At 37.8% G+C, this 128,049-nt stretch overlaps 6 protein-coding genes and 1 long non-coding RNA gene across 9 annotated transcripts in view; 3 read left to right on the top strand and 4 right to left on the bottom strand.

The window, feature by feature from the left end:
- Positions 1 to 39, top strand: part of LOC102218239 (protein FAM133-like) — a 4,091-nt gene extending 4,052 nt beyond the window's left edge. The window contains exon 10 of the mRNA XM_023346711.1: positions 17 to 39. Coding sequence (XP_023202479.1) covers positions 17 to 39 — 23 coding nt within the window. The remainder of the gene's footprint in view (positions 1 to 16) is intronic.
- Positions 40 to 6,871: 6,832 nt separating this feature from the next.
- On the bottom strand, positions 6,872 to 31,012 carry LOC102226022 (zeta-sarcoglycan-like). Of its 2 annotated transcripts, none has more exons than XM_023345589.1 (6): positions 30,975 to 31,012; positions 21,237 to 21,431; positions 16,824 to 16,925; positions 9,972 to 10,059; positions 7,890 to 8,012; positions 6,872 to 7,029 (listed from the first exon to the last, which is right to left on the bottom strand). In XM_023345589.1, exons 1-6 carry the CDS (start codon positions 30,996 to 30,998, stop codon positions 6,953 to 6,955), a joined length of 609 nt encoding a protein of 202 aa, XP_023201357.1. In that variant the 5' UTR covers positions 30,999 to 31,012; the 3' UTR covers positions 6,872 to 6,952. The 2 variants fall into 2 exon arrangements, with proteins under 2 accessions (XP_023201357.1, XP_023201356.1); XM_023345588.1 differs by having other exon boundaries at positions 6,878 to 7,029; positions 30,723 to 31,010.
- A 2,870-nt stretch (positions 31,013 to 33,882) lies between these two features.
- LOC102225238 (dynactin subunit 6-like) lies at positions 33,883 to 36,561 on the top strand. The gene is made up of 7 exons (XM_005813396.3): positions 33,883 to 33,990; positions 34,216 to 34,280; positions 34,381 to 34,486; positions 34,564 to 34,652; positions 34,859 to 34,906; positions 35,938 to 36,080; positions 36,166 to 36,561. Exons 1-7 carry the CDS (start codon positions 33,956 to 33,958, stop codon positions 36,262 to 36,264), a joined length of 585 nt encoding a protein of 194 aa, XP_005813453.1. The 5' UTR covers positions 33,883 to 33,955; the 3' UTR covers positions 36,265 to 36,561.
- Positions 36,562 to 46,439: 9,878 nt separating this feature from the next.
- On the top strand, positions 46,440 to 93,269 carry rbpms (RNA binding protein with multiple splicing). 2 transcript variants are annotated; one of them, XM_005813400.2, is made up of 9 exons: positions 46,440 to 46,911; positions 64,252 to 64,329; positions 66,053 to 66,091; positions 69,112 to 69,174; positions 75,126 to 75,276; positions 78,553 to 78,680; positions 81,773 to 81,836; positions 90,000 to 90,117; positions 91,153 to 93,269. In XM_005813400.2, the coding sequence occupies exons 1-7, from the start codon at positions 46,849 to 46,851 to the stop codon at positions 81,833 to 81,835; spliced, it is 585 nt and encodes a 194-aa protein (XP_005813457.1). In that variant the 5' UTR covers positions 46,440 to 46,848; the 3' UTR covers position 81,836; positions 90,000 to 90,117; positions 91,153 to 93,269. The 2 variants fall into 2 exon arrangements, with proteins under 2 accessions (XP_005813457.1, XP_023201950.1); XM_023346182.1 differs by having other exon boundaries at positions 46,441 to 46,911; positions 81,773 to 81,842.
- A 6,602-nt stretch (positions 93,270 to 99,871) lies between these two features.
- Positions 99,872 to 101,561, bottom strand: LOC102225496 (fatty acid-binding protein, intestinal-like). The gene is made up of 4 exons (XM_005813397.3): positions 101,434 to 101,561; positions 101,077 to 101,249; positions 100,831 to 100,938; positions 99,872 to 100,260 (listed from the first exon to the last, which is right to left on the bottom strand). The coding sequence occupies exons 1-4, from the start codon at positions 101,498 to 101,500 to the stop codon at positions 100,210 to 100,212; spliced, it is 399 nt and encodes a 132-aa protein (XP_005813454.1). The 5' UTR covers positions 101,501 to 101,561; the 3' UTR covers positions 99,872 to 100,209.
- Positions 101,562 to 123,830: 22,269 nt separating this feature from the next.
- Positions 123,831 to 124,429, bottom strand: LOC111610889. Its single transcript, XR_002753805.1, has 3 exons — positions 124,282 to 124,429; positions 124,086 to 124,198; positions 123,831 to 124,013 (listed from the first exon to the last, which is right to left on the bottom strand). It is a non-coding gene; the product is annotated as an uncharacterized LOC111610889 (long non-coding RNA).
- A 1,455-nt stretch (positions 124,430 to 125,884) lies between these two features.
- On the bottom strand, positions 125,885 to 127,368 carry LOC111610888 (piggyBac transposable element-derived protein 3-like). Its single transcript, XM_023345951.1, has 2 exons — positions 127,034 to 127,368; positions 125,885 to 126,925 (listed from the first exon to the last, which is right to left on the bottom strand). Exons 1-2 carry the CDS (start codon positions 127,224 to 127,226, stop codon positions 126,447 to 126,449), a joined length of 672 nt encoding a protein of 223 aa, XP_023201719.1. The 5' UTR covers positions 127,227 to 127,368; the 3' UTR covers positions 125,885 to 126,446.
- Between the last annotated feature and the right edge of the window lie 681 nt (positions 127,369 to 128,049).

Consider the following 128,049-nt stretch of genomic DNA (forward strand, 5'->3'; position numbering starts at 1 on the left):
TTGCATCGTCCTTCAGCTTTCCAGGAATCCATCTTTTAGTGTCAGACTGCATTATAGTCTATGTGCCATTTTTCAGTTTCGAGTAAAGAAAAGGGAAATGAATAAAATTCTCTTTGCTCACCCCTCAACTCTGAGGCTTCAGTCTCTTTTCACATAACATTTCAGCCATACACAAAGACGAGCCGCCTTTGAGTGCCCTCTGGTCAATTGTAAGGTGATGACAGTGATATCACTAACAGCTGTGAGTTTACAAAAACCCAGCCAGCAATATGAGACCACAGTCGTGTGCCATCGATGTCAGCACTAGACAAAACCTGCATCAGGAGTCTCCGTATGTCTTTCTTTTCCAAAATACAATGGCGGACAAACTCAGGGTAGTGATCCAGTTATTGGCAGAGCAAGTGCTTCAAATTTAAATGACAAATCTCAGTGTCTTACTCTTCTTGCTGGAATAGTATTCCTGTCTTTTATACATAAATCCTGCCAGTGAATAGTGGCAAAAACCATATATTATCATGGAATCAAAATTTGAAGAACTGAAGGACATGATTTCCTTTGGCCAAGGTGCTCTGGGTAAACTTGAGGTTCACTTGCTTGCAGAATGTTTTGTTAAAATTAAAAAAAAGACAAGCCTTCAATGGATTTTAATTTAAAAGGTAAATTACACGTTTACCCTCAGTAAACAATGTAATATTTGCATTGAAGTCAATGGATAATAATTTATGTTGGCTACTTGCAGTCCTTGATCCTAAAGGCACCATCACGTCTACGCTGGCCTCCTACCATCTCTACAGTACAAACATTGCTTCTCTTGTAACGTCATACAGCAATGCACGAACTTAAGGTCAAATCCAAAATGACATACCTTGCCACTATTAAGTACTAGCCTTCACGCGATTAAATATTTCTTTTACAACAATTTGCACATCTTAGTAAAAAGTCTAATTTTCTGAGAATTTGAATCCCAAAATATAATGTAACCATGACTTGCTTTCAGCACAGGAAAGATTACCTCCAACTCAATTTTGAAGGACAGAGTCTCATCTGAACCTTTATTATCTTTTAGGACCAATTCTTTCGTCAGTCATCTATGAAAGTAGGACGTCAAGCAATTCAAGCGATGACAGGATGCATTAAACCTCACGGTGATTGGTAATAGAGAGATTAGAATTTCTATCATTTCAGCCCTTCAGTAATCCTCAACATCATTATCAAGCCCACAAATTTAATAACAAAGACACATTATCCAACTCCTCATGTGCATTTAACAGTAGTACAGCTCGGCAGATGATAACTTTTCTTAGCCTTCCAAAAGAGATAAAAGTCAACTCTGCACAAAGATGGAGCAGAAACTATAAAATGGCTCCAACCGTTCAGTGTATCTTCAGAGCAAACACAAAGATCAGACACTTCAGTACCAATGATCTCACTCTAATGATTACTCCTGCTGACAGATAACAAGTAAGGCAGCAAACAAGATGTGCTACTAATATTTAATCTTCTAAGAAATACAAACTTTATTTCATAGCCAAAATACACATGTATTTAGCCAAAACTGTGAGAAGTTAAACTATTCCAAAACAGTAGGAGAGCAGTGTGAACAAATGTTGCAGCCCTTGTAGTCATCTTTATCTTTGTAATGAACTTGTCAAACTCGTGTGGAAACAGCAGCAACGTCCTGAAAACTGCTTGGATCAATCAAAGAGCTGCAAAATGTATTTTCACCCTAAATGGAGGAGAGTTTCTGCAGTCAAGTGATATATTTGAAGGAACAGACCTATTATTGTGGACCGAGCAGTTTTCATTTTATTGCAATTTATAACTGGGGCTGTGTGAAGTACTTAGCCGGAGACAGTGTTAAATCTGTAATAGACAGATGTCACAACTGTTTTACTTTGCATTTTCACCATTGGGGATTTCTGATTATTATACATTTTTTCTACTTTGCCAATATATCAAAACTACAATATTCAAGCTATCAATACACAGGGGGTAGATGAGCTTCATCACCAAAGAAACTAAATGAATAGAACAAAAATAATTGCAGACCAAATGCTGATCTGAACTCTAAACAAAAGTTGAACTGTATTAATATAAACTTCAATTAAATTTGATGACATACAGAATTTTTTTTTTTTGCAAACTTGTTTAAAGTACTTATCATTTCATAATCTAAAGAAATGCCTCTATTTGAAGGACATGTTATTGGTTAAAATTGCATTTCCTGACAGTGTGTAGCAGAGCAGTAAAACATGTGACTCATGCACAAAGACTATTAGTCCTTCTCTTGGCCAATAGAAATACATAAATATGAGTAAATAAATATGAGTAAATAAAATACATATGAGTAAATAAAAAGACTTTGCTTCTTAAAGTTGAACAAGCTGCTAGGGCCTATTAGCTTGTTCACATTTATTCAACATTTGGGAGCAGATTTTCCAAGTTCCAAAAGGAAAAATATGACCCTTTCCCTGTCAATCTTCATAATAAAGATGACATCAAAAATCTGATTTCTTTATTGCATTTCTTTAATTTAATCAATGCAACAAAATAAAATACATTAATATTGTAACGGAAGGTAAACTTAAAGCACCATTGTACAACAGAGTCACGTGGTGCGTCATTCCTTCCAGGACGCACAGCAGGGAAAATAAACATTTAATCATGAATGCTAATTATGTATAAAACTTAGTCATTTTGATAATAAGCTAATATAAACACTTAAAGTCTGTTTTGCCTTCATTACAAGCCTTATGTAAGGCTTTAATTTTTTTGCGGCTCCAGACAGATTAGTTTTTCTGGTCCAATATGGCTCTTTCAACATTTTGGGTTACCGACCCCTGTCCTGGACTGTGAACCTAGTTCAGAAGGATTAAATGGTGAATAGTTATTATAGCAACCCATTTCCTTAGTGCCAGCATCTATAACCAAGGATCAGCCCACTAATGGATGGAGATAATTATTTAATTTTTAAAACACAGCTTTCTTGTGTGAACTGAATTCAGAACAAGCTCTTGGTAAGGATGAAGTGGTACAACACAGGGAAAAAAAATATTTCCATGGTACTGTACATTTATGGTGTTCAAAAGGTTTTTTGTTCCAGCTTCAAATCACAGGAAAAACACATTGCAGCAGTTACTGTATCTTACAATGTGTGTTTTGTTTACACATGATGCAAAATGGTTTATTTTATGATTCCTATTAGCAGAAAACCTGATAAATATGAAATATGAAAACCTGATAGTAAGAAATTACCATCCTTATCACATGACCACACACACACACACACAGGGCCAGTCCCCTTCCTCTCCCATCCAGAAATAAAAACCTAAGCCTATTTTTACTTTTTGGGACAGACACCAATAAATAAAAAAAAAAAAAAGACGAACATTGGCCAATGCCGATATATTGTGCATTCCTACAGAGCTGTGTGGGTTACCATTTAAACAGACACACAAAAACATCACAGCTATACGATGCCGTCTGCAGTGTCCTTGCTATCGTTGTATTCAAGACATAGTTGAATTTGGCAACACAAACTTGAAAGTGGAGACATTCATGACTGATAGCAAAGTGTGTTTTCAGACTGACATAAAACCTCTCAATATAGTGCAGCTATATTACCTTGATTTCATGTATGGAAACCATTTAAAATAAAAGCCCGTTTTGTGCAACTGCTGAATGTTTAATAACTCAGTCAACCTCTCTTTCTGACCTAAAAGTTTTAATACTTTCAGATTCCATTTTTTCTAAACCTTGTGCAGCTCACGTATTTCTTGTTTTCCCTCACCTGTCATCTATCCTCTTGTAGGGTGCAGCTGCAAGAGATGGCTGAAGTAAACACTGAAAACAACATTTGTACAGCAACTTTAAAACATTTTGAGCTACATGATTAAATGTCAGCCGGATTACCAAAGTTATTAAGATGGCAACAAACAGAGACTGGGCTGAGTGCCAGCGTACACACATTCACTGCTGAGGGGGGTGAGCAGGTGCTTCAAAGAGATGGAAGATCTCAGGTGAGTTTCTTTGATTTTGTCTTTGCTCTATCCTCTCCTCGATTACCATTGGCTGGCATGAAAATGAAACGTATCTCAAACAGATTGATCTTTCTTTTAAAGATGAGGAATATGATGACAAGGATGTGAGCCAACACAGATGGTATTAGATTCAAATGAACACCCAGTCATGTCGTCCTTTTAAGCAGAGAAAAGCCTAGAATCTGCAATGTGCAGGAACCAAATCTAACTTATATACTAGCATTTCCAAACTCTTCAGAGCTCGCAGTTTAAAGTCTAACGTCAGCAGGAGAAAATTGAAAAATAGTGGCAAAGGACGTTTTGAGTTTGTGTGTGTATTTGAATTTTTCCTTGCTTTTAAAGAGTTGTTCTGTGTGATGTTGTCATGCTGACGAATTAGAGGTACAAGTGTAATCAATCTAAAGCCTTTTCCAGTTTATGATTTATGCCTTGCTTTGCTGTCATTAGTATGAGGGACTGCAGACTTTCTGCAACTTAAGGACAGCTCAGTCTGAGGGCCAAGCTATTCTAGGAAACAGCAGCTGGTCTAAATGAGCACAGCTTAAATCACTGTTTGCTTTGTTAGTGACTAAGGAGTAGGAGGGTGGTAAGAAACTAACGGTTAGACTCTAACCGAATGGTAAGCCTGCATGAAATACAGTATTTAAAAACAAAAAATCTTATTCCTGTTGCTGCTAAAATTTGTATTATGCTAACAATGTTTACTGTTATTTTGATTTCTTTGCATCGCTAGCTTGTTTTTTTTGCAAAAAAGTAATCCTGCTGAGTTAGGAAAAGCTACGGTAGCTTTCTTTGAGTCAGCTGACTGGCAGTGCACATTGACAGGTTGGGGAGATGCTGCTCTGCTTGACTTCATGCTTTAAACAGCTACAGAAAAATATTGTTACTCTGCCACTCAATAAAATGACATCAAGCAGCAGGAGGAATGTAGTAAAAATATGGACTATTTTGAAATAGTTGTTTAAAAACTTATCCAGCAGATAATATGGCTCCAGAATTTATTACAAATGTATTGCTGCAGTATTTGTATGCACAATATCTATATCACAAAGAACTTGTAAATAATATAAGGTTATCATATTCACAAAGAGGGCCAGTCACAAAAGGTAATTGCTAAAGACCACAGCTGTTCACAGAATGCCGTCTCCAAATACTTTAATGGGAAATTGAGTGGAAGGAAAACAATTAGAAAAAGAAACTGGAATAAATCCAACCTTGAAAGGATTGTGAAGCAAAATGCATTCAAAGGTTTAAGGGAGATTCATAACACCATCACATGATGTTGTTCAGTGGATTAACAACTTCTTTTCATATCAAAATAAATTTTGTATTTCCCAGAATCTGGAGGAAAAGTAGTGAGGCAGAGAATCCAAGTTGCTTGAAGCCCATTTTATAGTTTCAGAGTCAGTGATGACTTGGGGACCCATCTGCTGGTGTTTACTGCCAGTTACTATAAATATGCGTTTGTTTGGTCATTTAAAATCATCTGGACATTCTCATCCCGGGTGAAGGGAACCAGTGACAAATTACTAAGGTGTGAGTGGATTCATCACCCAGAAACATTGAAATGTGTCCAGATAAGAATTCCTAACCTCAGTTTTATTAATTAAGTTTATGCTTATTAATTTTTATTATTCATTTATTTACATGGTATTAAAATTACAGTAGCTTTCACAGGATGTTGGCTTTGCATTGTGCATTCATATAAATTAATTATAGCCTCCTGAGGGTTTTTTTTGTAGATATTTTATATTTTGGTTTAATACTCGGTTTTTACTGTTTCTAAAAAAACATCTATTATATCCTAAGTAATGAGGGCAGTTTGGCCTTGTTGTAATTATTCTGTTCAGCTTTTGTGCACAGTTCAATTACTGAATGAATTGGCCAGTGCACAAAAGCCTCGTTAGACTTAAATTCATGTCATTAATAGCCTTTAATATACAGTTTGTCTTGCGCTGCTTTTCAAATGCTTCTGTAAAGGAAAATGTGTGTCTATACGATTCCAGGAAACACATTTAATTCAAAGAAAAGCAGAATAATAGACAGTACGGCTAGTCGATTTCAAAAGTGTTTTCAGTGATTCATTATTGGAAAAAGACCGTAATTTTCACCTTCAAGTATATTTTTACATTCTTGGAAAATATTTCAGTTATTTTTCAAGGAAATAAATAATGTTACAAATGTTTGTGATAGAAAAAAATCAAATAAAAGAGTCTTGTGTTGGCCATCTCCTGTTTTACTGCCCCTCATTGAGACTGCAATCACTTTGCAGATGGTCACCCCCGAGCTGAGCCCATCTCTCTCTCTCTCCGTGTGTGTGGATGTGTGTATGGCTTGAAAATGAAAACCATCAGTATTCCTCTCACTCCGGAGGAATTAGCTGCCAGAACAGTGCTTTTTCTGTCAACTTTGATCCCAGCTCTCCTCTCCGGACCAGTAAGGTAGACAACAAACTGCACTCCTGATAGCTCGTTAATGGAGTGACGAGGGGCTCGCAGCCTCAGGCTGGGTTCGGTGGGGATCACATGCACAAGGGGAGAGAAGGAGCGCAGCACATAGCTCAACCTTTCACACTTTCTCAATGTTTTCTCACCGCTTTAATCAATTCCTGTCTGCTATAGAGAAAAACTAATAAATTAGCTCGCCCTTCGGCTGTGAAATTAATATAGTGGTCAAATCCAGTTGTTGTAGTAACCAGTAGATGCCCGAGTCTACAATACGGTGTTTGAGATAATGATAGTGGTGACTAATGGTTCCTGTCACAGATTTTTTTTTTTTTTTTTTTTCCCCAAAGCCCGGCCATCGACTTTGAAATGCCACAGAGCATTAATCTTTAATATTTAAGAATCTTAATTTTAATTTAACAGGATATTAACAGATGACATTAAGCTTTAATGACACCAAACATCAACTCACCTCAGATCCTCAGACGTCGGCGCCTGGATCAGCGGAGTCTCCACCGAGTGTCCAAACACGGCACCTTCAGAACCTGCCGATAAAGTTCGATCTTAGAATTTAATTCAGAAAATTTGACTGTTTTTGCAGAGCTTATCTTTGCTTTACCAGGTGTAGGCCTTTCAAAAGATACCAAAAACTGACTAAATTTTTTAGACTATCACCTTTCAGTTTTATTATGTTTCACTGAATATAGAGCATAAACCTGGAGGCAACTAAAATTGGATCTGTGTCTCATATTCCTGTTGTGTTAGAGCTGCAAATGAAGTCACAGAGGGTGGAGAGTATTCTGGTTGTAAGTCTGAAATCTGTGGGATTTGCACTTTGCTCTGTATTTCTATTTTATGCTTTAAAAACGTAGATATTTTGCAGTGTTTTACAGCAACTGGTTCAATTACATCACAACCATCAGAAATCGATCTTATTGTACCTAAACAGAAGATACCATTGTTTCTGATATCAAACTGATAATAAATGCATCTCTTTGCAGGGATGACGAGACAAAAACGATAATTTGTAGTGCTAAATTGTCTCCCTAAAGTGCAAGAAGAAGTTTCCACAGAGGCATGTTGTCAGTGACATAATGACTTTGCTCCATTGTGCACTTTTGCACAAAAAATGAATCTGTGTAAAGAACAAGTCCTTGCACTGTGACATAAGATGCTTAAAATATCTTTGTGTGCATATACCAAAATAGTTTTCAAATTTACATTTATAGTAGCTGTAAAATGTTGTCAACTGCTTCATCAGGTTTGAGAAATTTGAAGAACGAATCATGTCCAAAACATCAATTTTCTACTCAAAGAATCCAACTAAATCAGTTCTTTTTTAATTCAATGAAAACACATAAGGGCTTCTTGTTGGAAATTCAGATGAGACTGCTTCAAAGTTTACCTGTGACAGTAAACTTTTCTGTTGTCATTGTGACTTCTTCCTCATCTGCAGAGAACAGGAGTTTGCCACCATCTCTGCTTCGCACCTCCAGCCTCTGACATTGAGCCTCCACACCTTCAGGACCTACACAGAAAAATTTACATTTTAACTCTGGGTGATAGCAAGCTACAATTTTATTTTTATGTACTGATTGTACTTCAACAGTAAAGTTTGTAGTTTGAACAATTTCTTTTACATTAATTAAAATTTTAAATTTTTTAAATTTTTTCAAACCCTTCCAGCAAGACAATGGTCCAAAAAAAGTTAATCAAAACTTGTTTTGAAATGACTAAAACAGAATATGAAACTCCAAAGCACTGATCCCAACCCCACTGAAAAGTAATTTATACCAAACAGCAGAATGAGCAGAGAAACGCAATCACTGAAATGGATTTTGTCCAACAAAAATTCTGAAATATGTAGTCACAATAAATCCAAAAGCTTGATAAACTGTGTAGCTGTAGGAACATTTTAATCAATAAATTAGTAGACAAATGCATTAATTTGAAGCTGTATCTATAGTTACTGTGACATCTATGTTCATAATAAGAATGTAAACATCTCACAGTGGCCCCACAGAAGGTGATGGACTATATACTTTTACAATGATTACACAAATCAGTAAATAACTCTGCTCATATCACCTTGTCTCCTGTTCTTCAGAGTTTTACATTCTTCCACATGTGGATGAATATATTTCTAATGGCTACATTGTTGTACCATCTACCGACTTTCAGAGGGAAAACATGATTTTTAAAGAAAGGTCAAGCTTGACCACAATGTGTCATATCAACAGTCTTATCAAATTAGCATCAACGTTCTACTTATGCTGACAAAGATCAATAGCTATTAATGTTAAGAAGCAGGTCATTTGTTCTCCAGTGGTCATTAATCACTGTAATTGGTAATTTGGTCATTTAGGCTGACTGATGGCTGAACTTAATGGTAAGACGAATCTACTGCCCTTTCAATAAATGGCTTAGGGGTTATTTGTAAAGAAAAAGGGAGAATAATACAACAAAACTAAAAGGGAGACTTCTGAATAAACATTGATTAAAAATACTAATAAGAAATGGACACCAAGAAATCTGTGTTTAACCTCAATCTGAAACTTAAACAGCGAATCAGTTTTTTTAAATCAGTGAAAGCAGAATTATTAAGCGCTTTCAGATTATGCAGAACACAATATTTGGTGAGGAAGCATTTACTGTGGCTGGGAGTCAATAAGTCAGCTCTTTCATGATCAATTAGGTGTTTAAAACTGAAGTCACAGAAGCACAGAGTTCCAAGAAGCTCTTTAAAAAGGAAACAACAATTTTCTACAACATGCAGACACATATCGAGGTTCCTTCAGACTAATTGAGTAAACTATTGTTGGTCTGTTTTATAATTTTCAGCTTTAAAACTGTCATACAATATACTGAATTTAAACATGTTTGCAACCTTTTGTTAAATCTCAAAGTTAAGGTAATGATCTACATTTTCTGGGAAATACAGACAAAAGTGCTGTTTCTGCAGAACTAGACACATAAACCAAGCTAGTCATCAATATAAAAGACAAAATAAAATAAAAAATGTCAACACCATAATACTGTTCTTTTAGCTGCGTTTAAAGCTTTACAAAAATCGGATATAAGAAATGGCCACAAAACTCTGATCAATGCATCTCTTATTAAAATACAGCCATATTCAATAAATTAGAATATATCTTTTGACCAGGCTTGTTTGTCAGATTAAAAATACCTTTAAAACAGGAATAATGCATACTCTTCATTACGACCACATTTCTGGATCAAAACTCAGTTTTACCAGTTTGCTGCAATATCTTAATCTAAGAAGTTTAATTGTGTTTTAATTAGCTGTAAAAAAAAATAAAATAAAAAATCACAAACAAAAATTAAATAAATATGGGGTTTCAGTTGGTGAATTGAGTTACTGAAATCAATGGACATTTTAACATTAATTCTAATTTATTGAACGTGACTATATTAATATTCAGTCAGGTACTGCTGGAATAATAATTAGCTGAAACTGGAAACTCACCCACTGTAAGCTGACCGGTCAACTGGCCTTGGTGGTTTCTGGCATTCAGTGTTACATTCTTTTCTGAACGCAAGACCAACAAACTGTCCTGGATGGGTATAAAATGGAGACACAACACAAAATGTATTTATTTTAAAGTACTTGAAATGCTCTTAACATACGGTGTGCATTAACAGCGTTTTGGGCTATTGGAAGTAAAAGTAGCAATTAGAGTGAACAAGTTATAAAGCAAACGTTTAAAGTCACTTGGAGTGCACGATAAAAACATCTCACACTTTCTTAGATTTTGAGGTTTCAGGATAAAAGAAGTTGGTGGGGGAGCCAAAGATGTGACAAGTGTAGGCGTCTACGTCTTTTAACTAAAGACATTTAAGCTGCAGACCTGTTCTGCTTCCTGGCAGCTTTGTATTTAGTAATTTTCTGGCTTTTTGACATTTGAATGATGGCAAATTCCTGTTTCACTGTGTGAATACTGATCAGCCTCCGAGTCCAGGCAAATGTTTTATCCCAGACATTTCTGCAAAAAGGAGCTCACAGTGCAGGGAATAATTTCAGGTTCTGAGATTTTGTTTTGCAAACTTTTCCTTTTTAGCCACTTTTATAGAATCTCTAACAATACAGAGATTGTTATTCTCTATATTCTCATGAAATAGAGAGTAAGACGGCAAAAATAAATGATTTACATTTTGACTTAATATTCATGTTAGTGAAACTAAAGGCATCTAATCATATTTGTGTATGTTAAAAGATGCGCAATAATTAAAAATATCATTGCAGTCTGCTCTTTTGTTAATAATGTGAGGGTCCTGTATGGATACGCTTAACTCAGCAACATTGTTTAAATTACTCTGTCTGAAAAGACTGTTGTATCGAAAGTCAAACTCTTTGATACCATTGAGATTTGATGATATTGTCAAGACAAAAAATTATTTATGTAAAAAACAGAAATCTCATCGACAGAGCGACTAATTTTACTCTGGTTTCCAAACATGTGAAGGCTACTCTATCGATTTTCAAGCATCTGCAGGCAGCAACGCAAACAGAAACACAAAAGCCTGTCACAGTATCATAAAAAAAGTTACTATTTCACCACACAGACAAGACAGAGAGTCTATTGCAACAGGACATAAAAACGATGGTGGCAAAGAAAAATAGAAAAACTGAAGGCTGCAAAAACAAATCCGTTGGAAACTCCTCAGCAAGTGTACAAAAATATTTTCCACAGCATATAGCTTAAATTAGACAAGCAGCACTCGTTTCAGGTTTAATTCAAGGCGTCTCACATTGATGGATTCCAACCAGGGGCTAAAACAAGTGGTGATAAGGAAATGATCATTTTCAGGAATTAAACTGGTATGAATCTAATCCATTTATATTCCTGTTTATTTGTCTTAAATCTTCCTTTACATATTGAATGAACTCATACAGTCCCAAAGCTTAGACTTTCAATTTGATGGAGGCCTTTTTTCTTAAACAGTAAAGTAGGTTTAAAAAAGACTGAAGAAACTAAGTTCTAAATTAAGTCCAATTATTATTATGACAGTGAAAAGCCTTTGCTTTTATTGTGAAAGGGAACAAACAATCAAACATGAAAATGGGTGTTTTAATTTATCATACAATTAATTGATGTATTGCTTATTGTTACAGGCCCAATTAATATTAATACATTCATTAAGATAGTTTAAATAAAATCTATATGTTTAATTTGATTTTGAAGCACAAACTTATAAAAATGTGTTCAATTTACTCATAGTTTTGAAGTTCTTATTGGAGAGTATTTCTTTTTGTACTTTTCTATTCTTTGAGTTCTTTCTTTATTTCCATAAATATGATTTGGACTAAAGTTAGAAATTTTACATATTGTAACTGAAAGCTCACAACAAAAGGAAATGCATTGACCTATGGCATAAATAAGCATAAAGAAATTATGTTGGTGTATTTGAAACCCTGCTCAGCTTTCTGACAATAAGTTATTCTGACTTTAGAGGAAACGTGGAGGGATTTTAAAACACTGACATCCTTATAATTTGACAAAATTCACCTCTTTATCCACAGATTTAGTTCCAAATATTGCTACCTGATGCTATGTGAGGCGTGAGAAAAAGTTTAGCAAATGCTAATGTTATGTGGCAACCTTAAAGGTTCATCTAATGGTGTCCTAGGGGTGCTAATTATTGCCTCAACTGGGTCATTATCTCAGCTTTGAGCTGCATAAAACTTTGCAAAGGTCATTTGGTTCATGATTATTATCTGCTTGCTTCTTTAAAACAAAATAAAAAAAATACTAGAAAATACACGATTCAATACAAACAACTTTAGCATTCTTGATTTATGGTGCTCCTTTAAAGAGTTTACAGGCATTAAACGGTTTCCTCAGGGGTTTGTTGGAGAGGTACTTGCTCTTCCAAACTCTAAGATCACATAAACGGATCTTCAGTCACCGTTTATGTTCCAGAAGGTCAACTTGGGATCAAAGAGAAAGCACATAAATGGGGAGCGTGTAGGTGCACAGTGACTGAATCAGACTGAAAATTTACTTGAGCAAAGGATGCTTCCCCGCATATAAATAACAACATCTCAGCCAAAAGCAAAAGTGTGGCACGCCACTTCAAGAAGTCAGTTTAAAAGAAAGCAGTTGCATGTGATGCTGTTAATTCAGACAGTGAATATTAAATTAAACACAGGGATTCAAAGGGGAGAAAGATTGCCACTCAGGATTTAACAGCATTAATTTGTGCAGAAATTCATTTGTATTTTAATTATTTTCTGTCAAAACAAAAAACATTTCCTATTTTTACAAAGATTGTTTACATTTTAATTTCTTAATTTAAATCACTTTTGTATCCAGGACGCTTAAAAGGTTTGCAAACACACAGTGGGTAAAATAAATATTCAACATTTCACATGTTTCTTATGAGGTAATTGAAATAATTCAGAACAGAAGTGCATTTAATAGTTTGCAGAAAAAGCAGTTTTGTGGTGATGACATCAAAACCTCTTATTTATGAAGAAACTAATTAAATGCTGAACCTAGGTTTAATTCTGACTCGTTCTTCCACACAAACCCTTCAAAACCTTCCAGAGTCTTTGACTCTGGAAGGTTTTGAAGGTAATTTCTCTGCAATCTTAAGTTCTTTCCATAGATTTTGTTTAGTTGGATACAAGTCAGATGGCTGACCTGGCTTTTCAAGTCATAGTACATGATGAAGGATGTTTCCTAAGTTCCCCCAGTGATGTCTTTGGGATTTATTGTCACTCAGCTTCTTATAAAGAATGTCCCAGTACATTTCTCTGTATAGCGTCTACCATATGTTGTAAGACAGCCCACAACATGATGTTCGACCTGTTAGCATTGTGTTTGTATGCTAAAGATTCTTCCTTCCAAAAGACCAGGCGACATTCTCCTAGTATTTCTAAAGCGTGTCCAAATCTACTACAGCAAACTTTAAACAAACCAAACATGCTTTATCTTCAGCAGTGGAGACCTGCGCAGTGATTTTGCACAGAGGTAATTACAGTAGAGTGCATTACTTATTGCTCCCAACTTCACCTGCCATCTCTGGGTCTTTTTTATGCTCTATGAGAGTGAATTTTCACTCTTGTACAGCTCGTTTGATTATTCTTCTGAATCCTGTCAGAAATCTAACAAGCGGCACTAAGCCACAGCTATTTTATAGTGAAATTTTCTTCCTTTTACTTTTGGATTATGTTTCCCATACTACTCATTGGAATATTAAGAAGTTTAGAAATGAAGCACTAACCACTGCCATTCCCAATTGTACCACTCTGTCCCATTTGTAATGACAAGCCTTTATGTAGGCCATTACTTTTTATTAAATAAGCTGATAAATAAACTGATTCTTCATTTGTGGAGTAGGTTGCTTTGATTTCTTTGTAAGTGTGGATAACTTTGGTTTTGGCTGACATTTGATGGGACTTTTATGTCAATGACCTCATTAAAATTATTCAAACCGAGACAAGCATTGATATGTTCAATACTTCTGTCACTCACTTTCTCTGCAGCCTAATATAAAACTCTTCCTTGCAGTGAAACGTAACTGTGTTAGCCAGCTCAAACCGATTCCAGAATGAAGGCTTTTCAGCTTGGAGACTTTAACAAGCCTGTATTTTAAACAGACTTGTTATCTTTTCTAGCAGGAAAATTAGGAATACAGCTCACCATCTTCTCTGACAGCTGTCAAACAAGCAAGGCGAGAATGTCTGAAGTAGAAAAAAAGTTACACCTGCAGCTATTCTCAGATCAGTCAGACTCTCTAGAGGCAATAATAAGAGCCAGCAACTTCAACATCAAAAACTTGATCAACTATTTGGGCAAAGTGTTGCCTCATTTTACCATTTTTCAAAACAATAATCTGGTTTTAAAACAATGAAGTTATTTATAAACTCATCTGCGTTTTAAATTGTAATTAAAATTTGTTGGAGAAGGGGATGAATGTTAAAATATGTTTTTATTCCAGGCAATGAACACAAAATCAAACCTAAAGACAGAAATATTTCATATGTGCATAGTGAAAAACTGCAAAGGTAAAATATTAAATAAAGCGCCTGGATCTCTGCTGCTGCCTTCCTAATAAAAGTTTTAAAAAATACATAAAATTTCCTGACTGGAGAAATTCAAGCATAAGTATTTAATTGTAACATGGTACCAGAACATTCCATTTTCCCCTTCAGCTTCAACTAGAAGGGTTTATAAGGTACAACTCAATTAAAAGTTAAAACTTTATACCCATTCAATTTAACATAAATTATTGTGCTGACTGAAATTTATAAACCTGTTAATTAAAACTAGAACGGCAATGAAACAAAATCAAACGGAACACCCTCAGCAGTCTGCAGAATAGTGTTTTTCAAAGTAGTATTTCATATTTTGTCGCATCCTAATCAAACATTCATGTACTTTCTTGGGATTTTACATGATAGACCAACACAAAGTGGTGCATAATCATACAGAGATTTTCAATATGTTACTTCAGTCTAGTTTTTCTCCACCTTGTTTTGTTCAGTCACATAAAATCCTAATTCATTATAGTTTGTGGTTGTAATGTGAAAAACCTCAAGTGTTAATACCTTTGCAGGGCACTCCATCATAAAAGCTCTTGAAATCTAATTTTCTTTGTGAAATGCTTTTGCATAAACATTGCTAGGCTGAAACAAAGACAAAACTACTTGCTCTGACATTGGTAACTAAATCTAGTCAACTAAGACTAAGACTCATTTTCTCTTTGCTCTCAAATGTTTAAGGAAAATCTGGTAAAAAAAAGAAAAGAAAAATCTAAATGGTAGCATTTTACTTTATTAGTCGAGTAGCTTCAAGAATTGTTTCTTACTTGGTTTATTTTGGATATTAAAAGATCTTAATATTTCAAATCGTAAAGTTTCATTTGTTCTCTGGTCCTTAGAAAAACACAGGCTTTCAGAGAGGACAGGTTTCCTGTTTTGTTCCTCTTCATGTTTATGCACCACTAACACAGTTGAACACATGGATTTCATATTTCAGTTATACAAATACTTAAAAATGCAAGTAAACTAAACACCTAAAATGTAGGACAACATAATGTCTTAAAAAGTGTTGTGAGAGGACAGTTTAAAAATTAAACTGCAATTAAAACAATGCATGTTCAGAAATAATTAGGAGAACTCCACATTTATTCTCACCTAAAAAAATAAATAAATAAAATTACACACAGATGTACCAGAACAAAGGACATACAATATTTGCTGTAAGCAAAACAGCATCCTAAGAAAAGAAAAAAAAAAGAAAATTCATGCAAACTTATGCATGAAGGAGGAAATGATCTCATGATCTGGGGATATTTTACTGCAGCAGAACTTTGACACCTCAAAAATCTGGAAGCTGCAACTTGGTATTTTACATTTCTTTTACACTGCACAACTATGTTCCCTGCCGCTTTTGCTATTGGTTTTCTATTTTGAGGATGATTACTACAGTAAAACAAATCAGGGAATTGATCTCTTCGGTGTGATTGACCCGAGTTACTCATTGAGTTTCTTGTGCAAATACCTGCTGGTGGAAGACGAGAGAGCAACTCAGAGCATCATTTGTAAAATAAGACAGTAAAAATGCCCGCAGGTTGTTCTGCAACAGGAGTAGACCACTGGGACTGCCCTCTAAACGTTAGGTGGAGGCTGCGCTCTCATCCGTTACTAAAAAATATAAACGAGCAAGTCATTTGACTCAAACTGGCATAATCTAACTCATTTCTAACTCTGCTGTGGCAAATTGGAGCCACGACTGAGCAACTTCCCCAATCGACGTCCCTAAAATTCAAATTAGCAGGGAAGCCCCGGCTTCCAGAGCTTGAAATTGCTTGCAGCGCCATGTCTAATCACTGAAAAGGAGGATGATCCAACAGAGAGTCTGATTTGCGTGGGAGCAGGAAATGTGGATCAACTTTTATGTGGAAACTGAGCTGGATATTCTTACTAAGCATCAAAGAAGAAAAAAATGGGGAGTAGGAACTGGAAGCAAAAGGATTTACTGCAGGGGCTTGATTGGAAATCCAGTAAGCAGCTTCATGTCCACCCCCCATTCTATAGTTCCTATAGTGTCCTGGTGATGGGAGGAGGGGTGTCTGCTGGAGGACGGTAGGACGTGAGTGGACAAAGGTAAGGAGAATGTCTCCAGCATAAGCTAACATCAAAGGGCTACTTGATTTGGCCTTTGCTGATCATGGATTGATTGAAATTCATCCACTCTAAAACACCAAACAATCAATGCCTGTCTTCTGCTTTGGGAAAAGTCTTTTCATGTTTGTTTCAGAGAAGTGATTAAAGAGATCTTCACATTGCTGAGTAACGACAGCTACTTACCCTTCTGGACTGGATCTCGCTCACGTACAGAGGCATCTGAAACTCGCCGACTCCCTCCAGGTGCAGGCTGTCCTGGTTCAGCTGCAGGTTTCCCATTCCGTCCTGAAACACAATCAATGACTCTGGGATGGGCTGTGCTGATTGTACCGTTTTGATTCAAGCAGTCATAGCTTTGTAGAAAGCAACTGTATTATGATTGAGAACAAACTGAGTGACACATTTTCACATTTTTTAAGTTTGATGCAAACATTTCCATGTTTATTTTATTGTTGGCAGCTTTAGTTGAGATAACAATCCATAAACGTACAAGTGTTTAGCATCAGTCGATTTTAAGAGTTTTATTGAGGGAATTATTATTTTTTTCAGTGAAACTATGACTGGACAGTCGGGTTTGGGTTTCAATACACTTATTAAAGTTAGACTCTGAAAAGCAGGAGAGGATGATGAGGAAATAGAGAGCAGAACAGCTCGTTAGGCAAAAGAAGACAATAACCAGAAATCTGCCATGGCAGCATTCAGACTGCAAACTTTCCTACCACTGCTTGATATTCGTCATTATCCTTGATTGAGAGGACTTAATTAGCAGCATGAATGTTGGTCAAGCCAGACAAACCAGCAACAGTCTCCATGTTCAAGGTTTCCAGGTCTTGTCCCAGGATATTAAAAGACTTTTTAGAATATTTAGAACCATCTTAATGGGCATTTTTTTATGTCCTTAAATAATGTCAATTTTCTCCAGTACAGTCTGCTCAAATTCTCCAATTTTGATTCACAGGCAAAAGGTCACAGTCTATAGATCTTCTTGCAGTCTGGTTTTCTAGTTAGCACGGATCATTAAGACTCAGTGTTCTCAGTTAACACGAACTCAGCAATGAACAGGAATGTTTTTTTTTTTATATTATTTTGTAACCTAATTTAACAACTCTCATTAAAACTTATTTCAGCTTCACTTGTATATTCAGATAAAATTCAAACAAATAAGCAAGAGTCTTCATACATGCAACAACCGGATGCTAGAACTATATAAAGATAATGGTGGAAAGTGTTTCCCCTAATACTGATTTCCTAATTTTTTCCCCACACATTTGGGTTTGAAAAACATAAAACCAATGTAAAGATAAATCAAAGACAACAAAAGTAACCAAAAATATATTTCTTAAATAAAGGCATTTATTAAGAGAGAAAAAAAAATCTAAACTTACAATTCTGGCTAACTAATCTTAGCAGAATTGTTCCAATTCAGCAACATTTCAAAGTTTTCAACCATGAACAGCCCGTTTAAGTTCACGCCAAAGCATCTCAACAGGATTCAGATCAGAACTTTGATCAGAAGTAGACATGCTATTGTGTTTTGGATCATTGTCCTGCTGCAGAACCAAAGTTCATTTCAGCTTGAGGTCTCGGACAGATGGCCGGACATTCTCCTTCACAATTTTTAGTAGAGAACAGAAATCATGGTTCCATTTATCATAGCAAGACTTCCAGGTCCTGAACCAGTAAACCAACCCCAGACCCTCACAATACCACCATCATATTTTACTGTTGGTATGATGATATTATGATGCTATTTTTCTGAAATGCAGTGTTACTTTTTTCACCAGATGTAAAAGGACACACTTTATACAGTAGAGAGTTTAGCTTTTGTCTCGTCAGTCCAAAGACCGTTTTCTTAAACGTATTGGGGATCGTCAAGAAGTGTTCTGGGAACATTGAGACGAGTCTTAATGGGTTTTTTTCTCTGCAGTGGTTTTCATCCTGGAACCATGCCATGCAGGCCATTTTTGCGCAGTCTCTTTTTTAAGGTTTACAGACTGATGGATTTCAATTACTTTCTTTCGCATTTGTTCCTGAATTTGTATGGATGTAAGCATGATGCCAAGCTTTAGAAGCTTTTGGTGTAATTCACTTTATCAGACAGGTCCTACGATTGAGAACAGGTGTGGCAGTAATCAGGCCTGAAAGTGAACTCAGGTGTGATAAATCACATTTTAACATGCAGGCTATCACTCTTTTACACAGGTCAGTGTAAGTTTGGATTATTTTCCTCCCTTATTAACAAACATTATTTAAAAACTGCATTTTGTGTTTATGTTATCTTTGACTAACATTTGAATTGGCTTGATGTTCTGAAACACTGAAGTGTGACAAGCATGCAAAAAAAGGAAATAAGGAAGGGGGCAAACACTGTTTCACACCACTGTATACACAAAACCCATCCATAAAAGTTGCAAATTTTCAGCAACCCAGCTGTTCAGCTTATTCTGACAGATGAGGCAGACTTTTCCCTGTTCAGCTGAAAGGTTTACAAATAAATTGGCTCCATGCTGTTTTTTTTTTTTTTAAACATCCAGTCAAAGGGGATATAAAGCTGCAAAAATAGCTGAAGATAAATGTTAGTTTTGCATCACATCAATTCAGGAAATTATTTTGGTCACAGATAATTCAGCTGAAATTGGACAAGATTACGTCCAGCCCTAGCACAATAAGCAAAGTGTTGAGAGAGGACAGCTTTTGTGAGCTTGTGTATGATGAGATTGGCCCTGAGGGATGTGCTGAAAGGGTATATAGAGCTGTCAGCAGAAATGGATAGAGACAGAAGAATATAGAAGCAGAGCAACAGCAGGGAGAGCTTTATCATATATGAGAGCAGGGAGTGAGGACAGACACCAGAACAGAAATCAAAGGAGTGCAGGAGGAGGGTTTGGGTCTTTGCATGTCAGCAGACAGATGCTAAAGTCACTGGAGTGGATGTGAATGCTCCATAGGCAGCATGGGAGTGAAAATAGGACATTGCTCAAAGAGGCATTACAAGAGAGAAAAAAGAAATCTTTAAATTGTCAGGTTGAGAACAAAAATCTACCACACTAAAATGGACATTGTAGACTTTAACAAATATGAATAAAACGGAATGTTTTTGATTATCCAGAAAAGCCTTAGGAGACCGTCCCCATTTTATTTAGATTTCAGAGAAGAACAGATGCTAAAGATCCATTCGATTGCAGCCCAGGTTAGAAGTTTACAGGCTTTTATCATCACATAGGACTATGATTTTAATTTTACACATTAAATATTTGAATGTTTTGAGGATTTTTAGAGTAGGATTGTACTATAAACATCAACCAATGATGAAACATTTACTGTGGATTTTCTCTAGTTCAAACATGTCAAAAGTGTAACAGTGGTCGAGAAAATAATTTACCCCTTCACAATTTTTTAAAATCAATTCTAAATCTTTTATATAATGCCAAAAATAACCAGAGGAAAAAAAAACAAAAAAACTGGAGTTTTTAATTTTTTTTTGTTGTTGAGTGAAAAACATATTCAAGGCAACATGCTGAAAAGTAATTGCCCCCTACACCTAATCGCTGGCTGTGCCGCCCCAACAATTGCAGTCAAGCTTTTGTGATAATTAGAAAGGAAACTGTTTTAACGCTGAAAAAAAAAAAAAAAATTCCTAATACATTGTGAAATGCCCCAAATTAAAAAGAAATTCCTGTTCATAATCAAGTTCTGACTCAATATGGGCAAGAGTACATTTATCTCACCTTAATGTCCTTTGAGATCATTTTGATTCTCAGTTCATAAAGACAAAATCAATGCCAAGATGCCAGAATGAAACAAACAAACTCAACACCTAAAAGAAGGAATTTAATTTTTTATTTCTACATTTATGGCATTAGACCCACAGAGATCTGAAATGTTCACTGAAAAGGTATTTTACTCATGGCACAGATTGATGGAAATAGCAGAGGCAGTGACATTAGTCAGGAAAAGTCCCGTCACAGGAAAGGAAACTGCTGCCGTTGGGACATTGTTGACAAAATAGTTAATAGTGTGCATTGTCCCTGAAAATGTCACTGGAGCCCAGAGGAGCTGCTGGGTTTGGTTTTGTCTCAGATTAACAGTCTCCGTGTCGGCAGGTCCAGCTGCCAAGTGTTTTCAACTCTTTATAAAACAAAGATTGGCCAAAACCCAAAACATAATATGCAATGTTTAGAATCATTGTGTTTGGCTTTAACAGTGTTTTGGACATAATGAAAAAAAATATCCTCGCTACATTTAGATTGCATGTTTTTTGCATCAAGACAAATATCACAAGGGATTGAAAAACTGTGGTCTAACCAATTTTCAGAGGCTGGTACAAAACTTCCAATTCCACCCCTGAGTAACATGAATGTAGCCATGATAGTTAAAATAGCATCCACATTAACCACCAACACATTTTCCAGAATGCAGTTGCATTTGGCTCTGCTTTGACTAGTTGTTAGCTGCAAAACAGAAAAGTGAAATTCTGACAACTGAAAACCTTAACAGAGCTCCTATGTAAAAAGAAACTCAATGCTGTCTGTGAGAAATGTTTGAAAATTACAAACCAAAGCAAAAACCTTTCTCCGAAGGACATGCTGAACTCACCGTTGAAAAATTCATGACCTTAATAATCCAGACAGTGAGGGCCAGGTTTACTATCATGGTGACCAGGAGCAGCAGCAGGAAGAAATAGAGGCATCTCTTTCTCCAGCCATACAGCCCCACTGGATATACGGCTTCACAGCCCGGACGCTGGAGGTGCAGGGACTGCGAGGCCAGGATAAACTGCTCCTGGGTAATCTAGAAAAGAAACACGCAGAGTAGCCTTTTGTTAGGTGGCTGTCAAGTACATGGTCACTCCTTGCAAAGGCAATCACATGTTGTAAGTGGTCATTACCTTCAAGCACCACCAAATTGACTCCACACTGAGGAATGGCTGTTATTTTTTAAGCGGTGACACATAATAAAAAAATAAAAAACACACAAAAAAAGTGAGGCCTGATTTTTAGCTGCTGGCTGCTGTAGCCTGAAATTTCATTAAATGGCTTTTGAGCTGTAACAAGCCACAGAATGAGAAATGTTTTTATTTTCATGTTAATCGTATTAGATTGGCACCTAAAAGGGAAACAAATCAATTGTTGGAAAGGAGAACCATTTAAAAAAAAGCTGCATCATTTATCAAAATTATTGATAACATGCACACTGTAGGGAATGTTTTTTTTAATACATTTTAATTTTGCAATCAAAACTACATATTAATCAAGCATAATTAGTGCAAGTTATTCTGCTCATAAAAGTGTGACCTTTGTATGAAGTTTGGCCACCATAAAAGAGATCATTTGTATGGATTTAATAACCTGTCACATCTTTATTTTCTATGCTAATTGCTTGTTGACATTTTAACATCTCAGTGCTTAAATAGCAAACAACACGTTACTCTGAATGACAGCTTCCTGCAGCTCACTTGTTTACTTCTCCGCTCATGTTGAAATGTTTAGAAAGTTCCTGCCAATCAATGTCTCATGGGAAAATCTTTCCGTGGTAGAGCGGTAAGCTGGCTTTGTGAAGCTGATGGTTACCACTGGGAATGAGTACAGGTGGGAGATTGATCTAAGACAGGCATCACATCAGAAGGTTAACAACAAATAATTGGCCAGTTTTTAACACAAAAATCTAAAAAGTTTCAAAATAAGTTTTCAAAATGCTTTTAAATTTCCTACAATACTGTCCATACAATTTAAAGTCTTCCTAATGCAATGCTAAAGGAAGTACTAGAGCAGGGCAGCACCGTCTCTCCCTCACCCTTAGCAGGACACTGATTTCAGCTGGCTGAAAGAACTGCAGGCTTTCTACTTGAGCGGGTAGCAAATAATGAGCTTTTTATACTAAAGAGGTTTCTCTTTAAAAACTACAATGAAACTGCTGCTGCGAAATTTTACCCTATCCAATCTGCTGTAAGTATTTAGTCATTTATATTGAAGTTACTGTGACATTACACCATGAGAGGGTTTTACAAGAGACCAACTCAGGATTCCTCAAATCCCGGCTTCGAGAGACAGTGTCCTGCAACTTTTAGATGTTTCTGCTTCAACACACTCGAGTCAAATAATGAGGTCATTAGCAGAACTCTAGAGAACATGACTGCATTTTGAGGAAGTAATTCATTTGTGTGATTATTTTGGACCAGGGACACAAACTTTTAGATTTGTCCCTCAAAGGGAAATTTTAGGATCCCTGGACTAAATGATTTAGGAGCTGGCAGTTTAAAACAGTCAAAAGAATCTAATGTTAATACATGTAGCCTAAATTAAACACTGCAGTTTCCAGCCGAGCTTCTGCCTCACAGAGTGCTCCTTCACCTTCCCTCAGCTCCTCCAGACTAGTGGCAGCAGCAATTAGCAAACACCTACTGAAACAGAGTCTGTTGAGTTAATCATATGAGCTACTTCTAGTCCATTGCTCTTGGTTTTAAATGGGATAATGACAATAATTGATGTGATGGAGAGTCAAATAGATCAGAAGCTTCTTAAAGACACAGAGGACCATTTCAAAGTATCAAATTGTGAAGTTTGTTTCTTTTACGTTTGATATATTGAGCATTTTTATATACAACTGAAAGGAGCCGTTACTTTCTTGTGCTATAAAACATTATATACCTAGAAAATCCAGAAAAGCCAACCAAAAGGCTGCCAACATTTCCAAATCCAACAAACATCAACTTCACTCGGTTCAGTCTTCCTAATATCTGCCAAAATCGTCACTTTTTTTCTCCAAGAGATATGCAAACATGCATTAGGTCATTATATACATTTCTGACAAAATACTGGGATACTGTTGTATCAGAATAACATCCCAGCATGTGCTTATCCCAAAGATATGCCATTTTTCCTTAAATCTACATTAATCAAAACAATTCATACTGAGCAATGAAAAACTGTAAAATGCCTGCAGGCCACAGAAAAAAAGCTACAATAAAGCTTAGCTTTGAGATCACAGAAACCAATGTCAATCAGAATGAACCTTCTCAGGCAGAGATGAACAGTTGTTCTCTAGCAGATTGTGACCGAAGGCTGACTGTGTGAAAATCCTAATCACAGGGTGGAAGGTTGGTTGAGCTCTGAACTCTTCCACACAGCTGTTGAAAGGATGAAAATTGGGCCCTTTTTAACTCTTCATATAGAAGCTAAAAGAAAGAATTGGCATTTTAAAATCAGGGCAAAATGTCCAGCAGCAACCGAATGCTACTCATACACCCACAGGAGCTGCGATTAATCTATCATGCTGCTGTAAAATCTTTTGATTGCTGACAAACGCATCTATAATTGACACACCTGTGCATAGCTTTTCCCCCCCCAGATACCCTGGACATGTAATTCATGCATAATTTCAAAGTCATGGCCCACATGCTTTTTTTTTTCTTCACACTCAGCATGTCATTAGCATAAGACACTAATGGCTGGTATCATTAAATAGTAGGGACTTTTTTCTGTCAGGCACTCATTAGTTGCCGCGCTAACTCCGCAAGCTGTCTTTTTTTTTTTTTTTCAAAGAAAGTCCAAGTTTATTAACAGAGATTCTTTAAGAAGCAAGAGTTAATGTTTTATTTGCTGTAGTCCTATCAGTCCATGTGAGGCTTGGATGCAACAAAACATCTGTTTCAGAAGTGAGAACAAACAGAACAGCAGCCTCTGGAAGTATTGTTGCAACAAATCAATATTTCTTGTGGGGGTGAACAGTTGATGAATTTTAGTCATTATAAAACCAGAAACACAGAGAGGCTGATTTTGGAAAGAATTGTGCAGGCAGTGCGTGGTGTAGTGGTTAAAGGTGGATGCCAGAAATAGGCAAACAGCCCTTGGGCTGCTCATCGTTTCATAGAAACGGATGTATTTTCAGGCATTTTGACAAGTGTAAGATTCTTCACTATTCTGATTGACCGAGTGTGTTTCATTATAGAAGTAAAAAAAAAAAAAAAAAAAAAAAAAAAAAGAGAAAGACAAACATCTACTTAGCACAGTCTCTGGAACACCAAGTTTAGTTAATGTGGTCAAAATGGAATTTCAAATTTTTTATATAAATTTCCAGAAGCTTTAAGATCTATAACAAAAATAAATAAATAAATGCATATAATCCTTAGCTTTTGTGTATTAATGTTGCATCTGGTCAGCAGAATAGGGTCAACCAATCCCAACCAGCAATAACTTAAGTATGTCACAGCTTACAGTAGAATAAATCCTACTTCATTTTTAGCTTTTTTTAAAAATAAAAACAAAGTCACTGAATCAAAAATGCTCTGAAATATTTCAGTGTTGCTCTATGCCATTAAAAAAAGAAAAGAAAAAGAAATGGCATTTGATATTACTCTGTTTTCACTACATGCGTTTATTACCCGACACAAAACAGGAGGTTGAAATTTAACCACAAATATTAGACCCTTGATCAAATTCAGAAGACTGTCAAACCTGTAGCCACTATGAATTTTAAGGGGTAATACAGGTTGTGGAATGAGTGTGTCGTATCCCAAAGGAAAGACAGCTGCTGCCACAGCATGAGTCTGCAGGAAAAAATAAATAAATCACATTACCTTCTAGTATCTGAAGGAATACAGTGATGAGCAGAATTTAATATAGGTGTTAACATTTTAAGGATGGCACACAACACTGTTATCCAAACTTGAAGCACTGAGTGTACTTGGACAGCCTACCTGCATGAGAACTGCGATACAGCACAAATTTGTGTTGGGTATCCCTTTGGGTGCATTTATTGCAGAATTTGATGTAGTAAGAGGTTTTGACCGACTTGTACACACCAAATGTGCAAAGTCTGTAGTTTTTAGCATGATGTATTAACCCTTACTGCCTCATACCGACTTTATTGCAGTAGTTCACCAAGAGGTCAAACTCAGCACAACTTTGCTAGTGGCTTTGAAACAAGTTTTGCAAACTGTTGCTTATACATATTTGTTTCTTCTGTGTGTTTTCTTGGCACAAATTTGAATTTTCACATTGGAAAAGAACCTGGAAAGATTTTTTAATATACCTTATTTCTAACTGGCTAATTTTGATCTAACAATTCTTAGTTTCCATGGGCTTCTTGACCAATTCAAGTAAAGGTTTTCCTTACTTGGCCTGTTAGTTTAGCAGGCCTCATCTTGGCAGGTTTCCTTTTGATTTTGGACAAACTAGTGCCATGACATGCTCCAAGTTTCTAGTATTGCTTTATAAACTAATCAAAATTTAAACTCCTCTACAACTTTTTCCCTGCCATGTTCCTTGGTCTTCGTGATGCTGATTGTTCACCAATATTCTCCAACAAACCTGAAGTCTACAGACCAGCTGCATTTTCTAGACGATTAAATTACAAACAGATGGACTCAGTTTAAAAACAAAAGTGACTTCTAAAAGCCATTTAATTGTATTTAATTTAGGTGCAACACAAAAGGTTGAATGCATATACGGACAATGCTAAATTTATATTTGAGATATACACTGCTCAAAAAAATAAAGGGAACACTTTAAGTGTTAAACACCTGTTTAAGTGTTCCCTTTATTTTTTTGAGCAGTATATATATATATATAAATAAAACAAATATAAATCTTGCATTTATAGCACACCAAACAAACCTGTTCTACAGGCTTCAGTCACTCTCTAAGAGGCTGTTTCTATGGATGAACACTTTTGGTCAGATTTGGAAGTGGTGGCAGATGTCTCACAAATCGACGTTGCGACTTGGCAGCAAGTACAAATGATCCACATCACTGGCCTAGAAATGTCAGCGATTCCAATTTAACCAGAGTTACAGCGAAGGGACAGGAGTATTATCAGAGGCACTAACACAAAGTCGCAAGGTTTAGCATCACAAAAGTCATTTTTTGCAGCCACAATTCTTTGTAGATGGAGTGTTGCTAAGATTATCAGACAATTTTCAAACTTAAACATAATATACAACATATTTTATGTGGATCTGATGCATATTTGCCAAGAAAGAAAAAATTCTTTAAAACAATATTTTAGTCAACTGACCAGCTGCATAGATTTATTCACTCACTGCACTGTTGCCAGGGGAAACTCAATCACTTGCAAATTTTGACAACCCACCATACTCAGCGCAAGTGGAGTCTGTGATTTCTTATCCAGACTTTTAATGTATACATCAATCTGCCGCCAAAACTTTAGTTCATAACAGATAATTGAATCAAGAAAAGCCATCAGTTACTTCATTATGTCAGACATTGCAGTCTATTACAACCATAAAAAGTAGAGTGCTGAATGAGATCCAGCAAGTTTAAGAGAGATTTTCTACCCAAATGGTACGTACATTATGGTTGATAAGTGCACCATATTTAAAGCATTAGTTTCCTTTAAATTTGAAGTGTTATATGCTAGACAGGTAATTATACTATACTTTCAATATGAAGAAAATGCAATGCAAGGAAGCTGGACCAGTTAAAGTTCAGCTCAACAACAGTTGGACACTTTAAGTTAGCAGTTATGATACAAATATCTGAAGGAATACACATTCTGCATCATTCGCCACTTCAATAAAGTATGTAAAAAAACAACAACCAACATTTAAAATGGTCAATTTATCTCATCAGTGAATCTTTTGTGACTTTCCCCAAGGCATGAGGAGCACGACTCTTAAGCAGCCGAAGGACCAATAATGGGCTCGCCTCACGTAGGCGACGGCGCTCCATCTCCACTCATTTCCTATGAACGATTGTGATGAGGCGACAATCACTTGCCCTCATCCAGGGCAAGTCATCTACTGGCAAAGTTTGTGCGTGTGAAATTTTGAGCTCATACACGTAGATATACAAACATAGGCTAGTGAAACACAAGAAAGTTGAAAACTGTTCAACATTTTTTGCTACCACTGATATTGCCATTGTGTCTATGTGTTGGATTCATCTCAAATGTTGGACAGTCTTTACCTTTCATCATCGTCCATCATGCTCTGTGTGTCAAGGCCATAACAAAGGAGATGCACAGTGAAAGGATATAGTATTCTTTGCAACAAGCACTTGAAACGAACTGCTAAATTATGCTTTAAGTTTAAGAAAGTCTTTTGTATCAAAATAAGAAAGGTTAAAAATGTACTTGTAGTCAGGAAGTTATCCAGTCACCCTATAAAGTCGTTGATTGTTCCCATAAGCCACCAATGGTAACTGGACAGTATGTTTAAGTTATAATCTTGTCTAATATTCAATCTGCACATTAGACACACTTTGTTGTAGGTTTTTATACATTTAATACTTTTCTTTTTTATATTCGTATGAATCTATGCAAGTTTCATTGCTGCAGTTACATCTGAATCTCCCCACTGTGAGACACTAAAGAATATCTTTATTCTAACAACTAGTGATATTAACACAGAGAAGATCAAAACCTTGATCTCAGATAAGAAAAAAAGCAATACTACAGAAATAAGGTATTCATCTATAAAAAGCTATTTTACTACACCCATTATTAAATGTGGTAATAACCATCTTCACATCTGAAAACGTGCAAGACTGCTATTGTTTCAACAGCTTTTGTATGATACAATTGCTGAAATAACTCTGCAGCTCCCAAAAAATATGCACACCATCATGAACAGATGGGTCAGAATCCACACGGATGATTTACCATCCACAGTCCTTGTTACACATGCTTTCTATTATTAGAAACCAAACACCTACACAGCAGCATGCTACTTTGAGGTGGAATAAGCCATAACATCTCTGCAGGTGATGCTCTGAAAACAGCCACATGGACTTTCTGCACAATCCAATCTTAGAAAACTCTGCCTCATTAATCCTATTCATGATTGAGCATGCCCATTTTGCTTCAGGGAAAGATTTTCAAGAGTTTTGACAATAAAAACTTGCACCTGCAACCAGCTAAAGCCACCAGTGAGCCAGCAATTACCCAGCAGTCCCGTCACGCTGCCAGTGCACCTCATCTTCACCAATTATTGTAGACGATGATGGTCCGCATGCTGCTTTGATCAAGCGATGACATACTGCAGAGGCAGCAGAATACAACCAAGAAGCCAAATAATGAAAGGAAATTAGGACATTATTAATGTTTGATGATGTTAATCAGCAAAAAGGCCCGCTCACTCTCATGCAGTAGCGCCGCTGGACTCCCACAAGGCTGCCTCAGCTGGAAGCAAGAAAACATTTGAAGTACACGAATGATTATGCACAACAAACGGACAATCATCCCCAAGATCTGCCAAAAAAGAAGCTGTTTGGAAATTCTGTTGGCTTTTTAACATTTTTGACAGACTAATCAAAGCGACTTGATTGCAACCAACTGCAACTGCAAGAGCCAATTACGTTGCTCTGTGTGCAACTTATGCATTATTGTTACTCTTTTCACATCTTGTTGATGTGACAAGCATGCTTGGAGAGGTTACCACTGTCAATACTCATCCATCTTACATGCGAAATCCAATTTTTCTTTTTTTTTTTCTCCTTTCCTTTTTCCCCTCAGGCTTCTTCATCTCTGCTGGCGCGACAATCACTGAAGTTTGTCACAATGGCTTCATCGTTTGGCAGGCAGTGCCCTTTCTGGGTGGATGGCTGATTGATGGATAGAGGGACGGAAAGATGGCCGGCTGTGCACTTCTTTTGACTCAAAGCAAGTCGGACCAGCAGAGATGAGTGATGTCCAATAAGTCCAGCACAACAAAAAGGTCGCAGCAGAAGGCCTGAAACCAATAAGACTGAACATCAGAAAGGTTTTTCCATCCAGACAGAACAATACTTCTGGCTTTTAAGAATAAGTTTCTGCACACACACACACAAAAATCTTTTCTGTGCACCTATGTGTATTAAAGTCAAGAGCTGTTAAGTCTCAGACACTTACAGCACTGACAGTTCCCTCTAGTGTGATGATTGCATAGGGGAGGAGAGACAAACTGCTGATGTAAACAGACAAACACTTCCTCACAGTAAACTCCTACTGCTCACTAATCCCCCTGGAAATCCTCAGGGAGGCCGGCAGGGCCACTTTTGGACAGCACGCACAGGCGTCATTTGCATTCATTGGCCAAATTCAAAGCGGATGTGTAATACTGAACGCTGTATTGTCAAGGAAAGTAATGCAAGAGAGCCCCTTTTTTTGGATGGGAATATTAAGTCCAACTTTTTTATTTCTTAAATCATCTTCCTAGAGTCTAACAAGCCGCATGGTTCATAAAACATGACTGGAGAGAAACTTGTAGACAAAGTGTAGGATCAGCTCTGAGCTGGTTTTCATCTGGGGTGATTTCCTGACTGATAAGCGTGAACCAGTAAGCCCAGAGCTCTCAGAGTGTGTGTATGTGTGCTAGCTGGACCTGAGAGCTCAGTCAAACAGAGGCTCTGCTGTGTGGATTTTACACAGAAGATATCTCTTTTCTTATTATTGTCCCTCCCTTTTCTTCTTTTTCTTTGCACTGCAGCAGCATGGAGGATGGGATGCACATACTGTACCCAGAGGTTACTGCCTCCCCTCACTAGAGTGGAATGATAATGAGAAAGCATGCAGGCGGAATATTCATAGGCTGTCACATTACTGCGATTCTTGAAGAGGGGAGTGCATACACTATGGGGTGTGCTGCAAGAGAGAGATATGTGAGGAAGTCCAGGTAGGCTCCCTGAAATGTTTGGCCAGGCACCTTGATTACTATTAATTTTATTCCTGCCTGGAGGGAAGAGAAGCAGACAATTGCTATTCATCTTTAATCAGATTAAAAATAAAAAAATGTCATGGCCGTACTGAAACAGAAGGTGCACCTGTTGCAAAAGACAAGTGAAAAACTAGAGTTTGTAACTCAAATAAGTATATAAAAGCATTACGGATATATTTAGGAATGTGAAGAAAATTTATTTACATATAATTTGAAAATTACACTAAAGCAGTGACTTTGTAATTATGTGTAAATAAATGTAATAGACGCGAGTTATAAACAAAATGTATTCAAGTGAAAAATGGTCATTTATCTTAAGACTTTATCTTAAGACTTAGCAAAAAAAATAAATCTTTGGAAAAAAAAAAATTCAGTTAAAAAAAAAATCCCCCACACACATTTAAATGAAATACTAGGCTTTAACACCTTACCTTGAGGTTCTCTATATTGAGGGTTGCCGACTGCTCCATTTTCCGTCCTCATCTGTTTGTTACATATTTCCACAAAGTTGTTACAAACGAGATTTCAGTCCCGCCTCGCTTCCGAACAGCTGAGGAGAGCTCCGCTGTTTTATAGTAAGAGCTGTTTTCATTCTCAACTACATGTCAGCCGTCAATTAAAAGTGGCTGGTTAATGGCTATCAGTGCTTAACGAGTTGCAGGTGTGCAGATTCAGGTGCTCACCTCGGTTATCCACTTTCCGGTCATTCGCTCCTCTTCAAAAACTCAGCCGCCAGTAAGTGTGACGTAATCACGCACAGCGTTTCCTCTACAACATTTCAAAATAATCACCTAACTTGAGCTACGTTTATAAAAACTACAAGAGTAGGCTACCTAATTTTACACTTATTGATATACTTCTACAAAAGAAATGCTTAATATGTCTTTAAGACTCCTTTTGTGTGATTTACACCCATGAATATATTTCAAGGACATGAATACTGAACCATGAAAATAATGTAATACTATTATTAGTTGGGGGTTTTTTTTTAGCTCAGAGAAAATCTTCTCATACACTCCAACATTCCTGGTTGTGAATTTTGCCCTAACGTTTCAAGGATTTATTTGGAGGGATGATTGTATAGCAAACATCTAGTTTTTTAAGACAACTTGATGCATAACTTTGAATTTATTCCACAGTGTTAAAATACATACATACAAGCTCAAGTATATACAGATTTTCCCACTAACAATTGGTTAATTGTTTCTTAAAATGTTGTATCTCAACTGCTTTTTGTAGCCATCGCCGAGCTTCTTCCATAATTCTGTCTTAATATTTGATCACTTTATGGCGAGATCATTAGAGTTCATTTAAATTGTCTGGTTTTCTTTGTATGGATCTGAATTCTGAGAAGGCTCTTCCAAAACCTTGCTCCTGCTTCATTCGAACTAAACACACTTTTGATGATGAGCCTTTTCACGCATGCTCACATTTTAATCATCCAACTGTTAGTTTCAGGTCAAGTTGAAGAAATTGAAAGTAGTTTTTCTTCTTCATTACTCCTTCCACTTTGTGCAGTGGACCAGCACAACTGACAGCCAGACACACCCATAGCATATTGCTACCACCATCATGCTTGACAATTGGTGTTCTTGTCAATGTGGCCTGATGGCTCAATCCTTGTCTCATCCGATCATACAACTTCACTCGATTTTATTGTGAAGGTCCCGGCTTAGGTCATATCCGGATTTCCACGGTGAAATGTGTTTCGCTTCATCAAAGCATCGTCGTGGCTCACTTCCAGCGGCTGCGGGTTGGAATCACGCGCGTACGCACGCGCGCGCGCGCGCGCACACCTCTACACACCAAAAAGTCACAATAAAAAGTGTATTTATATAGCAAATAGCGCTGATTGCGCATTTTCATAAATATTCTAAAAGTGATGATTTTATAAATTAGACTTATTTTTTCCCTCCATTTTTTGGGAAATGTCGCACCCTGCAGGAAGCTCAGCCACACTCAACTGGGGAATGAAATATAAGTAAAGATATCTTAATAGATTGAGCTTTTTGTTTTACACGTACACGACCCTGAACGAATTGCTTATTATACAATATTTGGCTTTAAAAATGTATGTATTGTTATGTACAAGGAAAGTTGGTGAAATAACTCAAAATAAATAAAAACCAAATTAAAGACGTGCAAAGGGTCTATCACATTCACCAAGCAGTTAACTGATGTTTTATTTAATCTTGCTGGGCTATTTAACTAATTAAAGTAGTAGTCATGGCATCCTGCTGCAAAGTGAGATCAGCATCTCCATAAAGCTCGTCAGAACAAGGAAACAGTCCTGGTAGAGGGTTGCTAGGACTTTTTACACCAGAAGATGGCATGACTCCTCACCTCAACAATAACTATCTAAACTTTTTTTTTTTTATTTCCTTTATTTAACCAGGAAAACCCCGTTAAGATCTAGATCTCATTTTCAACAGGGACCTGGGCAGAAGTCTGCAATACCCAGCAACCTGATTACAAAATTAACTTTCACCTCCAGAACCTCAGATATCTTTGGACCAGATTATTTGTTGCTTGACTTTTTTTGTTTTGCTACAAATGGTCTTAACTTTGGACTGCTTATATATATTGAGGTGGGATTTTCATTTTTTAGAATTTGTTTTCCTTCAATTTAGTATTTTAGACTAAACGCACCATGTCCTTTCTGTATTTGCTGTGCAACTATCATTCACAATCCTGCTTTAAAGCATGCACTACCATTATAATCTTTCACTTTTGTTACAATTAAAATGGAATGATTCCTGCTTCCCATTTCAGACACAAACTATTCTTTTTCATTTATTAGAAATCTGGCACAAACTTTGGCTGTTTGTTTGGTTTTCTTTCAAAAACGAAAAACAAACAGTATGTTAGTATGTATACCAAAACATACATACTATAATGTATGTTTTAGTATACATTATGAACACATGGTATTATATAAGGGTCTGTGATGAAACGTCTTTGTCTGTCATAGCAGTTTGTCATGGAAGGAGCTCCAGTTCTGCAACAGCTTCCCACAACAGCTGTGTGGGATGGGAGACGTTGTCCAACAATGATGTTATTTTAACCAAGCAAGTGTGTAGTCATACATAATATCTTATGTCTTTTTCATATTAAGTATACATACAAAAAAGATTATGTTATATAAGAACAAACATACAGGATTCTGTGAACATTTATATTCTTTAGCAATGCCTTTTTTGGCAACACCTGCTTTATGGCTGTTTATTGGTCATCTGTTATTCAACAGTCTTTTCTGCGATTATGTAGGTCATAACACAACATAACAGTATATAAAAAAAACGTCATTGTTCTGATGTTATAATCTAATATTTTTTGACAGAGTGAACTGCAGGTTTTTTTTTAAACTGTAAGCTGTACTAATCGATATGGCCAGAAATATACCAAATGAAATATAACTACTCTGTATGCAGATATTGAATACAGTATCGATGTACCACTTTTTTAATTAACTCACTGAAATTAATCTATATAATAGTAATAAAACAGTATAACGATGCACACACAAAAAGTTAAATTGTCTTGTAGTAACGTTAGTAGAACGATAGAGGGAAGCATCAACCCTTCTAGCAATCATAATAGTTCCGCGCTCGACTTTTGAAGGATTAATAATCAACTGTCGACCAGCCAATTTGCTGTCGCAAGGATGTCAGACTCGAAGCAAGTGATTGCTCTTAAAAGGTATTTATATGAACTGATTTTATCTGCCCATATGTGCTTAGTGACTAATTTGGTGATAATTTCTGTCTGGGAAAAAAATAAAAATATTAAATCATATAAATACACAAATGGTCCGCCGAACCTTTATTGTAAGGATGTAACCGTCATGTACTTCTCCTTACAATTGTGTTTACCGACCACATTGATGGCTTATTAGATTTTTTTACTGTATGAACTGTTTTTTAGTGCTAAAATAGCAGCTGGAGCTGTTGTGTGCGTTGAGAGTGAAATAAGAGGAGATGTCGCCATTGGTGAGCCTTTTTATTTTGACACATATTTGCTTCGTCTATACTCCAATCATCAAAGTTGTACCAAAATGTTTTTTTTTTTTTTTTTTTTTTGCTCTCTCAGGCGCTAGAACAGTCGTCCACCCAAAAGCTCGGATCATAGCCGAGGCAGGGCCCATTATAATTGGGGAGGGTAATCTAATAGAGGAGCAAGCTCTTATCATTAACAGGTAGGCGCATGTGTGAATGTGATTTAAATTTTAATCTTTAATTCGTCCAAGGGTTTTAATCTGTGTTGTGTCCGTAGTTATCCTGAGAATATAATGCCAGACTCGGAGGGAGTTGAGCCTAAAACGATGATCATTGGGACCAATAATGTGTTTGAAGTGGGGTGCGGTATCCTTTACAGTTCCGGTATTGGTAGTCTTTAATGAATATATCACGCATATGTTAGTGACCCAGTTAATTGTGCAGAAATAACCCCCCAAAAAAAACCCTTTTCAACTGCTGCTAATATAGAAGTAATCCACCAGAGGTCTCCAGAGAGCTGAAAATGTCTATTTGTTTATGTATCCTGTTTAAAATCCTTCACTCTGTCTCAGTTTCCCAAGCTTTGAAAATTGGAGATAACAATGTGATTGAGTCCAAGGGTGAGTATTGCTTTCATATTGTTTTGTCAAGGCCTGCAAGTCGACCATCGCTAAAACTCATACAGTGCTTTGAAAAGGATTCACATCCCTTTAGAGCTCTTCACATTTTGTCACGTTACAATCACAAACGTCATAGTTTCAGGTGATAGACCAACACAAAGAAGTCCAGTGTTGTGAAGCGGAAGAAGAAATATACATGACCTTTAACATCTATTGCAAATCTAAATCTGAAAAGTCTGGAAAGCATTTACAGCCTCTTCTATTTGGCAACAGTAAATAAATCTTGGCCTTTTTGCAAGAGTGACAAGCAGAAGGGCAGGAAATGTCCCATGTGCTGTTTGTAGGAGATGCAGCAAACATAGAGAAGAAGGTCAGTTGTCCAAGATTGAACTTTTGAGGCCATTCCAAACTTGAGTCTGTAGCTTAGCAGCTACAAAAGTTGCTCAATAACAGATATGTGAGTTCTCACTGGAATGTAATGATGTAAGAAAACCCTGACAGATATAAAGAAGAAATATAATTTACTATAAATTATTTGATAGGCTACTCGGATAGGCATAAAGTTTGTATAGGAAGGTAAAAATATGTGTGCGTATATTCTGCTACTTTAAATTTGACGCTGCTCCCTTCGTTCTTTCTACTTGCTTGCAAGACTTCCTTGTTATCTTTCAACATTTTTTTTGCCACCTATTTTCTGTCCAGCACTCATTAGTGATCATGAGCCCAAACATCCCAAATAAATCACACACAACAGATAAAGATTATCTGAAAGTTATGTCTTGAACATAACTTTCTTTTTTAGCTAAAAAAAACAACAACTATGCTACCTGTTTTACAGGATAGGTAGCAAAATCTGTAAAAACCTGACACTATACCTGGCTGCTTTGAAACACTACAAAAAAATCACATTTAATTAGCCAGTACAGCAAAATCTTAATTCTGTCACAACAGTAAATGGAGAAGACTAATAATCTTACTTTCTATTGCTTTTCTGGAGATGCTTTTTCCATTTTTTTGTTATTTAACCACAGCTGATGTGGGGAGAAACGTGATACTGACCAGCGGCTGCATCGTCGGCGCGTGCTGCCAGGTGAACACGTGCGAAGTCGTGCCCGAGAACACGGTAGTTTACGGCTCAAGCTGCATCAGGCGTGTGCAAAGTGAAAAGCCGCAGGTCTGTACCTCTTCAGTTCAGGCAGAGGACGGCCTTGTTGGCTTTGTGTTTAAGCTCTGAAAGTAGTAATTGTTTCATTTCACAGCCACAGACCCTGCAGCTCGACTTCCTCATGAAGATCCTTCCCAACTATCACCACTTGAAGAAAACAGTGAAAGGAAGCGGCACGCCTTTGAGAAACTGACTGTCTTTTGGCGTCAAAATAAATCACAGAGAAACTATCAGCTGCAGTCAATCAGGATCGGTAGTAAGATCCGAAAACACAGAGACACTTTGATTTCCCACTTTATGCACTTTTCTCTCATCTAAGTGTGTTGCTTTGCCTCTATCACCAAAAAAATAACCAAACCACACCTCTGCTCTTTTACTTTTGGATTAAAGTTTTGATTTTTTCGTTAATTTTTAAAGTATTTGCACTTGAAGTCATAACTGTCACCAAAAGAAAGTCATTGAAAAACATTCCAATAAATATTCAAAATGAGATTACGATTCTTGCACGGCCTATGCTTTATCACCACAAGATGGCACTGTTGAGCAACAGTCTTTATCCTTTCTGCTTTTTAAGATCTTTTGCTTCATCTGGTGATGCATCGTATCAAACTGAATATGTGGGTATTTTTAATGCCACCAAATATAGACCACAGGTGTATTTTATTTATTTTTTTTTAGCTAAAAAAGATCTCTATCTGAAGTTCTGATCCAAAAATAGTTTCTGCAGCTGGCACAAAGAGCTGCTGTGTTTTTGATCAAGAGCATTTACTGTGTAACAGTGATGCCCCCTTTTTGTGAATTTGATGGCAATTTGTCCCCCTCCAAATTGGTCCTGTGGGTACCACTGGGAGTTCTGCACGGCTTTTAAAAAAAAAAAAATATATATATATATATATATATATATAATTGACACGGGCGTGGTTGTGACTTGCGTTTTTGAGTTAAGCTCCCTGGGGTGGTGCTCCCATCTGTACCACACACTCACCCATTTGGATGAGGATGGATGCTTGAAGGAAAGCAGCGTGTCACCATCTGCAACACCTGACAGGAAAGGTTCGGATGTTAGAGTTTCCAGGGGCTCAAGAAAAACAAAGGTTTTAAGGGGCATCGTGTGGTGCTCAGTGAGCAGGGCGCTCCACAGTACAGCAGTCTCACCCCCCCCGTTGGAGACCCACAGCTGGTGTCGCTCTCTGCCAATACTCATTTGGTCATGTCACCCTGGAGTCCCACGAGGAGTGCTCACCAACCGGGAGCTAATTATTTCTGCAGAGGAGTGCAGCCGGGGCCACATCTAGGCTCCTCATCGTTGTAATTTGGAAGGCTGGTGGCGGGTGGCGGGGGGGTTGTTGCTAAAGCCTCAGTTTACTTTAGCATGACAAGAAAGACAGATGCTGCACACAGTTGCACGGTTGTGCAGAGTGATAGGGGCATCATGGGGTGCTTGTGTGGCCTTTTAATCTGCACTGGCAAAATGTCTGAGAGGATACCAACCCAAGCCAGGAATCTGAGAAGAAGTTCAGAAGCTGCTCTAAATTTGGAAGGATCTATTTATACCCTACTTTCTCTGCGTTGCTATATTGTTATGAGACTGAATTACAGGTTTCTTTCAACTTTCAACAGGTTTTTAAAGGCAGGCCGCCTCTACATCCGGGTGTGGGAGTTGGGGTAGGGTTGTTGTTGCTTTTCTTTCCATGAACTTATCACTTAGAAGTTGGTCATACAAATATTATGCCAGTCAGGATTTATAACATCAATATTTTCCTTTTACAAGCAGAGATACAGCGCCTCGCAATTGAGCTCAGCTCTCTTGAGCATTTTTTTTAAGTAGTGGCATATTACAGCCAACATATAGACCTACATGAGGTTGTGCATAATTGCACAGTGGAAGGAAGATGGAAGAAAGGAAATCTGAAGAGTGAAGCATTTCCGTTCAGGCTCCTTAATCAATAAATCCTAGCTCAAGCTCAGCCAGGTTGATCTGAAAGCATCTGTAAACATGCCTTTCCACTTCTTGCCACATTTTTAACTAGATTTAGGTCTGGACTTTGACTAGGCAATTGTAACTCAGATGGTTTGAGTTAAACCAGTTCATTATTAGCCCTGGGTTTATGTTTAAGTATTTGATCTGCTAACAGGACTTAAGTTTTATAGTATACAGGTTTTGTTCTGGCTAGATTGCCTGTCTTGCGATGTTGTCTTATAACACAATCCTGTTTCAAACACCTTATCGCCAACATGTCAGCCGTGTTCCTTTGTCTTCGTGATGTTTTCTTTTTTTTCAGAAATGTTTTCTCAAAAACCTCTGAGTCCTTCACAGAACAAAGCTGCATTTAAACTCAGATTAAATCATTCACATCTGGAATTAATTTACTAATCACATGACTTCTCAAGGCAGCCGACAGCAATGAGTTTTATTTAGAGGTACCAGAGTGAAGGGGGTCCACTACGATTTTTTTGTGCATCATTATTTGAGAAAATAGTTAAGAAACGTTCATTGCTTTTCTTCTACTTCAGGTTTGTGTTGGTGTCCAACATAAAATCTAAATGAAATACATGGAAGTTTGTGGTTGCATCATCACAAAACGGGTAAGAAGTTCAATGGGTTTCAGCTCCTCGGTTGGTGATATGATATACTTGGAGCTTTTAGCATTTTAACCACAATGTCTCACCATAGAAACCGTTTTCTCTTCTCTTTGTTGCACCATTGTGGCGCTTTGAGCAGCTCACTCTCCTCTGCAGCCCGTCCTGCTCACAGGCCACCAGTTGCTTTGGGAGGATAAAGGCTTTCTGACAGCTGACCTTTACATCCAGGTCCACTCCACCTTTTAAAACTGAAATGTGACCTATAGGCCACAGTGATTTCCATTGCAGTCCCACAGAAATAATTAATCACATGACAACAGGAACCCAGAATCCACTGGATGTTATACCTTTTTAATCAGCATGGCTCTACAGGAAAAGATTTAACTAAAGTTACTACTTTGAAGGTAAAACTTCTCCATATTTTCCAGAGGGAATGATTCCTAAATTTTTTTCTGCAAGTCCACTGTCGGTTTCACATGTGCAGTTTTCACTTGAAATCGTGTTGCAAAATTAGACGCAGTGTAATCTGAGCGATGCCACTTTTTAATATTCATGTTAATTCAAAAGCTGCAAACATATGTAAAAACTATATGAAAGAAATGGACATATCCCATATCTACATTCTATAACAGGTGATATTTAGGTAATTTCAATAAATAATGGCAATCTTTCATTGAAACCGATAATTAGGGGATATTTTAAATTTTCACCTAATTATCAAGGAAACGAAGAGGTTGTGAGAGTGATATACATATTAATTATTCTTTTTATTACTGTCAACATATCTTTGATTATATTATTTCAAAACATCCCTGCATCAAAAATATAATATTCTTTCTATCTGAACAATGCTTTAAAAAGTTAGTCAGTTAATGCTGGTGCATGACTATTAGAAAGACATAGTGTTCTTTTAGTATTATGATATTAGAACAGTATGTTGTGTTTTTTTACTCTTATTTTCAGTTTTATTATTACCCAACTATTACTACAGCATATAATTTTTCCTAGGATACTTATATATTTTTTTTAATTTTATATTGGAAGCTATCTTGCTGACATATCTGCAAGTTAGCGCCAGTCACTTCCAAACTAATAAAATTGCAGAAATAAATAAAAAACTTGATTAATTTTAGTGACACACACAAATAAAAATGAATATAACAAACAGCAGTGCTGTATTCAAAAATAGAACACATTTTCAAAGTATTTTAAAAATAACTAATAAAATAAGTGAAGCTAATTAAACTGACCCAGCATTTGCTAAAAAACAAACAAACCCAACAACAAAAAATTTAATCTTCTGCCATCAGAAGATTGAAAGACTTGTAAATGATGTGGAAAGTATGATGAATTTAATGTGACATGATCATAATGTGATGTAATACCATAAAGGAATTAATTTTAACAAAAGGATATTCAAAAGCTGATGAAAAATAGCAATAGAAGATTTATGATGCTGTAAGTAAAGGTTAATATAACATTTCTAACTATGTTTCTAAACTAAGCTGCAAAAAGCAAACATGTTCTTTCAAATGCAAATGATTCAGTGAGCATTAAAGGTGCTGAGAAGGACAAAGACTCCAGGGAACTGGTTTTACTTTAACCTTTTATTGGCTTCTCTGTGCAACACGGGAGGACATATAACTTTACATATCCTCCCTTTAACCTGCTTTCAGACGTTTTAAGGCCACTCTCAGGCAGTCAGAAAGAACGTTATATTGCTTTGCATAGGTGTGTGTGTCAACGTTTGGGAATTCAAGCCTCGGAGACATGCTTAGCAATGCCTTTGGCCACCGCTTAACCCTCACTGTTCACTAGACCATAAAATCTTAATGTACAATCTAATGGCAGCTCAACTGTTGCCTCTTATTTGTGTTTCTGAACAACAAAAGCACTGTGGCTCTTTCCATATATGAGTATCTGGATATGCACTGTAATTTTATATGACTTTAACTTGGTGTTTGTCAAATTTGTGTCGTCAAGGATGAAGTCATGTGGAATTGGTGATGCAATGTTACGCATTAGGGTTTCCTGAAAACAGCAGATTTCTTTTTAGCCTTCTGCAACTAACATCTCTAGGCACTACAATTAAATCCATATTTCTAGCTGGACCCAAAGTTCTGGTTGTTGACTTGTTCTTGAGGAATAATTTTCTGGCAGAAACCTGATGGGAATGGCAGTGAACAGAGCATTAACAAAGCATTAACAAGAAGATATTTTAGCTACATTAGAGCGTCTAGTTTGCTGCAGTGCATTTTTTTAAACCTGTGTTTTAAGTCACACCAGTTGCATGGCCTGGGGATTTTAAATCACTTTGATCCACCCTGAAATATCTTGGTTAATTAAAGGCAGTAAAAATTAGCACAGATATACAGATCCCCTAAAGTTTGAATATCAATATGTGCACCATGAGCTTGGATATGTATCTTTTAGTCAGGTACAACTGTACTTATGAAGTTTGGTTCTAGCGACTCATAATTCATTGTCATCTCCACAGGTCAATGGGGGAAACGCAGTGTTCACCCAACTCTGGACAGGTGGACATGCACACGTTTTCCCCTTAGGGCAATTTGTTTGACAAATTAACCTAACATGCACGTACTTTGACTGTGGTAGGAAGGCAGGGTGTACCCGAAGAGAATATGTGCATGTAAACTCCATTAAGTCATTTAATTTAAACTCTTCTTCCTGTAAGGAATCAGTCTTAACAACTACAATACCGTGTAGTCCAAATTTGGTTGCAGTAGGTTAGGGACTTTTTAAAAAATTTTAAATTTAGCACAGTGAGCCTTAAACAGTGGTGCAGGGAGGGTTTAGCTGTCTGAATCCTCGAGATATCTACATCTCTCTTTCTTTTTTTCCTTTTCTCTTGTCATCTTTTGTTCCTGTCATAGCAAAACCGCAGACTGGACATCTTTTATTTTCCCTTTGTTTCAACAGTCTTGCAGGTTTGCATGTATACAGAGCTTATTGGAATTGTCAGTGGGCCTCACTTCCATGTTGTATGCACTAGTTTGGACGATCTGAACAAGAATCTTAAAGAAAGGCTGAATTAGCAGATTAGAATTTTTTGTAGGTAAAAAAAGAGGGTGAAATGAAGATATCATATCACAAATGCCCTGAAAAGCATTCACTGGCTTGTTGGCAGAGTCTTGTTATATTGAATGTAAACGACCTGCATCTACAGAGAGACATAGAGGTGTGCAACTTAAATATTTTAAGCAATTGTTTGTCGTTACTTTTTTTGTCATACAAAGATTTGGCTGTGAAAACTCCCCGCTGAAATACCAAACCTCCAAAGGGCAATTAGAGCAGGTCAATCTGACCATAAGTCGCTCATTAGTGATCTTATGGGAAGATCAAAGGGCACTACGGCATAAAGAGAGGAACACTGAAATTTAGTAAGTCAAAGGAATGGAATGGCCTGGCTCAAAAACCAATGAGAGACACTTACCACACATTTCTTCTAAAGGGTAAGGAGTGTTTCTCTGCCAAAAGCTGAGCTGCTGTCATGTTCTCAGCCAGACCTGCCTGTTTTACAGCTGACCTCTGGATGGACAAGTTTCCCACTCCCATGTGTTTTTTTCCCTTTATGATCATAAATGATGTGGTTAGTTCTTTAAAGAACAGTACTAAGCCTCTTGGGCATGTAACAAAGAAAAAATAACGCATAGACCAGATATTTCTGATTCATCTGACTGCCAACTGAGTGAACTTTAAGAACAGCAGGCGTCCAACCTCAGGGATCCACCGCAGGTCAATACATTGGCAATGTGTCATGATAGATTCTTGTTTCTGTGCTCATATCAAGCTGGCCTTTTAGCTGTGAGTCAGTGATTCAGATCATAGTATTGGAAAATGCGGTTTTGTGTCTCAATCTTCCATATCTGCGTCCTTGTTGAACTATTTATTTACAGTTAACTGAAAAAAATGGGGCCCTGAAACTAAACTATACTTGACAGACACTCCAATACATGTACAAAAGCAAAAGGTATCTTGATCTGTAGAATCTGAAATTGTTCATGTATTTCTAACTGGCCTTTTGGAAAGTAAGACATTAGTCTCCAACACTAACGTCCAAATCCAGCAGGACTTCCACACACTTTAATACATTGATATTTTTCACGTTTTACTACTCATGTTCATTTCTGACCATTTGTACCTCATGAAATTGGTTGCACATACAGTACTGTACAACTTGTGTTAGCAAAAGTGTTGCAGAGAAATACATTCTTGTCATATTTTATGTAGCTAATAGTAGTTAATCTGGTCAATGAGCACAACAGTTAGCAAATCTAACAGTTTGTTTTTTTTGAGCTTGGGGTTGCCAGGTCAAGTTTGTCTGCTGAGGTGGAACTCCACATAACGCAAAACTTAGTGTTGTAAGAAGATTTCCTATTCTACTGATTTTATGACCTCAGTCATTAGTTCTAAATTTGAGTGTCAAATCAATGTATAAAAAGCAAATAAAACTATAGTACTTGGTACTTTGAAAGATTTGAAGAAGGTTTGACTCCTGAAAAAGACAGTGTAATTTAATTAGAGGTGGTTTAAACTTTGTAGCGGTACTACACATTTTGAAAATGTGCATGGTTTCCTTTGTTTCCCTGTCATGTCTAAAATAAGAAAGCACCCTGACTGACGCTGCGCTCTGCTCAGCTACTGCAGATAACGCACAGATATCTTCATGTAAGGCTGGGCCTCGTCAAAGCTTGCTGACATGTTACCCAGGACACCGTGACCAAACTCTCTTCTAGCTGCTCCTCTTTCTCCGCCCCCTTTCCCTGTGTGTGTGTGTTTTTACGGGGGCTTGGGGGGGACCACCCTCTCTCTCTGAGCATCAGACCACACAGCTCAGCTCTGAGACCTGTCAAACACAGCTGGGACATCTCCCCCACTCTCTCCTCCCCCCCAAGCCCCCTCTCACCTCTCCTCCCCGCGTTGCTCCCCAGACTCCAGCAGGAAGCTTTGATAACGCGGTGGTGAACGGCAAACGGGGGAAGATTTCCATTTTTATCTGCTTCGAAGACTCCGACAGCCTCCCTCCTTCCCATCATCCCCAACTGCCTCTCATCAGCATAAAAAGACTCTGCCATGCCCCTTCTTCATTGTGCATGCTTCAGATGAGGTGTAATTGATATAGACATGATTGGGGAGGAGCAAAGAGGAGAAATATCCAAGACTGATCCACGGCGACTACTTTTTCCTCCTTCCTTGTTCCTTTTGAGGTGCAAGTGCAGCAAAAAAAAAACAACCCAAAAAATCAGATTTTTTTTCTGTTTTTCAGTGCCGGCTGTCAAACGAAGCGAGCGTCTGTCCCGTGTAATAAATGTCACCTAAACGTATAGTCAAGAACTTCAGTCAGCTCTCGAACTTTAACTTGCAGAATACAGAGCGAGGCAGCTGCTCAAAATAAATGTTTTGATATTGGGGAGTGTTTGAAGGTGCCTTGTCACCTGATGGCTGCTGTTAAAGGCTGTTTTGTTTGCGCCTTTTGCTGTGTAGACAATAACAGGGGCGCCTGTAAACTTTACAGTGTTCTCTCATCTCTGCCGCGGGTTGAGACATCACTTCCACAGCTCCTAGAGCCTGGCTGCTTCTGCACTCAGAAATCATAAATCAAACAGACTTAGGTGAGCTCACATGGTGGGATTACTACGAGTAAGGCCATCTAAACACCTCGCAGGTCTCCAGGTCTTGCTTGCACGACCAACCTGAAATGCATGCAGTACATTTAAAAAGAAATAGAGGAGATTAGCAATGCCTGACAAGAAACGAGACGCCATTTAGCGGTTTGGGATGATATACACACATGAAATGCATTAAACAATTAGGCTGACAGTTGTTTGTGTCTACTGATGTTTTCTTCTTTACTGATGATGGATTATGCTGAATACTGAATTTCAAAGACGCTGAGGTAGCACATGTGCTACTGGGTGACAACTTGTCTCGTGATGCCATATTTATGATGAACGCTGTCATGCAGCCTAGTTAAAGGTTAGACAATCACCACACTAGGGGTGTGGTAAAAAAATAAGTCACTCTTTAAACAGGCTATTGTGGAGTTTGCATAAAGTTTGATTACTTTTCTTGAGAAAGTCTTGCCTACAGTACAAAAACAACTAAGAATCAGTAAACTGCAGTTTTGCGCACTCCAATTTCCTGAACGTAAAGTTGAAACTCTTACAAGCTCCTAGCATGAACCTGCTTGAACAGACAAGGATCATAGCAGCAAAAGTCATAGTCAAAATAACCTTTAGTCATACAGCCATCTTCATACTTCTGGGCAAATATGTTGAAATGTGGAAAAAGCCCTAAATAAATGTATTATTATGTATTTTCTGATATATTTTACATGTGTTTTTATTTGGATCACTGGAGTACGTTAGGGGGAAACCACAATATGCTAAAGTTTATCTGGTTAATTTAACATTATCTTTAACTTAACATCGCTGTCACCCTGTTGTATTTGTATTTGTCATTATGCTTTGAGGCTCTGACATCACCTTACAACAACTCTGATACTGTACTTTCCTATTTTGACCAGCAGACAGACTACTACTGATTTAAAATGAATAAAATGTGTGTCTTGATCACTACCGCTCACACATGACATGCATACCACACAGGTGACACAGCTAACCGCTTGACACAACTGTATCTCAGATACTGCAGCAGTGGCCCAATAATAACATTACTAAAGCTAACGCAACACTATGATGTCTCCAGTGATGAAGAGTAACTCACCTCAGCATGCCAGGTGCTTGCAAAAATGAAAGTAAAGACCAAATGTTGATTGGTCTTTACTTTCCTTAGATACAGGAAATCAGAGAGTGAGTAAAGTTTTGAAGGTAACCAAGGGGAGATCATAAATTTATCAGTTCGATCTTCTCCTTTTTATATGAGAGGCTTAATAGGGCTTCTTCATAAACACACAGCCCTCTGGCAACAGAGTGGTTTAGATCACGTGTCAAACCCGAGAATCTTGGGCAAAGTCCAGGCCACCATAACTATTTCAGTCAAACTTTGAGACTTGTGTGCTTCAATACCATTTTATGAGTCAACTCAAATCGGTGTTTACTTATATAGTGCTGAATTCCATCAATGTGAAAAGATAAATATTACTTAATACCACTGAATAGAGAAGACTATAATATTTTAATTGTTTCTTACTATGTCCGTTTAATAATACATCCTATCACCTTTTTGAACAAGTATTGATTTATGATGTTTTTTTTCATATTTTTATTTGTACAAAATATTTTGTAAACATGTTGCCACTTTCTTCCTATTCACACAGCAAATTCTGCAGAGTTAAATCAACACTATTTGGTCCTTATCACAATTGGTGTCAATTTAACTCTTTCGGGGTTGTGCACAGTGTTGCACTACTTCATAACCATTGCAGTGGTCGTCAGTAAAATCCACTGAAGTTTGACTTGTGGCTGAAACATGAGAGAAAATCTCAAGTTCAAAAGTAGTTCGCAACACTCGCAAGGAGACAACAGAAGCAAGAATCTGTCGGCCCTTTTGTCCACATCCCCCCTCGACTCGACAACTTGTACAGGCAATCACATAATAAAAAACAAAAACAAAATAACCACATAAGCCAGCGCCTTGGGAGAATATTTCAGGAATGTTTCAGTCACTAAAATAACATCCAGCTGGTCCAAAAGGTGATGGAGGCAGATTTAGTTTCTCCCCCTGCCGCTGTAGCTCTTCCAGCGGTGGATAAATCGCCATAAACGCCGCTGCGGCGCATCCTCCAGCCCTCTACCCCACCCAGAAACCCCTCCCTCTCGTCCTCCTTCCGCGCGGAGGGACGGACGGTGGGATGGGGAGAGAAGTTTGCCTGCGGCGCGCTCCGCTCAACATTAAACTGTATTTCATTTTAGGGGGGAACAGCAACAAGAGGAGCCCTGCGGAGAAGCTTTCCAGGGAATGCTGAGGGAATATCCGAGAGCTGAGTCACACCCGCCGCTCGCAGCTGACCCCCTTTATTGGCTCCTTTGATTAAATATAAAACGAGGGAAGTCATTAATGTCTCCGAACTAAAGGGAAGAACTAAAGGCTCGGGTCCAGTCGGAGGGTGCTTTTTAATTTAATTTGTGGAGGAAGAAGACGAGCAAAGCGGCGCAAGAAAAGAAGACGACCCTTCCGAGTGAGGAAAAAACAACAAAGAGTCCGACTCAGAATGAATAACAACAAAATAGAGAAGGAAAACGAGCAGAGTGAATTCACCAACCACGAAGAGGAGGTATGTATGCCGGCGTACCTGGAGCTCAGCAGCTGCTGCTTTTTAACGCTTAATAATCAGGTTCGCGCTGCTCCGCTGGGAGTTTCCACTTTTTAGCCCGATTGCCCGAAAACCTGAGATGCTTCACTTCGCTCGGAGTTTCTGTACCTCGTAAAAGTTTCACCAGACCTCCTGATGCGAGTAGTCTTCCTTCGTTGTTCTTCTTTTCTTTACAGAAAACAGAAAGAGAAACAACTGATTATTTGGTGTTAAAGTAGACGTGTAAGCTTGGTGGGACTTTATTTTCACAAATAAAAAGATGAGCTCCAGAAGTGACTAGCAGAGAAGAACTGAAAGACGCAGTTTTTCCATGTTCTGCTCTGTGTCCACACCTCAACCTGTCCTTGCAAAGTTTTTGCTTCAGTTCATGACGTCACTGTCCATATATAGTAATGATGAGTTTTCAACTCCCGTATTTTGTTTATTTTATTCTATATCGACGGCAAAAAAAGGAAAAAAAAACTTTTTTGTTTTTGACCACTCTAAAGAAAGCAAAAGTATTTTAAGTATTTTAAAATAAAAACAAATTCCACCGTTTCTCGTTGTGAGTTTCTAGCGAGAATATCTCATTGCCTGTACCATTTACAAATAATCTTGCAATCTCACTTCCTGCATTTAGTAATTAGTGCTTTTACATCAGGCTAACAATGAGATGAAAATTAAATGCTTAAAAAAAATCTTTTAGTCCAAAATCTTCAAAACTTTAGGTGTATTTATTTTAGATGTGTTTCTTCGTCTATATTTGTTTTGTAATGGATCAATACAACACCTCTGAGGTGGAGACATGCTAGTATGGCTGCAAAATGTAAAAAAAACTGACCAATTTTAAACCTCTTATTGCTGATGGTTTTAGGTTTTTAATGTTTTAGACATGAAAAAAACTAACTTAATTCCATAACGCTTTAGAGCTGTGCTTATTTTATATGTTTTTATATGTGTTTGTTTTAACAAATGACTCACATTTTTACCCCTAGATTACTGAAACAATGTTTATGTAAACATTTTGCAATAGTAACAATAATAACAATAACAGAAGGGGGGAAATAAATAGCCAAACAGGAAGTTTGGAGCGCTAAACACAACTATAAAAGAGATTCTGAGCCAAAGTGAATCAGAGTTCAGAGAAGCACAGAGGAGTCATTGAAGTTCAAACAACTGCTGCTGCAACATGCAGGCAATAACTCTTTGTTGCATTACAGTTACCTCCTCCATCTACGCACAACAGAACGGTTTGTTAGGAAAAAATGTGAGATAGTCTTTTCTAATAAAGATAAGATGGTGGTCCAGTTTCTGTAGACACTGCGCAGTCTGTTTCAACACTATCTCTGATTGGGTTTGTTGTGTATGTTTTTGCTTTGACACAGATGTGTCTCCATTCAAAGGACATAGATTGTTATTTTCGAGCTTGCAAGAAAGGTGTATCAGATTATGTTAGATATTTCCCTCGGAGTAAATCTGATTAAGGCTCGTCACTTTGTAACTGAATAGCCAAACATGCCCGGACTGATGTAATGCCATATTTGGTCCCGAGCTCGGAAAGGTTTCTATAGATGCAGGGAGTTTATGTAGCACTTCTCGGATGAGGTAAAGGATAAGAAATTGAGAAGTTCAGTCTGAGTCTTTCTGACCTCATAAATTGGACTGTTTGACAGATCATCTTCTGGAACGCGGTTCTGTCTCTGCTAGTTGAAGTCACAGCCATTTTTTAATTCGCAACATACTCAATTCTGCTTAGTTTATTTGTATAGCACCAGCTTACAACTGATGTCACTTTACAAGACAAGCAGGTCAATTCGAGGCTGATTATTCACAATCCAAGTTGGTCCAAATTCAATTGTAATCAATGCAATTCCTTCCAGTACAATCCATTACATTATAGTCAGTTCAGTTCTATCCCGAATACAGTCAAATTCAAATATACCAAACAAATGTGTGTATTTAAGCAAACAGCTTATTGCCTTGAGTCAGTGGCAGTTTGGTCCTGAAAATATTGACAGCTTGTCCATTTAATTGGACATCTGCCAATTATGTATTTTTTAATTGCCAGTACCAATGCTAATTCTTATGTTAATTGCTGTCTATTTATTTTATTAGTTTTCTCTTTCAGTTTGAACTCTTATATAATATAATGTTTGGGAATATATTCTGTATTTTTTTAAAGATGGGAATCAGTGCCTGTGGCCTGTTTGACAAATGATCTGGTACCAGGTCCTATAACTATTTGAATCTTAGCTATAGAAAACCACACACCAAAGATTATACTATGTGTAACTACTGTGAATGGGGAGGTACTTATTTTTATTTATTTTTTTTTTTTACAAAGGGTACACTTGTAGTTGTAATAGACAAGAATAAAGGTTTTGTTATATCCTTGTCTAAATTTGACATAAAATTCAAATTTCTTTTGGGTGTGTGTTGTTCTTGCACTGGAAAAAAAACCCCACCACCGCTGTGGTAGAAAAGCTTCATCAATCAAAGCCCATTAAGAAATGTATAGTGTCAAGTGTAACATAGAGATGTACCTATCTTATCGTCAGTTTTGTATAAAGATGCAGCGATCAGGCTTTTTCTGACCAATACCAAATTTAGATTTTGACTAATCTGGATTTTTAAAATTGTAACATATAAAAGCAGTGTAACAATAAAAATATGCCTCATTTTCCTTGATAGAGGTCATAATGTCGAATTAAAAGAAATTGAAGGAGCAGCAAGAATTTCCCATTTGCACATCAAAGCCTATAACATTAAACTTATTTTGGTTTGTAGTAGACTTGAAAAAGTGTGTTAAAGAACTTGCTGTTTGTTGATGTTTATAGATGTTATGATGTTTACATCTATAGAAACCTTTCCCATCAATTTTTGACCAAAATTGATGGGAGTTGTAGTCTAAGTGCATTTGAAGAATAAGGTAAAAAAAAAAAAAAAGAAGTGACAATTAGAGCAGATCAAGAAAAATCGGCCAGTTCGGATCTCCAGCAGGTAGATTGACTCTCAGGTCTCAGGAGTATCCAGTGTAATAGAAATAGACCAGATTAATTTGTCCACCAGTCAATTGGTCTATCTCCAACTTTAACAGACTAAATGGACAAAACTTGATGTTTTTTTTGTTTCTAGAAAATAAAATTAAAACAAGAGTGATAAAAAGCTCTTAAAACTAAATTACATCAGAATTTTGTGCATTTAGTCTGTTTAAAACCTATATTTGATTCCTGCTCATTAGCTCTTTCTATACTCATTTTAGCATCTCATAGCTTGACTTAGAGCTGAAACATTATTTTTTGAAATTTAGCTGCTTTTTGTAGTTGTAATTAAAATTTTGACCGCATACTATCAGATATTATGACCTTGACCTGTGATAGTTTGCTTTCTGATATAATATGAGATATTCCCGACTGAATAACAGAGTCCTTATTGCAATATTTCTGGTGAAAATATTTGTTTTTTTCCGCCTCATCCCGTTTGTTTGATAAATATCTGGACTCTTTCGAAATTGAAATTCCGTGCTGTCGACGGGCTGCACCACCAGACGAGAACTGTCTGTGTGAAAGGCAGACACAGAGACGGGGAGAGTAATGGCCAGAGGAATCTAATGTTGTAGAAATGTTTGGATCTCATCCAGACTGGCCGAGACTTACATTCACTTGGACGAATTAACATAAGGTTGGACAGGCCCACTTTGTCTTTGCTCTAATGATTTGTGTTGTTTGAGCTGCGGGGGGGAAGGAAAGAGGTTTGAGTCGTTGTTTTTTTTCACTTGTTCACAAGTGTGCAGACAGATGTAGATGTTTGTACACTAAGGCAAAGAGTAGTGTGAGTTGGGCTTTCTCTGCATCATTTCTTAAATTTCCCTTTCCTTGAATCCTAACTGCCCAACTATAAACTGTAACCTTATGAGAGGCAAAGTTCAACAGCCTGGCTGGTGTGACTCTCACATGCTGAACAACATCACGCCCTCCCTCCCCGCTCTTGCACAGCCTGCACCTCAATGGATCACTGATTCGCACCAGCAAAGCACTGCTGCGAGCTCGTTGCTCAACCTCGCATGCCGTCGACGATGCTTAACGTTTATCTTGCGTGCACCGGCGCTCACCAAACATGGTCTGGCTGCTGGCGAGGTATGGAGGAGGAGGCGTGGGGGTGGGGGGTTCCAGTCCCTGCAGCATCTAATCTGGAGAGCCGCTGCGATAAGCGCGATTATCAGGTGTTCTGGATGCTTTCACGTTTAGCAGCACTCGGCTGCTGATGAAGTTGAGGTGACATGCTTGTAACTGTCAGAGATATGTTTCGACCGCGGCCGGTTTCCAGACCTTTTTTGGACAAGAAATCTGGGTTGGACCCTAAAGGAGACTTGTATTAATCTGATATGACAAGGGCTTGATAGAAAGATATGGCATGCATGTTCGCTTATTTTAATGCGGACCGATATTTATGCACACTGAGACTTCAACACACTTTAATGTTAACAGAAAGGTGACATTTAAAGACAAAGGGCAAGCAGAGAAATTGAAGTAAATAAAGTGGAGACGTCATTCACTTGGCAGCCAAAAACCTATTCATAGATAATATTAAATGGTGGGACTGATGCCTTTATGATACTCTAATGGTAAAATACCCTCAAATCAATTCCAATACCCAGTTTTCAGTTAATGCAAAAACTTCCAACAACCGTGAATACCTTTTTGTTTATTTACAGAAAACTGACCTACCGAATTCAGCTTAAAAAAATGTGACATTACTTCTAGTTGTAGTTATAATGCACCAATCCATGGGCAAGAAATTGGAATCAACCAGTTTTCTCTATCACTACTAAGCGTCCTTTTGTCAAAGTAAAAGTACTTATAGCAGATTTCTTTGTCTTACTATAATTCATAATTCAGAAAATTGGTAACCAATCATATCTCAAGCAAAACTGGAAATTGGTGCAGCTCTAGTTGTAGGTACATTAACAGTATTGTGTGATTTTTAGGATATTATCTCTTTTTTGTTGTTTTTCTCTTAATAGAGAGCTGGAATAACAACAGACTCATTTTGGCTTGTTAACTAGTCAGACTATTTAACTAAGTGGTGATGTTATGAAGCCTGTTGTTTACCTGGTGTAGTTTTTAAAAAATGTTCAATAGGTGTTATTCCTTTTGCTTCTTATCAATACCACTTTACTGCCAGGTAGCAGCAGCATGTGGGGGAGTGGCAGCACTTTGTTAAAATTTTATACAATGGAAGGAAACTTTTTATACTTTGACCGACGTCTAAAAGCAGTTCAGACCTGATCCTTTTTTATTTATTTATTTATTTTTTGCAGTTTTGAAGGTGTAATGTTTTTAAGCCTTATGTATATTGATATATAAGCCATTATCTAATTAGGAGCACATTTTTACATTATTTTTGTGGGGTTTTGTCTTTAATTGATATCTTACTAATTAGCAAAGGTAACACAAGACCTTCGTTTATGCTAGTTTTTCCAAATAAGCAGGTAAAAATATATATTTTTTACAACTTATGTTGGTAAAAGCTTTTTTCATCAAGTAATACTTCAGTGAACAGCTTGCTGAGCTCTGGTCTGTTTTAAGTTTATTAAACATTAGATAAAAGTTAGGTTCATATGCTTTGATGAAAGATTAATGGTGTTAATCTTGTAATTCCTTCATTTTCTGCTGGTTCTACTTCCTAACTACTCCCTATATCAAAGAACCTGCATTATGTTTTTTTTATGGTAGCGGTGGCTTTACATATTTCAAAAAAGTTTGAAATATGTTTGAAATATGAAATATGCTTTGTATTTGTTAAATACAAAGCAGAAACTTTGTATTTAACAAAACACAAAACGAGAATGAACTTAAAAAGAATACCTGGAAATCAGTATCTGATTGGCTGATTTAAGGAGTTTGACTGGATTTCATTAAACATCGTTAAATTCTGGATGGCTTGTTGGAACAGAAAGGACATTATGACTTCTTCTTGGCCTCTTTCACTGTATTCTGACAATCAGTGGAGAAACAGAGAAGGATGGAAAAGGCAAATGGGGTAAATGACGTGCATCTGATCTCTGCCAGTCAACTGTCAGCTTGACCTTTCACCTTTTTGTTGTCAGTTCGCCTCTCTGTGTCTTATGTCTGCTTAAGTTGAAACCCGATTATGGGGTTGATGTGCCAAGCTTCAGTTTCTGGACAGAAAAGATCACGGATGTAAAAGTCCTACTAAGTAAGATCCTTGAACCCCCTTAATACCTGTTGAATGTTCTCATAGTCAGAGGGAATACGGCACGAACGAGTTCAGCAAACGTGGTGCGCCTCCCCCTGGGGTGTAATTGAGTTGTGCTTGGCCTGCTTCAGGTATCCTCTTCAACATAGCAGGTCATGTGGGCAGCAAGCGTGACCTTTTTTTTTTTTTGTTCTTAGGTTGTGGGGCGGGCTGAGTCTCGCTGCTGGAGAAGCTCCATGGGCTTTGGGGATGAGTGTGATCCGTGTGTGTGTGCATGTATCTATGAAAAGGGCACGATGATACGTTAACTCTCTGTGACATGAAACGTTACCTGAGGGAGGGGTTGGCGTGATGGGGTGCGAATGGACGGAGAATCTGACCAGACAAAAGATCTACAGTAGATCGAGCCTGCGACAATTCAAAGAAGACACAAAGGCACAATATTACAAAAATAAATAAGTAGAATAAAACCCTGAGTGAGGTGAGGGTAATATAGACATCAACAAGCCACCTTTACTGCCATACAGAAACCATAAAACCTTGCTCTGTCTGACAGTCTGAGAGGATGGAGTTTATTTATAAAAGCCTGAGGGGAATTGTCATCTTATCTTAGCCATTTGTCAGCAGTTTTGACAAGAGGTATTTGAAAAGACAACAAGAAAGCAGAGAGTCGTCAGGACAGATGTGAGAATAAAACAAACGTACATATATATTTATAGTACTGTTACTTGTCTCCCACTTTTTCTTCTCAGACTAATATATATATATATATATATATATATATATATATATATATATATATATATATATATATATATATATATTTGGTGCTGCTTCCCCTAAAAGACCTCGGCTGTCAGATCTCAGCTTGTTTTGTAGTTAATGATATGATGAAACTGCCCTGTGATGGAGGAAGTGCGAACTTTTTCCCTAGATGTGTGAGACATTTTACCGTCCTTTGTCATACTGTCAGCTTTACTAAATATTACTCACTCACGAGCTATAATTATCCGCCTCACAGCATGGAGTGTATGCTCTCAGTCTTCACACCTGCTATTGAGATCTTTTTTATGTTCATTACTCTTTCGCAGACTCGCTATTTCATGTAATTTCTTCCATCCATTCATCCATCCTCTGCTGCTGCTTTTATCTCCCTTGCCCTCTGTTTCCTTCCCTCCTGTCTTTCCTTTGTCCCACCCTTTTTCTCCCCTCTCTCTGCCTTTATCTTGTTCTCTTGCCATTTCCTCCCACTTTCCCTCGCTCCACCCTGGCACCGTTTATAATTTGCCGAGCTATCTACTCCCGTCGTTTCCATCCTGCTTGCCCCTATTTATGTCCCAGTGGACGTACCCCATATCCTTTATCGGGCTGTAGGGTGAAAAATGTCTGAGATCAGGGGCTGATTTTTTCTTGTGGAAGTTGAGGAGAGACCCCAACCGGAAGGAAACGCCGTTCCGATAACCGACAACTCTCCCTCCTCTTTTTCTGATCACATGATCTTGCCAGCGTATTAAATTTGAAGTCCAACCAAAGCCTACATTAGCTCCAGCACCTTAAGAGTTATTGGCAAATATTAGTAGTTAGCCTTAAAATGCTTGAGCCTTTTTATTGCATTTGCGTCATCTTGCTGTTTTGAAGATGATAGTTATTACTCTGATTGCAGAGTTTGATAAGTTTAGGCAAGCAATTTTTTTCTTGTGAACATTTTTGGCCTTGAATCTGACTTACTTGTATTGCATGTTTCCTTGTCTTTAGCATTTTGAAGAGCATCAAAGACAGATGGATTCTGTATCTTATATTTCTAGAACTGGTATGTAGTAATTCAAGCATTTCTCAACATTGATCAGTTATTACATTCAGTTCTGAATGTAATAGTTGCATTTCAATTTAAAGCTATACAGCTCTAAGTCTTATTTATTTAGGGGGTTTGACAGAAAAAAAATTGTTTAAAGATGAATTTCTGCTCAATTAGATTTGTCAGCAGATCTATTTGAGTTTATGATGACCTTCTTTCTTCTTGGTCTGAAATAGCCCAATAATAAAAAGAAACACACTAACATTTTCCGTCATACTATTCCTGTGGTTTCAGGTTGGTTTAATAGAATGGAAGATGAAGCTACTCACTGTGTCGGTGCACACTGTAGGCCAGCTGGCTGAAATAAGGATAGTGCACATTTTCTTTGCTTACAGAAAAGTCAAATACATACAGTGGACCCCTGCCAAATTGCAATCACTACTTGTGGAGTTTTCTGCTTAAAGTAACTTCATATTTGCATAATATCTGCCTATTTGTGAATATTTTCATCAAGCATATCTAAAATGCAGCTTGCTAAGCTGAAGCACCGAGGTGCTACCTGGCACGCTATTGGTTGTCATTTGAGAAGTAGTCAATCCATGAGCGCCAATCATTTTCTTCTCCAGTGAATATCTGTACTCTCAAGAACAGAGGCAAGAAAGACCATGGATATTAGCTCCTGTGTTAGTGCAAAATGGTTTTCCACTCTGTGTTTTAATGCATGTTTAGGTATATTATGCATTTTAACTATTAAAATAGAATAGAATAGAAGAATAGAAATTTTCGTGAGGTATTCAAATATTTTAGCTTTTTGCAGGTGGCTGTGTTTTCTAACCCTACTTTTTCTGTTCTATTAAAAAGCTCGATTTTTAGGTCATAGATAACCATGTTTATTTTAGCAGTGTTATGGCATATGGTGAATGATTAAAAATTACAAACTAATATATAAGTTATAATTAAAGGCTCTCTTGCGATTTCTGCAAATAAATGTAAATCAAAACACAAGCAAACCTCTGGTACTGATAGTGAATCAGTAACAGTGTAACGTGCCTAAGTCAGAAACTAACAGCTCTGGTTAACAGACTGTGATGGATGATGATAAAGATTTGACAAATGGTGACTTGTTTTCACCCACTTTGATGACTCAGGATCTGGTGTTTGTTTTTTGTGTTTATTTTTTGTTTTTTTGTCCTCGCTTACCCTCAACTCATCCATCCACAACACAATAAGCGATTTTAGGTGTTCACTTGGTCGACCAGCAACAAAAGGAGAGGCTGACGAACGCTGAAGCAGAGATTAGTTCAAATTAATGAGCCCTTAGGAATTTTAAGTCCATTCGAGGAGACTCATTACATGTCAAAAAGGAAGAAGAGATCATGTCGCTTCAGAGTAATTTTGATGAGCTCTTAAGCCGACAATGAAGGAGTCAAACCGATGTGGGGCTGACAATGTGTGGAAAAAAAAAATTGCATGTTTCCCCTTTCACATGATGCCAAGAAGCTGTTTTGTGGAAATTCAGAGAACAGATTTTTTGTTTCTAGGTCAGATTCTAAACAAGAAAAATTCTTGTGGAGGCAGAAAGAATAAAGCAAAAGAAGAGCAGAGTGCAAGCCTACTAGGTCATTTGTTTTAAATGTCTTTTAAAGGTCAACCTGTTGGAACATTTACAGAGTCTCACTGAGTCGTAATTGTTCGTCAAAAGCATTTGTAGGACTTAGAAAGACGGGGAAAAAAACAGAAGGCATTCTCCACTTTGAGTTCAGGCGTGACGCCTGGGGTGCACTCAGTCTCACAGTTAACCTTTTGCCCTACAAAAACAACCCCAAGTCTAACCTGTGATCTCTGACCCAGAATTTGAAACTTGACCCGACGAACCCTGATCATTAGCAGACAGACAGGCTCATCCATTTATGGTTGTTTGACACCTCTCGGGCCTGCAGTCACTCACTTCTCGCGCCCTTTGACGTGGAAGATGAAGAAACAAAGCTATGAGGATGATGAAGAGTGATGCCAACACTGAGCCGTGACAACGGCAGAGGGAGGCGTGTAGCATGACACAGCTGGGCAGTCTTTGATAGCAGTGTATCTGAAAGTTTAATGGATTTTGTCTATTTCATTTTTTATAACATAAGTCAGTGTGAGATTTGGAAAGGTGATGCCCAGAGACACATGTAAGGATTTTTTAAAATCAGTGCTGTCTATTAGAACTGCACTTTATATTTAAATTTATAGGCATGGCAATATTGTTGTGTGTAATATAGATATTGCAAAGAACTGTGATAAATATTGGCTAATTACCTTAATTCGTGGTGTTAATACAGAGAGTGCTATAGCCTGTTTTTGCATGCATGACTGTTTATTTTCTTCATCTAATGACTTAGGGTTTTCTATCATAAAGTGAGTAATAATGTTCACAGTGAAACAGTGTATTAGCTGCTGCAAATTTCTGTCTATGTATCTCTGTCTATTTGCTTGCTCTGCACTGTGCACAGATTAGTTCATCCAACACAAGTCATTAAATTTAACAACTCTGAAAGCAAAGCACTAGGTTTATTAAACTGCTCACTAATAACTGGAGCTGCACTGAAATATGTTGTGGCCTAAAAGCTCGTGAACATGCTAACATTAGTTCTACACTTCAGCAAATTGCTCTGCAGGAAAATCGTAACAGGAGCGAGATGTCAGTTTGTTGAAGACTTCTTTGACAAAGGGAATAGTTCAGGGGAAACAGACTACAGATTGACTGGTGACTACAACCAGCTGTCTTTCAGCCCTGATCCTTGTCTTGCAGGTTAAAATAATAAAAGATATTTTTCAAATCATTGACTGCATCATTGCTAAATACTGCATGATTGTGCTGACAAAAATTCTCTTCAGTGTGAAAGTTGTTACTGAAAGAAGAACTCCTAAAATTAGCTATTTTTAGTGATGAGACTCAGAATCAGAAGGGCTGAATGTTAAACAGCTTGATTCAAAGGGTTGTGGACATTTTTGAAATCTAATAGTCATTGTAAAACCTACAATTGTGTAAGAATTCACAATAAGTTTGATGTTTACCATTTTTAATGCTAACCATTCTTGGGGACATAAGATGCTAAGGACAGCCTAAAATGTAAACACTTATATTTTGGACTTCTTTTGAAATATTAGTTAAACCCTGCTTTATGTGACCTTTCCTCTGGTCAAATATAAATTATGGCTTATTAACTACTTTTGAATGATCTTGATTGTATTTTTTAACTTAAAAATTAATCTAAAATTGATATTGGTAAAGCTTAGCAAAATTGTAATTAAGAATTTGGCCACAAACCTCTGATTTTACTGATTTGCTGCACAGCACATAGCAAACAACAGAAAAACTACCGCTAAGGTCTTGTGAAAACTTGCCTAAACTACAGGAACCACATAAAACAAATAATAAAACTGAAAACTGAAACCCACCCATACTATCTCATAATCAGCTTTATTGGTCATGTTTGGCAATGGAAACAAGTAATTTTACTTCAGTTAAACTGCTATAAAATACATAGGCATTCAAATGTAAATATATAAATTCAGAAAGAATAAATGTTTTTCTTATTTAAAAAAATGGTCAAGTTGTCGCTTCTATTTTTAGGGGTAAAAGATGTGTCCAAAGCCATTTAGTTTGGACGAAATCCCAGTTTTATTAATTTGTTTGTCCGATACCTTCATTCAAGGATGGAGACGGAAATGTGTCGCAATCTTCTCACATTGCAACAAGGTCGTGTCACTCATTACAGGCAGACAGAACGGTCAAAATAGCAATCCATCGCAGTCAAACCAAATATACGAGGGAGTTGCACTGTGCAGCAGACTATAATGAGGCTTTTCACACAAAGGGTGTAGCAGATTCAACAAAACCTACAGTGCAAGCTGAATAGAAATGACACATTAATAACTTCTGTTGTTTGATGGTTGAAATGAATCTTCTTCATGTTGGCTCATCAAATGATCAAATGAAGTTTCCTTGCTGAGAAACCTTGACCTGAAAACAAGTTTTGAAGGGTTTTCTTGGCTTCTTGACACTTTAGTTATCAATAAGTGGAAAGTTAAGTTGTTCTAAATGCTGTTTAAATTTTTTATTGTTTTATGGTGTGGCATTAAAAAAAAAACAACTTAATTGGTACTAAAGGTTGCAGAGTGTTTGCACCGCCCCCTCCAGCCTAAACTGTTGGATCAACTACTGAATCCATGCTTTCATGTTGCATACATTGAACTCTGATCCTACCATCTGAATGTTGCATTTGAAATTTAGGCACACTGGACAATGTAGTTTTTAATCTGTTTTGGTCCTCTGTGAACTTCAGCCTCAGTTTCCTGTTTTTAGCTCATGATAGCTGGCCTCATTGTGGTCTACTCTGGCTGCAGCCCACCTTCTTCAAGGTTCAACGTGTTCAGAGGTGACATACTGATGATATCTTTGCTTCAACCAGAGGCTATTTGAGCTACTGTTGCCTTTCTATCTTATTGAACCTATTAGCCTATTCTCCTCTGATCTGTGACTTTAGCAAAACATTTTCACCCACACAGCTGCTGCTCCCTGCATATTTTCTCTTTTTTGGAATATTGTCTGTCCCAGTTGACCAGGTTTCTTAAACACTGACATCCAAATTGTTGCATTCAGATTCACTTAAATCCAGTTTCTTCATCATCCCAAATCTCAGTTTGAATGTCTACAAGTCATCTTTGCCACTTCTGGATGCCTTAATGCCATAACCTTGACTGCCAGGTGACTGGCTAATTTGTTAGCACAAAATTTCATTGGAGATTGTAATGAAAACACTTAGAAATGGAGAAATATATTCTAGTTGCTACGCCCAAATTTTAGTAAAGTTTTGATAATTAGATTTTTCCCTCCTGCTTGTCTTTCATTTGTGTGTTGTTGATTGAACAGCACCCTTTCTAGGTCTAAACAAATAGGGTGGCACCAGAAAATCTGAAAGGTGCGTAGATGGAGAGCCAATAAGGTGATGACCTCATCCGGTGCTTGTGGAGTCAGGGATCTCTGATTAGAGGTGCATGGATCCCCCCAGGACTTGCTGCAGAAGTGGCCTTAATAGGATGTGATGTTTTTGGCCCCGGGGCTACGCACTCTGCCTTGCTCCGCTGAGGCGTTGCCAAGGAACTGCCCCGGTACGCCGGCTGCGAAGCACTCAGCTGGCTTATTGAAGGTAAAGGCTGCTGTTTCTGATCGAAGCCTGCTTGCGCATTACTCTGTGCATGTGTGAACACGCCATAAATGGTCAACAATTCAAAGGCTTGGACCTGGTTCCTCAGCACTATGGTAATGTAGGTATGTGACTCACGAGGAAACCAGTAAAACAAATCCAGTAAAACAGTAGCAGAAGGTTTGACTTTGTGTTTTTTTTTTATTTTTATAACTGCTTAGCCTCTGGTCTGACCTTCACTTTGGTTTAATGGATTATGAAATTTCACAATGATGGCAGTCACCTTTACAACTCTGTTAGCGGCATAATACACTAGCAGTAATCAACAGCAGATGTACGCTGTGAAGAGCTGTTGCCACATTCTATCACCAACGTGTGCAGTCAGCTCCACACCGGACACGCAGGGAAAGAAAGGATCATATATCACAATAGCTGACGTCAGGAAGTCTCAGGAATGAGGTCCGAAGCAGCCAAGAATGTCCCATTGTTCCAAGACTGTGCCGTACTCCTTGTTGTGTGTCTTAACTTGTCTAGTTTTCAAATGTCTCTGACTAAAGATAAGACGTTCAATTAGAGATGATATTTGACAAGATAGATCACTGCATAGATAAGGTTTTATTATGCTATATGCCAACTTCTTGCTAAAGTGAAAATTGTCATCTTTGTCTTTAAGATAACTACACTTAATTTAGTCTAGTCTTATTAAAACTGTGTGATGAGTTTTCTATCTATTTATGGGTCTTTTTTTGCTCCAACAGGAATAATTGTTGCCAAAATTTGGCAATGACACAAATCTATGTAGCTTAATTTTTATTCTTGTAAGTTTCCAATAACAATGCGCTGGTTACTGGTATCAAGGTATTTCAAGAACAATCATGCTGTTCCTCCACTGTAACCTGTTTTCATCAAAAAGATACAGAAAGTTGCAGGAGTTTTTTCTTGCTACTTGGAGCAGAAAGTATCTAAATGCGGCTCCTCCTCCACTTGTTGCTATGCACTGCTGCTCAGCTAGCTCAAAGAACCCTCGTCGACAAGTAACCTACGCAGATGCTCGACTAATTTACTCGCTAATATCAACTTGTTATACTCGTGTTATTCTATAAAGACTTCTAAAGTATTAAGCATTCAGGTTTTCTGTGTCTGTGTATTTGCTGACACCAGTTCTTTGATGCAGGACTGAAAGGTTTTAAGAGGTGGTAAGGTGTTCAAGTCATTAACGAACTACAAGTTGCCTCAAGGCCAAAACAGCAGGTGCCATAAGAAGCAACTTTTTCAGGAAAGAAATGTTGCGAGTCACTTTTATCGCAACATCCACCAATATTGTTGCATGTTTTTTTAATATTGTGTTGCCCTAACCTGACCTGTTACACAACTGACCTGATCTCAGATGAGTAGAACAATAAATGGATGGATGGAAAAGTAAAGGTGACTCATCCACAACACCATTTTATAGGTGTAGTTTTTCCACTTGTTTTTGTGTTTGCATTGAGCCTGATTGATTTTATTCTGCTGACTTTTTAATGCAACGAGAGCATCCTAAGGGTTAATTTAAACATATCTGCCTGAGACGAGGTGAAGTGAGGACAATACAGGTTCCAGCTCACCACTGTGATGAGAGAGTTACCACAGGGGAACGTTTTTTTTCTACTTTATGTTTGAATGAGCTTGGTGACGCTGACCATGCTTTTGCTCCCCCAGTTGCTAAGCTGCGTTTGTTTATGTGTTGATCAGCCTCTGGCTTTGGGGGTGTGGATCAGGTTACATTTGGGAATGAGGTGAGATGTTAGTTCAGCAGCTCGTTTTGTCCCCTGAGTTTTTAATCTAATGAATCTGGGAGCTTTGAATCTTCTTTGTGTACAAAACTAAAATTTTATGAAAGCCTTGTTGATATTAAGGTGGAGCTTTTTAGTTAAACTATAGCTAAATTGCATATTTAGCTATTTTCTAAAAAAATTGTTTGTATTAAATATGCATATACAAATACAACTGGAGAAAGGCTACTTTACATTTTGAATCTTTTGATGGGGATTTAAAGCTGTTGCTTCAGTGAATGGCACATTCAATGTTTGGATGTGTGTTAACAGCTCTGCCCTGGGCTGACCCTTTATTAAGCACAGACAGATTCACAGACGCATGTAACTAAAGAATTTTCTGTTACGCTGCCTACAAATCTGTAACCAGATCTGCTCTCAGCAGCATGAAACAACTCCTCGGCACCTGTGCTCCGTAGTGCTGCTATGTCTGTGTTTACCAAACCCCAGCTCGGGTCTAATGGGTCTGAATGTGTGGACAGAGCTGTTGCTACTGCTGTTGTTCACACCAGCCTTTTTTAGACAAGGAGGCTTGGTTTTCCATTGTGCGATTGACCAGGCTGGAAAAATAAAAGAGTTGCATACTGACTTTGATGAGAGAATAAAGAGCAAACTTAGAAATTCCTCATTAAATAATTGGAACAAAAGTGTCCATTTGAACTTTTTCTGGCTTTTGAAAGTATTAATAAATCTTTTATGTCTGTTAACATATAGCTAAGATTTTTTTTTTTTATTTATTCTTTAAATATTCCATTTAATTTTGCAGTTCTAAATTTAATAACCCTTATGTGAGTGCTGGACATGTTTTTGTGGTCTAAACAAACAAGGTACTTTGTGTTTTAAACCATCCTCCTTAAATGGCTGGTAAAGGTGGAATCTTGTGATTCCAACCAATTAAACAAAGAGAAATGCCTTATTTCTTTCTTAATCAATTGTTTTTATATATATATATGTATATATATATATATATATATAGGCTCTAGTGGCCTTTATTTGATAGTGAATTGACAGGAAAGTGGGTCATGAGAGAAAGGGAAGACATGCGGCAAAGGTCGCTAGGCCAGGAATCGAACCTGTGACAGCCGTGAAGAGGACTAAGGTCACCATATGTGGGTTGTGCTTAACCCCTGCGCCACCATAGCACCCCCAAGAAATGCCTTTTTTAATAAACATTTTCTATTAATGCAAATAGACACAGCAATAACTGACGTCATACGCAGTAGAAGAGTGGAGTTTTTTGCTTTTTGTTGTCAAGTTGACAAATGGTGAACTAGTCAATTTTTCCAGTTGAGTAGTTTAGTGGCCACTCTGACGTTTTCTGACATTTTCTAATTTATTAGCTATGACAAATGATGAATTTTCAGATTTATATTTTTCTTTTCTTTAAATTAATCACATAAGTAAACATTTTCTTTTTTTTTTCATAAACGCATCAACATACAGCATGTTCTGCAAGGCATTTTATGTAAGGTGCAACAAAGATCAGATAAAAGTTTAGAGACATAGATATGATGTATTTACATTGAAAAAAGTAGGAGGTTTTGCACTTTATACATACAATGTAAGGGAGTAAAGACACAGCCACCCAGTCAGAGCTCAGTTACTAGTTAAGTTAGTTATGCTCTACTCGCTCTTATGTTTGTCTTCAGATCCATGTTTTAAGGAGCCCAAATGCTCTCAAACCTGATGAGTTCAACTTATTAATAATTTTTTCTGCTTCATTTTCCATCTTTGAAGTTTCCGTCACAGAGGTTGTGAACTATTTCTCTGAAAATAGTATTTGATGCAGTAAAGCCTGAAAGCATTACGTAGTGTTTCTTTTTTTTTATTAATTAAACCTTGTTTAAATAAGCCTTCTTGTATATTCTCCTCATCAGTTTTCATAACACGATGTCTTCTACGCCTAAATGCCTGATCGAAGTCATCATGCGTTTGTCCGCTGCACTTATGCCCCGTCTCTCACTCTCAGTTTGGGTTTTCCTCCCACCCAACATACTCAACATATACAGTATGCTATAATTCTCAAGAAATGCCAACCCATGCTGCAAGTTGAAAAGTTCAAATGTAAACCAGAGGATAAAACTGCCAAGGGGGATTGGCCATTTGCAGATTACACAGGAGAGCACAATGGTGCAGAAAGGAGTGCGTTTGCAGAACAGTAATGTATCTCTATCTTTGAGTGTAACTGTTTAACTTCATTGTCCTGTTCCTCATAATCTCCTATGTCACCGTCAGAGAGCCATTGCGGCTATTTATAACCACAGAGGTTAATGAAAAATACATCATCCCTCTCTCTTGTCCTCTTCAGGTCCGAACACTATTCGTCAGTGGGCTACCGCTGGATATCAAACCACGGGAGCTATATCTCCTCTTCAGACCATTTAAGGTATGTTTGTATGTTTTAAACCGATGGGCTGCAGCAGCTATTCTTAGCTGCTTTCCTTTTTTTCCAGCAGTCAATGAGACCTCCATTCATGGTGATGAAATAAACGGCAATGGAAACTCTCCCTCGAGGTTCAAGTGTCTGTGCTCCTAACGCCAGGCTTCAATCACATCTCAATCGCGTGTTCATCATGGAAAAAGTGGCTCAACGCCTGCAATCCAAAAACAAAGCTGTTTGCTTCGCCTCGGAAGCTCCGCTTTCTTGCGCTGGCAGGGATTTCTAATCCAGTTGAACGAACCTGGATGTTGCTGGCTTTTTGGCCCGTCGCCCGAGAATAATGCACCTTAATGGTTCAAGAGCAGTGCTGTTCAAGTGATTGAATAATTGCAATCCATGTAATCCCTCTATTAGACAATGCGTTTGGTATGTACCCTGAGTAAAAAGGTTTACATCATGAGTGTTAAGAGCTGGAAGCCTTGAATAATTAGATAAGACACAACAATCCAATCCATATGGTCTTTTTCTAAGAGCTCCAGAAAGCAACCTTACCATGTAAAGCAAATGTTATAAAATGCCTGTGCCTCTCAGAGGTCATCACATCGCTAAAACTTTTCAATATTTTGTTATGTTGTAAGCACAATCTTCAACGTTCTTTTTTGTGACACACACAGATATATATATATATATATATATATATATATATATATATATATATATATATATATATATATATATATATATATATATATATATATATATATATAGAGAGAGAGAGAGAGAGAGAGATCTGTGGTTATAATAACAACTGCAATTTTTTTGGGTTGCTCCTCTACTTTCACATCTAGAGATCGATGTTTTTCTATGCCAGATATTTTCAGCTCAGTTAGATTGGACTGAGGCTACCTGTGAAGAGCAGTTTTCAAGTTTCTCAGTTGGATTTTGATCTGGACCTGGTTTGGGGTTGTTATGTGCTTCAAGGGGAACCTCCAACCCAGTTTTAGTTTCTTCTCATCTAAAATCGATATTTGCATCAACTCTGACCGGCTTCCTTTGCCTGTTGGCCAAAAGCTTAAACTCTGGCCTTATTTGACCAGATGTTGCTTTTCCCTTTATGATTTTTGACAAAGTTTAAATGGAACTTCATATGGATTTCCCCCCCCACCCCCATCTTCTTGGCACTCTTCTGTTAAGCCCATATATGTGTTTATGATTTAGAGCTGAATTATGGAGCTCTGCAGCTCCTCCAGAGTTTCCTTTGGCATCTCCTTATCTCATTAATGTTCTCCTTGCCTGGCCTGTCAGTTTAGTTGGGCAGCCATTGCCAGTAAGCAGGCTTGGGAAATAACCTGACTCTGATATATCCTTACTCTACTTTCATTCCGGTGTACTATATGTCTATCCACTAATATTCTCTAAAAACGTCTGACTTTATTTTGTGATCAATTTCCACAAAGAAATCTATTTCTCGAAATTGACTCTATTTACTAAGTAGGCAGCTTATAAAGGCATATATCTGTATTTAGGGGAATCTGAGTTAAAAATGCTAAATACAAATGCACACTTTTCAGATTTTTGAAAACTTTGTTTTTTACCCTTTAACAGCCTTTTGTTTTGATTTATTACATAAAATAAGAATAAAATACATTAAAGGTACATTTACATAAGGGTATGAATACTATTGTAAGGCAGTCTTTTCCTACGTCATAATTCTGTTTTTTTTTCTCAGGGTTACGAAGGATCCTTGATAAAGCTCACTTCTAAGCAGGTATGTTTAATGTCTTCTCATCCAAAGAATCCACTGCATGAATTTCTGCCGCTGCCTAACAAAACAGCCCATCTGTCAGAAGCTTGCAATTCACTGCAGCTCCTTTTTTCCATCTTGGTGGGATCGGCTTGCTGACAGGGAAGGATAACCCCTCTGTTTTGTCGGAAAGTACCTCTTTAACGTGTAAGAGAGGTTTCCTGTTGGGAGGGGGAAACACGTTTCACCCAGTTGTCTTTGCCAGTCTGATACTGCTCGTAGGGGTGGAGGGTGTCAAAAAGAGCATTTTAACACGAGGTCAGAGTTTTTCTCCAGAGGAACAGGACTGAAAATTAGCTAGTCTGGCAGGTGCGCATAGGCAGAGTCAAGCAACCTATATTTTCACATCACACTGTCTCCTGCTAAGACATGTTCTGCTCAAACCTTGGGCTTATTGGGGAGCATATACTGCAATAACACATTTCTTAATTTTACTAGTAGTTTCAGGATATGAAAAACACTCACAAGATTCAGCAGTAGTGGAGTACAGGACATAGTTTATTGGTGCTTTCACACTTTATTAGTGCTTTTTAGTTGAAGACTCAACTAAAGAAACTGGAACATTTTTGTGACAGGCTGTGACAAAGTGCCGAAAGCTCTGAAAAAGACAATAAAATACTATTTTCCTGTGAATTATACAGATATTTACAGATGTTTCCAAATTGGTTTATAGTAATAGTTGCACTAATAAACAGTTTATTTGTACTTAGGAAAGTCTTTTACAAGTGCAGTACTCCATAGTCTGCTCATGAGCTTGTTTCTTTAATGATTTATACATAAAATACAACAAAACACTGTCAGTACCCAGTAATTAGCTTCTCACAGCACTTAGCATATTCCACGGACTTTCTGACTCCAACTGTCTGGAACACAGTTAATTTGGGTTTGATTTCATTCTCAGATCCTTGTTCCACACATTATGGGTAGATAATGGTTCACCGATGTCGGCTATAGTTTATACTTTTAAGTATTCTCCATTGCTCTTCTCTATTAAGTAGTTTCTGCCTGAAGCAAAGACAAATGGCCTTGAAAAGCTCATTCTTTTAGCTATTAATTAACCTTGTGTTTACCTCAATAAACACAGATTAATAACAAACTGGTACCACTAAGTACCAGTACTAAGTGGTTCTATGTACCACCACCTGTGGTTCTTGTTGACAACAGTCCTACAGAGATATGGATGACCATAACAAACCATAACAAACTGAAATATTTTTTGTTGTGAAATGTTGTTCACAAGGCAACAACACAAGGCCAAATTTGTCTTTAAGTGTCTTGACAACAAATCCTAACAGCATTCAGATATGAATCAAGTTCCGCATAAATATTTTGAAAGAGCAATTACAAATATTACAATAAAATCAGGCATTTTGTGAAGCAAAGTATAAGAAAAGAGGTGTTAGACAAACCTGAACAGAAGAGTCAAGCTGAAAGATATTTGAACACTTTTTCCAAATAAATTAGTTTGCTGTTTTCCTTTATGTAACCCTGAAATTTAAGGTCATAGTGCTGGAGTAAACAAAACCCTGTTTGTTTCCTTTATAAACCAGCCATCGTGTAAAACATGGTGCAAATAACAGTTCCTAAATGGCCCTTGCAACTGCACTAATACAAGTGCTTTTAAAAGTCTTAAACATCTCCACTCACCACCACTTACGGATGTTATGGCTGCGTCTGCATTGCGAAGAGTCAGCTAACAGTAAAAAACCTCCATGAATTTCCATTTTACTGTATTTACACTTGGCAGATGTTTTAAAGAAAATGTCTGCGACTTTAAAAACTAAACTGTGAGTTAATAGCTAATTTTTTTTTGGGGGGGCAAGGAGGGATGTGATACAAAAAAAGGACCTTTGCTGAAATGCTTGTCTCCAAACTAGCCCTTGAACTGACTGAAGAGGGGCATCGCTTACCTTCTCCCCCCCTCCATAAATGCCATCCTCAACAAGACAAATGTCAGCTAATGCGCACGTTCAGTCAGGAGTCACAAAGTACTGTCCAGGAGTGCCCCTGCTTTGTTTTGCTTCTCCTCACTAATGGCAATGGCGATGGCGACATAAATCAATCGATCGGCCCTCTCTCTCCACCAGCCAGAGAACTCGCAGCCATCTCCATATATAGCAACAGCAGCCAGACCTCAGACCCTTTCTATTTATATTCCTGCTACGCTTCCTCCTCCTGACGTCTTTACTAAGTCCTTTCTTTTATGTGTGTGTTTCGTCTTTTTCTCCTCTTCTCCCCCTCCTCTCCCTCCTGCTTCTCGCTCCACTTATTCCAAATTCCCATAACCCTCGACGGCTTTTCCAGATCACAGACGGCGGTGTGAACCCAAGGGAGCAATGTGTTTGGAGGCTCTCTAACCACACAAACATGGAACAACAAACCTTTTTTTGGGATTCACACCTGCATAGTCTTGCTCTCCTTTTGCTTTTTTTCCGTTCGTGCCCCTCCCATCATTGCGACAGGTCTCCGAAGTTAACACTCTAAAACAAATGTCACGAAGCAGGCCTGCTTGAGGAGAGGAGCTTTTAAAAGCTTTGGCCTCACTTTCTTCTATTTTCACCTCTCACCTCTAAACTCTGTACTCATTTGTCTTCTTTTTTTCTTCTCATCGCTATCTCTTTTTAGCTTCTTCTCCCTCCCTTCTCAGGGTCTTTTACAGCAACTCTTACATGCACTTTCTTGCTCCTCACATTGCCCGTATTTGGGCAAAGGAGAGCCCGTACGTTGAACTCTCTCTGTGCAAACCAAACAGCATTTTTTACTCCCCCTTCTTCTCTATCTCTCCTCATGTCACCACAGTTTCATAAACAGGGCAAGAGAGAAAGAGACGCAGAAGGAAGGAGTTGACTCTGATAAGAAATGAAAAAATGTACACAGTGTATAAAAAAAGAACATGTTTTTGTCATTCAGACAGAAATGCAGACTCAGATTTCTGCCCTAAACAATGTTTCTTTCTTTTTGTTCTGTCTTCTTTCTCTCCCCAGCCAGTGGGGTTTGTCAGCTTTGACAGCCGATCAGAGGCAGAGGCTGCTAAGAATGCCTTGAACGTAAGTGCCATGCCCTCACCGCTCGAGCACCGGCTCAGCGCAAAGCATGTTTCTGCTTCTTCCTCCTCTTCTTTTTTTTGCAGCTTTAATTGAGGTGAAGTACACACATTCCTTCATGACCCTTCAAATGCAAATAAAAAAAAAAAAATCTGATGCAAGTATATGACGGCTAAGTAAAAAAAAAAAACCAGATGTTGTGCTATAATATTTTTCATCTTAATGATGTTTGTCTGGACAAAATATATCCAGTTGCTATCAGCATGTGAAGCAGGTCTACAATAATGTTAATAGTCTCAGTTATAAAACTGAGCACAAGACATACCGTATATTTATTTTCATTTGCAAAAGGAAGTAGTTTGTGTCTTGCTTTATCATATTGACAGCTTATTATTTCCTGTCCACTGGCTGATAGTACACAGCTACAAAACATTGAAGTGGACTCCACCACTTTCAAATGTATTATTTGCTAACATTTTGGGTATTTTGTTACAACCACAAATGGTGACAGACAAGATAAGTTACTAGTAAGAACCTTGAAAATATTGTGACAGCTATGCGTTAGCCACAACAATGCTAAGGTTGGTATTTGCTATTTCACATGCATACAAAATTGACATTGATAAACATAAGTTGAACTGCTGTTCTTTATAGCAAAATTTCAGATTATGAAGCCTTTTCTACTGGATACAAAGAAAAGCAGAGATGGTTGTTGACGGTAATGTTGTTTGCTGTTGTCCTGTTATGTTAAGGTAGCCTTGACCAGCTGATAGCACTATGTTCCAAAACATTGACGAAACCTTCAACACTTTGAACTTGGTGAACTTATTTAGCATTTTTGAAGAATGAAGAAATAGTGGCAGAACAGAATAAAACATTTTGTGGGCTGATAATATAGTAAATGGCTAACCATTAGCTGCTAACCTCAGCAATATTAGCAGCTAAGGTTAGCAGCTAGCCATTTGCTGCTGATAGTCCTTAAGTTAGCACTGACATGGGGCAAATATAAACTGAATCAATATTTGTAGATTAAGGAATTTTAAGATTAGGGAAGTTTGAAATGTATTTTTTATAACATAAAACGGTGCATTTCTATTAATCTCGTTAAGATGCACCAATTTTTCCTCAGTATTTTCAGAGAAAAAAAATAGCTTTTTAATTTAAAAAAAAATAATGACCGGAACTCACTGACAACACTGAGGAAGCCCCACAACTTTTACATAATTTATTCAGCACTGTTTTAGGTACATAGCAGAAAAAGTAAAAAATTACTAAGTCGCAGATAAGAAATCAGAATTGGCTGATTTTCATCCTTACTGGCTGTGACTGATGATCAGCGGGTCAGAAACTCAAAAGTACAAACTTTTTTCTGATTGTTGAATGCGCTGGACATGCTGTAAGAAAAAAAATCACTGACAAGATCACTCTTGAGCATATTGCTGAATGATGTGACTCCATGGGGGCTGCACAGTGGCGCAGTTGATAGCACTGTTTCCCTTGCAGCAAGAAGGACCTGGGTTCGATTCCCGACCCGGGGTCTTTCTGCACAGAGTTTGCATGTTCTCCCTGTGCATACGTGGGTTCTCTCCGGGTACTCCGGCTTCCTCCCACAGTCCAAAAAACTTGGTCTCTCTAAATTCTCCCTAGGTGTGAGTGTGTGTGTGCATGGTTGTGTGTTCTGTCTGTCTCTGTGTTGCCCTGCGACAGACTGGCGATCTGTCCAGGGTGACCCGGTCCCTAGCCTTGAACGTTAGCTGGAGATAGGCACCAGCACCCCTCCCGACAAGGGTGTTAGAAAACGGATGGATGGATGTGACTCCATTTGTAAATGCTGTTTCAATGCCTTCTTACAATATAGTATTTAAAAAGAAACCAGAATCGACTAAAGCTCGTGTGGGTTCACCAAAATTTTACAAAAATTGGAGATTGGTAATCAGCCACAAAATTCTGATCTCTGTATCTGCACCTGAAAACCACAAGCTTTATAAAAAAATAAATAACAGTTCCTTACAACAATGATATTGCACACAATATATGGTGATAAAGATACATTCACATTATGCCTACTATGGAGCATCTGAAGGCGTTCTGTTTATGGAAATAAAGCTGCCTCTTTGAGCTTTGCCTGTGAATGCTGCAAGTTTTGGAGAAAATTAAGTCTTCTTGTGTGTATAAATAGAGGATATTGATCTAGGGTTTAATTTTAATCTCTCTTATTTCAGTCTGTAGCTCAGGAGAAGCCTTGGTGAGGCAGGCTCAAATATATAAAAAAAAAACAACAGAGCCCATATTCACAGAGTTTTAACCAGCTTTGTAAAAACCAAGGCAGTAATGAACTCCAGCTTTCACAACCTTTACTTTCCTATTGTTATTTATATATTTAGTAGATTTGTTGATTTCTTCGTGACGGAAAAAGATCACTTTTATCTCCGTAACTGTAGTGGGACTGTGACAGCAGAGTGTGCTGCCTTTCAGATGTTAGATGCGTTGGTACGTATCAAAGACAGAGCAGAAAGGAAGAAAGGAGAAAAATTATCATCTTATTATGAGCCAGCAGCACTCGCAACGTTTCTGGTGAATCTCTAAGTGGGAATAAGAATTGTTTTATTTTTTTGGAGGCAGAGTTATGTTCCCGAGAGGTCATATGGAGATAAGTTTTCTTTTTTTTGAAAACATCTATCTGCATATTTAGATATGCGGAATAGTGAGAAACCTCCAGAGAAAGTGAGGGATTTGTTTCCTATCAGGAGCTATGTTTTATTTCCTCCAAATTACAAAAACATTAGCATTAACCAAAGATGGTGGTGGAGAAGAAGAAGCTAAGAAGCTCTTCAAGGTGGATACACAGTTTGGTTCAAACATTGGAGAACTGGGGCCCCTCATTATAACTTTGCAGCTTATTACACCTTTGCAGCTACTACCGGTAGAAGCTGCGAGCCGCCCTGAGCCAAGGCAATCCCAGTTAATTCCTCCCTCTTTCATGAGAAGAGCCTTCACTCGCTTGTTGCAGCTCAGCTTTGCCCAAGCCTGCAGGGACGAGATGAGAAGCCCAAAAGGAGCAATTCCTTGCGTCTTTGCTGCAGAGAACTTCGCACCTCGACTGCTTTTCTGCACAGCTGATTTGACCTTTGTTGCTTCTCTGCATCTTGTGTGGGCAAATAAATATGGTTAATTTGATGACATTTACTGTGGCCTCTAAAATTTCCTGCCATTTGGTTGCTTGCAAGCAAAGTAAACGTGTCTTCACTGCGATTTGGATGAGGAGGATCTTGGATTGTGCCACATTCCTTGTGTTTTCTCAAGCACAAGTAACTGTGAGGGGAAATGATTTGGCCAACTGGTCATGTGGCGTTAAAAACACCCTTTATATTTGATTTGTCATGAGCAGTGGTATGTCAGAAGGGCTTTAGCAGTGGCATGTCAAGCATTTGCCAAAACCTGTGGCTCCTTTTAAGCTTTAGCACTGACTGTGTCATGACAAATGAGGCATCTGATGTCGTGATATTAAATTACAGTTCCAGGGTTCAGTAGGAAGCATATTAAGGTTCTTGTGGCTTATCTGCCTGACTTTTAAATGACACCATGTGTTAGCCAGGATTGTGTCATCAGGCTTGGATTATAAATTTCTCAATAATCCACAGTGAGCAGCTTACATCAGACATCACATTCCAAGCTGCATTTTTAGTTAATTTGCATAAGTTTATGTATCTAATTATACTTTAGAACAAACATAATCTCAAAGCAATTTACAGGACCAACAAGTCAAAGTTACATCCAATAATATAGACTCAAATTAGGTCGAAATACAGTTTGGACAAATCAAATTCTTTCAAATGTAGTTCAGCAATCAACATGTTTGCAGCAATCTGATCAAGTATATGGTGACGGTGGAGTGAAATCCGTCCATTTTTAACAGACAGAAACCTCTGTTAGAACCCAGGTCATTACAAACAGCTATAAAAGGTCAGAGGTTAAGAGTTAAGGGACGAGCGACAAAATAAACAGAGGTTCTGGTTCAGGACTGCCTTCTGTGGAAGAGAAAAATAAAGAGACCATGGCATTGGTTATAAGAATATCTCTATCACTGGATTAGTCTGGGAATGAGACACAGTAGCACTGAATCACTAGAACTTTCTACTAAAAAGAAAAATAAATTTAATAACAGCTATAGCTTTGGCAATGAGTTCATCCAAAAAGGCCACACTTCCTTACACAGAAGCATTGAGCCAAGAGAAACTTCTATGGAGTTAAAAACAACTAAAAGCAGCTAAAAAGAGAATCTCAGAGCCAAGAGTGCTCTCTATATAATAATTAAAAAATAATGCATAATTGCAGGGTAGTTGGAGAATTACCAGTGATTTATAAAAAGAGACATATTTTAAGCTGCATATTTTCTTGTGAAATTCTTTAAAGTATTAAAAACAGTAGACCGTGACAGTTCCAGGAACCAGAGTCTGGCAAATGTGTAAACAGCACATTATAATTTGCAATATTTTCTGTTGCTGTCTGTATTGTTCTGATTTATTGCTGCACTAAATACTAGTCAGCAAAGTTTTTTGTCTTGTAATCTCCTCCCCAATTATCACATAACAACCTGAGTGCCAAGCAAAATAATTTAAGCATCCTGTTTTGAAGGGTGGTTGTGAAAGCAAAGTAAACCTGCTCTTAACATCATTAGGAATCATTATGTGGTGAGCCCAAATCTCTCTCAACAAAGTTGCTGTGAGCAACCTTCAAGGGAAACAAAAAGGTGTTCGAGAACTTTGTAAACAGCCTATCGGCACTTGCAAAACAACTGAAACACGGTGAAAGTTCAAATTTATAAGCTAACTCGCACAGACTTTAACATTTTTTGCAAGGAAACCATTGCACCCACTGCTAAATCAAGGTGAGATGTGCTGCAAGCGCTTGGAAAAATGTTTTGACTAGTTTTCAATGACAAGTTAGATTTTCCAAAATTTCCCTTTTCATTTCTGTGTCTAGTTTTTCAAAACACTGAGTTGAGCCTTACAGAAAAAAAGACGTCCTCACAATCTGGTAGGATTTTAGAGCTCTTACAAGTTAGAGTGGACAAATATTGTCTAGACAAGATGAGGGATGCTGATGGACTCTTAAGAAAACTGACTGTGGAAATTGAGTATGAAGATGATTCACCAAAGTATTAGCTTCAGGGTGTGCTCACTTAACGTAGCTAGGTTATTGCTACATTTTGTTTGCTTTTTGTTTGAATTGTACATGGTACGTTTCACTTACCATTTGGAAATAAGATTAGAAATTATTTACCATGGCCTTATTTTATTCATACATTGAAAACAGGCATTTTAAAGGGGTGTATGCACTGTACTTTTCCTGATAGCAACTGGATAACGCGCCGTTAGATAGACTTCAGCAGGAAAGACATTTGGACACATTGGCTTGGGGAAAATGTCTCGTTTTCAGCCCTTATACACAGCTCACATTTTGATGCTCACATTTTAATGCTAATTTTTGCCACTTTTGAAACTGATGGTTTAACGTCTCGCTTTTGTAGCTTTAAACCATACATCAGTAGGCCATGTCTAATGAAATACTAGAATGGATAATGCCTTACAGTCACTCTTAAACATTTTCCAACTCACAAATTAAATATGCAACCTTTTTTTAAAGTTGCTTTTGAACCACAATATATGGAACATTGACCAACATATTTGATGTTTATTGCTGATTTTAGCAATGTCTGTTATTGTTTTTCACAACTGGTGGCTATATGAAGTGTTTACAATGTTTTGTATGTTTTCACAATGCACTTTGAACTGGCATGTTCTTGAAATGTGCTTTACAAATAAACTTAATTTACTGTTTGTTTTTTAAAAGCTTTGTCAAAATACTGAAACACTTTGTACAGTTCAACGATCCTTTCTACTGTGTTACTAAAACAAAGCTTGTCCCTGACGCATCTCTCCGGTTGATCTCAGGGTGTCCGTTTTGATCCAGAGATTCCCCAAACTCTGCGGCTGGAGTTCGCCAAGGCCAACACCAAGATGGCTAAAAACAAGCTGGTCGGCACGCCCAACCCCCCTCCCTCCCAGCAGAGCCCCGGCCCTCAGTTCATTAGCAGAGATCCATGTAAGTGCTCCGATCACTCATCTGCCTGTCCTTGAGTATGTCTTACTTTGTGCTGCTGCTTCCTTTGGCTGAGCTCGACTGGGCAGCTGTTTCCCTTTAGGACTTTTTTTTTATTATCGGACATATTTATGTGCTCTGTTTGACAAAAAGTATATAGAATGCTGTGCCTGTTTTTTCTTTCTCCAACAGAACATTTGGGTTGGTTATGTTTTAACAAAAATGTAACAAAAAAATCCCTTCATGTAAAATGTTTACTGAAAACCTGCTTATTTTAGCTCACCTGGTAAAAGATTGATACTCTCATAGATTAAGTACTTATTAACCGTGCATGTTCATTGTTAACTGTTGGACCTGAAAGTACCAGGTGTGTTTGGAATGTGTTCACGCAGTTCCCAGTCGGTTAAACATTTTTCCGAGAGGTTAAAGGGTTTTGCAGAAATTATTCATTGATAGTTAAACATAGACCAGCTGTAATAGTGCATTCTTCCTGAATGACCAAACCGCTCTTATCTTGGATCTTTTCTTTGCCAGAGAAGGGGGTGTTACTGGTTGCCTCAGAGGAAAATGGACGGAAACGATTAATGAAACCATGACGTAATCACCAGGAGAGAAATTTCATACACTTCCTGATAAGAGATTTTTTAATCAGCCATTTTTTTCTTGATCATTCTTTGATAGAGAAGTACAGATAAATGCTCCTTAAAATTATGTTTGTCTGATGGTTCTCCAATGAGTTACCCCACGTTGTCTGATTTTTACGTTTTTAAGTGTCCACTCCCTGTACACCACACAGCACTGTTTCCTCACTTGTGCACCTTTTTTCACAGTCACCTTGCACTCAGCTTTACGAGTAAATTATGTTTGAGGTGATTTCCTCTCATTTGCAATTTCTTCCAGCTACTGTTGCTCCGCCTGTAAAGCTTTTTGTTCTTATTTGTATCCAATTTAGAGTCTAAAGGGTCCTGATTTAAGCTGCAGAGTTTAGTAATTTGTAGAATAACAGGTCTTTGTGTTCAAACAGGGGTATACAATAGTATTTGCTGATAACCATTAATTTCACCAGCTTAAATTACATTTATTAGATCTGTTGCTTAAACTAATCAAGTTAATGCTAACTCTATAAGCTCGCTAAAGGTACATTTGAGTCCAGGAAATAATTACAAATGCTAGTTTATTGTGTGTCAACTTTAGTAACGATATCTAAAAAGCCTTAATATATATATATATATTACATAGCACCAACTCACACAGAAAACCTTTAGAAAAAAATCAATCCTTAATTTGTTCAATGGAGGATGGGAGTGGAACACATTAAGAAAAAATATTCACAGAAATACTGTCACCACAACCGGTGGCACAGCTCAAATATTCTTTAAAATTTATGTTACTGAAGCATTGTTTTTATGGATGCATGCCTTTTTAGGTCAATCACAGTTTCATGGAACTTTTTGGATTTTTGTTTCATTGGGGTAAAGATAGGATGTTGTACTTTTATCTTAGCCTCTCTTCAAAATGGGAAAGACAAGAGTACACACCATTCCCCATAGGAAAATATAAATATATGGTAGACACCTGATATTTGAGTTGGCTAAAGGCTACAGCCGCCAGCGAACACGTAAAATCGGCAAATCTTTGAGATTCCCTCAAAAAGCTTATTGCTGCCGATTTTAATTGTTCAAATATGCCTCAATATGCATTGATATGCACAGTGCAAACTGTCTTAGCTCTGACACAGAATCGAATAATTTGGAGATACATTCCACAGAAAAGTCTGCAAAAACTGAATTACAAATAGGCGATGGGTCACTGTATATATTTAATAATCAGGGTTAGGTGCATTGACTACAAGAAAGTATCTGATCAACTTAACTTGCGTAAATCTACAGTCAGAGCATTTATTAAAACTGGAACAGTTACAAGGCTGGACCAATGCTTGCCTTGAAATCACATGCAGTGCAGAGGAGAGTCAAAGATGGTTTAAAAAAATCTCTAGCTGATTTTGGGATCACAGAGAATCCATAATAACAATTTATTTGAGGGCTTTTTTCACATTTTTCTCAGTTGTTCCAGTGACAGTGGAGTGTGCTGTATGTTTAAATGTGACATTACATGCTGTTGAATATTGTGATGAAGCTCAAAGTGATAAACTATGTAAAAGTAATCTGTAATACTCCTAATACTTCACTTCAGATCGCCTTGACATTTTTACTTGTTTTTATGCTCCCAAAGTAGTTATCAGGTTTTCTGGTGCTACAAAAAAACAGGCTTTGAGGGAGAACCTAAAGATACAAAAACAAAATATGCTTATTTTCAATAGTTAGTGTACTTGTGGTACCTAAGATATGTTAGAAGAGTCCCAAACTAAAAAAAATAAATAAAACAAATGTTAAAATAAGCAAAACTTTAGTAGATTAGTGCAAGAAGTTGTAATGTACTGACAAGGAATATGAGTATTCAACTTCTTTCCATTCACCCATTTTAACATGCTGCTTTTATCTGTTTGAGCTTCAATTTCTGATTTTCTCATTTAGAAAGTCTGAGGTTACATGGCAGCCTGAAACTGACCCAAAAATCCAACATGGCTGCCTCCAGCATAAATGTATCAATAGCTTTCTTTTATTTTTTGAATTTTGAACCTAATAAATTCTTTTGCACCCATAATACTGTACATCGTTTACCAGGGTGCAAAAGTATTTAGAAGTGCATTAGCAATGAGCTTGGCTTGCGAGTTAAAGTTAACCTTAATACTGAGGAAAACAACGAGAAAACTTGAATGATTTTTAAAGTTATAGCTAGAACAAAGTTAAGTTTTGTGGATCATCATTCCTAGATCTGACTTTTGATTGTGGAGGCTTATGGAAAATGTCAGCAATGCAGAGCAAGCTTTGGAACTGTCCTCTGATCGATCACACTTTGTTTCATTATACATTTCCTACAGTTACAGTCTTTATTTTATTCAAACAGCAGTGTATGTACACACGACAATGCCAGCTACTCCAACACAAGGAGGAATCCAAAGCTTTACAGGCTCGCAGTTCATGTTTTAAGTTGTTAAGGTTTCACTAAACAGTACTGGGACAAATGTATGATGTGTGGACTCACTGAGTGTTCAAGGTAATGAAATAAGAGGAATCACCTTCACAAACTAAAAACTCCCCCTAGTGCGCACCTCCACAATCACCACCATCACCACCACCTCCACCCTGTCTCTCTATCCACCCACCCATCCACGTTATCACTTTCCTCACTCCACTCCTCCTCTTCTTCTTTCCACAGATGAGCTCACAGTGCCTGCTCTATATCCCAGCAGCCCAGATGTGTGGGCGTCATACCCGCTGTACCCGGCAGAGCTGTCGCCGGCCCTTCCACCCGCTTTCACCTATCCCTCCTCGCTCCACGCTCAGGTAATCTGAAAATCCCATCCTAAACGTTTGCTATCACCATCATCACCACTGCTCCCTCACCTACTGCTGAGACCAAAAAACACTCGCTGTTCCATTTCACAGACGCTCGTCACTTAGTCGTTTTGTTAATTGAAGCTTTGCAGAAATATTAGCTTATTTTGGGGGAGAAAAAAAAACTTAATTTTGTTCAAAATGGTATATTTTTCTTAGTGGGATCCATACATCCTCATGTTGAATAATGGACATTCTAATATATCTAAAATCTTCGTCAACATTTAAGTCAATATTTTTGTATTCAAGTGGGTTTTTAAGAACAGTGAGGCTGCATCGCCAGAGATGGCCAAAAATGCCACAGTCCAGTATTTATGTCTTGTAACTTAAATAAAATTGGAAAAAACTATTTCAAATAAATTAGTAGATGAATAAAAATAAATATTCCAAGAATTCCAATAATTTCAATGTACATAATTACTTGAGTAAAACGATCATTAAATTTTGCAAACTATTTACTTAATTATTTCATAGCCTTGGATTTATTTTTATCTGTTAGTTTTGATTGCCAGAGCAAGTGGATGTGGCTAACAGCTATAGACAAGGTGATTGGTCCTCGCTTACATTAGGTCAACCAATCAGATCTCAGGGTTTATTTTATGAGTGATGTTGACAGTTCATATTATTACATTATGGAAAATATTAATATTTATTTAATAACAGCATTTGTTGGATAATGGCCTATCTTTGGTCTTCTAACGAGAACAACAATTTAATTAAACTGAGTGTGAGTCTGGTAGAGAAGTAATTTCATTTTTTTTAGAGATTTGGAAAAATGAAGAGCTCTTTTTTAGACTTCCTTTAGAAAACTAGACCTTTTGAACTTTCAGGAATTGATTTAACTATGAATTCCTGAAATAATTTCAACATTTAAATAAATATATATATATATATATAAAGAAAAAGTCTTAAAAGCTCTTATCAGGGTATATTTGCAGATTGTTTTGTCAAAATAATCAAAAGATGCTTTTTACAAAGCGTAAACTCAACTGCAATGAACGTTTTTTTTATTCAGACTCATATACAAAATAAAAATAAATCCTAAACTATGAAATGTTTTAATAGGTTTAAAAAGTCACATATACAACTGAAGAGAATACATACGATTCCTGTGAAAAAAACAAAAATCCGTTTTTAATTTATATTTGCATCATTATTTTTTACCTTAATCTCCCTCTTTAATTAAACCCTGTTTGGTCCAGTTCATCAAGGTCTTGAAATCCACTCAGCTCAAACTGTGAGCTCACATGAGAGTTTTAATATTGATCTTTTGAAATTCTTCTCATGAATCCTGTTAGGTTCAGGTTGACCCACTAATGCAACCTCAGTGTCAGACTGGTCTGCAGGCTTGATCTGATTTCTTAGTATTTGAAGTATTGCTTGAAATGTTTTAATTGGGTCATGCAGTGTTGTTCAAATCTGCTAGAGAGGGCATATAGAATATATTTCCATTCATAATGCGGACACTTGTGTCTTTTAGGCATAAGGCCCTGCCCACCTTGAGAAAGACACTCACTGAAGCTCAGATGAAGTCAGAATTTAAAATGAGCCCACGCTGAATCTGCCTAGCTGGCATTTTTCCATATGCGTGCCGTGGATGTGCACACATGCTGACACAAAGAGAATCTGGCTCTGTGATTTCAGTAGGGGGTTGTGGTCAGTGATAGGCTTGTTAGAGCTTCCTCTGACCAGGGGTAGGTGCTGATATAAAGTCAGAAAGGGCAGGCGCACCCACACACACACACACACGCACACACACCGGGCAGAAGAATCAAATATAAATCATGTTAACATGAGCTCACCTTCCTGGCTCCACTGCTAATCAGCTGATGTCATCAGGGTTATTGGATGCTAAGAGGTGTTTTTAGGCCGGATGGAGTCAGCAACCTAACTGGAGCAAAAGTAACGGAGCACAAAAGCAGAACAATGAATCCTGACATGAAATAAAATCAGGTGGGTGTGTATCATCCAGTTACAGTATGTGAAGAAGTATTGACCTTCTTACAGATTTTTTGGGGGGCTTTTTTCTTGTCACATTTAAATGTTTCAGATCATTAAACAAGTTTTATTGTAAGGAAAAAAAAGCTGAGTACAAAATTGTTTTTAGAGTATTTTCTCATTTATTAACAGAAAGATGCCATGCAAAGCAACATGGCCTTGCAGTAGGTGAAAAGGTAATTGCCCCTTAAACCTAATAACTAGGCGTGCCTCCCCTGGCGGCGTCTGCAGCAACAGACTCTCTGCCTCTATGCAGAGGCTGGCATGCTGAAATCATCTCCCCTGTGTCAGATAAGACACTCGCCTTCAAAAGGCTCCACTTTCTTTCTTGTTATTCTTAGAATATTTTCCCCATCAGTCAATTTTTGGTACAGGTGAGACGCGGGCCTTTATGCTCTTTTTGGTCAGCAGTGGTTTTGGCTTTAGGACTCTCACATGGACGCCATTTTTTCCCCCATTCTCTCTTTCTTATAATTAAATCTTGAACACTGGCCTCAGCTGAAACAAAGAGTGTTTTAGATGTGGTTCTGGGTTATTCTTTAACCTGCTTGATGAGTCACTGAGATTCTCTTAAAGTATTTTTTTGTCCAAACAGCCACTTCTCAGGTTTATGCCTCTGTCATATTTTCTACATTTATGGATTATGGCTCTGGCTGTGATTTGCTGGAGTCCCAAACCCTTAGCTATGTTATTATTCCAGACTAATAAATCTTAATGCCTTGCTCCTAATTTGTTCATGAATTTCTTTAGATGTTTTGCTAGGATAGTTTAGCCTACTTCATGCCGTCAGACAGGTTCTGTTTAAGCAATCAGAATTAGGCGTGGCTGGTGAAATTGAACTCAGCTTTACAAACAATTGGTTAGTCAAAATGACTTTTACACATATTACCAGGTTCCCCATTATAAATGAAATATACATATCAATTGTAAAATTGCTTCATGACAAACAGTTGGAAGCTTTTCATACACTAACAACTGGTGTCTGAGCGCCACAATAAAGTTAATTTCAAGACTTGCGTTAATGTGAGATTGTGTGTGTTTAGATTCGTTGGCTCCCTCCTGCAGATGGGACTCCTCAGGGATGGAAGTCCAGACAGTTCTGCTGAAGTATGTGTAAGTAATAGCATTCACACACATTGTCTGACCCTGCTTTACCCTGATGCAATGAAGAAATGTACATTGTAAGGAGCTCTACAGTAAATGTTATGACACTTTGTTTAAACAGGTGGTGAAACATTCCTAAACAGACACGAAGAATTTCTCAGAATGTTACTACAACTCAGTTTTGTTGTTTTTTTTTTTTTTGTATTTTTGCACTTAGACCTCAGATGAAAAATGTCCATCCTGCCAACTCCCTAAACTAACCGGCTAATTGGTCTCATATCTGCTGGTTGACTTCAAACACAAACATGTGAGTCGCCAGCAGAGAACATGGGAGTGTAACGGCCGGTGGGTCAATCAAACCTCAGCCACTACTCACGCATCATCATCAGAGATGAAAGGCGCAATCTGAAGGGGAACTCCATTATTTTCACACGCACACACACACACCCCTCATTGCCTCTCTCTCGCTCAGGTCACATGGTTGCACAGGGTCGACTCTTCTCATTGATGTTATGGTTGATCTTGGGCATCAAAAGCAGCGAGTCAAACAGAATTTGCAATGAGAGTGTCAGCGCAGATGGTTTGATTAAGCAGACTGAAAAGGGATCAGCAAATATGACTAAAATGCTAATAGACTCTCCTTTGATTGGGAGCATAAGTACAGACTGGTTGTGAAAGTCACTTAGTACCTTTACTCAAGTGTTCTGCTTTAGTAGGACTGAACACTTTCAGAAGGGTGTTTTTCACATTTGTATTGCAGCTCCACTTGGTGAAAATAGTAAACATTATGTCTTTTTTTTCCCCGCTTCCCTTTTTCCTCTCCGGAGTTGATGGTTGTTATAGTTTAGTTGCTTCTCACCCAGTCACAGATGATCAAACAGAACGGGGAATTTCCAACTTCGGTCTGTGTTTGGTAGATTTGAAAAAAGTTAATGACTAAGACGGAATCTGTGGGAAATGTTGAATTATCAAGGTGGTGGTTCTGGCTTTCTCCTTCCTGTTTAGATCAGTTCCTTGGGAATCTTGGAAGTATTCTTACCACAGATGCACTGAGACATCGACTGGATGAGAATCGGATGATTGTTAGCTTGATTGACCCTGACCATTAACGGCCTCTTTTGAATCAGAAAAATCAGATCTCTTAACAACACCAGGTTGGGTTGACAGCAACACTCTTTGGTGTGTAAGTGTTTACTGAGTAAAGAAGCCTCCAAACTATTTTCAGTGTCAGAAAGGTGTTTCTACAAAATGGGCAATATGGAGTCAAAATTATATCACAGTATTTCAAAAGAAATTTTCAGTGACAATATTTAAAATAGCAAAAAAAAAAAAAAATTAAGGAAGAACCTGCTAATGTAAAGCTTTAAAAATAATAGGACTTAAAAGATTTATGAAGTCAACCACTTGTTGTTATTTAACCCTCCTGTTATGTTCCGGGTCAAATTGACCCGTTTTAAAGTTTAAAAATTTTTTTTTAAATAGTTGGAAGTGGTTTTTTTGCATGAAACTTTTTCTATTTGTCTTAATAGGTGCACTCTATATATAAATTGAAAATGTATTCATTTTACACATTTGTACCAACCCCTAGGTCTACTTTTTCTCAGAGAAAAATATTCATATTAGTTTGAATATGCATTTCCCTATTATTAACATCAATCTAGATTATTTGCTTTCTGTTGTTTTTGATTTGATTGCAGCACACAAAGTACATTTATTCATAATTCACTGGTTATTCATTGATGCTATATGTATTGAATATTTTGCTAGCAGGAGATCCTGAGATATTGTTGCAACATTGGCATGCCCAGTGTAAGGGCATTTAAAATTTATCTCACCTCTGTGTGAGGGAAAGATTACCATGCCCACAATATGGCTGCAATAACCATTATAAACACTGAATTTTGTTGCGACCAAACAGCAGATATTAGGACTTATTCGTCACTTTATCAAACCCTGTCAGGATGAAATACATTTTTTAATTTAGAACCTCACGTTGGCGTTTCCGATTCTAACAAACTACTCTTTGGAGAATTATAAAAGGGACTGAGCAGATATAGAGAGACGGAGGACGCGATCAGAATGGTCGTAAACGCTCCGTACGCTCCGTCAAGTGCTTTGGTACTTGGGAGCTGCTGGAAGCTCCATTTTTACGAGTCTTTATTAAAAACATTTATTGTGGGGCTTTATTTAAAGTAAATTACACCCAAATTAGTTTAGGGGATCGGTGCGTGGTTCTAGGAGCATTTCCAACAAGTACTTAGATAAGTCAGCTGCATCGGCTGCGTCTGCACTCCGCTTTTGTGTTTGCAGGAAAAGAAGGAAGAAAAAAAAAAAGAAAACAAGAAACCAGAAAGCAAAACATTGCAAATCCCCCCAGATAGTTTGTGTATATGTGTGCACGCACACGGCGCCAGTCTCTCTGTCACCTCCCTCCAGTGTCTCGAGACAGGAAGAGACATGTTCTCCTCGGTCCCCCCCTTAGGGAGTCGATGGGAGGTGGCAGGAGTAAGGAGGCTAACATTCATCAAGCTGTTGATTGGCGCTAGTCTCCCCTGTCTCCTTCTTACCCTTTTTTCATTATCTGTTTATTTCTAAGAGCTTTAAAGGTGTTGCCTAAAGAATAAAAGCTTTCGTGATGTTTTGGATTTAATCTCCATTGAGGGAAGGGAGTGGAAAAGGGAGGGGTTTGGAGGAAATAATTACTCCTATCAAACCAGGAGGAAGTCGTTTGACCAGTCACTGTGCCCCAGTGGATATTAACCCTGTCGGTGATTCAACTTCCCTACATCCGGCCTGCAGAGAAGGGTGATGGAGAGCCAGCATATCCAGTCAAGATTACTGTGATAATTACAAACATTTGCTGCAGAAACATTCACCAGGCAGCAACCCTGACTGTGTAGCATGGAGGAGAAACACATATTCCAATTATGAAATAAGGACTTTGTTTGTTTGTCTTTTGTTTGTGCTGCTGGACTTTTATTCAGGATTTAGATCTACAGCATCGGTCATACTAATGGGCACCCCAGGACAATTAAAAATGTCCTGGTAGTTACCAAAACCGTTGAAAGAGAAACAAGCCAGTGACCCCACAGATCCTCCACCCTGCTTACCTGTGGCTATGAGGAGCTTTTTGACACCTTTTATAATGTTTTATATCAAATGTACCTGGAATGTTTGTTAGCATAAAGTTAATTTTTAGGGTGATATGACTAAAACATATATAGGAAAAATCCCCCTCATGACAGCGTGTAAGGATTCTGAAGATTCTGTAATCCTAAGATAATTTTCCTTTCTTCAGTTCTCTAATTATGGGTTTTTAAGATTGTTTTCCCTCCCTTATCATTCTCCTCACTGTTTGTGAAGTATATATAAACTTTGACCTTCGTCCAGCCTCGTTTGTTACCATTACAGTTGTTTTAAACATTTTATTTGTCACAGACTGTGACATGTTTAAGTTTAGGATTGCCCCAATTTCTATGCAGTAGTTACGCAATTGCCTAACTTTAATGTTTAATGCCATGATTGCTTGGCTTTCACAATTTGAAGACCGGTTCTTAAAAAGGGGCTTCTGTATCATTTCATGTACATAGCACATTAATACAAATTAAATAACCATATACTCTTGATTAAGTTTTTAAAAGCAATGTAGAAAATTACAACAATTTTTCAGTTGCATTTTTCTTCTCAACGCACAATTTTTCTCCAACTGAGTGAATGTTGTGAGAATCAAGGCAAGATTTTTTTTTTGTATTCCAATGTAATCTTGGCTGAAATTCTCCTAAGACTTTTGACACATCCTTAAAAGAGGTGCCAATAACTGCTCAGTTAGGGGGAAACAACAATTATGTCCTTTGCAACACAAAGCCATTGTCCCGAAGCAGCAGGCAGAAACTGTTTTTTTTTTTCCTTTAAACCCCCAGAGACGTCAGATCTTTGAAATTTCTTTCCACTAAGGAAAGAAGTGGAGAGAAAATTCCCTGGAAACAAACTATCTTTTTTTTTTACCTCACTACTATTGTATCAAAGTGGAGACAGAAATTGCAGATATGTGCTTTTTAATGGAGATTCATTGCAGTTTTTTTTCTTCACTTTGTTTAAATTTAAAATTTACCCTGACAGAACATTTTGTCTGGGTAAATCCAAAAAACTGGATAAAGGCTAGAATGATTATTGTAGAACTAGATGGTCTGTGGATTATTTTACACACCTAGTAAATAATATAACAATACATCCCCTGTCATCATGCTGTCATACTGAAGCTGAATGAGGTTTATGTTTTTACCACCAGAGAGCTCGTTGTTTAGTTAACCTTCCTGCTCGGTTTGACCCTGATATGTTGCAGCTTTGCAAACAATTCGTTGTTTTTGTGTCCGGCTTGACAGGAGGATAAACGGCGCTGTATACCGTCCAAAAATATTTAGCTATAAACCATGCTTTATTTTCCTTCTGCTCTGCACATATGAGCTACCTTTTGCATAAAATCCTAACACAATACATTTAAATTAGTGGTTAAAAGGTCACAAAATGTGAAAACGCTCAAGTGGCGTAAATACTTATGTAAGGCACTGCGTTGTTTGTTGTACTGCTGTGTAATGTTGTGGGAGTTGTCTTGGAAAAGCAAAAGCCTGTAATTAATTACAAATGTTGAATGTTGGTGTTTCAGGAAGGTGAAGCTTGCCTAGAAGTCAGCAGTCTGGAGAGGCTTGTTGTGGGTCAGCGGTTGTCTTGGCGTCTCACTAAGTGGGGGCGACTCACAGACAGAGAATGCAGGCAGCTGGAACCGCGCTGGTGTGTGGGATCTTTAACCGTGAGCTGTCCTAATCACCTGGCCTCTAGAGGGAAGAGCCTTTCTGAGAAGTACATTTACTACTGCTTGCAAGTTCAAACAGAAAGCCACTGACTTTTCGAAGCTGATTAAGTTTTTAGCTTTGTGTTGTAATACCCCCCTGGATACTCAGAGTCGCTTCATTCATCTGAAAGCTCATGAAGCTGAATTGTATTTGACATTCATGCTCTGGCAAAGAGCTCGCTCCAAAGACAACCTAACAGTGGACGTTAATGCATGGTGAACTGCAGGGAAAGGTAATCCGTATTTTCCATCTGACAAGACATGCTAGGGGGGAGTGCGAACCCCTATCATGCAGGCTTGTCTGTGACCCTGTGAGAGACCAATATATATATATGTGTGTGTGCGTGTGCGTGTGTGTTGTCTGGCTGTCTGCCCTGAGGAGGTTTTTGGCCAATAGCCTGACAAAACCAGTGGTTCCTGTGCGATGTTGGACTAACTCCAATTGAAGGAGAGCTTTGGGCCAGCTGGGGCCCTTTCTAATAAGGAAGTGGGACTTTATTCCTCCATCCCCTGCTGACACACAGTCACACAAACACACAGAGGCATACACTGTAGCTGCATCAGGTCTCAGGAGCTGCATGTCAGCAGCTGCATTCACCACCACCCACCTCCCCAGCAGCAATTGTTGGGATGTAAACACAGCTCAGGACAGACGGTTTTTCCCTGGGAAAGGAAAACTCCCTTTTAACAGAAAGAAACCTCCAGCAGAACCAGGTTTAGTATGAGAGTCCATCTGCCACAACCAAGTTTGGGTTTGAGAAAACAGAGCAGACCAACAAAAAAAGCACAGTACCACTGATCCAGAAGAATTTTCTATGTTAAAGAAAACTTTAAAAGTTAAGTTTGTAGCTCCTTCAGTGGTTTTATAGCAATGTATATAAACTCTGAAATCAATTGGGTGAAAAACAGCAATATCCCCTTCAGTGGCTTTATCTAGAACAAAGACAAGGTGAGAGAAAGGTGACTATACGTGTCATCGATAGAACATGAAAGTAATGTTATTGTTAGCAATAGCTCAGCTGGGTTCCCCTTCCAGGAAGGCTTTTTTGCTAAACAGAAACATCTGGCTTGATGTAACTTCTTTGAAATGACAAAATGAGAACATAAAGCTAATGGCAGCAATAACTTCAAGTAATGCTCAGATGGAGAGCAATAGGAGAAAGAAACAGAGTGAGGAAACGTACTAAATATGTCCTACAGCATCACACTTTTTTTTGTTAGAAAGGTGTTTCTACTGGGTAACCCTTGTAAGCCATATTTGCTCAGACCTTTTGTGAATATTTCTGTTCACAATCTTTTTAAACTTTAACTTCACTTGCTGATGTTTTTTGTGCTTTGGCATTGTGTTAACAAACTTATGCGTAGCCCGGCTTAACAAGCTACCAAAACTTCATGCTTGAATGCTTTTTTTGACATAAATCTAAAACTATACTATGTCTAACAAAAGAATCAAGACAATTGTTTCCATTACCATGGTTGAAATCAGTTACTTGTTGGAATTTCGCTCTTATTAGATGATTTAACAAGTCCTCTGTACCTTTTAGTCACAGCACACAACCGACAATCGGTGATAACAAGCGAGAAAATTCGCTACGTTACAAAAATGAAACAGCTCATGCATTCATGAGAAACCCAATCACACCCCTGCTCTCTCAAACACTGCTTGTTTACCTATCTCACATTATGCAGCAGAACCAAGATATTGGATGTAACATATTAAGCCTAAAATTCACTAAACCTGTCCTTAATCTGTGCAGACATGTTCAATGATCAACCCAGTCTTTAACCTTGGCGTCTCAGCCAGAACAAATAGGGTGATGTGGAAGCAAGCGTCCCGTCAGGTTAGCCAAGCGGCTGTATAACGCATCGATTCCCTCATCCCTGATTGAACGCGCAATGGGGCATCAGTTAGTTCAAGCATCCTTACTTCCTTAAAACAAAAAACATTGTTCTCAAGAAGCAGTTTCCAAGTCTGTTCTCTCTGACTGTGTCAGTCTGCCAGTCTCTTTCTTTCTCATAAGATTACGGATGACTTTCTAGTTGTTTATTGTTCCAGAGAGTGGCCCAAAACTCCTCTGAACTCAAGTTACCAGAGTCTCAGAGAGAGGTCTATTTTTAGAGGTGCATCTGGCGAGGAAGTCTGACCTTTCTTTACGATCCGCTGGTGGTGGGATGTTGTGGAAGGTACAGATAGTCTTGGAAAAGCTTGACATAAGTACTTGAGACATCCTGTGTGTCACAGTTCAAGTTTGGGCTTGAAAGATTTGTAGAAAAACGAAAGGAGGGGCCAGTGACATTAAAGGTCAACATCAGTATACTAATCAGAGGAGAGATTTCATTTTCTGGGAAAACAGTTGAGTGTATCCAGGATGTTGAGTAAAACTCCTCTAGCAAGAAAGCCAAATTCCTTTAGTCTATTTATCAAACTTTGCATATCAAACAAAGGTTCTGGTACATTTAATACTTTTTGAGTCTTACTTTGGACATTTTTAATCAGGAAGATCTATTTAGTCAGACCAAAGTGTCATAACTGCTACAAGTGGTTTAAAGTACGACCAAACAAGTTGTTGTTTTTTCCCCACCTTTAAATGAACCCTACCACAAATAGAAATCTGAATTTTCTGACCAACTTTGAGGTTCTGGTTTTTGCACTGCCAAATATTGATTTTGCCCTCTGCAGTGGGCAGCTGCTTTACAATTTGATTTAAAACAACAAACTGATTATGTTGTTCACATTTCAAGCTGTTTATGGTCTTACAATATCAACTGGTACAGTTGGTGCAGCTGGAATTACAAAAACAGCAGCCTCTTTGTTCCCTAGGCAATCTTTTCTTTAACTCTGACTTATTTCTGAGTTTGCCAACATTTTCAAATCAGCAGGATCACAGACAGGTTTTATCCACAACAGGATAGAACAGAGGAGAACCTTCCTGTTATTTGCTGAAAGTCTTGCTCTCCTGGAGCCTCAGTGAATCACAGACATGTCTACACATTTTGTTGAAAATAAATTTTCTTTTTAAATAGCTTCTTTAATATACTGCATGTCCTTCTATATTCTATTTAAACTCTTTCTTTACTGAAGTACTCAGCGTGCTTCCTGCAGTAATGACTTCTATACAAAAGAAGTGTTTTTTGTAGGTGCACCATGGTAACGCTTGGGAATGAAATATTCATTGAATTTTCTACCAGCTGGTCATCAGTCAAGTTAAAAATCTCCTTCTGATTTCTTTGTGTGTGTCAAACATCTGCACTCAAAAGTCATATGTCTCGTCCTCGGGTGACTAATTGGACATGTTGGGTTTTCTTTGCATCCTTAGGTTCCTGATGTGTGATGGTGGCCGTGGCCGGCTGTGACGGGCTTTGCTGTTTGCCTCTTTTCCTTTTAGAAATTAGGAGGAATGACCTGCTTCCAGATCCTGCAGCAGCGCACCGTCGGTGAGTTTTTTCCTCCGCTGATTCCAACAGGAGAGGACAGCTAGGCAGCAAGGTGTAGATCCCACCTACCCACCAAAGTGTCCACCAAAGCAGTTTGTGTCTGTTCTGTCACACAGTGTAAGATTTTGTGTGTGTGTGTGAAAAAGATAAAAAGTGACACACCTCCGCATACATCTGCTGGCTCAAACCTAACCACTAAGACATTTTTAACACTGTGTCAGCTTTCATCTGAGCAGCTTTTTTGTGTATAAAACATTTTTTTTCAGAACCAGATGCAGTCATAGTTAGAGGAAAGTACATTCTCTTTCAGGATGTCTGCTCAGACTTTTGGGCTACACAGAAAGAAAAAGTTTGTGGCAGAAAAAAGCACAATGTGCCCATAGGCAGACATGATGGTGGCATCTTCATGTTGTGGGGAAGCTGATTTTCAGCAGAGACACGGAAGGGAGGTGGATGGAGGCAAAGACTGGACAATCCTGGTAGAAAATCTGTTAGAAGATACACCATCCTAAGCATACAGGCAGAGCCACAATAGGATAATTTACATATAGCAGAATGGCCTAGTCAAAGTTTAGACCTAAATGCCATTGAGAAATTGTGGCAAGGCTGAAAAAACGACGTTCACGGAGGCTCTACATGCAGTCTAAGCTATTTTGTTTTAGAAAAAAAATCCCAATAAAGTACGTTGAAGACTGCGTTTGGAGCAGGACAGCGATTCAAGGGGTGTGAGTATTTTCTCCAAATCACTGCCTAGATTTTATAGAAATGTTTCTATCTTTATACTGTGACTATTTTTCAGATGAAAGTTTGTGTGGTTTTGCAGATATTACGAATATTAGAGATTGAGGGGGAATCCAAGACGGGACTTGAGGGCATGTGTCTTTATACAAGATTTCATGGGGTTTTTTTAGAATCTGTGTGTGTCATTCAGCTCTGCATGGTCCTCTTGTGTTTTCATTAGTGTTTAAGCTGCAATGTGCAGGATCCTGTACAGTCTTATCTTCTTTTTCTTCCTTTTGTATTTTTCTCCCTTAGGCAGCAGCAGCCTTATGGGCTTCAGGACATACTAGACCCCAGCCTCCATCGCACATCAAGCACCCGTCCCGAACCTCTTCCCGAAGTCTTTGCAACTCTATTAGATTTTTTTATACTGTTACATACTCGAGCTTTTAGAGGCAGCGCTTTGGCTACACCTCCTCTGACTCGTGCGATGGAAATGGTCCGTGTTTTCCGATGGCGTCGCGCACGGAAAGACCACAGGAGGAGATCCATGGAAGTGTGGCCAAAGTGCTTTTGAGTAATGTTGTTATAATACTAGAATTATTACTATTCTGTATATCATTCATATCAATGTTATTATAATAAATACATGTCGAAGCATGACTTTGCAAAAAAAAATAAAAAAATAAAAAACGACAATGCTGTACATTTTTAGATATTTTAAAGAAGTACAAAAAAGTATTTTTGTAATCAAGACAATGTTGAAATGTTTTGATCGGTTCATGTTGTGTATGAGAAATTGTCATACCTTGATTTTTGCCCTTTTTTGGTGTTTTGTGCCATTTATAAAATTACAAGTTGTCCTTCCATACCAAAGCAGTCATATCAGTTTGCCTCCTTGTCTTTTCTACACAACAATCTGTAGATTTTGGTTTGCTAATTTTTCCTTTTTCTTTTTTTTTTTTTCATTGAGCCAAGTTAAATCAGAAGTCCCCCTTTTTTTTGCGCTGTAGGCTGTCATAATCAGATGTGCCAGTGGAGGCATCGACAGGATTAAAGCCATCGCCGGGGAAAGTAAAAAAGTGACCCCAGAGACGACGACGACTGGCAAACTCAACTCCACTATTATTAGAAATCTGCTCCTTCATTTTGTAGCAAGAGGACAATAGATAAGTACAGAGAAACAAAAAGACCAAAGGCTTTTTTTTCTTTTCTTACACTGGTGTGCTATTTAGAATTCAATGTCTCACTGCTTTGTAGTCCTCGGTCTGATATTTCTTATGAAGTAAGATATTATTTTTGCTGCATGTCCCTCTTGGTGTCACTCCAAAGAGTCCTTCAGCATCTGAAAGAATTTTCACTTTAAGCGATTTGTCTCTTTTGTCTATTTTTAGGAAGCCTGCGTGATTCAACTAGCTTTTGTCGAGTTTGTATTTGCATATTAATGATCGAGATGAGGGGGGGGGGGGATAATTTCGAATCTGGTGTCTTTCTGCAATAACATATGCTGTGCAACATATCATGAACTGATCATGTTTCTGTGACATTTTTAATGACAAAATTATGATCCTCGTCCCATTTGTACAAATATCAAGCGCTTGTACTCGATTCTTGTACTTTTCTGATACAGATGTGGCGCTAAAGAAAAAAAAAAAACACTGAAATGCTGTAAGAAGTAAACAATACTCCCTGTAATCTTTAAACCCAGATATTTAAGATAATCTAGGACGAGTTGAGTCATGTACATTTCTCAGTGTTTCTTCATGTTGAATAATAATATGCATCATATAACGGTGGACCATATCACCTGAGTACATGAAGACCTTTTCTTTTTTTCTTGCTTTTACAATTTTAAACCAAGTGTGGAGCCAAATTTATTAGAACAAGTATTTATAAAAAAAAGTGTGTTTTTCTTTTTCTTTTAAAAGATCATAGAAGATGCCTATTGTATGATTCACTGTAAGTATTATTGTAAGTTCAATTGTATAATCATTTGCTTCTTTTGGTTTGTAGCTGTCTGATTGGAACAGTCTGTGTTTGATATGTGAATACTCCTATAATTCACTGTGAAAGTCGGAGAACAAATAGATCTTTTCATGTTTTTCCAGCCTTATGGTACATAAATTTCCTGGAGGTTGATGAGACGACCCCTCTGTTAATGACAGATATTTCTTTGCTTGGTTCAGTGTGTGTAACTGTGTGTTGTGCATGTTCACGGCATGTTTGTTCTTTTTCTTAATGCTTACAGTGCTGTTGATATTTATGTACTTTAGCCACTGTGAGGAGGAATTTGACCTCAGTGAGTTGCAGAAATTTGTTGGTTTGAAACACACACACACAAAAAAAAGGTGATCAAATGGAGCCGTTTTTATGAATATGTTAAATGAAGACATTTGGGTAAATCTGCCATTAAAGATTGAGATTAAAGCTGCTGTCGTGACTAATATTTATTTATCATAAAATTAGGTAAAAAAAAGAATTATCAGACTCTTTGTTAAAAGAGAGGATATACATAGTTGAAGGCATCGTGAATGTTTTCACTTTAAGATAGTTTTATTTCCCCTCTAACAAATGTAGTCCGAAATAAAAAAATCACTGCTGGGTGGATTTCCCCTTCAGGATTGTACAAAAAAACCCACTCAATACAAAAGTACTTATTTTGATTTGATTATTTATTGATGACATCACAAAATGAATTAAAATCAAGCAAGTGTGGAAAAATTTTTTTAATATTCCGACTTGTTTTTGTTCACGTAGTGAATTAAAAAAAAATACATTTAGATGTATTTGATAAGACGCACAACGTAATGTTAGAAAGTAACTGTTGCCCCTTAATCAGGCGCTTTTGCTACTGAAAAGTACAAAAATAGCACATTATAGTGTAGTAGTGGAAAGGTTCTCCATTAAAAAAATGAGACTAAAAGGGCAAAATGTCACACACTTAAAGAACTGTGTAGTAAAAGAAGAAATAAAAATCTCACAGCTGGATGAATGACTCCAAATTCAAAGCAAACAAAATTAAACGTGATACATTTTAATGAATCACGTTTTAATGAAGTGACAAAAGCTTGTCACAATTAAAACTGAAAGAAAGCTTAATGTTTGTAATGATTGATTATGCAGTTTTGTTGCCTGTTTAGATAATATTTAAACAAAAGTTCCTAGTATGGCAAAAAAAAAGAAGAAGCTTTTTTTCTCTTTTGCTTGTTGCTGATATTTCTTTTATCGGTGGACATTAGAGATAATGGGAAAACCTTTGTCTGACATGCCAGCCAAAAATACAACAATACATGCCCAGCTTCAATTTTTCTTGCAGAATTAGTGTCTTGTTTATTCCCAACTTCCCTCCTAAAACACTATTATGTTTAAATCACTCACAAAACCCCTGAATACAAATTTGTAAAACTACTGATTCAATATATCTCATGTGGTCTCTAGTAAAAGATGTTACTGTTCAGACTGCAAACAGAAATAAATGAACACAAAAGAGAAGAAGGCCTGCTAGAGAAAATTAGAGGACACCGTTTGACCATTTAGAAATCCACCTGCACATGGTGCCATTTCCATTTTCCCTCTTTCACACTTGTCATCGGATAACACCCCCACCCTCCACTCCTTGGGGGCCATCAAAACATGATGTGGGATACTATAAAGTGGTTTTTGTACCGGGGGAGCTGGAGACCTCTCCCTGCCCTCTATAAGAATAGCCTGGCAAACCCAGGAGCTGGCTACACCTGAGACAGAGGCCAAAGCCAATTTACTTTCCCTCCATACTGTCTCAGCTCTCATCTGTCAGGCAGCATATAGCAGCTTCTCACATGGCGCACACACACTAGCACACATCTGAGGGGCGGTCACACGTTGTCACGGAGGAGAAAAGTGGTGGATAAAAGTGTCTTGTGAAGAGAGAGGAATATTCATGTGGATGCATGCAATCATAAAACCCAACTTGCAACACATTAGAGCGACGTTCCTCCCCTTTAAGGAGTTCATTAAAGACTTGTTTGCGATGCCTTTAAAGTGTCTTATCTTCCAAGAGGAATGTCAAACAAAAGGCACATACCAAGGAGAAACGGAAAAGCAGCACTTATTGGTCAAAATTGCTGTCTGGGTTGTTTGTGTATTTCCTGTACCAGTATTTACTGATAAATATTGGATCACTGCAAATATATATATATATATATATATATATAGATATATATCTATATATATATATATATATATATATATATATATATATATATATATATATATATATATAGATATATATCTATATATATATATATATATATATATATATATATATATATATATATATATATATATATATATATATATATATATATACAGTACAGACCAAAAGTTTGGACACACCTTTCTAATTCAATGGGTTTTCTTTATTTTCATGACTATTTATAAGGCAAGAAATCCCACTTATTAACCTGACAGGGCACAGCTATGAAGTGAAAACCATTCCAGGTGACTACCTCTTGAAGCTCATCAAGAAAATGCAGAGTGTGTGCAAAGCAGTAATCACAGCAAAAGGTTGCTACTTTGAAGAAACTAGAATATAAGGGGTATTTTCAGTTGTTTTACACTTTTTTGTTTAGTGCATATTTCCACATGTGTTATTCATAGTTTTGATGCCTTCAGTGTGAATCTACAATGTCAAAAGTCATGAAAATAAAGGAAACTCATTGAATTAAAAGGTGTGTCCAAACTTTTGGTCTGTACTGTATATATATCAATCATATGTTGCGATTTGTTCATGCTAGTCACAAATCACTTGTGTCACCTGTTGAACATCACAAAGAAATAAAAACGGTCACACTGACTCGTTCAATCTGACACGTGAATTAACAGTGAAGAAATTAACTTAGCCATGTTAATGTCTTAAGCTTGCCAAGAGCCAAAACTGTGATGACTGAGTGTTTAAGGGTTTTTAAAATTGCTGCTCCAACAGAAAATTCTGAGTCCAAGTCAAAGTGGTCAAAGGAGGAAGCAATGGACTCTGTGAGCGGCCTTGGCTAGTAGAAGAGGCTTGACCCATGGAGTCATATCCAAAGAATATGTTAATACAGCTCAAATTGTTGAAGATGTTAAAGCTGGTTGAAAGTTGTCACTAATCAGGATCCCCATACTGACTGCTACGCATTACTGAAAGCATTGTCAATGGGAATGTGTGTCCACCACTTGCCTCAGGAACAAATGACACGAGGTGCGAAGGCAAGTCAGCTGAGGGAGCGTGAAACTTTGGGTAGTGCTTTTCGGAGTAACCTTGTGTCCTACAACTCACTTGGATGGTAATCTGACATCCAAGCTTCACTCTGTCATGGAAATTGTGTCCTCTGATCACTGTGGCCTCTTACAGTAGGATAACTCACCCTTCCTGAAACTAAAAAGCAATGTGGTAATGGTTTGAGGAGCACAAAATGAGTCTGAGGTGTGGACTTGGGCTGTAAAAACACCTCTTACCTGCAATATGTGTATCAACATGGACCTGCCAAGATACAGGCAGATGAAAATGAGTTTTTCTCTAAAATCTGGATCATTTACAAATATTTAGCATTTGGATATTGTCATATACTGTCCTTGTTTAAAATGAATAAATTTAAATCTGAATTCAAAGAGCAAACAAAAAGTGAAACACAGGTGAGGTAGAATAATAGCATAATGCTATAGTTTCTTTGATAGTACTAAATTTTTCCTCAAAATGCATGAAATCATAAGTGCCAAATACCGGTCAGATTTGGCACAAACTGAAATTATTTCATTTTCAGCATCACAATGATGTCAAGCGTAACATAAGAAAATTTCAGTTTTGGATTGCCTCTGTGTGGTCACCTGAAGATGTTATGGAGATAAAATGTCCTTAAAATCTAATAGATTAGAAGAAACACCAAAGCAGACTCGAAATGTATGTCATTTTTCACATACTGTATAGAATAAATAGCCTTCTGCTGCTTTGCAAGAGAATAAAATAACTTCTCCTACTTAGATAATAGTTTTGTTTTAATACTGTTTTAGTATTTTGCACCCTTGTTTTCTTTGCTTGTTGGTATTATCTGCATGCTTCAGCCAGCAGTTCTCACTGTAACAAGTTTCTGCCATTGTTACATAGTCAAACAGAAGCTGATAATCTGTGCCACAGAGTAGCTCCAGAGACTTACAGCTAAAATGCACGAGACTTGACGGGGCTTGGACACTGTACTCATCACTGACTAACTTCTAAGTCATCGTTTCACAGCTTGGATGCGTCTCTGCGCAGTCAGTATCTGAACGCGGATTGGTCAAAATGTGGCGCCGGGCAACCTCTGACTCTCCCTCCCACACTGACGGTTTCTCTGCCTTTGTTAAACAAACTGAAAATGAGTGAAGGAGAAAAAGGTTGCCCTCTAAATCTACGCCTGTTCTGTCTTTTCCTCCGTCCACCTTCTGTTGTTTGCCTCCCGCTCCGCACTCAGCCGCAGCTTCCAGCTCCCTGCAGTGGGCCTAAGGGCCCTCAGTTCCTCAGCAATCAAAACACTAAAGTCTCCCACGACTTTCCCTTTTCCCACAGATTCCATGCTGTTCCAGTCTGCTTCACCAGATTCCAGATAATTACACAAAGATATTTTATTAATAATCTACACTGATATCCAGCAAGCATACAGTGAGTGTGTGTGTGTGTGTGTGTCTGTGTAAACATGGTGAGTATCACATGATAGCTTGACTCAGAATGACATCATAAATCCAGAGAACCTGTTCAATGGAAATTCAGGAGTCCAGCAGCGCCCCTCATTGGTTATCTTAGGGAATTACAGACTCCATCTACGAAGTGCAACACCAACAATGGTGACGCACTAATTACGGCGACAAGAAAAGCATTATAGAGGCGTCAAACTGCTCACATATATCCAGTTCCTGAAACATTTAGACTAACTAAGTGTCATTTTTTTTTTTAGCAAGAGAGTTTCAGACAATGTTAAGGTGCCTCCTATAATTGATCACTCCCTCTGCCCGGTCAGCTCAACATGTGGCAGACTCACCCGCCATGATTGATGTTGGCACTCAGGGCGCGAGCTGTGATGGATCGATGCTGTACGTAGGGATGATCGTACCATTACAGCCTGTCAGTTGTCAGATGTATTTGGATGATGATGTTAATAAATTAAAATGTAAATGAAAAACCCAATTTCAGTTATTGAACTGAAAAATGTAAGCTCAGAGACTCCTACATGAAAGCTTATTAAAAAAAAACAAAAATCCAGTTTCTCACCAAACTGCACAAGGGCAACAGAAAGTATTTTTAGTAAAGCAATGTTATGTTAAGATGAAGGCAGTACCCTTGATGTAGCATTAAAGGGAGGAGAGACACTAAAACCAGTGATGCAGAAAGCTACAAATCCACCTGGACCACAGGCTGATCTCCACGCCATGTTTTCTTGATGCAATAATTCACCCAAAACGTCCGACAACTGTCATTATCGGACGTTTTGAATGAGAAGCACATTTTGTGATCTCATTGCTCAACCCTTTCATTTATGTATCAATTTCTTTGTGTTCTGACTAGTTCGAAGCACTATTCAAATATATAGAGCATTTTTAAAGGCTTTATTGACAAACACTACAGATTTCTGGTAAGAGTCAGAACTCATTGTTCTCAAATCTCTTCTTTATAAGTTCTGCCGGTCCATTTGGCATGCTGGGTATCGAGCCTTGAGGTTTTTCAAAGCCAGAGAAAAAAAGACATCAAGGATCTTCCCTTTGTGTATCAAAATCATGGTGGAAAAGATCCGTGTTCAAATTCCTGCTAATGTTGACCAAGCCCTGCACTGGTGGCACAGACAGTCTGCGTGAGGAGACACTGGACACTCAGTCAAGTCAAAATATGTCATAAGATAAATATGTTACGCTCTTTTCAATCTGACTACTTAGCCGCCCAAAACTAATCTGAACAATCCTCAGAGAAGCGTAAGTGTGTCACTACTAAATCTTTTCACCATGACGCTATATTCTGTGTTTGAATCGCAAAATTGATATGAAATGAGCACACTTTGCCCTCTTGTGGTCAACAGTGCTTATTGCATATTGAGTCATTTTATTTTTGCTTTCTCATGACCAAAAGAAAACATAGTTGTTGCTTTTTTTTTTTTTTACCCACAGAATGAGCGGCATTGTTTCATGTATCACCACTAAAGCTTCATGTGATAAAAAAGCCCTCAGTTTTAAAAGAGCACTTTTTTCCTTACAGACAAACACATGATATCGCAATAACATCACACCACAGTCATTCTACTCACTGGGTGAGTCACCTCAAATCAGACTCTGGAGTGTGGTAATAATGCAATATTAGTTCCTCTATCCTCCCTATCATAAACATAAAAACACTGAGATGCTCATAAAAGTGTAATTATGAAGATGTGATCTTTGTGCTTAGTAACAATAACAGCTCGCTATCATAATTGGCATGGGACTTGCAAGTTTAGGTCACTCCCCTATGATGCAATCCACACGGATTACCTCAAATTTAAAGCAAAGAGCTAAAAAGGCAAACATTGCAATGCGGTGAGTAAACATTACAGCAGATTGGGCTGTTTTTCCTTCAACCTAATGGCAGATTAACTTTCTTGTCTTTTAAGGTTTTGAACAGTATGTCGGTTAAGTTGTATGAAAGATATCTCAACAGCCTTATGTTGTATGTAAACACGATAGTTTCATCACCATCCTCTGGTTTTTTATCTTCCTTTTATCTTGATGACGTCAAGCGTTACCAGGGGTCATTGGCTAGCTTTATTTTTGAAAGCCCACAAAAGTTTCTCAGTTAATGGGAAAAAAGTGGCATGTGTAAAGATTTATTGAACATTTCTGTTGTCAAATGAAACCAGCACATCCAGCTTGGGTTGCTTTAGGCCATGAAGAACCATAAATCTTTTATTGTTTCGTCTAAGACTTCAAACTGGCGCTGAGATTCTGTCCTAGTTGTGTTTTCTTCTGAGCTCAGCTGGATGTCATTCACAGTAATTGAGATAATTGAGAATAAAGAAAGGGACGCTTTGCAGTTGGAACAGCTCTTTTAGCTCCCTTTATTTAGACTTCCTGACCTGGCCTGAGAACTGGACACGGAGTACAAAATGTGTCTGTCAAGGTCATCAGTTGTCAAGTCAGGGGGCAACACCTTTCTGTTTATTGTTTCACTCAAGTATTGGCAGTACAGCACCTTTACAATGATTCATCCCCAAAAGCATTTGTACATATATATAAAAACATTTTCAGGTAGATAAAATGAATGAGTTGAGAATACACCTTAGGGTTGGTTGTTCTCTAATGTTAAGATGAAAAGAAAGTTGTGTGAGCTATATAAAAGTACAAGTATAAACAGCTGGATCCTGGTTACTGCTTCTTGAAAATTCGTTTTGCGTCCACGCCTTCATAGCTGTAACTCTGCAGATAATAGAGATAAAGTTCAGGTGAATAGAGATATTGCATGGCAAAAATTGCAGTCATGAAATTTATGTTATACAGACAGCTGTATAAAAACTGTTGTATAAAAAAAGTTTTATACACAAGCCGATCTTCCCATTTTCTATAAGCAGATGATAAAGTTGTTTTTCCAGACTTAGTGGTTTGCTATGATGGGCGTATCTAAAACACAACACTTCAAGGTTTCTTTCTCAAGAAAGAGAGGATAAGATTGCTTGGTTCTGGCAACCTTCAAAGATACCATTTATTAAATATTTTAAGCAAAAACTTCAGCAGAAATTCTTGAATGCAACTTTTTCGGTTTTCAGAAAGCGGTGCATCTAATTTAAAAGTAGGCCGATTCTTGACAACCTGCAAACAAGTGCAAAGGGGAGCCGCGGGAAAACTTTTAAATGACCCCCATTATGGTGGGCAATGTGCAAGCATGAAATTTGGAAATCCGGTTTTCTTGGGGAAAATAAACAGCAGTTTAGTTTGCAAATGCAGCAGTGCGGCTCCATCTTTCACTTCAGATTCATGAGTGGCACTGACCTGCACAAGCTCTCCTCCAACCAGTGATCTTGTGGTGATCAGGAGCTTGTTGTTATCTTTCCTGTTGAAAGTCCCTTTCAGCGTATCACCCTCTAGCACCCATGTGCCCTGGTAAAAAAAAAATAGAAGAAAACAGAAAGAGATTAATTTTAAAACCTCTATAAGGATTTTAAGCCTGTTATGTTTCTTTTTTATTATTATTTTCCTGTTGATTTTGTTGCATTTAAGCCATTTGTTGGCACTCACTACGAGGTCGGTTCCATCAGCCATAGAGTAGTCAAACTGAACGCCCAGGGTGAAGTCGATCTCTTTGGTGCGGAACGTGCTGGACTCTTTGATGTGAAACTTGTCCCCATTTTGCTCAAAAGTGAGCTTCAGGTTGTCGTGCTCACCCAGCTTGCGTTTCACCACGTTGACACCTGGAGGATGTTCAAAATGCATGTTTTCAAATTCAAAATAAGTCAAGTAGTAAACCTGTTGAACGTTCAGTGCATCTTATCGTCTTAACCCTCACACAGGCCACAGCATTAAAAAATAAAAAATAAACAGAACAGTTATGCAGCCTAAAGTGCCTTCAGGTTGCGCCTGATTTGACCGACTCACCCAGCTGCTCCATGAACTTGTCGTAGTTTTCATTGCGGTCAATCTTCCAGGTCCCATTGAAAGCCATGGCTGCAAGCGTCTCTGCTGGTTACAAGGCACTGGGGACAACCGTGTGACTGAGAATGCCCACTGGCCCTCATTTATACCCACCCCATCCCCATGTCGCTGTCAACTCCCACCCTCCACTCTCACCCTCACCGAGCTGGCATGGAGGATGCTGTCCTTTATCTCACTGATTATCTGTCTGCTGATGTGGCCATTGAAATGTAGGGTGATTGCTGCGCGACCTCGAGGAAGGGCTCATAAATGAGCAGAGGGCCCCTCCCTTCTGTGAATCTGGCACAGTTGAACACTGTTACACTGTTCTGCGGGAGGGGGGAAAAAGACAAAAGCGCGGGCTGTTTGTTTGGCTGCCAGTGGCAGTCACTCAGCTGAGTCCCTCTCTGTCCCTCACTCAGGCTTTTCTTTGTCCGGTGAGTTTGTGTCATGCATGAAAATGACTGATTGATAGTGACAGCCTGAGATTCTCTGGTGTTGTATTGCGCACAAAAACAGCATTATGTAGCGCATGATGCTGGATGGTTTCTATTTATTTAGATTAATCAGATCGTAAGATAGTGAGAGGTATCCGAGTATGGCTGTTTGGGGGCAGAAAGCTGTTAGCAAACAACTTTGACACTAGACAGAGTAACTAGTTTGGGTACTTTCCTCTCCGTGTTAACCTGTTTGTACTTTAAACACTGATGCCTGTTTTCACTTCAAACATTCAGTTGCTTAAAATAAACCATCTGGAGTTACTTCAACTTCCCACCACAAAACGTGCAAAGTTGTGTAGAATATCAGAATCAGCTTACAGTAGCTGACTTCCTTGGCTTTAGGTTGTTCATTGTTTTGAACAGATAGTAAGACATGCATGTTGTACTCCATAGTGTCAACCTGAAGGTAAAAGTCCAAACACGTGCCCAGGATGTGTGGAGTTTGCACAGATCTTAGCTTCCTTTTTTTTGACCATAGACTTGTTCAAGTTCTGGACTGAGGGAAGATTAGCCCACATTATCCTCTTGGTGACTTAATTGTTTATTGCAGTTTGATCCTGTCGTGTTTTGTGAGTGAGCCAAACCTCATAGTGATGGATGAACAGAGGACAGACAGGCAGAAGATGACCAGCAGTTCCATTTGTGGGTTGTACTTCTTGAGTTGCAGCAGGAACTACAGTCTCTGTCGGGCCATTTAACGAACAGTATCTGTATGCGAAGACTGATATGGATGACTCCTAGGAACTGGAAGTGATCCACAGTAGACACAGTGTTGTTGAGGATGATGAGGGGAGGTAGTGTGGTGGTTGTTCGCCAGAAGTCAACAGTCCTGTCCACAATCTTCTGGTGGTTCTGACTGCACCGGTGGACCAGCTGATCCACCTCCTGTCATCATTGCCTGAGATCAAATCAGTGATCTTGGACAATGACCAGTTTGCTGATGACTCTGAGGTGCAGTCATTTTGTGTAAAGTGGAGTGGGGAGAGAACACCCACCTGGCACTGCTGCTCCCCAACCTCACCTGCGGCTGCTGGTCAGTCAGGAATCTCATGGTCCACTGACAGTGGTGGCTTTTTAAAAAACTTTTTCTTACATAAAAATAATACATGTTTTCTCTTTTAGGGGTTTTAAGTGAGAAGCCGCCATAAAAGAGATGGAATGGTGGAAAAATGATACGTGACTGTTGGATATTATTATTATAAAATGGAAATTTGAAGTGTCTGAACTGCGATGGTATTAAGCTCTCTTGATTTTTAAATACAGAGGCAAGCCTTCAGCAATATTTGTCCATCAGCTACAGACTGAAAAATACAGCTTGCAATGAGTCAGATTGGTTGGTGAGCATCTGGTAATATCACATAAATGTGCTTTGATACAAATCTTTCTACTGGATCTTTGACTGTATAGTTAAAATCCTGATTCCAACAAAATTGTTAAGAGCTGATGGTTGCTCAAGGTATTTTCACCTGTGAAAAGCATTTTGCATGTAGGCCAAAAAGCTCATTTTTAGACTTTCTGAGACCATATATGTTTTGTAGTAGACTACAGAATTGTTGCATTATCTCAAATACTCCAAGAATATATGATGCTCCAATATAAATTTTCAAAATTTTTGCAATCTGTCATTCACAAGGTTTTAATCTTTATGATAAATAAACTTTAGCATATTTATTTACAAAGAAATACTTTGGCAGTTTCCAAAATGTACCATGATATGACTGAATTAGTACCTTAAGAGTCAAATATTATTACCTGAGAGAATAAATAATCTTAAGCAGTCTCATAAACAACCGGCAAACATGCTACGCATAGTGCCATTTTTTTCTATTAGGCTTTTCATGGAGGAAGAGCCATTAGATATTCAGTTAAATGAGATTAAGCATGCCAGAAAAAACAGCAACATTACCCATAGTGTCCCTAATGATATTGTCATTCCGCTCACGTCTCTGGACAATGGGGCCCTATATTGTATCTGCATTCCTGAGAGGAAAAGCTGTGGCCACAAGAGCTAGAATGTTAGATTATGGACAAAAAGGCTGATTTCAATGTTCACACCTAATAAAAGGGAGATTATATTTACATTTAAAATAATTTGAGCCAAAAAGCTAAATGTGAAGAAAATGTGAGTACTAGAAGCTTGACAGGTGTTCTTTATGAGAGCCAGCTATTCTTTAGTGTTATCTACCTGCACAGGTTTTAAAAAGTTGCAGTTTCAGAACATCTAGCACTTCCTGCCCCTCCAGTAGTAAGAAGCTTTTTCAATGTGGCTCCTGAACTTGTTCTCATCCTGCACGAAGCATAGAGCAATAAATACACTTAGCAATACAAAGCTGCCCCTGCCCGACCTGTTTCTTTGTGCTGCCAGTCACTTGGCTCATAGTAAATAAACATATTTAATGATTTCTGCTTTAATGCCAGAAAGGAAGAGAAAAAGGTTACATATTTTCCAGAAGAGTATATAAGCTACCGCCTTCAGCTGTTTCCAAAACTATGAGCTCAAACACAACCAAGTTACAGTAAGCTAACATGCTAATGGTTATGTAACAACTGGCAATAAAAAAGTGGATAATTTGTCATTCATCTAACTAAGTCTAAATGCTAACAGATAGCAAGGCAGCGTCTGATTGTAGTTGTCTCTTCTTCATAATCCCTTTTACTGCTTTCAGTAAGACGGCCTGCACTTTGAGTTTGATTAAGCTAATCAGTGTGTGCAGGTGCCGTAATACAGTTGGTTCTGAAGGGTGCATAATGAAGTTGGTTGACATGCAATAAAGGTTTTATTGATAGAAAGACCACACCTGTTTTACCACTTTCACCATAGTGTTTCTTATCAGCATGTTACTAGAGCATTCATCTTTGTGTCTCAGGGGTTGGTTTTACACTTTGATGCTGATAAAACAGTCACCAATTATATTGATTAAATATATATATATATATATTGATTAATAATTCTTGCATCATATCTCAGTTAATAATTATGACATCCCATTAAAAAAACTAAATCTGATGCTTGTACAACCTCAATCCTAAATTTCTGTAAAAGGCACGTTAAAGGTCTTCTTAATGTTTCCTAACTTTTAAAAACTTTTTTTCATAATACAGCTATATTTTTTATGATATTTTATTTGACAGACCAGAAAATTATGATGTAAAAGTTATATGTGGTTTTCAAGGGTTGCAAATAAAACTCTGGTTTTCACTTGCATTCAGCTTCCTTTACAATAATACAAAAGAAATGAAACTAGGCACCTTGCTAGTAAATTGAGTTAGTCTGTGTGCAATTTAATCTCCTTATAAATCCAGCTATTCTATAAAGGCCACAGAGGCTTTGTTAGTGAGCAAACAGCCTTATGAAGATCAAGGAACACAGCAGGCAGGTCAGGGAGAAAGATATGAAAATATGTTAACTGTCTTTTAAAAAAAAAAGTAAAGAAAATGCAGATAATGCAAAACATGTGATCGCAACAAGCTGCAAGATCTCCCCAAAAAACACTGCAAGAACAGAATGATGTCCTTTTCTCTCTAAAAAGAAACATTTCTCTGTTCTTTCATGGTTCATTTTACCTTTTATCAAACACTTTACAAATACAGCTTTCATAGAAGAGTAGCAAGAAGGGAGTAATTGTTGAAAGAAGGCCATAAGGATTCCTGTTTGTCCAAGCAATGTTTGGGAGATGGAAAGCAGGCTGAAGTTGCTCTGGCCAGGGAAAGATAAATATAAATGTGTTGGCCTGTATACTAAACTCTGTGTGTGGAGGAAAACTAACGCTGCAAATCACAGTGAACACACTATTCAACAGTGAAACATGGCGGGCAGCAGCATCATGCTACGGGGAAGCTATTCTTCAGCTGAGATACTGAGGTAGGTCATAGTTCATGGGAATGCAGATGAAGCCAAATACAGGACAATCCTGGAACACAACCGGTTAAAGGCTGCATAACACTGGAGAGTGGGTCGGATGTTAATCTTCCAGCAGGATAGCAACCATAAATATATGATCAGAGCTGCAATGAAATGGTATAGATCAAAGCAAATGTATGCATTATAATGGTCCAGTCAAAGTTTAGACCTAAAGTTGGACTTTTGACTAAAATTCAGAAGCGCTTTTTAGAGACTCTCTCCACATGTGTGGCACACTTTTTTATGATTCTTCATGTGTCATTTTCTATACAGTTATGTTCTGTGTTGGGTTAATATGTCACATATATAAATGCAATGTACTGTATGTTTAATGTAACATAACTGCATGAAAGTCTAAAAGGTGTGAATATTTTCCCTAGTCACTCCCTTTTTTTACTGTTGTTTGACAGAACTCAAAATATAACTAAAAATATTGCGTCATCACTAAGAAAAATCCTGCAAAAATCAAACCATGTTCATTTAAACATAATATTTGAATATGCTGTTAAAGAGCTTAGGTTTATTTATATTTACATTAAAATATAACCATATCTGAATGAACAGCTTTGAAGTAAAACATGTTTATTGTTCAAAACTTATGAAGATGTGGTTCACACTTATATCATAAGGATTTCTTCAAATAACCAGATGAATGAAAGATGTACGTAAAAACTTATGCCTCTTTACTGCTATTTGGTATGTTGCATTTTTCTCACCACTCAAAGATAAATAAGCACACAGTTCTCAAAGTGCAGTAATTCCTACAAAAGCAACAGAGGGCGCTGTAGCACAAGATGCTCTGGCAAAAAAGAAGGACTGATCAGTAAAAGATGGAACATTTAAATAAATTGTTTGATTTAAGTTTGAAAACGGAACAATATTACTGGAGGAGATGTCTTTTTAAACATTTTTACACAAAGCACATTGTGAGTACAGGCATATAAACTCATGGAATCTAACAACAGAACTTGCTCAATAACTTTAGTTAATAATAAACTGTTGACAGAGTGCATGAATGCTAATAAAAAAAGACAACCAGAAATACAGCTGAAAAAAGATACTTGTACACAAACTGCATAGAAAGACACTTAACCATTTTCCCTTACTGCCTCTTTGTTTGTCCTGAATTTTCACTGGACTCAAGCATACAGACTGTAATAAAAAGGCCTGTAATGCTCTCTGGAATATTTAGACAGAAATCTTAGATGTATTGCTCCACCATGTGGACAAGCAATGCAGGTACTTTGCATCCTAACTGCTGCATGTCAATAAGTTGATCCAATCTGCTGCGTTTGTTTGGATAGAAAACTTTTAAAATTAAATTGACTTATAATCTCAACTTTACCCCATTTTCTTATAGCTACAGTAGATTCAACCCATATGTGTGTACATGACTTACTGTCTGTCTGAATGATTGGATTACACTGATTTTTTTTTTTTTTTTTCTTTCTTGTTTTGTTTTGCTAAAGTGCCCTTAAGACATGATAGTAAATTGGTCCTTGTAAATGAACTGAAATTAATTTAAGTGAACTTCCTACATGAAACTTCAATGCATTTTATGTTACAAATCTTATACAGAATTATTATGTAAGAGGCAAATCATAAACACTTGACCATTAAAAACCTGTAGAGGGTAATTTAAAATTAAACCATAAACATTAGCAGCATTTACTTGCAATAATAGTTTTTCATGTCTATTTATGTCAAGTTCTGAAGAGGACAACTTAGCTATTGATTAAAACAAAAAGTAAATCTTAAATTTAAATCAGATTTTGTGAACATTTTTCACATTTGCTCATTTAGAAATGAGCAGCGCAGTGTTTGAGGCCTCCAAAAACTCATGTGCAGTCAAGTAAAATCCCCACATACAGTAAGCACTTACTCTAAGAAACACAAACAGAAAACAATTCACGGCTAAATATATCCCAGAGTGCCTGGAGAGTGAGTGAAAGTCAATATTATTGGGGCTCAGGGGTTGGGCAATATTTGCATTTCAAATGAGGCTCAGACAGTAGAGAAAGCGAGCATTCAGTCACAGAGACAAGAGCGAACGTGAACGGTGAAGCGAGCCAACCCATGACACGGCGCTGACAAACAGCCAGGACATTATGCTGAAAGAGAAACAGTGTTGAGGGGAAATGGGATAATTGATCCAAATTAGGAAAAAGTGACCCGAAGCACTTTGCAAGAGGCTGGTGTGAGAGAACAAATGAGAGCAGTGTTAACGCGTCATCACAAATAAAGATGGGGCTTACCTTCCATTCACTCAAATGAAGGGATCTGTGCAAGCCCACATTGAAAAAGCAGGTTTTTGCTTTACAGCATTTTAAATCCACACAACTCCATAACACAAATCACACTAATCTACACTGTGGTAGAAATGTACCACTGTAGTGGAAAGTAGCTGCTACAAAGAAGCTACTTTCCTTCGTAGCCTCTCCCCTATCTCCTCTTTTCATAGGTTCGACCTTCTAATATTTATTTCCTTGCTTGCGTTGCTGCTGTTGAGGGAAGGATTACATGCCTGGCTTGGCCTACATCCTACAACTTCTGCTGATACCTCCGCCGCCACCACCCACTGCAGGAGGCCCCAGCATCTAGGGATACCAGCATGGCCCCGCTGTGGGTTTGCAAATGATCCAGCACCAGGCGCCAAGCGGTGCCACCCCATGAGTTTGGCCCTCCAGATACGCCTCTGGAAGGCCTTCGCCTGCACTAAAAGAACAGGATGACAGAGTTGCAACATAGCTTTTTAAAACACACATTAGATTACCTTTTAAGCCTGTTATGGTGGTCGTGGACCGTTTGTATATGCGGGAAGTGGATTACGACTGCTACCGAGACCAGACTTAAAGCCTGGATGTTTGGGAGTCTGTACAATCTTAAAAATGCTTAATTTCTTGACTGTAAGGTAATTGAGGGATTATTTTTGCATCACAAAATTTGAGAGCACAAAAATTGTTATCAAGTGATCCTTTATGAGGTAAATGCAGGTTGGGAAAATTTAATGCTGTCCCACAGCAGTGTGTGACCAGGATGGGGAGAAAATGCCAAGCCGTTGTGCCTGTATGGCTCTCCCAGGCACAATTTAGGATGATCAAATGAAAGAATTGTCAAATAGCCAAAATACCAAAACTAAATTTCAATCATCCAATCCAACAAATCGCACCAAACAAGTGTCAACAGCATGTTCTTTGGGACTGGACACTCAACTCTACAGCTCAACCCATAATTATGTTCTTCTGACAAATATGCCACCATTTATGCTGTGTTTGAATTATGTGGCTTTGTTATTGTGTTTTAGAAATAATTTTCACAAAGTGAAATAAATGTTTTATTAAAAAGTCAAAAGGTTTTACTGTAATTCTTATTCAAAATCAATCTTTTAAGAGCTCATCTTTACCACCAACCAAAGTCTCTCAGAGTTCAGCAGTAAATGTAAAGTATGAAGCTATAATTCAAACACTCATGCTTGATTGAAGAGGTGTTAATTACACTCATCATTGTCTTTGATTGATTTTAATTTGTGCTTGGCTCATTTGACCCAGTTTTGTTGGAATGAAGTTGGCATATTCAGTGCAACATCAGACCAATTAAAAAAATCGACAATTTTTACCTGTTACAAATTTGTTTTTAACTTTTATTTTTGCCAAACTTGAGTATTTTGGGATCAAGAAGCACATTTCTATGTCAAGTGATCTGCCATCCACCAGTCTAACAAAATTAGTCATTAACATCCAACAACAGCTGCAAAATCTTTTCCAAGCAACTTACTGAGTGGACCATAACCCTGAACAACATCTGCAAATCAAACTTGCCACTGTTATGGTCAGTGACTCAATAAGAAAAGAGAATAAGGGTAAAGAGGTAAAAAGGGGCAAAATGGGGCAAAAAGGAAAGGATTTGCATCTTGCATACAATTAACATAAAATTTGAGACAACCAAAACATCATAGCAACAGTCAGACATGGAAAAGCCAATATGATGGTCTGTGGCTGATTTGCTGCGTTAGAACCTAATTGACTGGGTTTACTTTATGGTAATGATGAACTCTGTATTCAAAAAATATATTTCTAATATTTTAAAAAATCTAACAGAATCCTATTTTCATGCATAAAATCTTGATGAAGAATATGTGGCCATCATCCGTCCATCCATCCATCCATCCATCCATCCATCCATCCATCCATCCATCCATCCATCCATCCATCCATCCATCCATTTTCTGTTCACCCTTTGTCCCTAATGGGGTCGGGAGGGTTGCTGGTGCCTATCTCCAGCTACGTTCCGGGCGAGAGGCGGGGTACATCGTCCCAGTTCATAACTCTAGTGTGCTTGATGTTAAACTCAAGCATAACGGATGTATGAGGTGAGACAATGGTTTAAAGCCCATCATCAGATCTACATCTGAATCCCAAAAAATATATATTTTGAGTGACCTAGTCAAAGTCTAGACCCAACATCACCTCAGATGCAGTGATGTGACTTTAAACACAGCGTTCTTGCTGTAAGCCTCTCCAATTTGGCTGAATTGAAACAATTCGTCAAAAAATTAAGCAGATAAACATTCAATTCTAACAAAATATGCAAAAGAAAAAAAAATAAAGCTTTCCTATAACATTTCTATTTTCAGTCAGAGGTTTTGAGCTTTGCATTAGTCACACCAGCTCCTTCACAGCAGGTGTGCCTGAATTACTAGCTTGATGCAACATACGAACAAACAAACATGGGTTTGTTCATAGTGTGAGACTTTGGTGCTCCACTCCAACTCACGACATTTAAGTTCCTAATTGTCATCAGTAGTCACTAGTTAGCAAATCCTCCACAATTACTCATGAGGTGTAAGGTGACTATTCTCCGGTATTGTGTAAGTAATATTCTGTGACAAACGTTGTCCTTCTCACAAGGTCTTTTTTATATGTATATCTATATCTCTTTCTATATATATATACCTCTTGTAGTACTTCCCACCTAATCTTAATGTTTCCTCTGTTCTCTTCAATCACTGAGGGTTTTCTTTTGTTCTGGCAGGACAAACTTTAAGCTCTTAATTGCAGGTGGTGCTTGTATGCTTTTTTCCCAATCTCAACCTCTTTTGTTCACACTGCTGTGGGAGAAACAAAGGTTCCCTTTTTTTCCCTTTTTGCTCCTTGTTCTGACTCTTAGAAGTAGTGTGAGGACAAGGAAAGGATTAAGTCAACATTTCTCATGACCTCTGGTGACTTTGGGTTGAAGGGGAAACCTGCATGGCGCTTTCATGGGAAATTATCCAACCAGCGAATGTGACCGATATCCCAAACAAAAAAACGGCTAACTATAAATATAAGATTTATATTTCAGAAGCCAGTGAAGAAGTGGAGCGCTAACTCTGAAAAGTGCTGCTCTGAAACTCCTGCTGAGACTGAAGGAGTCATACTGCTACGGTTATCTGTTGTTGTTCATTTGTTTCCCATTACACAAGCTCCATTTTGGCTAATTACTCTTGACAGTAACTTTTCCCTGCGGTGTTGAATAGATCTAATTAACGACTGCAGGCAAGACGGAGGCTCGCTGCCCTGCTGCAGTCATTTTCAAACGCCAATAAATACTCAAAGCTACCCTGAATCAAATTTCTGATGCCTGTATTTTTTTTCTTTCATGCCTTTCATATTTCAAATTTTTCGTTCACTTTGTTACCTTAGGAGATGTTATTACTGAAAGTGTTGTTTTGTTGAAAAATCTTAAGGAAAACCTTTTTCTTTCCATTTATTTTTTAGGATGGCCGTTTTGACCCTAGCTCTTTAGGCCGTTCAAGTACTTTTCTCGCTCCATGCCACTCAACATTAGACTTTTGGAGGGGAGAGAGATCTGATGCGAATGTCTCACAAGTGAGCGCCGTGCAGCACGATGCAGTGGAGCAAATCACCTGGACTATCTGATTAACAGAGTGAAAATGTTCCTTATCACCGATTATTTCAAACCTCCATGCAAATGAAGCAACAGCTAGAGAGGAGATTAGAGTTGATTAAGGCGGGGATGGATTTCTTCATGTATGTGCGTATTCCTGCCAACAAGCCAGAACACCAGATTTACCGGATTAGCAAATCGTTGGAATAGTCACGGATTGCTTCAAATTCCAAGTTTGTATTCTGCTAAGTTTGGATGAATGTTTATTTAAATTCAAAGCATAAACATAATCATAAGCTTAATAATTAAGCAGCTGTAAGATCTGCAGTGATATTAAGTATTTGGAATAATTGTTGCTTTATATCTACTTGCCAACTAAAGCAGCTATGGATAGTAGAGTACTTTTCCAATTTTGAGTAAACACCACCAAATGAAACTATTGTGCTCAATGTATATCAGAGTTAGTGATAATTAAAACATAACAAGAATCCTAAGACATATCAAGGATTAAGTTGACTACCAGCATGACTGTATCAACTCACCATCTTGGCTCCTATTACTTGGGTTGTACAACTGCGATTTAAAAAACGGCTTCCTGTTTGGACTCAAAAGAAAGCAGAAGAATTTCATCTCAGATTAATTAGATTAAATAAAATATTTTTAAATCCCTTAGAGAAATTAAATGTAGCATCTCAAAGCCTCTTCAAAGAGTCATAAGACGTTGAAGGCTGTAGCAGGCACAATTTGCTGCAGCAGTCTGTTTTTCAGCAGATGTGAAAACGTCTCTGGCTGAAGACAGTCTGTTGTTGCATTGCAGTCTCACGAGGAAGCTGATCTGGGTTGTCCATAACGTTCATTATTTTCAGGAAGCACTCGGCTTACACTTACACTGGATTTTGCTTCGGGGGAACCAGAGTAAAAGAGGTTTAATTGTAAATGCATAATAGTTTTCAGATTTTCTTTAGGACATGGTATTTCAATATGTATTGAATGCTGAAATTTGAGTTTGAACAGAGAAAAAATGTCAAAACACTAGCTATTATTACCCTATGAAATGTAATATGTTTTAGACGGTTTGACTCTAAAGTTGTATTCTACCCATTTTAGAAACAGAGATTAACTGAATTTTATATTATAATATTGCGATAGTATTGGTTAAACATGATCCACTGTGAACCCTTGTTAATATCTAACTTTTCCCTTGTTTCCTTTTCCCGTTTTAAAAAGACAACTCATGTCTCATGCTGGTAAAAGTCACAACTCTGAGCTGAGAACAGTATTTTCAGTCAGCCCTTTGGCTTTAATTTGACATGCAGTGTGTAATAAATGCATGGATGGCAAAAACCATGGGGGCTGCTGTTGAGGGGCTGGTGTTTGTGTGTTTCCATGCCCCTGATATGAATCTGGGGATGTGCAGGAGTTTGATCACCCCTACTTCCATCAGCACCTGCTTGCAGAAAACCAAATAATTACCTGCACACAAATGTGGGTGGTGGTCCTTATCTGAAACCAGTTGCAGTGAAGCCTGATGGAATCACTGCTGTTGCCCAAGGCCTTGCTCATTTTTTCTAACATGATGGGAAGAAGAAGATTTGCTAAGGTGACAAAGTCATCAAAGTTCCTGGATGCGTTGTAGAGTGATTGTTTAAAGTTTTAACCTCTAATTAGTTAATAATAATTTAGTTTCATATTAACTTAACCACCGTCATTATGAATGTGATAAAATCCTTTTTTCTCATATGTGGATGTGGTGGTTATTGTTGTAGCACAGCGTTTCTAGACCCTGAATATGACTTTCTCTGGATATCCCAGTTGGTTCCTTCCCACTGTCCAAAAAGTTTGCAATTTGATCAATAACTGATTCAAAATGAGCTACTAATTAGCAATAGTTAGTTTCTCTTCTGTATGTGCCCCTTAAGACTTTTTACATGTAGCTTATGAACTTAGATTTATGCCCAATTCCCTTTTCGGCCAAGAAAAACATGTTAAAAATGTGATCTTTGTCAGTCAATATGTCCTTTCTAAATTTAGCCATAACGAAGACATTGAAAATCAGGCTTGCTTGGCATGCTTGAAACAATAGAAAATTGAAACATTTTCTTTGAAACAACACATGTAATTAGTTTAGGACTGAGTTAAAAATCATTGGGGTGAAAAAGATTTATAAGGTCAAAAAATAACCAAGTTTTGCATTTATTTATAACAAAGCTAATAACATAATTTTGCTAATAACATGGCAAAGTTATTGGGAGTTTTAAAGCAGCTAAAAATTTCTAATTTAAATCTTTAATTAAGCTGTTATCAGCTGTTCACAAAGTCAGCTGCACTGGTTTTGTTGAATTAGAAAAAAACCTCAAATGGATTAAACTATAATTTTAGCACCAAACAACGGATTCTGTTTCAAGTCGCTGTTGCTTTTTTACAGTTTCTTGAACAAATGTTTTTCAGATACTAGATGCTCCAAATAGCTTTAAATCCTGACACTTCTTTTGTCCTGTATTTTTCCAATTTTATTTTGCTGCCCTAAATTGACATTCTGTTCATCGGTTTTTAAGTATTTTTAATTCCTGAACTCAATAAAAGCATGTTTTGTACAATAAAACTCAAGCCATTTTTAAGAGGGGGATCTTTGTGTCCTTGGTTTGACTGAAAGGAAACCAGATCGGTTCTTGCAATTCTGGCCCGTCCTGCTCCAGAAGTTTCTTTCCACCTGTTTAAATCCCGTTCCACCCACCTCTTTAAATGCACAGCAGGAGATACACACAACTGGGCGGGACTCCCCGGGTCCAAACAATACTGACCATTCGCTGAGCACAAGGGGGAAAAAAGTGAGGATTACAAACGTTAGTTTTTCTGGGTCATTCAACTAGAAAATAGAGCTCCTGAATAGTTGCTTGAACCAGTATAAGGAATGGTCATTAAATCACAGAGGGTGTAGTAAAGAGAACCACCAAGTGGAAAGAATATAGGCATGAAGAAAAGTGAGTGGAAAATAAAATCTGCCTATGGATAAACTTTTATTTTTTATTTTTTGCATGACTTATATCCAGGTTGTCTCTTAACAGCTCTCAGGCTGCATTAATTTGTTCTGCTGTGTGGAGGCAAGGAGGGAAACAGTGATGATGAGTGATTTGCCCTATTCTGACACAAAAATTGATGCGCTTTTGTCCACACACCAACACAAAAACTTAGGCTGATGAGCGTACTTACACATTAACTCATATAAAGTTTGATCTGTCTTCATTCTTTTTCCCGCAGCTATAAATTATTCATGAGATTGGGTCTCTCGAGCGGTTCTCCCTTTAGGAATCTATAAATCATTTGTACACTTCCTGCCAAGTTATGACACTGCAAGTATTGAGATGGATGACAATTATAGTTCAGCTGTGTTTGGTATAATCTATTCAACAGAATATACAACATCCTGCGCGCACACATTTACGTTTTAAACTGATAAATGCACATTGCTTAAAGGTCGCCCTTTAAAAAGTATTGTCACCGCTCTTGGATGTTTCTCCCTTTAGTTGTTTTGAAAATGAAATCATGTTTAATATAATTAGATTTTTACTGTAACAACTACGGTAAATGTCAAAGTAAAAAACGAATTTTACAAAATAAAATGAATTAACTGAAAAATATAAAAGGATAAATATTCTCCATTTTCCTTTAAGAAACGGCTCAAAATCTTAGGTTGTTTGGGGATCAGCACGAACAACTCAACTTTGAGCCCAGTTGACTTGGCAACATCAAAACATTTATCTTGCTGTTTTTTAAACATTATTTTGATGTATGCTGAATAAGATTGTCTTCCAGGATTTGGTAGCACTGTGGTTTTCTGCATTTATTTTTGCGGTATGTACGCTGATGATATAGAACTTCATATTTCTGAGTAGCTACTCAGATATACCGCACCCGAATCTGTGAGTTGAAGAATCCATAGAAATGTGTCGAAATGTCCCCAAGCAGAAAAGATAGAAGTCAGTTATTTGTGGTCCGTAAATCATGGACTCAGCTGGGCTGATTTGGGGCCTAAAGACGACAGACCAAGCAGAACGCGATGGAATCGAAATAGGGTCAGGCATGAATTTTAACAAGCACATAAAGTACAGTGATAAACAAGACCTCTTCCACAAAATACTACCAGAATAAACTTGTTTTCAGTTTTCCTGTATCTTTACAAGCTTTTTAGGTGGTGTATGGTTTTGGTGCATCACCACATACATGTACCTGATGATGAAGATGACATACTGTATATCTGGTGATTAGTCTGATGGCAAAAAAATAATAATTTTCTCTCATCAGAGCAGTAAACTTGCCTCTAAAGTGTTTCCTGTTTGATTTTGGGTAGTTCCAGGTGAAATTTCATATGGGCTTTTTTTTTTTTTTTTTTGCTTCTCTTTTGTTCAGAGAACTGGAGAACTGGTGAGACTGGTTGACTCACCAGTTTGTGAAGATGGACCGATCTTGACGGTTTTAGTAAAGTGCTGTACTTTTTCCGTTAATAATGGATTTAACTATAAGCTCCATGTTATGTCCAGTGAGTTTGAAATCTTTTTTTCTAGCTGTCTTCTGACTGACACTTTTCAGTGAGCTTTTGTCAAAGTTCCTGAGTTTGGACCTCAGAGACTCAGATGTTTTCACAATACAGTCACTCGACATGCAACAGCTGCTGTTTAGCAATCTCCATTTCACTAACTGTGACGCTACTGATAAAGCTGCTGGATAGCTATAAAATCCAAACCCTGACATATATTTAATGAACTGATATGAGTAAAAAATTAAATAAAATTTTTTTCATTTTTGCAAGAGATTTTACTTACAAAGGTTTCCAAATAAATGGATGCATCTTTTAAAGAACACTGGAATCTCTAAATGAGACAAGGATGGTATTATTGTTGTTATCGCATGACTCTGTCGACTCTATTTAAACCGTGGAATGTGCTGCATTCTGGCTTTCGCACATCACCGCAAACCATTTAAAAAAACCCTGATGTGCGTTGCAAAATCTGATAATCGGATGCATTTCACAGCTGAGTTTTAGGGAATTTTTATTGTAAGAACATAGCATATTGGAGAATCTTTTACCCTTAAGCCAATATTTGTTGTATTTCTGTAAAAAAAATGGATAAGTCTCAAACAAGATACTTGTAATTGTGTCCATTGATGATGAAAACTTGGTTCCCTGTTCGAACACAAATCATTGCAATACTTTGGATTACAGTATTTAATTATTTGCATATTTTCATTAGTTAGTGCCTATGTGACTTTTACTGTTATATCCTCTGTGTGGTGATTGGTCAGATGTTTGTTGGCATGTTTTTGGACAACAATATTGATGTTTTACTTTAGTTAGTCTTTTTCCACTATCCAGTCTGTATCCACAGATAACATAGATACTTCTGAGGAGATTTTGTCAGACAGAGTGGAAAATTACTTACATTTGTGTGATTCTTCATAAAATACCTACACAGAGCATCAAATAGTCGTTTACTACAGTTGCTGTGTTTTCCCTTTTCATGTTACTTTACTTTACTTTACTTTACTTTACTTTTTGTCCTGTCCTGCATTTTATCAAGGAGGCGTCCTGTCATAGAGCTGGCCTTCCTGATGAACTTACCTCACCGTTTTTACCTTAAGTTTGTTTTCCATATCAAACGTCAATAAAATACATTGAAGTTTGTGATCATGATGTGAGTAGGCGTGAATAAGTGTGAATCCCTTTACAAGGCATAGTGCCTGTCATAAATGTGTCAGGGAATCTTAAGATCCAGGGCTGATTCAGGCACAGCAGGCATTTTGTTGTGTGAAAGTGCTTGTCGCTCAGATGAAAGGTGTCACTGTGAATTTAGAAGTTAAACTGACAAATTTAACTGTTTTCTACATGTTATGTACAATTATCTGAAAATTCCCCTGTGATTTTCTCAGTTGGCATCTTCTAACAAACAGCTCCTTTTATGGTTTTTTACATGTTAAGCTTTTGTTGTAGTAAGGCCGCCCATCACCATTCTTTGCCGGAGAGGCAGTTGGGTTTCAGAGGCCTTCAGAATCACTGTTTTCATGGTTTAAGCCTTTCATCTCGTTGCTGGTTGAGGAAGTGCCATGCTGTTATTGAGAGAGGTGTTGTTTCCCCTTATAACGTGTCTCCATTGTTGGGGAAGGGTGTTGAAACTCCTGGGTCGCTGTAGGAAACAAAATCAATCCCATCAGGACAAGGTCCAGAACATGATTTTACAATGTTTTGTTTGAAATGAGATGTTTCAGCTGGTTCCCATCGAGGGGTAGACTTCTTGTATGGCCTCCATGTCAGAGAAGATCAAAGTGGATCCTCACGGAAAAGGGAGACATATGTGTTACTTTAGATTTGGAAGCAAATCCAGTAACACAAATTAAAATAAACAACCTCAGCTGTTTTTGTCACACCACTTTGTATTAAAAATACTCAAAACTAAAATTACTTCCACTTGACCCAGTAAAAAACATAATTTCTCAAAAGACAAGATTAAAAATCACATTACTACTACATAAAATACATTAAAATAAAATTTCCTGGGTAAAATGGACCACCACTGCTCAAAGAGTGTGTATTAAAGGATGAGGGTGGGCAGGATGGGAAGCAGATAAATGCAGTGTTTTTGTTTCAGTCTGTGGCTCTGATGGTGTAGGGTGACATCAGTCGCCCTTTGAGATGTTCTTTGTCTTCTTCCTTTAAATGCCCCAGATCAGGAAACATGCTTCTTGTTCACTCATTGAATCAAAAACAAACCATGTATGTATGTGAGCAGTGAAACTAGGCTGCCAATATTACTACAAGAAGTCACAAAAGAACCCAGGACAATATCAAAAGCACTGCAGGCCCAACTCACAATTAAGGCCAATGTTCAAGATTCAATAACGGGAGAGAATGGACAAAAAATTGCAATCAAGCATAGAGTTCAAAGGTGAAAACCACAGTTGACCAAATAGAACACAAAAGCCCATCTCATATTAGAAAAATTATGAGATCTCCTATGTGTTTTGGAGAAATACTGTAAGGAATGATAGGACAAATGTGGAAAGACTTTGTCTTTTTGTTTTGGTTCAGAGCTGGTATTCTGAACCAAAACAAAAAGACAAAGTCTTTCCACTTGTGTCCCATCAATCCTTAGAGTGAAAGAATACCAGCGCCATAAACATAGCCAAACATGGTAGTGGAAGTGTGAAGGTCTGGGGTTACTTTGCTGTATCAGACCCAGCATCAGCTGCATGTATTTGATGAAACCATGAACGCTGTTTTCTTAGCCTTAGATCCTAAAGAAGAATGTCTGGCTATCATTTTATGACCTTAAGCACAATTAGGCTATGCAGAATAATTGTGTATTGATGATCTGAATTATGCAAAAAGGAAAACCAAAAGAAATCTGTATGGAGGCAAATGCTTTGTGCCTTATAAGAATGAAATGGAATGAATTTTGTGAAATATCAAGTCCACTCAAAGTGTATCAAAAATGCATGTCACTTTTATTATGCTGCAGTGTGTGTGCATTGAGATGAAAGTTGCCGTTTCTGATTCTCAGGTCATTGAATATTCTACTACTGCCTCATATCACCCCAGATATAAAGATTAATTGACTACATAGAGGAAATTAAAATGTTCTATATGCAGTTTATTGAGTATATTGCTCTATTACACTAACCCTAACCCTAGAGCAATATACTCAATAACCTCCTTGATAACAAGTGGTAAAACAATAATTAGCTGAAATAATCAGAAAATATATTGGGTTGCTGCTATTCAAAGTCACACCTATCATCCAAGCACAATTTTACGGTTCTGTGTCTTATCTTCTCATGATGGTGATGGAGAAAAATAAAATCAATTTTCCATAAAGCTAATGTAGAAGAATCGTATCTTGTCTTAATGAAAACAGACAGCATTTTCATATTTTCATAAAGATGTCTATTAGAACTCTCTATATTGAGTCTGACTAAATAAATGGCTGACTTCAGTGCTTTTCATGTTATTAAAAGAGGTTCATTTTTCAAAGCTTCCTGTAGAGCATAAACAGCATTATGCCTTCACATAAAGCTGGAAGACTTTCTCACACGATCCGAAGCTTCAAGAGGAAGATCTTAACCAAAATGTGAACGATGGAAACGATAAGCCGTTTTTGCAATTCAGTGTGTTTTTCATCTGATAATTTCTTTTAAGCCTGTGAAGTTGTGGTCGCAGCTCTTAGACTCTGAATCTCACATTGATGTTGGGACTTCAGTTGTACAATTACACATCTGAACTGATAAAAGGTCCCATTTATCTTCTGTTTTGTGGATGGGAGCGAATTGGATCTTCAAAACGTTTTCTAAAGCTCTGCGCAGTTCCCCAGCTTGAAAATATTTTTGAATATGGGGCTTTGTTCACACCTGTGGTCAGCACTATATTTTGTATTTTTTTTCCCCTGTTATCACACATTAATCTCTGTGCAGCCAGCATTTTGCAGTCTATAGTGTTGAATAGACTGCAGTGAATATTGTTATCTGGTCTTCTGTCTCTGTACTTCACTGGCTGCAGTTCCCTCAGTGGTTTTGAACCATAACCAGGTGCAAGACCGTGTATAAGCATGTTGCTGGATGTTCTGCTTCAAATACACAAAAAAAAATTAATCAAACAGAATTGCTGGAAATTTGACTCTTGTTTTATTTTTGCCTCATGTTTACATGCTTCATTTTTGCTTGACTTTTAATACTGTCAAATGGACTTGATTTATTCAGGGTGAACAAATGAAAGCAAGTCTTTTATCAGGTTTCTGGTCTGCAAAATACAAGAGTGCACTTACACAGACATCAGCAATCACCTTAGATTGTCAATTGTTGCTGTGCATGAATCTGGAAAGAGTTAAAAAGCCATCTCATGACAATCTGATGGTAATTAATACATTACATGCTAACATTTCAGTTAGCATGTTATGTGTTCGTTGCAGCGACGTTTCCTTTGCTGTAGTGTTTTAGACGTTGTTCTAGGTTTTTTTTTGTGTTCTCCTGAATGAGTTGAAAAGCCCTTTGAGGAAAGTTCACCACTCTTCTGTGTTTTCTCCATTTTGATAACAAAGAAAATATTTTATTTGGACATCCAGAATAACTTGTTAGGTCTTTAAGAAATGGACTGTGACTCTTTTTATCTTGATCTGTAAGGGTTGGGACTTTTAGTTTTATTTATGTTCCTGATTTTGATAACTTAGATCTGGTTTAAGTTCTGTGCCAGTTCTTTTCTGCTTTTTCATTTGTACATTTAGACTGAGGTTTTTTTTGTTTTTTTTTAGATTAGTGTTAATTTGTTTACTGTTTTTGTTAGAACTAAAGGGAAAATACCTTTTGCTACGGTTTACCTTTCTCAGCTTTGTTTCTTTTTCTTTTCCCAGCTTTAGTCTACATATAAAAGATCCATGTGATGAATTTGGATCTCTTATAGAGCAGGCAGAGGAAAATCAGATCAGCAGATCTGATTTTCCTCTGCCTGCTCTCTTCCCAGCTGCCTCAACTTACCTCTGATTAGCCCTTCTGGTTCCTCTGCCACTTCCACATCTTCATTAGTTTTTACATCTTTCTCACTGCATTGCTATTCACTGGCTTCTTCCATTGCTCTCAATTTATCTCAGTTGTTTTTATACCTAGAAAAGTTATATCTGAAACAACCAAAAACTGGAAAACAATTACATCAAGTTTAGATTGTAAGTCACTTTATTGATAATAAAGTGGAAATTCTCCTGGATCACTTCTTGTCTTTCTCTGACTGTGACAGTTTGAATCCCAGTAAACGTGCCTTCCTGCACCTCCGCTTGACCGAATGCCAAGTGAGGTCATGAGTACTGCAAAACATAGCATACATGTACACAGAGAAAAAATAAATAACTGATGAAAATTTTCAAAAAAACTACTGTGATCTTCCTGTTTATCTCTTAAGCATTTATGATGTCTCAGTTGTTTCCTTTGTGTCAAGTCTAGTTTGTGTGAACCGCAAAAGTGCAGGTATGAGGGAGGCAAAGATAGCAGAACTGGCTAGGTGGGTATATGGGTTGAAAGCAAGTCTGGTTCTGCTGCCTCTTTGGAAAATGTGTTCTTTTTTTTTATCAGTGTTTCTATATTCCAGTTAAATCCTCAAAAGCCTCATGCGTTAGCAGATGGATTTAAATGAGATTTAAGTAGGTATTCAACATTTTGGGCACAGCATTCACACAGTCTAACCTCTTATTGGCCCTTAACTCACTGATCACTTCGTGCTGCCTTTAATCTTAGCAGCAGCTCACGTCTGATCTGACTTTCAGATACCGCTCTCTATCTGCGACAATGTTTAACAATTTCCAAGCCGTTATTGTCTGTTACTGAAGGGCTGAAGTATTTTCCCATAACACCCTGCCAAAGATGTACAACACTGATGTCTCTTCTTGTGCTCTTCATTTATCTGATAGCAAACTTGGCTTTCTCTCTGCTTCACCTCCTGTTTTTTCTTACTTTTCCCATTTTGTTGTCAGCAGTTTCCAACGTGTCTTTAATGGTTACTATGATCTAAAAGATTGTTTCCGTGTGACCTGGTACTCCAGCGGTGTAGATTGGCTGCCCCAATCAGCCAACACTGTTTCCTTTGGGAAACTCATATTCAATGTGTGTAGATATGTCTCCAATAACTTTGTTGTTGTACTGAATCACAATAAAGTATTGTACCTAGAAAATATATTTCTATCTTATGGATTTTGCCTATTCTGTCCTGTTCATGACTGGATTTACTCACAGGAATCTAGTTTCCCTTAACTGCCGTAAAACTCTCTTGTTAGGAGCTTAAAGTGCATATTTACTTAATGAACATGGGCAATTTCTTTTTCATGTTGCATATTTATGCTTGCAACATTACAAACACATCTCTTAACTTTTCAGTGATTCTTTTATTTTCTTTTTAACATGTTACACCTCTGCTGTATGTATTTTTAGACCATACTGTGAAGCACCTTGTGATATTTTTTTATCTGTGAAAGGGACTATAAATGAGATCTACATATTTACAGCTAATGGCTCCATGATTCTTTGCTGACCCTGTGATAAACTGGAGAGATGGGTGTATTTTTTGTCAGAGAAGATAAAAATGTAAACTCCTCTAAATGCCAGTCAATTTTGGTCAGACATTTTCAACTGTCCGATTTAAAGCTGAAAATAAGAATGGAGCTTGGTTTTTCTCTATCGCCTTGAATTCAAGCACACACTGTAAAAAAAAACGGCCTCATTTTACGGTAAAAAACTGGCAGCTGAGTTGCCAGAAGTTTACCGTCTTTATACGGTAAAAGTCTGGCAACCAAAACTGCCAGTTTTTTACCGTATTTCTAAAATACGGTAAAATTCTGGCAACCAAAGCTGCCAGTTTTTTACCGTATTTCTAAAATACGGTAAAATTCTGGCAACCACAGCTGCCAGTTTTTTACCGTATTTGCTAAATGCAGGATTTTACCGTATTTTTGAAATACGGTAAAATTCTGGCAACCACAGCTGCCAGTTCTTTACCGTATTTGCTAAATGCAGGATATTACCGTATTTTTAAAATACGGTAAAATTCTGGCAACCACAGCTGCCAGTTTGTCACCGTATTTTGTACATGCAGGATTTTACCGTATTTTTAATATACGGTAAAATACCGTACTTCCTAAAATATTTTAAAAAAAATAAAATGTGGTTTTGCCGTAGTAAATACGGTCATGCTGACTGAGGCATAATATCTACATGAGTGAAAAACACATCCAGACTGTATGATATATTGACATTTTATTGTAAACCCTCCCCCCCAAAAAAAACTTATGGTAAATTACTGGTCTCTGTTCCTACCAGAATTTTACCATACAAATTATAGTACAACAACCAAGGAAGTGTAACTTGTCAAGCATTTCTATACAGAAAGTTATAAAGAAAATAATTTCTAATTAAACAAAAATACAGATTACGAGTAATCCACTTAAAGAAACAATTTCTATTTAAAAAGTCAAGTTAAAAAAAGAACTGATTCTATTTTATGTCCAGTTTCCTCACGGTATTACTGAGATCTGGAAAACAAAAACAAAACAAACAGTATGTGTCCACATAAGAGATAACATATTGTAGAAGACAAAATGGTGATAAAAGGATTCTTGTTCTGGGTTGAGAGTCACAAGTCGCTGAGATCAGACGTTGCTCAGGATGGTTGTAGTCTTCCCAGTCACAGGTTGAAATTGAGACTCGCATGTTGTCAATCGGGTGTTTCCTCTCTGCTGGAAAACAAAAAGAAAAAGTTAGAAAGATGCACTACATGAACATCTTATTCGCTTAAATGTTTGTTTCACCTTTGTTGACTTGCATATGGACACAGGTACTTCAACCAGGTGGTGTGATCATTTCTGACTGAAAATTCAGTAGTTAAACCTTTGTTTGTTGTCAACAGGTGTGATCCTCTGGTCTGCAACCAGACAAAATACACAAACAAAAAACAAATAAAAACAAATATAACTGTTTTAGGCAATTTATGAAATAGATACTCACCATTTATCTGAGTCTCATGAAGGCCAATAGGTTGTCTTCAACCATTTATGTAAGTTACATTTCCTGCAAGCTAGCAGAAACAAAGCTGTAAATGTGAACACTTTTCATACAGGCAAACAAATTGATACAGCTGAGACAATTTATGCTAGGTTAGTTTTTCTCAGTCACTTTTGGTGCATTTCTCGAGTCATTGTTGGCATTTACAAAACAGTAAGCGCATTTCTCAAAACAATTTGTAGAAACAGGAAAAATAGCATTTGTTTGCTTTCAAAATCCTTAGTTCAGCTCTTAAAATCCTGTCTGTTAACATATCAGTGACTCAAAATAATACGTTATAGCCTCTCTATGTACAGATAAGACAGTCAAATCGATTAGTCATGAGAAGAGACTACAAAAGGATCATTTACGCCAGTGTTTCTCAACCCTGGTCCTCAACGCCCCCCTGCTCTGCATGTTTTAGATGTGCCTCTACTCCAGAACAGCTGATTCAAATGATTGGATGACAATCAAGTACTGCAGAAGCTTGTTAATCATCCAGAGATACAATTCAGGTGTGTGGCAGAAGGGAAATACCTAAACCTGCAGGACAGGGTGACGCTGAAGACCAGGATTGAGAAACACTGATTTACGCTTTTGCTATAATTTATTCATGGACCATGCCATGGTGATTCAGAAAGAAAAAGACAGAAATGCAGAGAACAAAAAAAGTAGAAAAGGAGCCACAGGACAATCTCCTCAAGGAAAACTGTACAGTGCTGTAGAAATTACATTACATTTTAATTTCCATAGTCACTTTGTTCCTTAACTCCACTGAGGAATCTTTTTTCCTCAGTGGGGTTAAGGAATGAACAGTAGGGTGGGAGGACCTCCATCAGCATCATGTTGTGGGTCTCAGCCATGTCCTGATGTTGGACTGATGGAAACTGGCAGATGTCCTCAGCCTCTTCTGACTCTTCTTCTGCTTTCCTCCCAACTATTTCCTCCTCAGCCTCACTCCTCTTCTTCTCTCTGGCTGTTCACTCTGCCCAGATACTTGTTCATCAGTTCTCAGACATGTAACATTGTGTTGTGTTCTGACTATATAGAGCATAATGTTGCCAACTGATGGTTCACAAGATGCACCTCCAATCTGTTTCAGAAAACTGGTTGATCGTTGGTTGAGCTAATGGTTCATACACTGACCTGTTAGAGAAACTCAGGACTCACTTGGGAGCAATTTACCAATTCAGGACAGATTTAGAAAATAATAGAATATAAATTAATTAATATATGATTCACATTATGACAACTTTAAGACTTATGCATGTTAAGACTTACACAATGAACTGATGCTATTTTGGAAGTTGAGAATTCAACACAGACACGTTGTTGTCCTGTTGTCCTCATTTTCTGTATACACCCTTTATCCTCCGGGTCAAAATGACCCGTCTTCAATAAACCCCCAATATAAGCAGCTTAATTGAATTTTAAACACCAAATTCTATCTTGTATATTGTCACTCACCACAAAATGTGTGAATACTTGACTTTTCCCTCTCCACTTGAATTTCTATAGCTTAAGAAAAAAAATGTGCAAAATGAGTTTCGAATGCATTTTTATTCATCACAGTGACTAATTTTCTTTTACTTTTCTCCAGTGAACAAGAGGATGTACAATACAAAAATATGAAAAATAACATAACCCATTCAACTAATTGGCACATGTAGGGCAGTATGCAAGTGCACAGCCTTTGCAGATATATTTCTTACACCTGCAGCACACAGTATGTGTTTTACAGTCTGAGGGCAGAACTGACATCTCTTCCTCTTACTTGGCTTAGCTGAGGAAGTGGCTGTGGTAGATGGATCCTCAGGTTGATCAGGAGCTGCTGCACTCTGAATAGCTTTCACAACTGCTGCTGAGGCTTCTGTGTGGGGGACATGCTTCCTTCTTTCAATGAGTGGAGTTACAAGTGCCTTTCCTAGCTGCTCCAGGAACACCCTCTTCTTGTTGTGCTTATGAGACATCCAGGTTGGGTTGATCTCTATCCAAATCACAAAGGCATTGTAGGAGGACACATCAATGATGTTGTGGAAGATGACCAGGGGCCAGCGGGCAGTCATTCTTCTGCAGCTATATGCTCCAATCACCTTATCTAGGTTGTCCACACCTCCTTTGTTTCGGTTTTATTCCAGGATGATGATTGGCTTCCTGTCCTCACGGTCACTAATGTCGCCGTCTTTGTGCAGTGTGCTCAGAAGAACTACATTCTTGTTTTTCTTTGGGAGGTAGGAAACTAGAGTGGTGGTGGGTGTGAAGGCAAACTTTGAGGAGAAGACCTCTCTCTCCTTTGACCCAAGCAGTGCAGGTGGGAGCTCAGGCTTGTTCTTTTGAACTGTACCAACCATGGTGATCTTCCTCTTCAGGAGCTGCTGTCCGAGTTCATAAGAGTTGAAGAAATTGTCACATGTCACATTGTGACCCCTCAGTCCCTCTGTCACATCAAGCACAACTCGCAACCCCTGGTTCTTCTCTGGGCATCCACTGGTTGACTTCCCAGTATAGACTTGCATTTTCCAAGCATAGCTTGATTCAGAAGCCACCCATGACTTGATCCCATATTTTGCTGGCTTGCTGGGCATATACTGCCGGAAAGGACAACAACCTTTGGACAAAAGACATTAGCATCAGTGATTAGTATCAGTGTCACAGAAAACAGTCAAAGAAATCAATAGTGAAAATCACTTTTATTACAAATATGAAAACAGATTACCTCTAAATGGAACCAGTTGCTCATCCACTGTTACATCAGGCTCTGGATTGTAGAGGTAGGGCAACCGCTCCACCCACTTGTCCCATACCTCTCTTATGGCTGCAAGTTTGTCTGTCATACGTCTTGCTGGTCTTGATTCACGGTCATCAAATCGCATCAGTCTTGAGTAGGTGTGAAAGAGTTTGACTGGCATTGTGGCTCGGAAAATTGGCCTTCCACTCTCTGCTCACTTCTGCTACTGATTGATCTGAGACACAACTAAAACTTTGTAACATTTTATGGTTTGTAAATAACTCTGTGACCTTGATTTCAACTCCATTTGCCTCACGGGTCATTTTGACCTGAAGACCATCTTTGTACCTTTTTTTGTACAGCTTACATGGAAATGAGAATAAAAGCAACACTGAACTTTTTCTATTGTCTGGGCCAATCTAGGAAAAGTCTTAAAATCTCAAGTTAAAAAAATTACATTTAGGGGATTGTTTGGGGGGGGGGGGGTTTAACACAGTGGCGGGTCATTTTGACCCGAGGACAACAGGAGGGTTAACATATTTTGATCAAGACGATAAAAGCAAATTACAATTATAAAAGCATAGAAGTGTACATAACCAGCTACATGATGTACAAAAGCAAAACTTGCAAAACTAATTTTTTTGATGTGCAGAAGTGACACAGTAATTTGAAGATTGAACAGGTAGTTTTAAGAATTTCAATTCTGTTCTGAGAGATGCACCCAAACTGAGAAAAGCTGTAAAATATTAATATTTAAATTCTCTTATCTTCAAATCCTTCAACTGTCATGGACCCAGTGACTTTAGTGCAAGTATTTTGGGTGTGAGAGTCAAGAGGTCAAAGGAAAATATTAAATAATATCTCTGATGCCAAGCTTTATACTTCTAAGTATTACCAAAGTATTGAAACAAAAGCTAACATGTTCTTCAGAGATTTAACTTGCATGCATGAACATTTCACACTCAAAGTAATTCAAATTAATTATTGAACCAAACTTGGAAAAA

The sequence above is a fragment of the Xiphophorus maculatus genome, chromosome 14, assembly GCF_002775205.1.
Source record: "Xiphophorus maculatus strain JP 163 A chromosome 14, X_maculatus-5.0-male, whole genome shotgun sequence".
Lineage (NCBI taxonomy): Eukaryota > Metazoa > Chordata > Actinopteri > Cyprinodontiformes > Poeciliidae > Xiphophorus > Xiphophorus maculatus.

Bases quoted from the DNA above. Each gene is read 5' to 3' on its own strand.
- LOC102226022 (XM_023345588.1), bottom strand. From the start codon at position 30,761: ATGGAGCAGTCGGCAACCCTCAATATAGAGAACCTCAAG. The intron at 16,926-21,236 runs GTGAGTTCAGCA...ATTGTGTTTCAG, and splicing joins AGGTCATGAATTTTTCAACG to GACGGAATGGGAAACCTGCA. The intron at 7,030-7,889 runs GTAAACTTTGAA...CTTTATCGGCAG, and splicing joins AGAAAAGTTTACTGTCACAG to GTTCTGAAGGTGCCGTGTTT.
- LOC102225238 (XM_005813396.3), top strand. From the start codon at position 33,956: ATGTCAGACTCGAAGCAAGTGATTGCTCTTAAAAG. The intron at 33,991-34,215 runs GTATTTATATGA...ACTGTTTTTTAG, and splicing joins CAAGTGATTGCTCTTAAAAG to TGCTAAAATAGCAGCTGGAG. The intron at 34,653-34,858 runs GTATCCTTTACA...ACTCTGTCTCAG, and splicing joins TGTGTTTGAAGTGGGGTGCG to TTTCCCAAGCTTTGAAAATT.
- rbpms (XM_005813400.2), top strand. From the start codon at position 46,849: ATGAATAACAACAAAATAGAGAAGGAAAACGAGCAGAGTGAATTCACC. The intron at 66,092-69,111 runs GTATGTTTAATG...TTCTCTCCCCAG, and splicing joins TAAAGCTCACTTCTAAGCAG to CCAGTGGGGTTTGTCAGCTT. The intron at 69,175-75,125 runs GTAAGTGCCATG...GGTTGATCTCAG, and splicing joins CTGCTAAGAATGCCTTGAAC to GGTGTCCGTTTTGATCCAGA.
- LOC102225496 (XM_005813397.3), bottom strand. From the start codon at position 101,500: ATGGCTTTCAATGGGACCTGGAAGATTGACCGCAATGAAAACTACGAC. The intron at 101,250-101,433 runs GTGAGTCGGTCA...AACATCCTCCAG, and splicing joins CAAGTTCATGGAGCAGCTGG to GTGTCAACGTGGTGAAACGC. The intron at 100,261-100,830 runs GTCAGTGCCACT...TATTATCTGCAG, and splicing joins TTGGAGGAGAGCTTGTGCAG to AGTTACAGCTATGAAGGCGT.
- LOC111610888 (XM_023345951.1), bottom strand. From the start codon at position 127,226: ATGCCAGTCAAACTCTTTCACACCTACTCAAGACTGATGCGATTTGAT. The intron at 126,926-127,033 runs GTAATCTGTTTT...TTTTGTCCAAAG, and splicing joins GCAACTGGTTCCATTTAGAG to GTTGTTGTCCTTTCCGGCAG.